Source organism: Phocoena sinus, chromosome 4, assembly GCF_008692025.1.
Source record: "Phocoena sinus isolate mPhoSin1 chromosome 4, mPhoSin1.pri, whole genome shotgun sequence".
NCBI classification, from domain to species: Eukaryota; Metazoa; Chordata; class Mammalia; order Artiodactyla; family Phocoenidae; genus Phocoena; species Phocoena sinus.
This window is the reverse complement of record NC_045766.1, coordinates 138,296,428-138,440,606: the sequence shown is the minus strand read 5'-3', so window position 1 is coordinate 138,440,606 and position 144,179 is coordinate 138,296,428. Positions and strand designations below refer to the sequence as shown.

The window sequence follows — 144,179 nt, the reverse complement described above, 5'->3', positions numbered from 1 at the left end:
TGATCATGGGCTCATTACCATGTTCCATTTGCTGTGAAGTAAGTTCCTTGATCAAAATCAGTGTTGTGTAGGATATCATGACAGTGGAAGAGCTATTCTCTAAATCCATGGGTTGTAGTTTTGGCAGAAGAATTTCACACAAGGAAGGCAAATCCAGATTAAGTATATATTCATGCTTAAAAAAAAAAAGTGCTGACCCTTCCATGATAGAAGTGGTCCAATGTAATCAATCTACCACCAGGTAGTGGACTGGTTACCCCCTTGGAATGGTGCCATATTGGGGAATCCACATTGATCCAATCTGCTTCTCAGGTTGGACATTCATCAGTGGCCATAGACACGGTGGCTTTGTAAGTTCCTGATTCGTGCATAACCTCCATCCCTGCCACCATGGCCACTTTGTTCATGAGCCCGTTGGGCAATGTGATGGGAGTGGCTGTAAAAAGAGGCTGACCAGTATCCACAGAACTGGTCATCCTGTCCATTTGATTATTAAAGGCTTCTTCTGCCGAGGTCACCCTTTGGTGAGCTTTTATATGGGACACAAATATCTTCACATCCTTTGTCCATTCAGGGAGATCTATCCACATACCTTTTCCCTGGTCTCCTGGTTGCCAGTTTTCTAAACACGTTTTTGACAAATCCCTGTCTATCCACGCTATTGGCCACAGCCCATGACTCTGTATAGCCTCATACCTCTGGCAATTTCTCCTTCCAGACAAAATGAGCAACCAGGCGCACCGACTGAAAAGTATAGCACTCTCATACATTCCCATCTTGTGTATATCACTTCCATTTGACAATGAGGTGCTGCACACACCCAACTTAATCGCTTCGTGGATTAGACAATAACTGATACATGATGGACAGCTGAGTTCACATGGTAACTTGGTGGCCCACACTGAAGTGTTTGGTCTCTACTAAGTAGCTGACCAAAAGATATTTTTCAAAAGAAGAGTAGTTATCCACAAAGGATGGCAGGGCATTGCTATGAAATGGTAAGGATCTGCACTGTGATTCAACTGCAGAAGCCTGCCAACAGCTTCAGACAGCATCCCTATCTGCACTGACACTTCAAACATGATCAGATATGCTCTATCTGGGTTCTGGGTTCTGGTCTGAGTGGCAGAACAGCTTGTATGGCAGCCTGGACCTGTTGCAGAGCCTTCTTTTGTTCTGGGTCCCACTATAAACTAGCAGCTTTTCAGGTCACTGAGTAAACTGGCCAGAGTAGCTCACCCCAGTAACGAATATGTTACCTCTAAAATATAAAGAGGCCCACTAGGCATTGTGCCTCATTTTTGGTTGTAGGAGGGACCAGATGCAACAACTTATTCTTCAACTTGGAAAAGATATCTTGATGTGCCCTACACCACTAAACCCCTAGACATTTCATCGAGGTGTAAATCCCCTGAACGGTTTATGGAATTTATTTCCCAACTTCTGGCATGCAAACATCTTACCAACAAGTTTAGAATAATTGCTACTTCTTGCCTACTAGGTCCAATCAACCCAAGGTCACCAGTTTAATGAACCAGTGTGATGTCCTATAGGAGGGAGGGGTGATCAAGGTCCCTGAAGATTTTATTATGACATTAGACTGCAGAGTTGATATACCCCTGAGGTAAGATGGGGAAGGTGTATTGCTGGCCTTGCTAGTTGAAAGTAAACTATCTCTGGTGATCTCTATTAACAGGGATAGAGAAGAAGGCATTTTCCAAATCAGTAGCTGCACACTAGGTACCAGGGGATGTGTTAATTTGTTCAAGCAACAAAACCACATCTGGAACAGCAGCTGCAATTGGAATCACCATCTGATTGAGCAATAAACCCATTGTCATTCTCTGAGATACATCTATCTTCTGTACAAATAGGCAAGTTGAGTGGGGATGTGGTGGAAATGACCACTACTGTACCTTTAAGTCCTCAATGGTGGCACTAATCTCTGCAATCCCTCCAGTAATGCAGCGTTACATTTGATTTACTATTTTTGTAGGTAGAGGCAATTCTAGTGGCTACCACTTGGCCTTTCCTACCATAAGCTCTCACTCCATAGGTCAGGGAACCAATATGGAGATTCTGCCAGTTGCTTGGGTATATCTATTCCAATTATGCACTCCAAAACTGGGGAAATAACCACAGGATGGGCTCTGGGACCCACTGAGCCCACTGTGTAATGGACCTGACATTGATCACCTGACCTTCATAAGCTCCTACTCTGATTGGTGGACCACCATGATGTTTTGAATCTCTTGGAATCTATAACAGTTTAGATCCAGTGTCTGGTAAACTCTAAAATGTCTCGTTATTTCCTTTCCCCAGTGCATAATAACCCTGGTAAGTGGCTGTAGATCCCTCTGGGGAAGACTGGGAGAAAGATTAATAGTAGAAAATTTTGACAATGTGCTGGAATCCTTCCTCTTGGGGACCAGGTTTCCCCTTTTTTAAAGAGGTTCTTAGTCTACAAACACACCCAAATCTGAGAACTGATTCAAGGGCCATGGTTCTCTGTTTTGTTGTGTCAAGTTAGACTTCTGTTCACTAGACCTAGAATTCTTCCACTTATACAGCTCAGGTAAGAATTTAGTAGGCTGTTCTTTTGCTTCTTGTCTAGAGACACCATGATCAACCAGATAATACCATAGTCTCTGTGAGTCAGGCTATAATGATCACTGCTTTTGATTTCACCATCCTTTACAGTAAGCATGACCACCTCGTATTTTGCAATTAACTGCCAACACTTGGTTCCTGCCACCCTGGGATCCAATTACCCTCATTGTATTTAGGGATCTCAGTTCAACAGTAGCAGTTACCACTGTAATTTCTGCCCCACAGAAAAGAGTAAGCATAGAACTCTTCAAGAATATTAGAGTTCCCCACATTGACTTATTTCTCACACTCCTGGTAAAAGGTGTGTCTTATGAGTCATCCCTGAGTGAGCTGGTCAGGTCTTAAGAGGATAACTCCTCTTGAACAGTTCAATCTACCCCAAGCCTTTGGTTGTCTCCCTCTACGGTAGACTAAGGCTATTCTGACATTTCAACTTCATTTAGTTTAGGCCATTTTTGAGTCCATGTTTTATCCAAGCAAATAAACAAACTTTTAGAGCCCTTTCTAACCCTCAAGATAAAATATTGAACCCAGAATATCTGCCTATTAGGTCTATATCAATGGCAGGGTAAGTTGTGAACAGAATCCGCAGTGTCTTACAAGGAAGCTACCTCAGGGGAGTCCATTACGTGTTCTTTGGGCAGGAAAATTGAGAGGACTGGTGATTCTGTGTACTTTGTAACTCTAATGCCACTTTCTATCATGTAAATCCAACTGTTTTATTTTGGTTGCTCAGTTTATCATTTTTCTTCCTCCTTACTTTTTCCTTTAGCTTGATAATTTGGTAAGAATCAGGGACCACCAGACATTTTAAAGATACAAGTGCAGTAACTCCCAAACCAGCTTAGATGTCTTCCTATTGTGTTGTTATCAATGTGCATATTCAGAAGCCAAAATAAAAGCACGTGGTCCCTCAGTGGGTTCCCCGAACTGCCGTATCACAGAGTAGATGACCCTGAGTATCATGTCACACAGAGCTGTCCCTGACTGCTGTGTCACAGTGACCTGAATGGGGGTGGTCTCAGAGAACTGACTCTATCAACCAACCAGCTCAAGAAGGACGAATAGGCTGACATATGGCTGAGAAGAAAAAGTCAGACAACTCACGATGACTCATACAGACACTTGAAAATAAAAAATCTATACACAGCCACCTACAGTATTTTAATTTAAAAAATTTACCCAAGTCCTGTAGAAATATAATTTGCATGAAAGCCCACATTGCTAAAAAAATTTTTCAGTTCTCACGTATGATTTCCCAGACTTCCAGACTTCTGTGTCTCCTTCTAAGTACAGATCATTTTCCAAACTTTGGTGCATAAGATACAAACACTGATTTAAGCTGAAATCTAATCAATCCACTCTTTTGGTGGAAACATGAAAATTAAATTTAAATTCTCATCTCAGAATTTTTTTGAAAGACAACTTCAGGATTTGGGGAGGGAGAGGAAAACCAAACCTTTGACCATCATCTCTTTCATCTGGGTTTCTGACTTTCCTGCCCTCTCCTCAACCTTCTCATCTTGGCTGGGAAGTGGTGAGAGGGTGGGATTAGCAGTCACACCCTCAAGGGTAGCCCAGCCCCTCCCCTGAAACAGGTTGCTAATCTCCTCTGGTTGCTCCCTTCTCCATGAAGGGTGGGATTTGAACTAAAGGCTTCCAAGGCCCCTTGCAGATCTTACAACCCCCAATTCTACTTTCTCTTTGACCCTCTACCCCATCCTGTGTTGTCATTCATGGATTTGAAGGCCAACCTGGGAACATAAATGGTGACGCACACCTGAGATTTCTCCAGGATGAGAACAAGGCAACTTGCACCCTTCCAGATCCCTTCTTTTTCATCTGGACAAAGGATGGGTGTCCCACAATTCTTAAAGCTATCAGATAATGAGGTTTGGGATGGTTCCGATCCCATACACAGAGTTCCCATCACTAAGATGTGGCATATTGGGGGTGGGGAGTCCCTCAGGACATCAAAGTTGGCCTCATAAGAGTTGCACCACATTTGTCTACCTTCAGCCTTCATTTCCTTTGGTGTAACTGAAAAGCAGGTAGAGGATGGCTCTTCCCTTCCTGGGAGGCTTCCTCAAGCTCCCTCGAGGGGGCCCTACCCCATACTGCTTTCTATCCCATTCCTGCTATCAAAGTGTACCAGGCCCATCAGCTGTTTCTTCTGCCTTCTGCTCTGGAAGGACTACCACTACCATGAGATCTAATGGATTAAATGTATGCTCAAAATCCTGCCGAAAATCAAGGCACGCACTGTGTTACCCACCCCCATGTCTTCTGTCCCTTCACCCATCCTTTTCTAGCCTAGTGACAACCCACCTGTCTCCACAAGGGCCCATGTCAGACACTGGAGACAGACCCCTGGAGCAGGTATTTAAGGGGTGGTAAGTAGGCTTTCAGTGGCCCTGCTACAAGTCACACTGCAAGAGAGGCCTCCTACTCCACCCACCCGAGGAACCAGCTCGATCATGCATTTGTATTCATCCCTACTCCAATACCTCCCAGAAAATAGCTGCCTAGAGCTACAGTGTGCTTTCTCGAGATGTAGAATTCATGAACACATTTCTGAGGACACGAAAAGAGAGTGTTAAATTTAACATCAGATAACTTTGCAGCTTCTAACCAATGGTGTGCTGGTAAATGTTTATCAACAGGCTCTCCAGGAAAAATATGTGCACACACATACACACACACACGTTTATAATACATTGTACTGATCTAAAGGATGTATAGCACACAGTTTACAAATAATAATATATGTAGTAATTTTTATGGTAAATTCCACTTAGCCCATTGATTCTTACAGAATGTTTCTGTGGACTTTTCCACAATGCTTGTTTCTGCAGCCAAACTATGGTGGTCATTGACAAATGAGTGTCGTTCCAACATGAATATGGGTTGAGACCTTCATTTAGTGAAACAAAGAAGGTGAAGATGCAAGTCAGAACTTCACTCATTCATCAGTGACGTGAACAACTTATGTACTGAATCAAATAACCGTTTTTGAATACTTGAAGAATATTTCCTGAGGTTTTTTGGTGGTATTCACAATGCAACAGGTACAGACATGAGACACTCTTGAGTTTAATCTACATTATTAACAATTCCCTATTACTTCCTTGAATCCAGACCAGGATTTCTCAACTTCACTATTGACATTTCAGACCAGAGAGTCTGATCATTCTTTGTCGTGGGGGCCATCCTGTGCATATTGAACGTTTAGCAGCATCCCTGGCCTCTACCCGCTAGATGCCAGTAGCACCACCACCCCCATTTGTGACTATCAAAAGTGTTTCTGCCCAATGTCCCCTGCGGACAAAGTCGTCCCTGGTTCGTGACCACTGATTTTGATAATCAGCAAAACAATAAACCAAGCCTTGATTGGTTGTGTTTGACAACTTGCGTGGTATAAATACTCTCACTATGGCCAATTTCCAGCTATCAAAGTGACTTCACAAACACCATTTTGCGGTATTTCCACGTTATAGACACAACAGATGTAAATAACCTCAAGAAATAAACACAGTACAAGGAGTAGGAAGGTGATGAGTTTTGAGTATTGATCACCTCTGTCTTGAATATAATTCATTTAATTGTAAGTTTACGTAGTTTAATTTTTAACAATGGCCATGTTTAACAACCAGCTCCTAAACCTAAAATTTGAGAGTCAGCTCTCACCAGCCAATTGAACAAGCTCCAGCACACCACTGCTTCTACTCCATGAGAGCATGCAGGTTTTTTTTGTTTCTTTTTTCAAAACAAATAAGAAAATAATTTTATTTTCAGCACAATTTCTTTCCTCTTTGGACTTTAAAGGGATTTGATCTTTTCAGTTTTAATTTTCCCCAGAAAATTTTATAAAGAAATAGATTTTGTTTATCTTCATATCACTGGCACTTTTTATTGGAATTTTTATGCTGCCTTTCAGTGTCATTCTAGAATTTTTGATGAGCTATACTAGACAGTTGGATTGGATATGATTTGGGCATAAATAGAATCTCAACATTTAAAAGCATAAATAGAAATTTAAGGTTCTATTTAATATTTTGTCTTTCTTTGACCCATTACTTTTAACTATTAACTGGAGTCTGGCTCTTTCTCTCTGTAAAGGAGCTCAGTAGTTTCTTAAGGAAGTCTTTGCGCACTTTCCTAAGGTCAGTTCCTAATAACAATAAACCCTCCTTTGGGTATGGTAGTAGGCATGAGCAGTATAATTTTTGCACTCAGAAGCTAAGAAGTGGTTCTAAAGAATAATTCAATAAACTTCAAAGAGCTTTCAACATAAATATGAAATATTATGAACATGCAGTTTTGAGTGAAGTATTTGTGGTGCCTCTTAAGCCTGCACCTTGGCGCAGAGTTTCTGGTTTGTTTGCATGATTTGCTTCTTCCCACTCTCCCCTCAGCTGAGGCACATTCTTTTGAAAGTGCTTTCAAAGCACTAGCAGATCACGAGATGACCAAGCACACACTCACCCTTAAAAATACAGCTGGCCAGCAGACGGCCTGGAAACTCATTTTGGAAGATCCCATGAAAAAGTAACAAGCTCCTTCAGGATTTTCTTCTGAACACCGCAGGCTAAAGCCCCCCTCTTCCTTTGCTCCCCCTTCATTTGTCATGCTTCCCAGAAGCTCAACTAATGGCTCACATGGTCCCGTTTTCTCAACCTGTTACTTTGGAAGGAGAAAGTCCCTTCAAGTCAATTGCTTCTGTACTCATTTCCACAACAAGACACCTCTTACAACACCAGGCCCTCAACCTTACTCACCACAGTCTTCGTAAAGAGATGGTACCGGCTGTCAGTTTCCGTAGATGGCATTTGGCCTATAATGCAACTTCATTTCTTCATTGAAGTTTGGTTGCTGTACAATATTATATAAGTTACAGGTGTCACAATTTCTAAAGGTTATTTATAGTTACTATAAACTATTGGCTGTATTCACTATGCTGTACAATATATCCTTGCAGCTTATTTTATACGTTAACAGTTTATACCCTTAATTCCCTGCTCCTCTCTTTCCCCTCCCCACTTCCCTTTCCCCCACTGGCAACCAGTAGTTTGTTCTTTCTATCTGTGGGTCTGCTTCTTTTTGTTATGTTCACTAGTTGTTGTATTTTTCAGATTCCACATATGAGATACCATATAGTATTTGTCTTTCTCTGTCTGAATTATTTCACTTAACATAATACCCTCCAAGTTCATCCATGCTGTTGCAAATGGCAGAATTTCATTCTTTTTTATGGCTGAGTAGTATTCAATTGTGTGTATATGTGTGTATGTGTGTGTGTATACACATCTCACATCATATACCTATATATATCTTCTTCTTCTTTATCCATTTGTCTGTCCATGGGCATATAAGTTGCTTCCATATCTTGGCTATTGTAACTCGTGCTGCTATGAACATTGGGTGCATGTATCTTTCTGAATTCGAGTTTTGGAGTTTTTTTGGATATATACCTAGGAGTGGAATTGCTGAGACATAGGGTAATTCTATTTTTAGTTTTTTGAGAAACCTCCATATTGTTTTACACAGTGGCTTGATGCAACTTCAATTTAAACATAACCTGTGCCATAATAATCCACTCTGCTGATCAAGGACTTGGCTCCACTCTAGTCAAATAAGGCCTTTGGGTGTGTAGTGATATACGGCCTAAGTCAGGGGGAAACGAAAGTTTTCAAACAAGCAAAGGCCAGTCGTTTATTTAAGACGCATTCATTCCTCTCCGTATGAGCCAAGCAATGTTCAGGTACCAGAGATACAGCTGTGTGTCATCTAAACACTGTTCCTCCCCTCCAGTATGAGGGCCAGTTGTCACTCAGATAACCTCTCAAAACATCATCACAAATAATGCAGAGGGTGATGAGAAGGAGAAGATTTCAGAAAGCACGTGGGAAGACCCTCAGTGTCATATCTGCCAAGCGAAGCTTTAATTCAGCAACTCACAGAAAAAGAGCAGTTTAGCCAGGAAATCCTGAGGACGAATTTTGACCCTCTGCTCTGCCCTTCCTCACAGGGCCTTGGAGAATCTCAGGGGAGCCCAGAAGCCTGGATTTGGCTGTGCAGGCCTAGACTTATACCCCACAAGGGAGGCCTTCCTTGTGCCCAGAGAAAGCCTGTCATTTGGCTGATTTATTTCCTGCAGGAGAAATAAAACCCTGAACGTGGCTGCTCATCTTATGGCAAAGGATGAGCCAGGGGTCTGCCTCTAGCCTTTGCAGGTGAAAGGGTGCCTTCCCCCAGGTGTAGGGATTATGGTGACGTGCCAGTTCCCAGCAAGAGGCCAAGTCAAGCATTTGGCTACCGGGAAACCCCTTCTCTGGGCAGGGGCCCGGAAGCCCTCTCCCCTCTTGAGACAGCAAAGTTGGGCTCATGTGAGGGGGCTGATTGTCTCTGTTCATCCACAGATGCCCTGCAGACCCTGTGCAGACAGCCTGGCTGGGCAGTTCAGCACAGGGCCCAGAAACCAGGCTTCACACCCTTGACCATGAACGTCTCCAGGACAGGCAAGGTGGTGAGATCAGAGGTGGATTCCAGATGCCCTAGTGAAAGCCAGCCTCTCTGTCCAGGAGGTTGTCAAGATCTGGGGCTGGTTGGGGAGGAAACAGCCTCGGTCTTGGCCTGGGTGTTGACTCTGAGGAAACATCACCCACGCACATGGAGACCACTTGGAAATCTTTCCTTCCTGGAAACGGGGTCAGTCTACCTCTGCTCCTGCAAGGGTGGTCCAAGGTCTAGGGTGATGGAGTCTGGAGGCAGGGGGTCCAGGGAGCAACAGTTTCCGAGTCACCCAGCACAGGGGTCACAGCTAGTGACACTGGAGAATATTAGAGGGGATGGGGACTCCAGGAGTCCCTGTGGCTCATATTCAAATCTTGGAAGGGACCATGGGGACAGAGCAGACCAGGAACAGCAGCTTCACTGGACAGCGGCCCTACCCTCCCAACCCTGGTGACACCCCCATTTACCAGAGCCCCCAAATCTCAGCCAGCTGATGCCACACGCAGAGGACTCCCCCTGTTGCCCTTGTCAGTCTTGGGGGTCTGGCGGGGGTTGGGGGGGGTTGTCCTTGGCGAAGACCAACAGCCCCACCTGGAAGAATATGGCTTCTGAGAAAGGGTGCCATGGGGTGAGCCCTCAGCCAAACTCTGATCTAAAATGAAGAGGGTGGCTCTTCCACACGACAGAGGGAACACAGAAGGTGTGGGCAGCAGGTGGCAGGTGCTGTGCCCAGGAGTCACTCCGAGGCCATGTTCTCCAGCAGAGGGGCTGGGCTGCCTGGGTCAGGGGCTCGGGCAGCCTCACTGCACTAGTACTTCGTCCATGGCTGCCCAATACCGCAGGCTCCACTATCCCCCAGTCGGACCGGATGTGATGAAGGGAGGGAAGGGCGGGTCCTCTTGGTCCCGCCTCTGCCAGTAGGTGGAGAAGGTCGGAAGTGGGCCTGGCCAGGACCTTACGACACATGGAGCCACCTGCCCCGCTGACATGGCTGAGCCTCACGGAGCAGCCAGAGGGGCTGGCATGGGCTCTGTGGCCCCTCTGGAATCAGGAGTGGGAAGCAGAACAGGAGGATGGAAGAGAGGCAGAGATGATGTTTTCCCCGCTATTCGCCCCCTGAAGCTTCATCCTTGCTTTCAAGTCCTGGGGGGCATGAGAAGGGGTCTGCAAGCAGCAGCGCCAGGCAGGGTGGGGCGGCAGGCTCTGACCTTCGGGAATGGCACCTGCCAGGGGTAGGTGAGGGCTGGCCTTGTGTTCTCCCAGGAACTTTGGAAAATTCCTTTCTCATGATTCCCATCCACCAGTGGATGCCGCCCATCAGTGGTTTTCGAGGACTCGGGGCTTCTCAGAAGCTGGGGAACCACAGGGAACGCACGGCAGTCAGAGCAGCCTGTCCTCAACTGCCCATGTTTATCCCTCGGTGCAGATTCTGGTGGAGGCAAGAGTTCCCTGCTGCAATGAGATGGGGACATCATTCTTCTCGGCCACTGCCTGTTAGAAACAGCTGCCCATCAGAAACAGCTCTCCAGGCCCCACCCCAGAGACTGGGGTTTAAATTGCCTTGCGGTGGAGCTCAGATGCTGGAATTTCTTAGAATCTTCCCCAGGATTCTAATGTGCAAGCAGGGCCAGGGACCACAGCTGAGCAGCTCTAATCACAATGTGCAGCTGGCTGGGTCCCCAAGGACCCAAGGGAGCATGGCTCTTTCTGCCCAAGGCTGTGGCGGAGATCACCTGCATCTTGGTGACCAGTCCTCTCAGCTCTGGTCAGCGGGTGCACTCGGCTGCGGGTGTGGTTGGCAAGTGTGGATCTCGCTGGGGACCTTGTGGCCTCCTATTTGGGGCCCCCATGAGAGTGGCTGGCTTAGTGTCCAGCCAAGGGGCAGGCAGTCTTGCGGGGCCAACGCCTGGAGGAGGGACCTCTTTCCTCCCTGCAAAGGCTCAGGCCCAGCCTGTCCATCAACCCAGAACTGGAGCCCCTGTGGCCAGCTTGGCCCTTAAATGTTTTAATTTCTAGTAACTTGGGCAGGAAACCTCACAACCTTTTATGGGTTGCCTTCCACAGACCAGGTGTCTACCTCCACCCAGGAAGCCACTGGAAGCATGGCGTTGGTGGGCAAGGTAGGGATGCTAAGTGCAGCGACACAGGGCCACCAAGCTGAGCAGCACCCCTGGGAAAGCAGGGAAGCCATGTGGATGGGCTTTTCCCTTTCGCTTCAGCTCCCACTGGATACTTAGCTCTTTCCATGAGGCCTCTGGGCAAGGGCCTGGGATGCAGAGGGGAGGAGAGCTGCAGGGCTTCTTGCTGTGGACAGTGACATCCAGTAGGTAGAGCTGGGTGCCCACTCTGTCCCAGCTGTGGGCAGATCTTTTCTAGGCAGAGAAAAGGGGAGTTTCCTTGAAAGAGTTCAACCTATCAGAGTGCTCTGGGCACTCCTGGCTCGGAGTGACTGCCAACCTGTGTTTTATGGCCGCTGTGGGCGTCATTATACCCTCAGGGCCACTGTCCTGATAGGGGGTTGGGGAGAGAGTTCAAATGGACCTCAGATTCTCCTGATGAAAAAGGAAGAGGGTGTGTGATGTCCTTACCCGGTGAAGACTTCCACATTCGGTATCTCAGACTTCAGGTCAAATATTGCCCGCACATTTGAGAAAAACTAGCGAACCACAGATAAACATCCCTGCCCCCAGGGAACTACAAGGTTCCAGGCTGGCCCCAAACCATCTTAACTACTTGTCTGCTATTTCTACATAACCCATGATGGGTGGACCTCACTCCCCTCCTCCCTAGACTTTATCGGACTCTGGGGTCAAAGGAGTAAAAAGTTTAACAGTGATCATGTGTGCATGTGTAAATGCGCATGCAAGCACACACGCACCAATGCACACAAACACACCAAACACACACACCACACACACACACACACCCCTCACACGCACACACATATCCCAAACCTGCCCATACTCCAAGGGGTATGCCATGGCAACCCTCCTAGCCCAGTTGCGTGAGCCTGGACCCAGATCCCCGGGACCCCAGGCTGTGTCTTTCTTCTGGCTCCTTCCTCACCTCCTTGGCTTTGTCTGAACCAGCTGTGTCCCTCTGAGCCCAGGAACTCAGCCCAAGGCCCTCTGGCCATCCCCTAATCAACCCTGGGCAAACACAGTGCCCCCCAACTCCAGAAATGTGTGTTGAAGGGGTGGGAAGATCCATTCCCAGCACAGGTAAGGAAAGTAAAAGAAGAGTGAGCCCTCTGCATCCTGGGCCTCCTGTTCCAGATGACAAGAGGGCCAGGCAGGCTCTGATGAAAGGTAGGGAGGAGGGTTCTTGAACCCCAACACGTTGCAGATAAGGGTGAAAGGACAAGTCCTTGAGCAGGGAAAGCTCACCTGAAATTCAAAGCAGACACAGAAGTAGGGGCAGCAGCACATGACAGCTGGATGGCCGGTGGTCCTGAGGCAGGATTCCCAGTCCCTGCGGTGTGGGACACTGAACTGAGTCAGAGGCCTCTCTCCTGTTTGCAGGGCCTGAATTTGCCTCTGACTGCAGAGGGGAAGGCCCAGTGCCTCCCCACCACCCAATCTGTCCCTCATTTGGGATACATTGTCCACAAGTAAAAAGGGTTTGAGAACATTTTGGGGGGAGATAGTATAGTGTAGTGGTTAGGAGCACGGGCTGTGGAATCCGACCACCACTGTCCAAATTCTGACCCTGTGTGGCCTTAGTTGCATCATTTAACCTCTCTGTGCCTCAGATTCCTTACTCATAAAATGAGGATAATGATAGCACTTTAATGTTCATATTAATTTGCCGTTGCTGCTTTACAAACACCCCAAAACCTAGTGGCTTAAAATAGCAGGAAACACTATCTCTGGCATTTTCTGTGGGCCAGCAATTTGGGGGCTGGCTTGGCTGGGCAGGTTAGTCTCGGGATTATCTGGGGTTCCAGCTGATGTTGGCTGGGCTGTCATCTCAAGGCTCAACTGGCTGGAGGGTCGGCTTCCAAGGGGGCTCATGCACACACCTGGCAAGCTGGTGCTGGCTGTTGGTGGGAGGCATCCTGACGTGGGCTTCCCTGCAGGGCTGCTTGGGCATCCTCTCAACATGGCGTCTGGTCACCCCAGAGAAAGCAATCTGGGACAGACAGAGCCAGGCAGCTGCTGTCCTTTTATGACCCAGCCTGAGAAATTCTAACACCATCACTCCTATTCTATTCATTCTATTCACATTCTATTCATCAGAAGAGAGTACTAAGTCCAGCCCACATTCAAAAGGAGGGAAATCAGGGTCTACCTTTTGAAGGGAGGACTGTCAAAGAATTAAGGATGATAGGAGTGCCAGGAGGGAAAGAAATAGGGTGCTGTACAGAGAAGGCCAGAAAGGCTACTTAGATGGGATGATCTGGAGACACTTTCTAAAGGACAAGAAGCAACCAATACAGGCAAACCTCAGAGATATTATGGGTTTGTTTCCAGACCACTGCAATAAAGCAAACACTGCAATAATGTGAGTCACACATATTTTTTAGTTTCCCAGTGCATATAAAAGTTATGTTTACACTAGACTGTAGTCTATTAAGTGTGCAATAACATTGTCTTTAAAAAAAACAATGTACATACTTTAATTTATAAAACACTTTACTGCTAAAAAATTCTAACCATCATCTGATCCTTCAGTGATTTGTGATCTTTTTGCAATAGTGACTTCAGAGATCACTGATCACAGATCATTATAACAAATATAATAATAAGGGAAAGGTTTGAAATATTGCAAGAATTACCAGATGTGACACAGAGGCCTGAAGTGAGCAAATGTTGTTGGAAAAATGGTGCCTATAGAATTGTTCAATGGAGGTTTGCCACAAACTTGCATTCTGTAAAAACACAATACCTGTGAAGTGCAATAAAATGAGGTGTGTCTGTAATGGGAATAGCCAAGGGATGGGCATTCCAGGGAGATGGAACCATAAGCTCAAGGGCCCAACGGAGAGAAGGATCTTGGGGGGCTCCAGAACATCGGCGAGGCCAGGATGCCTGGAGCCGGTGAGTGAGGGTGAGCGCTGCCGGAACAGGGGTGGAAAGGCAGCATTGCACCTGTCTTTCCAGGTTCTCAAAGGCTCTGCCACTTAGTGCAATCTCACTGCTTGCTACAGAGTGGCTCATTCAGGAGTGTTGAAAGGAGGGAGAGGGCACCAGGAGAGGTCAAGGGCATCAAGGACGAGACAGAGGCACCAGCAGCAAGACAGCTTAGAGTGGGCAGAGAGGATGAAGGGAGAGCAAGCCACAGGCTGTGGGATGTGGCTGGGCAAAATCAGCTCTCCAAAGGCCACTGGTGTCACCTGACCTGGGGGAGCAGGAAGCTGAATTGAGAGACAGCCTCCTCCCCAGCCTTGAGCATGGACAGTTCACCACTGGGCTGAGGATCAGATGGAGGCCAGGAGGCAGTGAAGAAAAAGGCTCGGACAGTTTTTGCCAACCCACAGTTAGAGGGCAGGTGACCTCCAAGCCTCCATTTCCTTACCTATAAAATCTCTAGGGCTTCCCTGGTGGCGCAGTAGTTGAGAGTCCACCTGCCGATGCAGGGGACGTGGGGTCGTGCCCTGGTCCGGGAAGATCCCACATGCCGCGGAGCGGCTGGGCCCGCTGAGCCTGCGCATCCAGGGCCTGTGCTCTGCAACAGGAGAGGCCACAACAGGGAGAGGCCCGCGTACTGCAAAAAAATGAATTAATTAATTAGTAAAATAAAATAAAATAAAAATCTCTAATCCTTACCTCCTACATCTGTAAAATCCCTGATTACCTCAAATGTGCTGGAGCTGCTCCTCTGGCCCAAGAGATCTGCCTGGTAAATATTCAGGGATTTTGTGAACTGGTTGTAAAACTGCTGATAAGCCTGAAATCAGCAGTGGTGGGAGCGTTTACACCACGGAAATTGGCAAACACTGCAAATCAGGACTTTTCTCCACCCCCCTTTCTGGGCTGTTGGCTTATCCGCCTGCCATTTGCACGTGCTCTTGTTTTCAGAACTGAAAAAGGAGAAAATATTTACAGCACCCAGCACACGGTAACTTCTCCCCAAACAGTTGCTACTCGTCCACACGTACTCTCATCAACGCAGCCATAATGGCCGTGAACGCCTTTTGAGTCTAAAGACAGAAGAGTTACAGGACCTCCGGGAAGTCACACTGCATCCACCTTGCAGACCTCTGTGACCAGCCACCTCCATGATGCCCCGCTGCTCTGGACACTCACATTCTTTCTCTGTCAAGGAAGTTATGTCACGGGGGCTTTAAGAGGAAAGACAGTTGGAGCAGCCTCCACAAAACCCCCTCCGCTGCGGCCACATGAGACACGGCCCCAAACCAAGGGGGTCTCCTCCTTGCCACCCTCCCAGTCTCCCCCACCCTCCCAGGCAGGACCCAGGAACTGCAACTTCCCCAGACAACGCCAGGCAGTCATTCACAGCCAGCGAGCAAATGCAGGGGTAGGGGGTCAAAACCTGATCTCATCCCAAGAGCTGAGATTCTCATGCCTTCTTGCAGCTGTTGTTTTAATCAGGAGTCATTTTCTAGGAGACACATTTTGCAATAGAATCGGATGTCAGTTCAGACGACCTGGGCTCAAGCCAGCCAGTTGCCAGATGTGTGATTGCATCCAAGTCAAGGTCATCTGTCGCTTTACTATAACACAGAATGATTGTTTTGACAATAAAGGGAATTATCATACTGTAATTGAGCACTCATAATGAGCCAGACACTCCCCTGGGTGCTTTACACTGGTGATGGCCACAAAGCAGGGTGGAAGTGGCAGATGTCAGCAAGCTGACTGCCCTCCCGAGCGAGGATGGAGAAAGATGTCAGTGCAGCTCTGAAGGCTGGAGCCCCAGCCCCAGACTGAGCCTCTATCCCTTTGCACATCAGCTGTCTTCTCCCAGGGCCCCCAGCCAGCCCTATTCCTGGGACATATTCCCTGAGCGTGGGGCTCATGACCCCCATGTCCCTTCAAGTTGTGGTCTCGTGTTCCCTGTGTTTATTACAAAACAAGGTCCAGCCTTTCATTTCTAACATAGAATGAATGATTATCTGTCATAGTGTTTGTTTCCTTTGAGTCAGTTTTTCTACTTCTGCTCTTTTTTCTTTTTTAATTTTTGGCCACACCGCACGGCATGTGGGATCTTAGTTCCCCGACCAGGGATGGAACCCAGTCCCCCTGCAGTGGGAGCACAGAGCCTTAACAACTGGACAGCCAGGGAAGTCCCTGCTTTTGCTCATTTTTAATGATGGTTCTGCCAAAGTCATACAGGAGGCCAGCAGGCACTGAGTCCAGAGCTAGGAATTTGACAAACCTATCTCACTAAATCCAGAGCTGTGCCACCAGCTCCATTTCCAAATGAGGGAATGGGGTGCCATCCATCCCTCCAGAAAACCTAGAAGAGCTCTAATCCAAAAGCATCTCAATGAAACCAACCCCACTGGCTATTTATTTTCCTTCTCAATCTCTACCAAGTGACCATTTAGAGCCACTGAATAAAGACTTCAGACAGTCCGTGCATCCTGCAGGACGCATTCACCCAACACAGAAGATTCCAGAAGTTGATGGCTTCACCAAGGGCTAACAGGTGCCGTGTGAGGAGGGCTGGAGGGAACCAGCAGCCTCCACGCAGCCCCCAGGCTCGCACCATGTCCACATCTCTGTCCCTCTCCCTGCGCTGTCAGGCCGCACGGCAGCACCTACCTCACTCCATCACAGCTGCTCACGCTATGACCAGGAACTCAAGGTGGCTGGGCCACCTTTCAGGTCCAAGGCAGGTAGAGGAGGCCCCTTAGCTTTCACAGTTATGAACATCTAAATCTTCTAAACTAAGGGCAGCTCAGGCCCTTCTTTCATTTAATTGCCACTGGTGACCAGTGCACACAGATTTGCATCTGTAAAGCCAGTGTGTCTGTTTTCAAGAAAACCTAGCCTCTCCCTGCTTTCTCTTTCTGATTGATTTTTAAAAAAAGACATTCAACTACAGATGAAAAGCTCTCAGGTTGCATTTGAAGATTTGCAGGCCTTTTAGATAACCAAGAAAAAAGTCGCAGAAAAGAGCCTTCTACCCCTGGGGCACTGCTTTTTCTTGCCTTCTTTGAGGGTCTTTGCGTGTGTGTTTCTGTATTTTTTATTTTCAGGATACCACTGAACGTGGATACCTCAGAAATAAGGAACCAGGGACTACAAAAGTCAGCCAAGGTCCTTTTGATATTATTCCTTCTTTATTGTAATCACTGTTCCTTCCATGACATTAGATATTTCTATTTATCTTGACTTTCAACCAACTAAGCCAGTGACTGACCTTTTAGATTTCCATGTGGCTCTTTGAGGAATTAAGACTTGTTTCTCAGGGAGACTGGCAGTCTACATGTCTTAGGGATGAACACATCTCAGATTGGCTAGTTTGTCACTTTGCTACCTGTTGCAAAGCCTCAGTCCTTCAGGAACCCTCGAAGCCCTAAGACACCTCAGCTGCTCCCATCCCAAGGGCACGTTGCCCAGCATGTGCTCACACGTGTCGGCCTATGGCTGGCAGCCATGTAACCCTCAGCACTGAGAATGTAGCCAAAGGCCCAGGGACAGCGCCCTAGAAGGGAAATCCACCACTCCCAATCCCGAAGGAAGAAATCCACGTCTCCTTCACCATGGGAAACATCTAAGCTGGAAATGTACCACAATTAGGGGTGAGGCAAAGCCTGCCTGGATACTTCACCCCACGACAGCCCACTGCCTCCTGCATCTCCTGGTGGGCACGGCTTTCCCACATGCACCGTCAATGGAACCTCACACACGCATTGTAGGGGTGAGTAAACTGAGGCAATTGATGGCATTAAGTCCCAGTCCCATCTGCTACAGCACAGTTTAAAACAGATAAGCCAGAACCACAGGAGATAAAGACATAGTGTGTTTCTTCTTTCATTTATTTATTCAACAAAATGACACTTATCGGGTGTTTACGAACTGCCGAGCACTGGAAAGACACATCCGTCCAAACCACAGGCTTCAAGCCATTGTGACCAATTCTGTGTTCTGCTCGCAAACTATGGCATTAGAAGATATCTGATAAAAGGCCTCCTACTTCTCACAGACTCATGGTCTCTTAAAAAGCCAGTTTCATTTTGCTCAAGCAAGCAGCAGGGGAGAATTAGAATGCTTTGTCTTGGGATCCCAGAAGGCCTCCTTTCAGGGAAGACTCACTATCCTCAAAGAAACACAAAAACACCAGGAACACATCTGCATCCCCACTAACTGCCCGGCGTGGGCCTTCCTTGCCCTGGCAATTCTCTTCCTCTAGTAACATCTATTTCATGTGCAAAACGTAAAGAATGGGCTTGCATATGACATCCATGTTTAATTCTCCATTGAGTGCAGTATCTTAGGTATTATCCAGGCTCCAAGACGTTTTCACACATTCATGACAACTACCTACAGGCATGTGGGCTCTGATCTCAGACCCCACGAGGGAGCATCCCTGTGCTCCAAAGTCAGTTAGTACATGCTCCAGGGTCCAGCCTGTTCCCAGTGGAATAAAACCAGCCAAGGAAGTCCAGAGCATCCCACAGGAGTGAAGGCAGTGCCGTCAGATGCCTCAGAGGCCAAGAAGAGGGAGGGGTCGGACCAGCCCCCTGCATTACCATCCAAGCGCGCTAAGGATTCTTCCAAGGCTCACCTATAAAACATCCCAGTGAGTGTTCCTTCGTTCTGCTGGTAACAGGTATTTCAGATGATGAAAAGAAACAGGAGAAAACAGAACAGAGGGCCCTCTGAAATGCATGCTTCCTTAACATTGTCTGAATGGGCTTTCCCAGCTTCCTCTCCAGAGTCCCCTTTCAGCCTCAGGAGCAGAGCCTGGTGGAGAACTCCGAGAACTCTGCATTCCTACGTGGTTACCAGGCAGACCACAGTCCATCTCTGCAGACACTGCCCTTTGTTTCTATTTTGTTTATGAAACTGGGACATAGCCTCACTGTGTGAACAGAACACTGTGGCCCTTTGCAGTTGACACCTGGCTGAAGCTTCTCCCGTTGTGGTCTCCCTTCTATCAGTAACCTGTGGTTCCCAGGAAGAAACAGACGTGCCCTCAGTGTCCTGAGTACAGGGCCCTAGGGAACAGCCAAGATCACAGCTGTCACCCGAGCCAAGAAAGGCCATCTGGGGCCCTAACTGTTCACTCTGGTCATCTGAGAAGTTCAGAGAGTCGTGCTTCCACGTTTAGGCATTAGGAGGCCCCCTGGGCGTGCAGAGGTTCAGGTGGCCTCCCTCACCCACCCTGGATGCACACGGTGCATGCATTTGCCACGCACACGTGTGCTTTTGCACGTAGGCATTTATGCAGGCATCCCCCAGCTCAGGGGTTGCCTTCTCAGAGGCCTCCCCCCTGCTCCCTGCTGGGCCCATGCTGCCCTCACCCACTTCTCACTCCTGGAAACCTTCATTTTCCCTTTCACTTAAGGAATTTAATATACACCGCCTTGGGTTTTTCTTGCATTCTCAACGCAAGTATTAAATTCCCTCCCAGGCAGAAGCAAAGCCTTACAGTTTCCTAGGGTCCCCTCAGTTCCCCACAGCACACAAAACCCTGAAATCACAGCTTTAGTGCTGCGTCTCCTAGACTAGCTGGCCTGTTGAAATGGATGAGGCTTCTTTTTTTTTTTTTTTTTTTAAATGAAATCTGCTTTATTTATTTATTTATTTGCGGGCCTCTCACTGTTGTGGCCTCTCCCGCTGCGGAGCACAGGCTCCAGACGCACAGGCTCAGCGGCCATGGCTCACGGGCCCAGCCGCTCCGCGGCACGTGGGATTTTCCCGGACCGGGGCACGAACCCGTGTCCCCTGCATCGGCAGGCGGACTCCCAACCACTGCGCCACCAGGGAAGCCCCCTGGATGAGGCTTCTTGAGGAAGCCTACTGGGCTGCCTGGGGTCAGGGATTTTGTTGAAATAATGCCTGTGGCCACCCAGCCAGGTTTCCTGGGAACTGAAGCCTCATTGGTTTCCAGGATTTATCAGCGCCGTTAGGTTCTAGCGGCTCTGGCGACCCAATAGCAGCATGTCTGCCATGTGGGGACCCAGCTTCTCCACTTCCGCTCCTGGCTTTGCTCTCCTCTCCTTCCTGCTCCCTTGGAGCTTCCTCTCCTTGCCTTCTCTCTGCATCCCTCTTAGCTTTCGCTGCTGCCTGTGACTTCTCTATCTGGCTCACTTTCCAGGGAGAGAAGAGACTGGGTGACCGGCCACTGGACACTAGAGTCATCTCCTATTGGGCGGGGCTCCATGTCAGGTCATCCACTGGCTGGTGGTCAGCTGCCTTTTTGGTCAGGTGTCCCTCTCTGGTCCAATCAGCTGTGAGCAGAGTAGCAGGGCCTCTTGGCATGAATCAGGGAAGCTTATCCAGGAAAATTCCTCTAAAGGAAGGTACGGCTGTGGTAGACTCTGGTGTCCAAGGTCTCACGAGGACACAGAGAAGTGCGCCTTGCGGGACTGTGCTTTTTCGCTTTCCACTTGATGAATGACAGATGCTTGAGACTCCTGGAGAGCTTTTCTTTTAATGACATGGTTTTCAGTAACCACTGAAGGTTAAATTGAATTTGCAAAGGAACGAGATTACTGTACATTGTGGATAGCTTTCCATTGCTGCCCATTCTTTAACTGTGCTAATACACCCTTTTGAACTTGATGCATTCTGTTCACACAATGGAAATGTCTTCTTTCCCTCTCTCCTCCCTTCCTTCATTCATTTACCAAGAATGCACTGAGGAATGACAATATATCAAGTATTGTGCTAGGGCCTGAGGGTACAGATATCAAAAAAAAAAAAAAAGTTGTTCCTGTCTTCAAAGACCTCATAACAGTAAAAGAGCTTACAGTAGTACATGGGTTTGTGAAATGTTCATCATTTTTCCACATCATTCTTCCTTCCGGGAGGAAGTGTTTTAAAAGGTGCCACAATCACACTTTTAAACTCAGTACACAGAACCCAACTTGCTTACAGTCAGGACCCTCCTGTGGCACCGTAAATATTGCATTTGAAGGGGAGCCCATCCTTGCAGTTGAAATGTCTCTGGACAGCTGGGCTCCTTCCCTACAACCTCCCAGTCCGCTGGGTCTGCTAAGCACAGAAGATCCTCACATTTCCCACTATACGTGGCAAGTGCAAACGCACTCCAAACACAGGAGTGTCCAACCTTGCACTTGACTCGCAGAGGGCTCCAATGTGTAAGTGTGAAAAGAGGCACATCGTCATCATAACAATAAGGTCCCACTTCCCTCCCGCTCGCCCTGGGCCCAGCATCACCCAGGGAGATGGGGGCAAGGCCGAGCTCCTTAGCAGTTCAGCAGGTAGCGCTGTCCACATTTCCCTAGTAAAATGCCCAGCAGCCCAGGACTCACACTCCAGCCACATCATGAATTACTTTAGGCATGAAGAATTCCAATGAGAGGTTGGACATTTAGCGAATGTTCATGAGATTGAAGGCAAGCGATATTGCATCCTCTCTGTGTGTCCGGCTCTCTCCACTGTCTCTTGGACTTGCTTAAGCAGTTCCCTCCAAAAAGACTATTCTTTCAGAGCTCTCAAAGATGTTCTCTCCTCGATATTTTAGTGACTTCTTCAAAAGGACATCATGGAACACAAATACAAGCAGTGTTCTCTTATTCCCGGAGCTTTATTGTGAGTTTCTTAACCCTAAACCCATAACAAGGGCTTTAGGGAGTGTGTAGGAGGTCGTAGCTTCAGGCAAGCTCCCAGGTCTTACCAGCTGTAGCTTCTAATAAAACTACTGCATAAATGTAGACTTCTGTGCTCTGCTAAAAATAAAACCGTAAGCTTTTTAAAAACATATCAACCCAGATGTTTGATCCCACAGATGAAGGTTCAGATCTGTGAGTTTGTAGCCCAGGCCGCCCTCTCCTGAGATAATGTCCTACTGCTCGTCAGTTCACATTGGCTTGGAGCTCCCTTGGCAACAGTGGGAGGGCTTATTGCTCCTTGACATTGTCATGCATTCTCCAGCACTTTGGCTCCAAAGGCAGTGGTTTGCCCTGCCCCCCATGTTGCCTCAATAGATTATGTCCTTACAACAAGCAGGAGGACTTGCTTAAGACCATTTTTCAATGTCCAGCATCTTTTAGATTCCATCCTTAAGCTAACAGAAGTTCCTTAGAATCGTGACCCACAAACATAACTTCCCTCGTTTCTTGCAATACGATGGGCTTAAACACAAAGCCTCCCTTTAAGCTGGAGTCTAAGTCGTCTTGGAAGGCGGCCAGGACAGCCCTGACGTCTCTACTTTGTCTCCACAACACAGAGAGTTACAGCTGGGTTCTAGGCATGGGTGCTATAAAAATTCCATCTCACACAGCCTAGTGATAAATCAAATCCAAGTTTATTTATGAAGCGACTCCTGCAGGGTCCCCGGCACGGTGCAGTGTTCTGTCTACCGGCAGAGGGTGTCTCTTCAGGTTGTGTCAGTGTTTGCCCAGTCTCACCCACACATACGCATTCTCTGCTCAACTGTTTCCCAAGCAAAGTTGCTCCTGGAACAAACCCAGTTTCCTTGAAGGGATGCCAATGCCTGCTCCCACCCACCTTTCCCTCTGACCAGCTAGTTGATGTCTACATACCTGCTGTTGTGTTAGCCAACCCACCTCCCTCCTATCACCTAGACTACCCGAGCTGCAACGCGAAAGCTAGAAATTATAGAAATTAATCTATACATCTCTAAAAGTAGTGCCCTCCATCAAAAAGTGTAACTGTAGGGCTTCCCTGGTGGTGCAGTGGTTGAGAGTCTGCCTGCCGATGCAGGGGACACGGGTTCGTGCCCCAGTCCGGGAATATCCCACATGCCGCAGAGCGGCTGGGCCCATGAGCCATGGCCGCTGAGCCTGCGTGTCCGGAGTCTGTGCTCCACAACGGGAGAGGCCACAACAGTGAGAGGCCCGCGTACCGCAAAAAAAAAAAAAAAGTGTAACTGTAGGTGTGTAGGGTTGAGAGATACATATAATCTGAGGGTTAAATATCCATTGTCTACTCAGGGTTGATTGCTCTTTACCTAGTAAAACAGCACAAGGCAAAGATCATCTTGGAATCCTTAATGTTCAGGTTTTTCCACAGTTTTATCCCTGGACATTTTTCCTGTCACTGCAGCTTCATGGGGCTCCCAAGTTTCAGGTCAGTGAAACCCCAGTGGGGATACTCAGACCCACAGGTTTGTCCTTTGTAGTACAAAGCCGAGTATGAATTTGAGTAAAGCAAACAAAAAAAATAAACTGCAAGATCCTGGAGCAGCTGTCAAATCTCAACCTACCATGTTGGGACTTAACAGACAGGCAGTGGGAGAAGCAAAACACCAGTCTAAGAAGAAAGAAACTGGATCTTTGAAATTTTTTGCTGAGACCTGACCCTCTGATTATGAATTCTTCCATTTTCTATCACCAGTAAACTCATTTTGTCATATTTTCCCCAAGACAAAACCGAACTCTGAGAAAACCTGAAACCCTGTGGAAATTTCTAGAGATGGACTCCTGCCTCCGTCTCTGGAAGTCTTCTCTCCTCCCATCCTTGATGCCGTGGAGCCCGGTTCCCACCTCCCCACCTGCCACTCCCATCCTGGCCAAAACACAGCCAAAAACCCATCTCTTTTCTGAGCTTGCTCTGACAAGTACAATTCTGCAAAAATTACCATATTCTTTTAGAAACATCTGGATTAGCAGAGCACTCACCACCCTTGGGGGCAAGATCCATTACAACCGCAGATTTTCCGAGTTCTGAGCACCTGCCGCCCTCCAGGGTGGAGGAGCCGTCCTGTGGCTGTCGTTCTTGAGGGACACCAGCTCTCTCTGGGGTTGAATAAGTAGCTCAAGTGGTTTACACAGTCCACAAACCCTGCGGAAAGATTTCTGGTCCTGGTCTGTGCTGTCGTCTGACCTCTGCACCATCTATTCAAGGGAACAAGACCTTGTGAGCATGGAGTTCATGCCTCTACATCCAGTGAAGCCTTCTCTGCCTGCTACAGACTCAGCAGAGTGGCTTAGCTTCCAGGCATCCCCACGTCACCCTGTGTTAGTTTCCGAATGCTGCTGTGGGTAGCTACCTCAAACCTGGTGGCTTAAACAACACAAATACATTATCTGGCAATTCTGTTAGAAGTCTGGACCGTTGAGTCAGTCCACCTGAATTCCTGTCTCACTGCTGGAGACATCCCGGCCCTGGTTTTTGGCCTCCTCTTTCCTGTTACCAGCATCGCCTTCCTTGTGCAAATGAGAAGGCAGAAAAGACACCCAAGTGGGACGAAAAGGAGTGTCAGCAACCACCCAGCAGAGGTCACGGAGACTGTTGCCAAGAGGCCTGCAACTTGGAGAATGTGCAGAGAAGCTGGCCAGAGGAATCTGAGGGGGAAGGGCTGGAGACTTTGTCCTGCCCATTACATTACCTCCTTTTAAACCTCCAAAGATATCTTTTTTTTTTTTTTTTTTTTTGCGGTACGCGGACCTCTCACTGTTGTGGCCTCTCCCGCTGCGGAGCACAGGCTCCGGACGCGCAGGCTTAGTGGCCATGGCTCAGGGCCCAGCTGCTCTGCAGCACGTGGGATCCTCCCGGACCGGGGCACGAACCCGTGTCCCCTGCATCGGCCACCACTGTGCCACCAGGGAAGGCCCAAAGATATCTTTTTTTTTTTTTTTTTTTTTTTTTTTATTTGTTACGCGGGCCTCTCACTGCCGTGGCCCCTCCCGTTGCGAAGGACAGGCTCCGGATGCGCAGGCCCAGCGGCCATGGCTCACGGGCCCAGCCGCTCCGCGGCATGTGGGATCCTCCCAGACCGGGGCACGAACCCGTGTCCCCTGCATCGGCAGGCAGACTCTCAACCACTGCGCCACCAGGGAAGCCCCCAAAGATATCTTTTTTAATAAATATTTCTGATAAAATCTGTGGAAGGCATATCCTTGTTACACCCCCCCAAAAAAAATACTGGGCTCAAATCAAGTTTTGTGCAGGACTGTGTCACTGCTGTGGCTCAAGGGGAAAATCCATTTCCTTGACTTTTGCATTGTCTAGAAGCTGCCCACGTGACTCTTCCTCCACCTGCAAAACCAGCAACATGGGGCCGAGTCCTTCTTGTGCTGCCATCTCTCTGGTTCTCCCTTTTCTACCTCCCTCCACCACGTACAAGGACCCTTGTAATTACGGTGGGCCACCTGGATAATCCAGGACAACCTCTCTACTTGAACGTCATCCGATTAGCAACCGTAATACCACATGCAAGCTTAATTCCCCTTTGCCATGTAACATAACATATTCACAGGCTCCAAAGATTGACATGGTCATCTTTGGGAGGACGTTATCCTGCCTACCACACACTCCATCAGACATCCTGCCACTTCCCCGCATAATGTGCTCAGGTGTCCCCTCCCACTTGCAAAACCAACCCCCTTCTTCAGATCTAGGGGATTCCTCCCTGCCCCTAGCAAGGCCCCTACCAGCTTTTCCTGATTAAACCTCAAAGCTTCACCCCTTGAGAACAACCCAGCTCTTTTTCTCCTGAAGCCAAATCTTTGGAAAACAAAAGAACTTTGAAGAACTCCTCAAAGGCAAGACACAAATCCCTCTGGCCTTCTCCAGGTGGGGAGAATACCTGCCCCTTTCAGGGAGGGAGAAAAGACAGCTGGTTTCTCAGCTGTCTTTCTGAAAATTGCCTTCTTGGGTCTGCTCTATGCCTGCAGTGTGCCTCTTCCTATCATTATGCTTGTTTGGGTTTGGGAACACATCTTATACACTTGAACCTTCCACCAGAGCTCACACAGTGCTCTGCACACATGTTCAAGCATTCACTGATTTCACACCAACACATGCAACGGGAGAGATTTTAGCTTTGTCTCGGCAGGGTTTCAAAAATCGTCAAAAATATAGAAGAATGTAAGGCTTTGCCACCAATCTCAATAGCCAACAAAATCCTACAATTGGAAAGCTTAAAACTTTTGCTTGGGATCCATTCAGATATTGTGCTAGAACATTTTATAAAACACAAGCCATAGAGCAATCAAAGAGAATGAAGTACCATTTGGAGAGCATGAAAAAGTTGCAGACTACCATTCCAAATGTTTAGTCTTAAGGAAAGGAAAAGACTCATTCATCTATTCAAGAAACATTTATTGAGTTCCTAGTATATGCAAGGCCTTGTTTGAAGTACCAAGTTTATGGTCACAGGAAACCTTGTGCTCTCTCTTTTTCCTCCATGGTTTAATCAGAGGGGAATTACTCAGAGTAGAGTGAGTATCATGGAGGATGTGGGCTTTGACATGAGACAGGAGGTCAGATGTCCTGGGTAAGCTACAAAACTTTCCAGTAACTTCTCCCCCCTATATCTTAACAATGGTAATACAAATGACATCTGCTCACAGTACTGGGGAGAAGACAGAATTGCACACATAGAGTGAACTCAATAAATATCCCTCTTCACCCCTCTCGTCTCACAGAACACACTCAAAACAATCCCAGATCACTAGACTTCCAGGTAGAAAGAAGGAAGTGGCTTTCTTGTAATCCCAGGCTTTGTTTAAACTGTTCCCTGTGTCTGGGATGTTCCTAAGCCTCTGCTTTTCCACTTAAGAACTCCCTGCTTTCCTCAGCCTCTCCCTTCACACCTCATCCCAGACAATTAGTCCACCATCTCTGCATTCCCACATGCTACGGACTGAATTATGTCTCCCCAAAATTCGTACATTGAAGCCCTAAACCCCAGTGTGATGGTATTTGGAGGTGGCATCTTTAGGAGGCAACTAGATTGTGAGGGTGAAGCCCATTAATTGAATTAGTGCTTTCTAAGAAGAAACCACAGAGAGCATTCTCTCTCTCTCTCTCTCTCTCTCTCTCTCTCTCTCTCTCTCCATCATGTGAGGACATCTGCAAACTACAAAGAGAGTCCTCACCAGGAACTGAATCAACCAGAGCCTTGACCTAGGACTCAGCCTCCAGGACTGCAAGAAATAAGTGACTGTCGTTGAAGCCCCCCAGTCTGGTATTCTCGTGTAGCAGCCTGAGCTGACTAAGACACCAGAGTCCTGGGATCACCACTGTTGCCCTAGTGGCCAGTGTGCACCTACCTTTTCTTCAAGGCTGTGAACCCACAAGGGCAGGGCTGTGTCCTTATTCCCCATCTTACCCCAAGCATTTAGCACAGGATCTACTGCCCTGAGTTGTTTCCTGTCGCTGCCATAACAAATCATCGCAAATTTGTTGCACTAATAACACAGATGAATTATCTTACAGCCTTACTCAAAAGGCTGACATGAGTCTCATTGGGCTAAAGTCAAGGTGTCATTAGGGCTGTGCTCCTTGCTGGAGGCTCTACATGAAGATCTGTTCGCTTGACTCCTCCAGCTTCTGAAGGCCACCTGCATTCCTGAACTTGTGGCTTCATTCTACCATCTTTGAAATTATGCTGCCAGCTCTCTGGTCTTCCGTCTTCCACTTTTAAGGACCCAGGATAATCTCCCAACTGACTAACAACCCCACTTTCATCTTCAACCTCAATTTCCTTTTGCCGTGTAACATACATATTCACAGGTTTCAGGGAGTGGGATGTGGACACCATCGGGGCATTATCTTGCCCACTACAAGCCATAGAAGGAGAAATTGAATAAACCTGGATCTTAATTTATGATGCCTGCAACTCAGCAAAACCCTAACACCCTCTTCTTGCTGCCATCCTTTACAACCCATACCCCCGGTAAGCCTGGTCTCTAGTCTTGAATATCTCAGGAACTTATCCTGAATAACATTGCATAAGAGATACAACACCTATCCTATGATGCTTGAGTTTTTTCTTGCTGGCCTTTAGTCCAGCAACCATTTAATCTTCACTTGTCTCACTTGAATTACTACTGTAAGTGCAGGATAGCCTTCTGGGAAAGATTCTGAAATGGGGATTCTGCCACTCTTCTTGCCCCCTCCACCTTCCCAAGAGGACACTGCTTCGTGAGTGGGAAACCCTAGATAAAGCCCACACCTGATCTGTGCTTCCAGCAGGTTGGACCTCTAATTCTTTCTGTTTCTGGAAAATCATAGATCATCTGCATTGCTTCCCAGTCATCTCTCCTGAAAGCCTCTCATCTGGGAAAATAGGGATGCATGTTATCTACTATTTATAAGGGAGTGTGGCTCCCTTGTTGATTTGGGGAAAAGTGAATTTTCCTGCAAAAAGCTCAAAGCGTTTTTATGAATATAACATTTCACTTCCCACAAGATCTTTATAGAGTTATAGACAGAAGAAATAAAAATGGCGGCAACTTATAGAAGTAGTACTGAGCATATTTAAAGGCAATAACTGAGATTTTTAAGTGGCCACCCCACAGAAGGTAGGTGTTGGCATTTTCTATTTGATACCCCAAATCAACCTGACATGCGACCAGTTCATTTACAGATAGATATGTGTGCGGAAACACACACACACACACACACATTCATATAATTTCATCCATCCACCAACTTACTCATTCAGGCAGTGTCTACTGAGCCTCCACTGTGTTTCCCACATCATCACAGGCACGGGGATGTGGAGAAAGTGGGTGAGATGTAGCCACTTACCTTTGAGAGTTCAGGGTCTGCCAGGGCAGAGTGGCATGGAAGCCAGCCACAGTCATACGATGTGCTGAGTGCTATCCTTTGCAGGCACTGGGTGGAGAAGATGGGAACCAACAGTCTTGGGAGCTCCACGGGGAGGGAAAGTTTGAGCTGAGTCCTGAGGACTCAGGTAAGTTGTAGGGGGTAAGAAAGAGCATGGAAGACAGTGGAAGTGAAAAGACATTGTCATGTGAAAGGACACGTGTGTGAAAGAGCATCGTGCCTTAGAGCACCCTGGGAACTCTATGTTCAGGCAGAGGGAAAACCAAGGTCACATCATCAGTGGCGTGGGCAGCCACTGCCAAGGAGCTTGGACTTTACCAGCAGGGCCCCTGAACGACGTAAAGCAGGACAGGAACACAATGGGATCTGAACTGGAAAGAGCCCATGAGGAAGCTCTGTGAAAAAGAAAGGGGAGTCTATTTCTGTTTTACACCTGAAACTAACACAACACTGTAAATCAACTATACCTCAATTTAAAAAAAAAAAAAGGGAAGTGGAGGTAGGAAAGACTGGAGCCATGATCTAGACTTGGAGACACCTGCAGCAATCCAGATGAAAACTGATAAGAGGCTGCAGAATAGCATTTATGGGCTGATCGCTTGTGTTTGAATGTGTGTTGATGCACAAAGGTACCTGGAAAGATGTTCATTAAAATGTTAACAGTAGTTACCTCTGGTGGCAGGACACAGGGTGAATTTTTTGCTTGCTTCTTTATACTTTCCTTGGTTGCTTGAAATTTTCTACATGAGGATATGTTATCTTTATAAGCAAGAACAAACAAAAAAACTTTTTGTTGCTTATTAAAAACTGACAGTGACCCTGAGAGACTGAATATACAAATAGGCAATGGCCAGACCATGTATAAAAATAGAACGTTGACCCATATCCTGTAGCAATCTGCCCAGGAAACCAGCCCCTTATGTGCAATGAACAACCCAGGAAGCTAGCCTGCTTCCTGGGTCAGACTGTAGTGGGAGGTGTAGAAACCCAGACTGTCATCTCTAGTAAAACCCAGGAAGTTAAATATTGACTTCCATAACAACTGGCTCAAAATGGCCGGGACTTGATTAATAATTGACAGCTTTCCTAATTTTTGTCTCTGCTTCCAACTTAGTACCAACTAAAGAAAGCTAACTATGCATCCCTAAGCAATCACATAGGATACCCCCCTACTCATTGGCCACCCATAGCTTCTCCAGACCTATAGCCTCCAATCAGGGCACACCTGAAGCCTTCCCTTTTCTCCACTCTGAAGCTTTCCCTCTCCTCTGCCTGCCTTTGAGTCTTTGCCAAAATGCAAGTCACATGGCTGACTCTCTTGCTATAGCAAACTCTAGTAGTCTTTGCTTTTCTCATGTGGTTGGTCTTCATTTATTCCACAACACAATCAGTTCTGCTACAGGGGGATAGTAAAGTGGGGACAAGAGGAAAAGCTTTTAGGAAGAAGAAGCCATGGGATTTGGTGTCTACTGTCAGTGGGGTGAAGGAAAGAGAAGCAAGGAATCCTCTGGCTTTTGGCTTGGGATTCTGAGCAGACGCTGGTGGCATCCATGGAGTCATGTAAAGGGAAGGAACACATGGGAGAGGTATGTGACAGGGTCTACAGGACACAGAAGGCACACAGGGTGGAGGGGGTGTGGAGGTTAGGAGAGAGACTCTATGGAGGTGTGGGGAAATCTAGGGGAAACCATCCAGGGATGGGGAGGCATCAGGACTGGGAACAGCTGGAGCCATCACCACCTGGAGTCCACAGGTGCCAAAGAAGGAAACCAGAGAGAACTGTGGGAGAGAGGGCCACCGAATGGGACTGTGGTGGTAGGAAGAGGAGCTCAATCCACTTCAATTCAACCTGGAGCCCACAGGAAGGCTCCACTGTCCACCTGTCCTTCCATCTCCTGTCAGTGCTTCCCATGAGCTAAACCCACCAGGAAACCAGAGGACATGAGAGACCCAGTGCATCCATAATAGCCATTCTCCTGTGATGTGGAGAATCAAGAAGGGTTCAGGGAAGCTCTGCAGGGGCACTTAGAGAATACTTAGCCCAGACAGCCTGGGGATAATGAGCTCCATCTTGAAAATGTTCATTTTGAGGTTCCCATGGGAAATGCAGGTGGAGCTGTCTAGCAAGCAAGTCAATATGGCAGCATAGAAATGGAAAGATCTGAGTTGGAGAGGTAGGTGTGGAAGTCATCTAAATATTAGGAGATTTTCAGCACAAGTGACCTCTCCCAGAGAGAGTGAGGGATGAGAAGAGAAGCAGGCTGAGGACAAACCCAGATTTTCAGTCATACTTTTCAGCAGTCAGGTCTACCAATAAGTTAGGGAAAGATCTAAACAAAGGTACAAGGTCAAACCAAACACAAATAATTTTGAAGTTCATGGTCTTTGAGGGCTCTAGGGGGAAGGGCAATAGGGAAGAGTTACTGGGAGTCACAGCATTTGCACTTCCTTGAACACATTTTCTAAAGTAGTCCCAGCAAGGGACTTCCCTGGTGGTGCAGTGGTTAAGAATCTGCCTGCCAACGCAGGGGACACGGGTTCGAGCCCTGGTTCAGGAAGATCCCACATGCCGTGGAGCAACTAAGCCCGTGCGCCACAACTACTGAAGCCCGCGTGCCTAGAGCCCGTGTTCTGCAACAAGAGAAGCCATTACAATGAGAAGCCCGCGCACCGCAACGGAGAGTAGCCCCCGCTCGCCGCAACTAGAGAAAGCCCATGTGCAGCAACAAAGACCCAACTCAGCCAAAAATAAAAATTAATTAATTAATTAAAAATAACAAAAGATTTTTTAAAATAAAGTAGTCCCAGCAAGCCTGTTTGACAAGCTGCCCTGGAGGAACTGATTTGGCGGGAAAGATTAGGGTGACAAACTGCATGATTGTCAATACAGGCGATGTCACCAGTGCTTCGAATATGAGACTCATACCTTCAGCGCGGGATGCCAATCAGTGCTTGGTAATTATTGATATTTTTCTTTCAAAATCCCCGAGGAAGTTTTAACGAACACAGAATTACACATAAATTCATGAGCCATCCAGTCGCCTAAACCAAAAGACACACTACCTGGTCCTCACATCTCACTTCTTCCACTTGCAAGTGTCCGTCTTTCCAAGAGCTCTTCCTCTCTGCCAAGCCCCCTTGTTGTGCAGAGCACAAAAGTAAGGTGCTCTCGATGTCTGTTTTCTCCAGCCAGGCACAAATTAGGTTATTGCTGATGTGCAGAAAGCCAGCCCATGCTTGAACAAATGGGCTAAATGGCCACCGTTTCCAAAGATGGAAAGCGGTTCACACTAGCAGCAATGTCTTAACCCTTTTTCAACTAGTTGTGCTTAATTCCAAACCCTTATTCATTTTTTTTCCCAAATCCTGGGCCCCCAAGTTTGCTCCTCCCATATAGCAGCCTTTTTCTTCTCCCTTAGGCTAGGGAGTTGGCTGCTCTGAATCAATTCCAGTCCCAGCACACTAGGAGTAGGCGTTGCTGAGGAGTAGATGTTCCACAGCAGCCCTGTCCAGTAGAAACATACGGCCAGCCCCTCGTTGCTATCTTACAGCTTCTAGGAGGCACATTTAACTGGAAAATTAAATAGGTAAAATTAACATAGTGATATATTTCATCTAACCCAATATAACAATACAGAGTATTATCATTCTAATACGATCAATAGGAAGACTATTGATGAGATATATTACATTATTGCATTATTACTTTTCTCATTATGTCTTCAAATCCCCTGTTTCAATCGCACCTACAGCACATCTCAATTTGGGTCAGGCTCATTTCAAATGCCCAGTAGTGACAACGTGGCAGGTGGCTGTCATATTAGTGCAGATCCTGGACCCTCCTCTGGTGACCGCCCCAGGGTTCTCTCCAGCAAAAGTTACTCATTCTTCCCAGAAAAAATGAGCCCATCAGCCCATCCAAGGAGGAACTTGTGGGCTACAAAGGATCTTTTTGTTTTGCACGTATCAGGAAGTTATTAGAAATTATCATACTAAATGAAGTAAGTCAGACAGAGAAAGACAAATACCCTTTGATATCACATATGTGGAATCTAAAAATAAATGATACAAATGAACTTATTTATAAAACAGAAACAGATTCATAGACATAGAAAACAAACTTAAGGTTACCAAAGGGCAAAGGTGAAGAAGGGATAAATTAGGAGTTTGAGATTAAAATATATACACTACTATATATGGAGTAGATAACCAACAAGGACCTACTGTATAGCACAGGGAACCATATTCAATCAATAGCTTGTAATAATATATATATATATATATATATGTATGTATAACTGAATCACTTTGCTGTATATCTGAAACGAATGCAACATTGTAAATCATCTGTATTTCAATAAAAATTTTTTGAAAAGAAAAAACCTAAAAAAAGGAAGTTATAGAGATGGCTGGTGCAGGAAGGAGAGAGCTGGCACATAGTCCATTATGCCTTATTGTGTGATGAACAGCATTATCCAAACCATCGCAGGGTCCATTAAAGCAATACACACAAACAAAATCTCTCCTGGTCCACCTGAGCATTTATTTGAAAAATATTTCTTGGGACTCGGGGAAAAGGAAATAAATAGGAACATTAGATTTATGGCTAGGAGCACCAGCGTCTCTGGATTTATGATATAAGCCAAAAGTTTGCAAAGCTAGATAAAACATGACTTTTCGAGGACATATCATTTGCAACTGTTGACATCCACAGGCAAGGCAAAGTCGAGAGAAGAACACCAACTTCTATTTTTCCTTTTAAAAAGAGCAGATGTAATTACTTCAGTGTATGTACTTGTGTTCAGAATTCTATCAAGTGACTTCAGAGAAATCAAATACACCTTTGCTGGAGAACCAAAAGGAAAGAGTGATTCAGTAGGAGGCTGAGCAAAACACACAGGGGAGGAGCACAGAAGCAGGAGAAAATGCAATTTTAAAAGGACCATATCCCAAGAGCATGAAACCCAAACAGCATTGCAGCAGACAGACCCCAGGCACGGGCAGCGCAGGGCCTTTTGCAATCTATGGGTTGTTAATAAGTCAGTCTCGGGAGATACAGAACACCAAACCGGCATCATAGTTACCCCCAAGGGCTGCCTGTTACCATGGCTTACGCCAGTTGTCAGTGGGAGCAGAGAATCAAAAAGAGCTCACTGTTTAAAAAGAGCATGATGTGAACACTGAACACATACAGCAACAGAAAAGCCCAGAATCCCCTGTGCCAAACCGTCCCTCCACCCGGCTTCTCCGAGAGCTGACCAAGTGCAGAGTCCAAGAAGTTCCTCTTGCTGAAGGTGGGAGTTTTCTCCCTTTCTACCAAAGGCATCTTCTGTGAGAAGCACACCTCAGCCACAGAGCCTTCCAAGCTCATTCAACTGTAGACCTGAAAACCTAGGACCAGAATGGCCTTAAGTCCCCAGACACAGCCATGTAGGGCTAAACAGCTTTATTGTGCAGTAATTTGCCACTTTCTATACAGAAACAGTCCAGAGCTGTGGCTTAGTGGACCGAGAGCCTTTGCTGGTGTTCTGACCCCATCCCCAGAGCTCACTCAGGCCCCACCCTCACTAGCTGTGAATGGACAGGAAGGAATCAACAGTCCCCTTTCCAGATCTCTTTCCCTCCCAGGATGGAAGACTCAATTCGAGTCCTACTGTGGTCAGAGCTGCCCAAAGGTGTTCCACAATGCAAGGCTGTTGCTTGGGGAAACTGTTTCTTCCTTTTAGCAAGATGAGACCAGAAAACAAACAAACAAAACTGGCAAAGAATCGCAGAGAAGTTGCCGTCTTGACTTTGCCTCTGCTTCACTTTACAAAGGCGCTTAATTTCACAAGAGAAACACGCAGCCTGAGTTGGGAGAAGAAGGGAAAGGCAAATATCTCCAGTGCCTGACGAATATTCACAAAGTATTGCAGGTTCAAGTGGGGAATCATCCGCAGGGAGCGAATGAATGATAGGTACAAATCCAGCCAACTTCTGGCCACTCTAACCCCAAATGAGACTTCCGTCTCCAGCAAACACACCCAAAGTGAGGCAGGATGAAACAGGTCTTCCCCTCGCATCAAGCCCAGATGGAGCGGGGGGCCTCAAGGGAAGAACAAGCCGTGCTTTCTGAGAACACTGCCGTGCTCCCCATGACATTAGTGCCAAGCCAGGAATGCCAGCACCACAAAAGGAAAAGATGATGCACCCAAAGTGATTGGTTGGGAAACTGATCTCAGGAGAAAAGCTCACTGTCACCCAGTCAACCACAATGGCCCATGGTGGCAACTTGTGTCTAATTTGCATAAGAACATGATTAAGGATGGCACCTCCCATCCAGTGAAATGCTAACATCAGTTGAAGCTCGCAGGCGTTCATCACAGTCACTGGTTATGAATGACTTGCCAGATGTTCTAGGCTGGCTTCAGCACGATGGTCGGCACTGGAGCCTGTAGGGGTGAATGGTATATGAACAAGGAGCTGGGGGACAGTCCTCACCCTCTGTCCATCTCCCTGCAAGGCCAGCGGCCCCGGGCAAGCATCCCAACACGCTCCATCTCCCAGCTACCCGTATGCTTCTCAGGCTTCGGCAGATGAGGAGGCATGACCTTCTGGACTTTTACCATCCAATGCAACTTTTCTTTTTATGTGAAATCCACATAACATGAAAACTAACTTTTTTTTTTTTTTTTTTTTGGCCACATCCTGTGGCATGCAGCATCTTAGATCCCCGACCAGGGACTGAACCCGTGCCCCCTTGCGGTGAGAGTGCTGAGTCCTAAACACTGGACCTCCAGGGAATTCCGAAAACTAATGTTTTTGAAGTGATTTCAATAGCATTTAGTGCACTGAAAAGTTGTGCAGCCAGCATCTCTATCAAGTTCCTAAACAGTCTCATCACCCCAAAAGGAAACCCCATGCCCATTAAGTTGACATCCCCTATTCCAACACAACCTTTAAAGGAAGATCTTCTCTAATTACAAAAAAGTATCTCCCCACACTCCTGCCCTGACCTCAGTTTCTAGCCACAAAAAAAATGTGGCGTCTTCTGGCAGGGATTGAGGTTTTATTCATCTCTGTATCCCAGGGCCTAGCACAGTGAGTGACATGTGGCCCCCCAGTTGAAGTTATGGGATCAAAATGGTAGAGATAGGGCGCTTAGCGCACTTAAGGCGTCAGGGATGCATATTTCAGCTCATCTGTTTTGAGGTGAGCCCTGAAGCTGCACCTCACCTTAGACTCCATGTGAAGTTCACCCAAGGCCTAAGCTGGCTGGGAAGCCAATGAGAGCCAGGAGGAGAGAATCCTCCTTCCTTTATGGAGTCCAGACCCCAAGGGCATCCCAAATGGCATGTCCACAGATGAGCTCCATGACACCGTTCCCTCTCCCCTTGGAAACCCAGCCATGGGTGGTCCATGGGATGCTGTGACGTGATAATATCACATCAGGAAACAGCAAGCATTTTTCAGGGATGGGCATTTGATTGTGGCATATTTTCCCCTAAGAATTCCGTCTGGCTCCCATAACAGCAGCAGCGCTGCTCCAGGAATGGGGGCTTTGCCCTCATTCCCCACCAGCGAGGCTGCTTTGGCTCTTTCAGAGCAGATGTCCTTTTCTCTTTTGCCTCCAGCTGTGGGTTTCCACCAAATGAGTCACTTCAAGGACTTTAAGTCACTTGAGGCTTTAAGCACCCCCTCTGCCCGACTGCCCCACACTGTGCCTCTGAGGAGGGTCCGGGACTTGCACTGACCCTTTGGGATGGGGTCTGGTCTGGATACCGCACTGGTCCTGGCACCAGCCTCCACCAGAGGCGATAGCTTTGGGGAGAAGGACTGGAGGGGATGAATACACAAAAATGCCCAAAGCCTAGATGCTGAGGTCTGGAGTCTCCCTGGTGCCACGAGGGGCAGTACCACACTTAAACATAGAAGGATTGCATTTTCAAGCCCATAGGAAAAAATGCGCTGGGTGAAAGCAGAAGAAGCAGCACAAAGAGTCTGTAGGTGATTCCCAGCCCTGGGATGTACCTGTTTCTGGTTAAGTGATTCTATTTTAGAAGCTCGATTTCCATCTACCCTCTGGGTCTAGCAACAGAGTCTAAGGTAACCTCCTATGTGTGTCAGAGAGTCTTCCTCTGTTTGGATAATAGTCACTCTCGTCTTTGCTGTCACAGGGTGACTGAGTCTCTCTTTCCCAAGTCGAGGGGAGGGAGGATGGGTGGATGGGCCCCGAGAACAGTGGGTACACTGAGAGTCCGAGCAGCCTGCAACGTCAACCGTGTCAGCCAGACGGAGAGCGGCTGGAGCGGGTGGGGAGGGCCAGCCCTGAGCAAACAGCAAAGAAGGCCAAGTGTGGACCCGACAGTCACCAATTCCCACTGCATCCCAGGAACCAGCAAATCTGTATTTCAGATACATGTTCTGTGGAACCTAGATGTGGAATTCTGGGAGAAACACATTTAAGCAATTACAAATAATTGTAATATTATATATCTATAAAACAGGATGATTCAGAATAAGCCTAGCTTGTTCTAGAACGCTCCAAGAGCGAGACAGAGTCGGCAGCATTTCCTAAACCTACTATCCCTTCACTTTCCTTCCCCTTCAAAACAGGATCCCTTCACCCTCACTCTGGGATGTAGAACTTGTTCCAGCCGGGTGAAGAAGTAGGTTCATACCAGCTCATGAGAGGCAACTGTTACATATTCAGGAATTTTGAGAGCTGGTCAACAGTTGATAGGTTGGAATCAGCCGTGGTGGGAGTTTTTGCAGCCCAGGAATAGGCAAACTCTCTGATCAAGGCTTTACTTCCCCCCTCCCAGCCACCCCCCGTGGAGCTGCTTTAGCAGCAAAACAGTGGTCTTAGCCCAATTTACGGAGTCTCCTGGACTTGGAGGGGGCGTCAGGGAGTCTGAGGATTCCCCATGTCTTGTCCTCTCCTCCGTGGAATCCTTGGACTGGCTCCCCTTTGTGGGGCCTTTTGAGGCCTCAGCAGTTTCCCTTCTGCACAGACTGGAAGGGAGGAGGTGCGTTCCACTCCACCCCTCCCAGTGGGAACACCTTGACCCAGCCCCCCAGTCTCAGCCCTAATGGGAGGAAACCCACCCCACACTGTTTATGACATGTTCCCAGACAGTGACTTAATTGTGAAAAGAAAAATGATATCCCTGGAGCCTGGCCAAATGGAGAACCAGAAACCAGCATCCAGCCTAGAGATTCAGGTTCTGCTTGCCAGCCCCTCAGAGCCTTGGGGGCAACACACGTTGACTCAAACAAATGAGAAAAACATTGAAAACCCAAGAGACTGTGGAAAGTGAAGGCAGTGAGATTTGATGCCTACCCAGTCACCTGGTGGGCTGCGACAGTCAAGTGCCGTTTGAAGAGAACCCAGAATGCTGGTACAGGTTCACAGAAAATTGGGCTGCCCAGGAAGTTGGGGCAGAGGTGAGGGAATGACCACACCTACCTGTCTGATGCAGGTGGAGGAGAGCCGTTCTCTTCTTTGAAACCTGGGGGAACGCAAGCCTCATGGAATGTAATCATATGTGTGAAAAATGGTGAGGTGTGATTCTCACATCTACTGAAACCTCATGGAAGTCTTTTGAGAACATATGGCTAAGATTGTATTTTATTTGCTTCCCAGGGAAAATAAGATGCAATGTACTTCATTGGATAAAGACCATTCAAAAATATATCAAGCTTCCTTTTTTTTTTCAATTGAAGTATAGTTGATTTACAATGTTGTGTTAGTTTTTGGTATACAGCAAAGTGATTCAGTTATATATATATATATATATATATATTCTTTTTCATATTCTTTTCCATTATGGTTTATTACAGGATATTGAATATAGTTCCCTGTGCTATACAGTTGATCCTTGTTGTTTATCTATTTTAAATACAGTGGTGTGTATCTGTTAATCCCAAACTCCTAATTTATCCCCCCACTTCCCCTTTGGCAACCATAAATTTGTTTTCCATGTCTGGGAGTCTGTTTCTGTTTTGTAAATAAATTCATTTGTGTCATATTTTAGATTCCACATATAAGTAATGTCATGTGATATTTGTCTTTCTCTGGTTCACTAAGTATGGTAATCTCTAGGTCCATCTATGTTGCTGCAACTGGCATTATTTCATTCTTTTCAAGCTTCCTTTTAAAAGGAATTTCTTATTTCATCCTGAAAAAAAACAATTGTAGATGGGAAATCTTTTTCAGGATGAAAGCTGATGGGGTAAGTTGTCTACCAGCAAAAAGGCACCTTTTCTGGAAAAAAAGGCACCGAGAGGTGGGGAAGTAAGGTCAGTGGCCCAAGATAAGGGACCAAGTGGCTGTCTGGGGACTTGAGTCTCCAGACCCCAAATCCAGTGCATTTGCCCTCCGCAAAGCCCTGGCGGAGGACATACCCATTCCTGCGTGCTCAGGCAATGATGGCATGGAACAGGCTTCTCTTCAAAAGACTCTCAAATGCCAACAGCAGATTTTGCCAGAACAACACAGATTTAATGAAGTGCAAAATGTAGGCCTTCTGCATTCCAACTGGAATTTCACCAGGAATTTAAGCCACATCTCCAGTAAAAGCAATGCAGTTTCATTGATGCAGGAATTAGTGTAATCATTGAAATACATTGGGAGGATACAAGCTTTCATAAGAAAAGAGGCCGTCGGCTTTAATCTGCTCGAAATGCTATCGCTTAAACTTTAAGTGCAAAGTTAAATGACAGGATGCCTAGAGATCGTGCAGTAAAGGTGAAGTTGAGGGGGGAAATGATGCAGGGAAATAACTGTTTTCTTGTAAAATTAAACATACCTTGTTAGAGCAGAGAAAATACCCTGAATCCTGCTCTCCATCCCCCACCCCCAATTTTTTTGCTGGTAGCTGGTGGAGTCTCCCAACAGGTGTTTCATGGTGGAGACCAGTTATCCTGAGCCCTCAATTACCTGGTCACTGCTCAGAGTGAACTGCCAGGACCCTTCTCCTGAAACCCAATTATTGTCTCTCCCAGGAAAGGGGCAGCAGAGGAAACAAAATTCAGTTTTCCACTTGCTAGAATTCTTAACAGCAAGGGGTCTGTGGGAAGCAGTGAGCTGAAACAATTGTCCAAAATTGGAACTCTGACTAACGTGAGGGCTGAAGTCCTTCCTCCACTGTGAAAACCCGCGATGTGGTGGGGCCTGACTAGGCTCTGCCAGTCCTGCCCCAGAAAATTGACAGAAACGTTATGCCCATCAGTCAGGGAGGGATTGGATATTCTGAAACAGCTTCCCCTGTCCTCACCCTAGAGCTTACCAAACCCTTCATAGAAAATTGGGCACCTCCCAGTTCTAGAATCTTCGGGAGGTCGTCTTGGGGCTCAGCTCTACTGCAGAGCTAAGAAACTACTTTCTCACCTCTCCCGGCCCCTCCTTGTCCCTCCTCAAGGCTGGAAAGTCAGATCCATTCTGTTGGCTCTCCAGGATGGAGGACCGCAGTCCAGGGACAGGAAGAAGAAAGGACTGGAACGGCTGTCCCCGTTCTGAGCTGGACACAGCTTGTCATCCTTCCTGTGTCAGGCACGGTGGCTTCAGCAGACAGGAAGGGGTGGTCCTCTCTCTGCGGGCGATGCTTGAATTCCACCCCTTCCCATCCCCGGGATAACTTATTCACTCCCATGCCAGTGCTTTCGTCCAGAATTCCCCATTGCTCCGTTTCCACCAGCTCCCCCCTCCCCTCGTTTGAAAATCCAGGTCTCATGCTTATTATTCCCGGCCACCCTGCCCCCTCCCTCCACCTACAGACAAAATGTCTCCTGCCTCTTCAGCCCATCATCACCCTCTTCCCCTGCAGCCTGACTTGCATTCTGACCGGTCTATTCAGAGTCGCCAGTGGTCTCCTGGCTGCCAAACCCAATGACCTGTCCTCTGCTAAATATGGGGCCTTGGCTTCCCTGACCCGGACCCTCCCCTCAGCAGAGCCTTCTCCCCTCTGCTAACTCCCTCTCTCACTCCCTCCTCAGACCACTCTCTGTCGATACCCCCTGGGTACCTGTGGTCTCGATTCTTTGGTGGTCCCTCTATGCTCTCATGTTCTGGGACAGCTCGCCCATCGCCCTCAACACCACTGGGCTGGTGCGTTGCGCATCTCTGTGCTGTTTGATTAATGGAAAGAGCCCTAGACGCGCAGCCAGCACCCTGGACCAAACACAGTTCTAGCCGTGTAACCTCGGGCGAAGACTTCAGCCTTTCTTGAATCAGTGATTCAAGTCTGCCACACCGATTCCTGAAAGATGAGAATGCGCTGAAACAGCAGGTGGAGCCACAGAGTTCAACACTGACCCATAGGAGGGATTCGATAAATATTCACCCCACCTTCCAACGACCAGTCCCCCTTCCAATTTAAAATTTTATAAAAGACACCTGAATTTTCCCACTTACCACACTGGTTTTGGGCACATGAAGTCCTAGAAGGTCTTTTTTTTTTTTTGCAACCCTTTCCCTTCTCCTCCACCTTCCCCACTCTAGAGTGACCCTTACCCCAGACACAACCCCACAAATCCATCACTCTTTTATTTCCATCTCTTCCACTCTACGGGGTAATTCACTCGAAGGGCACCCAAGTGAGGCAAGATCCTTCTCTCACTGCCGCACTTTCCCTTGCGTTGCTCACACACACATGCACGTACGCACACACATCCTCACATCTCGCCACAGGAGCTGAAGGGAAAGAATATGAGTTTCAGGATCAGGCCAACCTGACGGAGAATCCTATTCCGGCCCCATTTTAGATGCATAAGCTTCAGCAGGTCACTCAACCCGACAGATCTTCATTGCCTCCCCTGCAAGGTGGGCCAACATTTCCTGGTGGCTATGGTGCCCCACCCAGTACGTGGCACGTAGTATATGCTCATTAAAGGTTGGCTTTCATTTCCCACCTCCTTCAAGATGCCTTTGCTAATCAGCCCAGCCACGGCCTACCCCTGTCTCTGACATGCTGGAAAATTCTTAGTCTCTCATCCACCGTGTAGAGCGTAACTCACATTGATATGGGACAGTGTGCGCGTCTCACATCACCAAGCAGGTTCTTCGCTTCCAGATGGATCTACCCATCTGTGTCTTGGATTGCATCTGAATTTCTCACAGTTTCCAAGACAGTGTTGAGCTTATAAAAATTGTGATTAATATAGCTACAAGTTGGGTATCTTCTTCAACCCAGACACTACCATAACTTGTAACCATTTGTTCAATGTCTGCTACGGACCAGGTGATTTACTTCTTTTTCACAGTAACCCAGCAAAGTAGGTCTTATGATTCTCATTTTATAACTGAGGAAACAGACACTCAGAGACTGAAGTGCCCTGAGCAAATGCACATGGATTGGAGGTGGGAAAGCAGTGTCCCAGACAGGCCTGCCTGCTGCCAAAGCCCAGTGCCTTGTCCCAGGCCACACAGCCCAACACAATTATGTCATTTCATTCTCCCATCAACCCAGCAAGGCCATTTTACAAATAAAGAACCTGTAGCTTGAAGTCCCCCAGCTGGTGAGCAGCCCAACAGGGATGCCTCAGGTCTGGCTGAGGCTAAGGCACGCCCTGGGCTCATCAGGAGAGAAACAGTAGAGGAATTCTCACTCCAGAAGGGAACCTCCAAGTCCAAGGTCCCTGAAGAAGGGGAAAACCTGAAGCAGCCCTGTCTTCAGAGAACAGGGAAGGTGGGAAAACTTAGACTGGAATCCATGGACTCAGAGCTCACTCTGGCTCTGCCTCCTTGCAAGTCAGTTGGCTTCCTGGGGCCTCACTTTCTTCCTGTGTGATGAAAAGAGAATGAAATTTTGCCATTTGCAGCAACACGGATGGACTTGGGGAGCATTATATTAAGTGAAATAAGTCAGAAAGAGAATGACAAATGCTGTATGGTATCACTTATATGTGGAATCTAAAAAATACAACAAACTAGTGAATATAACAGAAAAGAAGCAAACTCACAGACATAGAGAACGACAATTGCTGTATGGTATCACTTATATGTGGAATCTAAAAAATACAACAAACTAGTGAATATAACAGAAAAGAAGCAGACTCACAGACATAGAGAACAAGCCAGTGGTTACCAGTGGGGAGAGGAAAGGCGGGGAGGGGCAACATAGGGGTGGAGGATTAACAGGTATGAACTATTAGGTATAAGTTACAAGGATATATTGTACAACACAAGGAATACAGCCAATATTTTATAATAACTGGAGTATAACCTTTAAAAAATGTGAATCATTATATGCACATCTGTGACTTATAGAATATTATACATCAACTATACTTCAATAAAAAAATTTAAATTTAAATTTAAAAGGGAGGAGGACAAAATAAATGATGCCCACAGTTCCAGAAGTGCTAGCTAGGCACGCAAAGCACTGACTGGATCTCAGTCATCTTGCTCCCCTCCTCTGGACACCCTTGTGCAGTGCACAACCTACACACCTGTATGCAGTGGTCCTGAGAGGTTCTTACTGGTTCTCACTATCCAAGGTTCAGATTCTTGAAATCCAATGAGAAGAGAAATCATGGTATTGAATGTTGGTCTCCTCTGATCTGTCCAAAGTGACCTGTCATTTCCCTCCTTTGAGCACTGAACTTGCACATTGTACAAAGTCATATCCACGTGCACAGCAGCCAGGGTTAGTCCTCTGACCTGGCAGTGGGTACTAGACATTCTAAATTTAGGTTCATGTTGTGGAGCCCCCAAGCTAAGATTTTTAATAGGAACATTTGCCCTTTAGTTTCTGTCACATATTCCCAGTGGAACATAGTAGCCGTTCTGCCACACACACACACCTATGACTTTAAACTTTCCAGTCTGTCAGATTATTATAATGGTCTCCCATAGTTACAACAGCTCAAGGTACAGGACAAATAAAAGAGACTTCACCTCCCTACGACACATCAGACGTCAGTGGCAGGCATCACCACCAGCCCCCAAGGAAGGAGACTCTTCACATAAGGACTTATGCAAAACGACAAGCATTAGGACAAGGGGCCAAAGGCAAACTATTGACTTTGAGCTTTAAGCACCACTTGTAACTACAGCTCTGAATTTTCTCTCAAATGTGTTCCAGTCGTCAGTGGGAGCCTCAATGGAAAAATGCAGGCATGAATATAACAGGAAAACCCCACCCTGTCCTCTGTCTGGAGCATCATCACCTGTAATTCATTACTGCTGTTTGTAAACTTTTTCCTGAAGTAAGACAAGAAAGCATCTTAGAAGCTAATCTTCCCCTCTCGTTTAGAAAATAGATATGCTTTTCTTTTTGTTAACACAATTTACTTTTTTATTGTGGTAAAATGCATATAACATAGAATTTACCATTCCAACCATTCTGTAGAATCTACAGTTCTGTGGCATTAAGTACGTTCATATTGTTGCACAACCAACACCATCATCCATCTACAGAGCTCATGGTCTTCCCAAACTGAAACTCCATACCTATTAAACCCTAACTCCCCATTCCCTCCTCCCCCAGCCCCTGGTAACCGCCATTCTAATTTCTGTCTCTAAGGATTTGACTACTCAAGGGACCTCATATAAGTGAAATCATACAATATTTGTCCTTTTGTGACTTTATTTCACTTCGCATAATGTCCTCAGGGTTCATCCATGTTGTAGTCTTTTTAAGGCTGAATAATGTTTCATTGTATGTATAGACCACATTTTGCTTATCTATTCATCTGTTGATGGACACTTAGATGTCTTCCACCTTTTGGCTATTGTGACTAATGCTGCTGTGAACAGGAGTGTACAGGTATCTGTTTACATGTGCTTTTCTTGACCAGTAAGGATGGGGACACCTTTGGCTGATCTGTGATTATGCAGAGTTCAGTTATTTGCATTGTGAGATGCAGATTCAATTCAATGAGTCTGCTGAAGTACAGATTTCTTGCAATTCACACTGGAAAATGAGCCCATCTGAAGCTCCTCCATGACACAGAGCCTGAGACAGATGTCACCAATATTCCCTTCCCATCTTTCTCCTTTCCTCATACCACACTTAACCTCTCAGGAGGAAGCTTCATCCCTTTTTCTGTACGCGCCCATCCCCCCACCCTTGCTCTTGACAGCACTATGTGTTGACTTCCATTCCACCAGACCCCTCACTCCCACACTCCCCCCTTCCTTGTTGGGTCAGTCTCTCCGCTTCAGCTTCTTCTCAGGATGCAAATGTGCTAAAAACTCCCCGGGTTCAAAGTCACCAACTGTATTAGTTTCCTTGGCTGTCACAACAAGTTGCCACAAAGTGGGGGGCTTAAAACAACAGAAGTGTGTCCTCTCACAGTTCTGGAGGTCAGAGTCGGAAATTAAGGCATCAGCAGGACCATTCTCCCTCCAAAAGCTCTAGGGAAGAATCCTGCCTTGCCTCTCAGCTTCCAGGGGTTCCAGGTGTTCACTGGCTTGTGACCACATCACTCTACTCCCTGCCTTTGCCATCACATGGCCTTCTCTGTGTCTCTGTCTGTCCTTTTCTGTGTCATATGAAGATGTTTTAACTGGATTTGGGGCACACCCTACTCCAGTATGATCTCATCTTGATCCTTATCTTAATTACATCTGCAAAGACTCTACTGCCAAATAAGGTCACATTCTGAGGTTCCAGTGGACATGAATTTGGGGGGTGGGACAAGGTTCAACACACTACACTAGTAAATCCCAGTTGCCAAGCCCAGTGGACATGGCTCAGTAGCTGTATGCAGAATTTGTTTTGTTTATTTAGAACAGAAATAGCTTTATATTTCCTACTGATTTTTTAGATGATAGAACTATTAACGGAAAGTTTAAACATAAAAAAATTGAAAGAAAGCAAAAACACCAACAAACTTACAGCTCAGAGATTGATCTCAATGATCATTTTGGAGGACATTCTTCTACACACACTCACTAATGCAAAAAGGCAATATATGCAAAGTAAACTATATGTTTTATTCTGTTTTTTCACTTAACACTATGGCATGGACAACCTGCCAGGTTGATAAACACATACTCATTCATTCAATAAATAGGTGCTGGGGCTTGCTATGTGTCAGGCACTTTTTCCAGAGCCTGAGATCCATCAGTAGATAAAACACACAGAGATGTCTGCCCAGGAACTTCCTTTCTGACAGTGGCAACAGACAAGTAAGAAATTAACACAATAAATAAACTTTTTCATGCTGGAAGGTGAAAAGTGCTACAGAAAAAGTAAACAGTAGCATAAGGAAGAGAGATGTGAGGACCTGAAGGAAGTGATTGAGATTTTTAAGAGGAGGTAAATGTCCTCATTAAGAAGGTGATTTTTACACAAAGAGTTGAAGACCCCAAAACATTGGGAAATCATATTTAATAACTGCACAGTATTCCATTGATTAGAGCTGCAACAATATGTTTAACTAGTGCTCTGTGGATAGACATTTAAGTTGTTTCTAATTTTTAACTATTATAAATGAGGCTGCAATATCCCCTGCCTACAATAGATAAATGTTTGTAAAATTATTTTCTTAGGATAAATGTCTAGACCCAGAATTGCTAATACGAGGCATCTAATCATTTCTAAATTGTGAGACCTACTGTCACTCTCTCCTCCAGGAAGACTTTGCCAGTTTACACATCTGATAATACATGCAAGTTCACAATTCCACTGCCCCCCAACACATACACTCCACATACTGTATTTATGGTTTATTTTTAATGTTACTAACTTTAGAGTAAAAAAATGTTATTATATTTGCACTGCTTTTACTTTGCCATGGTTGAGCATATGCTTTTCAGCTACGAGTATTTCTTCTTATAAACTCCATATTCATTTCCTTTCATCAGTTTTTTCTACGGGGGTATTTATTGCTTTTGTAAATCAGAAATATATATGTGATGTGTGAAAATATTTTTTGTGGTTTGTCTTCTTGCTTTTTTTTTACAAACATTTATAATTTTTATATTGACAAAAATACCAGCATTCCAAGATAGTTTCTGGATTCCTCTTATTAGAAAGGCTTTCTCAACTCAGAGAACTATAAAAACACTCAAATCTTCTACTCCTTCTGTAGTTTTTATTTTTTTGCACTTAGATCTTTGATCCACTTGGAATTTATTCTGTTGTAAGGAAGAGGGAAGGGATGCATCATTTTTCTTCCAGTTGTCCCTACAGCGTGTGCCAAATGCCCCCTTTGCCCCCCTAAGACTCCAGTTCCACCTGCCACCTGGCTACCGGCCTGCCCTCCCTCTTCTCCTCACATCTCTCATTCCTTCCTCAGCACCCACTCTGGGTTCTCTACTTCTGGCTTCATATTGTAATTGTCTTCCAGAATCCTGTCTTCTATATCCTCTACTTACTCCACAGCCTCCAGAAGAAATTTCACCCATGCCCATAGTTACACTTCCACGCACATGTGCTAACAACCTCCAAATCTAGAGCTTGGTCCAGGTCATTGATAAGCTTCAGCCCATAGGAGAGAGCAGACACTTGAAACTAAACCTGCCCAAACCACATCATCCTCTGCCTTCTGGTCTCAACCATCCTGCCATCCCCCATTCTCCTGTCCACTCCCCTCCACAGTCTCTAATCTCCAAATTATTTTAGTTTTGCTTCTTATTCAGCCCCCAATCCATTGTCCCCTCTTCACCCTCATGGCTGCTCCCTTAATCCAGCAGCTAGCCATTTCTTCTTACCAGCATGCCTCTAACCCAGATGTCAGCAAATGACAGCCCAGGGAGTCAGATCAAGGCTGCAGCCTCCTTCTGTGCTGCCCATGAGCTAAGAATAATTTTATATTTTTAAAGCATTGTAAAAAGTCTTTCAAAAAACAAAAGAGTATGCAACAGAGACACGTGTTGCTTGCAAAGTCTAAACTGTTTACTATCGGCCCTTTGCAGAAAAAGTTTGCAGAACCTTGCCTCTAATCTACACTCCACTGGGGGCCTCCAGTGGTCTCAGACCTGCAGGCATTCTGTATACGCCCACCACTCCTCTGCCCACAAGCACCCCATGGGGGTTACTTATGATTTTCTTAGAGTCATGTGAAACAAATCTCTCAGTTTCTAAGTTACCAGATATATGGGACAGAACACCTTCAGATCAAGTACTTGATAATTATTTAGCTTCTACGTGCTAAATTCCATCGATCACATGCCAGGAGAGTCTCAAGGTTTTGTTAGAAAATACCTTTTTTTCTTTATGATGGTAAAAGGAATATAAAGTTATTCTGGAAAATTTGGAAAAATCAGAATGTTTAAGAGGAAAATTAAAAGCACCCATAGCCCCCCTCTCAGAAGTTCCCTATTAACATGTGTGCATTTCCTTCCAGTCTTTGATTTTTCCTGTGCGTTTGAGATCCATCCCGCTTTTCCATTGGGTTTTTCCCCCACCATACTAAAAATTCTTGAAGTGCTCTTCGGACATTTTCTTAGACACCGTAAGTTTCCCCCATAGAATTCGTATACAATTTTCAGTGTAGAATTTCCCATCAGGAGAGCATCTATTCACGGCAGCCTTCTCTCCACAAGCGGTGCCCCCCAAATTCGAGGTGCTTCCAGTAATTCTGGGATCAGGTTCTTTCCAGTTTGTAACTCAGTCACATGTTATTTCTTTGAGGTTAAAGTTCAACACCAGGCTATTTTGCACCTTACCTAGTTTTATGTAAATTGGTCATCTTTCTAATAGAAAGAAAAAGAACATGGGGGTGGAGGGGGGCGGGAGAGCGGCTTTTTCACACAGAGTCACATTTACTCTAAACCAAAATAACTCAGGTTAAGTAAATCATCAAGATCCTTGGCGCCGTTCCTCCCGTCCTTTTGCACACTGTACAGCACTTCACAGTTGGCAGAGAGTTCCTCTACATTATCTCTGGTCAAGCCACGTGCACGATGCTGAAGGACCAGGGTGGCGGGTCCCACCAGGACTCTGATGCGCATGCGCATGGCTGGGGGCCCAGGGCAAGGTCCTGAGAGGCGGTGGGAGTCGAGAGGGGGTGGGGTGGGAAGTTGTTTGTGTCCCGGGCTGTGCAGGAACGCAGGTAGGTTTGTCTGCTTTCCCAACCGCAGCTGCAGCTCCCCACGCTGAGCAGCTCAAATGCTCTTGCAAATGCAATTCACATCACCCGGTCAAATTCACACCTGAGATTCCAAGAAAGAAAGAAACGTCAAGACCTAGAGAATCAACATTCCCTTCTGTATTTCCCCGCCCCTCCCCCCCCTGCCCCCCCCCCCCCCCCCCCCCCGCACGCGCATTTGCATTCCTGCCTGGGTGCTGAAGCACACTCACAGCTCAGACCTGGAATGGCCCTCTCCCCAGTCCAGGGCTGCCTGACACTGCTCTGGGAAAGGCCTGGAGGCTGTGCGGCCTTCTTCTGCCCACTCCACACCCCACCTCTTCTCCTCGCTGTCCTCACCTCTTCTGCCCCTTGAGACTCCTACTTCAGTCTCCTCTACTCTCACATTTCATTGGCTTTTTTGGTTTCTCAACTCTGCCTGTTCCCCACCAGCTACTGTCAAGTGGGAGGCCCAGCTTACCTCCCCATCTTCCCTTGGATGCATCTCACGTGCACCCACTGCCTCACCTGCATTGGTGCCTCTGAGGCTGTTACCAAGTCCAAGCTCATACTGCTTGCCGCAAGACAGGCCGATAAATCAAGAGCTGAGCTGTTGGGGCAAGGAATAACGACTTTATTCAGAAAGCCAGCAGACTGAGAAGATGGCGGACTACTGTCCCAAAGAACAATCCTACCCAAGTTAGAATTCAGGCTTCTTTTGTACTAAAAAGGGAGGGGGTGTAGTTGGTTGTTGCAGACTCCTTGGTGTCAGAATCCTTTGTTATTGCAGCTATTCAGGTAGGTCCAGTCATGATGTTCCTATAAACCTCCAACAAGACAGTTATCCTCTGTTCTGCAACTTTTTATCTCATGAATGGAAGTGTTACACTTTTAAAGGTCAGAGCCTTGAGAATGGGCTATCCTGTATATTTCAGGCTATAGGCAACATTCTTAACTTGGAGCAAAAGCAACAGAATACAAAGGTTAAAGTAAAAGAAACAGATCCCAGATAGAGTCATTGTTCTTCCCTACTCCAAAGCCACCTTTCCACCATACTCCCTGGCATGTTCAGCTTTCTTTGTTTGCTTCCATTTTTGTTTGTTTTTAAAAGGCACTTAAGTAGCATATGCAATGATATTTCCCTGACACAAAACACAGGCATTCAATTAACCACATGCTAGTTCATTAGTGTCGGCTAAAAAAAAAGTATATGCACACCTAAGAGTTGAGAGTTATGTTTTATTCAGCAGATACCTTGAGGACTTCAAGCCTGGGAAGCAGCATCTCAAGTAACCCTCAGACAACTGCTCTGAGGAGATGAGGGGGGAGCTAGGATATACAGGAGTTTTACAGCAAAGGGCGAGTAGTCGGAACAAAAGATTACTGTTAATAAAAGAAAATTAGGTATCTCAAATTAAGGAATTTAGTGCTTTTCTATGCATAGGAAAATGCAAGAGTCTAGGCTCACTGAAACCACTCTTTTGATATGAACCTCAGCTATCGGGGCCAATATCCTGTGCTTTCACACCCACCGTTTCCTCAAGGCTCACCATGGGGAGTGGCCACAGTCTCATGGCTGCTTGACAGCAGGTATTCTTTGTTTCCTCCCTGAGTTCCCTCAGGGCTCACCAGCTCACCCCTGGAGGGCTGCAATTGCAATTGCTGATGACTCTGACATCCTTTGTTTACTGATATGGCTGGCAATGTTTTATTTCTCAAAAGACAATGTTAGAAAACAAAATTCAACTGAGTACATTTGAAGAAAAAATTGGCTTTATTCAACAATTCATGAATCAGGCAGCATCCCTCCTAGCAAACAGACAGGAGAGGTCCTGTACAAAATGGATGGTTTTTAAAGGCCTAAAGGGGATGGGACAGGAAGTCATAAACAATTGAGGAGTATTTCAAGCAAGGTCACTTGCCTTGGGGGAAGGCAGGGGTCTGTGTGGTAGGCTACCTCATCTGTGGCCAGAAAATTCCAGACTGACTGGTAAAAGGTCACATCCCTGGGAGGGACTGAACCTGGATAGGTATTCAGTCCCCATTGACTGATGTAGAGCTTAGCACAAGTGACTCCATTTTTGGATCCCTGTTTCTTTTCAAAAGCACCAAACCCAAACACCCCATCTTCACTCTCTTCCTCTCTCCCTGCTCTTTCCCACACCAGCCCCCTGAGAACTCTTCTGTCTGCTTATCCATGTCAATACTGCTGCCCATAAAATTAGACAGAAGGCTCAATTTGATAACAGACACAAAATACATAGCTGCTCAAACACAATTTTTTTTTCTTGTTTCTAGTTGGATGGCAGCTCTCTGCCACCAGCTGGGGACCCAGGCCCCTCCACCTCATGACTCCATCATCCCTCGTAGAAGGGGCAAGGGCATAGGAGGGGACACACCCACTATTTCAGGCCTTGGTCCAGAAGGGCACACCCACTCCTGATGATCCAGGATTCAGCACGTGGCCACTCCTCAATGCAAAGGAGGCCAGGAAACGTGGTCCAGTCCTGAGCTAGGAAAAGGGAAAAAATGGATTTGGAGGATCAACTGGCAGGCTCCCAAGACTGTCCAGAGCACTTATCTCTACTCCTCCATTAACCCTTCAGACAGGAAGGTTACAACTGAGCCAGAAAATGGAGAAAACAGCTTCACACTGGGGGCTGGGGTATGTGTAGGTTGCCACCATGAAATGTTAAAGCATGGAAAATGGCAGAAGACTGTTGGGAGTCAGCTATTCAGACAAACCCCCTTCTTCCACTTCCCACCCCGTGGAAACAAGAACCCAGGGTGACTCTGCACAGGCAGCGAGCTCCTCACCTGGGCCAGAGCCAGACCACACTGCAGCTCTGCAGACAAGGCCGCTCCACGCTGGCCGATCCTGAGCCAAAATCAGCCCACGTGAAGTCACAGTTAGAGATTCCCTCTCAGGCCGAACTTAGCAGCGAGAGCTCGGATATGCGGCCCCCTGGGCCACAAACATCCCACCTTGCCAGGGGTGCCTGCAGTGAGCCGGGACATTCTCCGTGACCTCCATCCAAATACCCCAACCCCCTCCATCCTGTCCCACTCTCAGCTGCTTCCTTCGACTCCTGTCCTGGTATCTGCTTTGAAACAAAAGCAAGGTTTTATTTACAAATGAAGAGTTACTGAGGGTAGTGATCTAAAGTCAAAGCTATCGGACCAAACATCAAGTTTGCAGACCAAATGCTGCCTCTTCCTTGTGCTGAAGTCTAAAACCGGATCAATGGAATTGATAATTAAGGAAACTATCCAACCATGAGCAAGGTTAATCCATAAGTTAAGTTGGTACCACTCAAGTCCCATCCCCAGCTGTTTTCTTATTCAGATAAACGTTTTTTCTCAACGGACTGTGTTTCTCCCTTAACCAAAGGGAGAAAATGCACGGCAAGGTCAAATGACACAGAATAAAAGCCTGAGGGAAGAAACTGCTTATAAAACTTTCAGAAAGCTTTGAAATTATTGGCTAAACAAGTAATTTCATACAGTGGTTTATATGTATTTCACAGCAGCATCAGTTCCAAATGTCCCTTTGCACTCGGATTCTGGGAGAGTTTTCCTAATGCTTCGTCATCAAACGATTGTACCGATGCATTAATCATGAAGGCCATGAGGAATAAAATAACCGCAAGCCAAAACTGCAGATGTTAAATGTTGAGGCAGAAACCAAATGAAATGTGTAAACACATAGAAAGAGAGAGAACATTTCCCCCACACATTTTTTAACCTTGGCATTGCATCAACCATTAGGGTAAAATGCATGCATACTTACCAATAAAATCCAGAATTTTTTTTAAACTGAAATTTGACTGACACCTTAAAGAGTTCCCTCAAAATTCTTGCCCCTAAATATAAGGAGAGTGGCAAAGGAACAATTTATTACAAAAGAATGTTTATTACATGTCTGTTCCATGCAGGAACATATAATGCACATGTTAACTTTATAACAACCCTATGAATTGGCTATCATGATTACCATTTTGTAAATGTGAAAACTGAGGATCAATCAGTGAATTTTAATAGTCTATTGTTCTACTCAGGCTGCCATAACAGAATACTACAGACTGGGGGGCTTAAACAACAGCAATTTATTTTCTCACAGTTCTGGGGGCTGGAAGTTTAAGATCAAGGTGCCAGCAAGATTGGTTTCTGGTGACCTCGGTTGGTTTGGAAGACCTTTCTTCCTGGCTTACAGACAGCTGTATTCTCACTGTGTCCTCACGTGGCCTTTCCTCTGTGTGCACACCCCTGGTGTCTCATCCTCTTGGATTAGGGCTCCACCCTTCTGACCTCATTTCACCTTAATTATGTCCTCAAAGCCCCATCTCCAAATACAGTCACACTGGGGGTTAGGGCTTCAACATATTTGGGGGTGGAGTGGAGGTGCAGTTTGGTTCATAACTGATAGCATGACCAGGAGCCCACAGTTGCTGAGTGGTAGACCAAATACTGTCTGAATCTAAACATTTCTTTATCCAGAGTGCACTGCCTCTCACATACCACAGCATCTCAGAGAGAATGCGGACACATCCCACTGTAAAAGCTGACTCTTAGAACTTGCTGGCAGGGAGACAATTTCACAGCAGTTAAGCTCTGTCCCTGTGAGAAGGGTGGTGAAGTCCTTACACAAACTAGATCACAGAGGCCAGGAGTCCAAGGCAACCCATTCAGATGGCACCCCCCAAAAAAGCCTTCATCTACACTGTTAATAGCTACACAAATGGTCAAATGATGGTTTCCTACCATATTCCATCCACAGTGGGATTTCCATGACCTCCAAAGAGCCAGCTTTTCATTCAGCTTTTCTTTTCTTTTTTCCAAACCACCAGCTAATGTCCTGGAGGGTGACTCCATGGACCAGGATGTTGAGAGCCCTGTGGCCATTCACCAGCCAAAGTTGCCTAAGCAGGCCAGGGACGACCTGCCAAGACACATCAGCCGAGACCGGACCAAAAGGAAAATCCAGAGGTACGTGCGGAAAGATGGAAAGTGCAACGTCCACCATGGCAACGTGAGGGAGACCTATCGCTACCTGACCGATATCTTCACCACCTTAGTAGACCTCAAGTGGAGATTCAACCTGTTGATTTTCGTCATGGTTTACACAGTGACGTGGCTCTTTTTTGGAATGATCTGGTGGCTAATTGCATACATCCGAGGAGACATGGACCACATAGAGGACCCTTCATGGACTCCTTGCGTCACCAACCTCAATGGGTTCGTCTCTGCTTTTTTATTCTCCATAGAGACAGAAACCACCATTGGTTATGGCTATCGGGTCATCACGGACAAGTGCCCAGAGGGAATTATTCTCCTCTTAATCCAATCTGTTTTGGGGTCTATTGTCAATGCATTCATGGTGGGATGCATGTTTGTAAAAATATCACAACCCAAGAAGAGGGCAGAGACCCTGGTTTTTTCCACCCATGCGGTGATCTCCATGAGGGATGGGAAACTGTGCTTGATGTTTCGCGTAGGGGATCTGAGGAATTCCCACATCGTGGAGGCTTCCATCAGAGCTAAGTTGATCAAATCCAAACAGACCTCAGAGGGGGAGTTCATCCCCTTGAACCAGACGGATATCAACGTAGGGTATTACACCGGCGATGACCGTCTCTTTCTGGTATCACCACTCATCATTAGCCACGAAATTAACCAACAGAGTCCTTTCTGGGAGATCTCCAAGGCCCAGCTGCCCAAAGAGGAACTGGAAATCGTGGTCATCCTAGAAGGCATGGTGGAAGCTACAGGTAAGGTGTGCTCCATCCAGGGGTATCTGTAGGATTGATGCTCATTTTAAACTGAACCTCACATTCTTATTTTTGACAAAATATGGAAAACTGAACCTCACTCACTTATTGACGCCACCTCTTTATTCATGAAGTAGTATGTGGCCTATAACCTTAAGTATGTCCACCACAAAGTCTAACAATTTAGCTTTTTAAAAGCTCTTGGGAAAATAAATTAATAAACAATTTTTTAAAATACCTCTTAATATATTTTAAATTTTCAAATATTTACTTAAATTAAAATTTGATCTCTCTCTAAAGCAATTTTTAGATGGTTTTAAAGCATTGTTTAAATTAAATACTTGAGGTTATTTATTGTCAAGCCAGGAGGAAGAAGTTAAGCCTTTCAAAGGAAGCCTGACAAATTGCTTTAATAAAAATACAATTTTGCCCCTTCTTTGGGAGCCATTTGCAAGACCCATAGCCTTGCTTTTTCTTTTATATCAAGTGAGCACTTGGTATCTTTTCTTTATACTCTACCTGCCAAATCCCCAGTAGATATAATAATGCAGACCCAGTAAATAACTCTAACAGGAAAGAAAAAATATTGATATCCACTCATCATAATCCTATTGACCCATCTGCTTTGAACAGCTAACTACTGGTGTATTTTAACAAAGATGATCTGTTCTAAAAATAGAGAAATGGTCTGTTTTTATTGAAGTCTTCACTCATATTTTCCATACGTGTTACACATCCCAGGAGCAAAGGAGGTTCTGCCTGTATTTATCTGTAACTTTCTATGAAATAGAGCCATAAACTCTGCCTTAAGCTAACAATAGTGCCTGTAGGAAAAGTATAAACTAGAACACTAATTCAAGCTTTGCTTTACTATTCTTCTGAGTCATTAGTCTTGGGATCCTCTTTAGTTATACAATCTGCCCTTCTGTGCTTTGAGGTCTTCAACTTGAGGCTCAAGGTAGGTTTACACAATCTGAAAATGCACGGCCACCAGCCAGACCCCAGACTCTTCATCCACCCATAACCTGACCTCAGTCATCCATCAAATGAAAGTCATTGCTCCCATGTCTCAGCCTCCCTGGACCCAACAGGCAAAGTCATTACCTCTAACAAATTTCTCTTATAGCGGTAAAAACTTTTGCAATAGTTTTTAAAAAATGCAACAAACAATGAAAATGTGAGTAAAAGACTTTGCGTGAAGTGTGATCCTTTGCATAAGGCAAAAGGAACATCTAAAACAATCATTGTGAAATTATAAATAAGTGCTGCACATGTGCACTGGGCTATCTGTACCCTGAGCCTGACTTTGGGGTGCCCTCGTGAGCCAATAGTTGTGTGAGGGGAGGGAGGAGGAAGGAGGGGGGAGGAGGGCGGGGAGAAACCAACTCAATGAGAGAGCTCCGTCATTTTCCCACAGACCAGAAACTACTCCCACCTCGGCCAAGCACCTGGACTCTGGGTCCCCCTAGTGGTGGCCACTGAGATACAGTCTCTGGCAGCATAAACTGACCACTTATGATGCGCTTTTAATATTAGATTTCTCGCTATAAACTCTCCGGATAGGACAGAAGGGAGGGGAGCGGACAAGCCTTGTTCTCCTTCGGTCTCTGAGCTCAAGAAGCAAAAGCCAGTGGAGACGTACCCTCTGTTTACTGGTGTTAATCTGAGCTTCGAATTGCAGGAGCTGTGTTCCCTCAAATCAAAACCCAAGCTCTAAAAATAAGTCAGTCCGGAATAAGCAACTTACCTTTGTGATGTCTCTGAGTCGGAATTCTCCCTGGGGCAGACCCTGTCTTTCTGAAGATAGCTTGTAATGACTGAGCCTTTCCAAATAGGGGAACATCCTTTTGTTGGTTGTTAGGGATACCTCTGAGCATTCGGTGGCCTTTCTACTGCTTTCATAGAGAAAACTGGGTACTTGCCAGCAAAAAAAGAATCAAAGGCAACCACTATTAACTTTCTAAAAGTAATAATTTTCTAATTTTTGGAAAGTGGAGGAAAGAGTGCTCTAGAAAGTTCTGGGTTTGTCTGGAAGCTGGACACGTCTTTATCCTTTCCTGATAGGATTCGTAGAGTTCAGTCTTTCCAGCACATCTCATCTCTTAATTTAACGAGGCACACTTTTTTTCTTTGTGAATGAAAAGCACAGTTGGGATTTATGGGTATTAAGTAGGCCCTTGGGGTGGGGGGAATGTTTCAATGAATCAAAGCCACAGGAAAAAAATAGATGTGGACCAAATGCACCCTAAGGAAAACAGATTCACAAGGATCTAATTATTCATTGGAAGGCTAGATGGGAAATCAGGAGCCGTGAAAACCGCAAGCTAACACAAAGGGGCCTCTGCTTGACTCATGCTTTCTTTCAAATATGTCTTAGTTGACCTGAAACTACTCTCAGTGACCTCAGTTAGGATGCCTCTTTCAAGGACGAGCCTCACCATCGCCACCACTGCAACCTCCATGCGATGCCCTCCCTCTTTCTGTCTTGCAGGTTGTGGGCACACAGCGACCCCGACATGGTATTTTCTGGGGATCCGAGCTACCACGCAGTAGGCTGACCCGGCAGGTCCTTTAGTGCACTGGGTGCTCAGGCCCATCACAGGCCAGCTGGTTGACACATAATATGCCCACCCCAGTTGTGCTGCCCCAAGCCTGCTTTGTCACATCACTCAGGGTCAGGCTTGTCTTTAGAAAATGGGAGTAAGCTCCTTGAAGGCGGGAGGTGAGTCTTGCCCACCTTTGATGTTCTGCAGGTCCTGGCCCCAGTCCTTCATTCAGTGAGTTCTCTGGCCTCATAAAAGACAGACTCACACCCACAAAAGACAGACCCACGTTCTTGGTGGATGGTTTCGGTCTGGTCCTGCCCCAAGTCAGGGGGATGTGTCACCTCTCAAGAACCTTCCAGTCATGTGGTTCTATTTTTGAAAATGAATCAAACCCTGGAAAATTCTGACACCAGCCACCCAGACATCTGGGAACTGGCCGTGTCTCATCCCATAAATATATTTTTAAAGGGGGCCCTTTATGTTCCTGACACAGGGGCAATTTGGAGATAGTGATGTTTACAGAAGGGTTCATAGCTACGTAAACAAACATGCCGAGCAGCTGTGGCAAGTGTGCCTTAAATAGTAAAGCATTCATATAGACTGTTATTTATAGAGGGCAAATTGGCATAGAGGCTAGATGACAGCCACACAGAGCTGGGCCCGGTGCCAGCCAGCTCCTCACTATAGGCTTTCTGATTGATGAACTTCCATATTTACCCCCAACGATTATGCAACTATGACAGGCAGCCCTTTCCAACACCTCAGCAAATATGTCTCCTTAGAATGAATCCCATTAAGCTTTTTTTTTTTAATTTTTATTTTATATCGGAGTATAGTCAATTCACAATGTTGTGTTAGTTTCAGGTGTATGGCAAAGTGATTCAGTTATACATATACATATACCTCTTCTTTTTCAGATTCTTTTTCCATATAGTTTATTATAGAATATTGAGTAGAGTTTCCTGTGCTATACAGTAGGTCCTTCCTGATTATCTGTTTTAAGCTTTTTTTTTTTGCATTTTTTATTATGGAAACTATAAAACTTATATAAAAGTAGACCAAATCCTATAATCAACTCCCATGTACCCATCATTCAATTTCTATAATTGTCAGTTCACGGCCAAACTTGTTTCATCTGTGTCACCCACTCACTAACTGCCCCTCCAGCATCATATTTTACCTGCAAATATATCAATATGCCTCTAAAAGATAAGGACTCTTTTAAAAACATAACTGTAGGACTTCCCGGTGGCGCAGTGGTTAAGAATCCGCCTGCCAATGCAGGGGACACGGGTTCGAGCCCTGGTCCCGGAAGATCCCACATGCTGCGGAGCAACTAAGCCCGTGTGCCACAACTACTGAGCCTGTGCTCTAGCCCATGAGCCACAACTACTGATCTCATGTGCCACAACTGCTGAAGCCCATGCGCCTAGAGCCCGTGCTCCACAACAAGAGAAGCCACCGCAATGAGAAGGCCGCGCACCGCAACAAAGAGTAGCCCCACCTCCTGCAACTAGAGAAAGCCTGTGTGCAGCAACGAAGACCCAATGCTGCCAAAAATAAATAAAATTAAATTAATTAATTTAAAAAACATAACTATAACACTGTTATGACACCTAAAACAATTAATGATCATTTCTTAAGATCCAATATCTACTAAGTGCTCTGACTTCCATTTGTCTCATAAATGTCTTTTTAAGTTTTGTTTAAATCTGCTGTTTGAATCCAAATCAGGTTAACACACTGTTATCGGCTGAGATCTCTTCCAAGCCTTAGTCTTTGAGCTCCCCTTCCATCCCTGTGGGGTTTTTATCTCTCAAGTTTTTCTCAAAGAAGAGAGTTTCTGAAATATTTATATACTACGAAGAAAGCTGGGGAAAGTGGAGGGTGGGAGGAAGCCAACTTAGTGAAGATATACTAGATAACATTTTGTAGATGAGGAAGCAGGGCTGACTGTCCAGACGTCAGTATCTATGGGTTACCATGGAGGAGGGGGAGTGTGTGCCAGAAGTAGGCAAGCAAACCGGAAGTAGGTGAGGGCAAGCCATCCTTCCCCACAGGAAAGCTCAGTTCTTTATTCACATGAGGAGAGCTTAGTCACATAAATCACATCACAGGATTTTTGAGTTGCAAGAGTCTTCGCCCTATTCTTAATTACTTTACAGGTGAGGACATGGATGCCCAGCAAAACTAGCGAGCTGGCTAAGGTGCGATAGTTACGGGCAGAGCAAGACCTTGAAACCCTAAACCACTGATGATGTCCAGCCTCCAAGTTCAGTGCTCTTTGCATCATGAATGCTGTTGGTTCGTGAAGATTCTGCAGAGCATGCACCCGAAAAGATGACTGGTATTTAACATGCAGACAGGCTCTCTTTTCTCCCATCATTAGCTCTTTTTCTTTAAGGCTTCTCTTTCGGTCTCCAATGTTATCAGTTCATTTTAAAATTCTTTATTACATTCACATGAATTTTTAACAAGCATATATTAAAATGAGATCTGCCACAAAACTGTTCTGAAATCAAAATTCAATAAGCACCGTCTACAAAAATACTCCTGGAAGAATATAATGTTCTGTCAAATCTGATTTCCAAGAACCACTTTTCTTCGCCATAGTCAAAATGCCACTTCACTATAACAGAGGAGAATATGAGATCACAGAGTTTGAAAAGGTGGCACTTCTCAGCTAAGATGGTTGAGGGTTAGCATCACAGTACATTTAAGCTGTTTCTACTAATGATATTTCATAGCCATTGTATTTTTCAAATCTTATTTTCCCCTTTAGATAAGTAGCTGCTAGTCTCTCCACTGGCAAGTCATTATCTCCATATTTACCATTTTTCTTTTAAGAGTTGTAACCCCAACTACCTAGCCTAGGAAAAGAGTTAATTGATAAGATCTGGAATGCTAAGATCTTGGGTGAAAATCTCGTGGTAAATCTCTATAAGGCGCAATTTAAAAAATTCAAAGACATGTGAATTTATTTTTCCTGGATGGAAATCTACCACTCATCAACATCAAGAAATCCAACCATCCTTTCTTCTTCGAGCATTAGGTTCAGGTGATTTATTCAGGGCTTCCTCCCAAATGCCTACCTCAATATAATATACCGAAGTAGTGTCAGTGACTGGATAAAAACTGATAATACCTGCTCCCTAAATATGGTAAACTTTTTGTGATTCTAAGCAGTTTGAGGACACTATTCTGGTCCTAACAATCTGAGGCTGGATGCAGTAGAGCACACATAGAATTTTATACTTTTCCACCGCCCCTCTAGAAGAAAGATACTGTAACTCTGTTAAACATTATACCTCTGTTAACCATTTCTCATAACTTAGAAGGCACTTAGGATCTCATAACTTAGATAGCAGTGTATTGAGGTCACCATATACTATTGTGGTTGAAAAGACAAAAATACTGGATAATTATCAAACTTTTCATTATTAAAACATCAATAGCAGAAAATCCATTGTTCTTCCTTCTCCAAATGGGCTGTGAGGAGCTCATAAAATAGATGTTCAGTAGAAGTCAGGAATGGCCGAACAATATATACAATTTAAAGTTCAAACCCAAGGTAAAAAATAGACTAGCATCTAAAAGTTAGCTCTGACTCAAACTCTGAAGTCAGTACTCATGTTGGGAAGAAACTGCACCATTCAGATTAAGAGATGAGTATCAAAGAGTGGGAAGCCTCTAATTAGTGCATCCTTAAATAAATCGAGCTTTATTATTTCCCAGGGCATTCACTAATATGAGTGCTGACGGCATGATGCCAGTGAAGCAGTTCTACCTGACAATTTCTAATGACCAGAAGAGGATCATTGGGGAAAACCATATAACTTATTCACACATGCAAACACACACACATACATAAACACACACACACACACACCCCTCTGCTAAATAGCTAAACAGCCAGAAGCCAGAGGGGCTTCTTCCCCAGTTAAGCACACCCTTGCTCCTGTGTTTTACACCAACTCACTTTGTAAGTGAGTTTGGTTGTTCTATTAATTATTTAGTACTCCTCTTTTTTAAAAGTAATCTCTCTTGGCCATAGCTCAGCTTATCTGTACTTCTTTGTGTCATTTATACTGTCAGGCAATCCTGGGTTCAAACCACAGTTGCTGTATTCACTGTCTTGCTTAACTTCTCTAAGGCCTCAGTTTTGCCCCTCTAAAATGGGAACAACAATGGTACCTACATCGTTGGTGACCTTTCAGCTTCACGGATTCTGTTAGATCAGATCATTCCTTCCCCCATAGACTGCACAGGGGAAATGCAGTAGGGAGGAGGGAAGCCAGGCATTTGGGAGGGTCAGTCCCAGGGACTGGCTCCACTGTTTCCAGGGACTGTGCAGCTAGCGTCTCCACACGATGACAACTGACTCTCCTCAGAAGGCACTCTGAACAGTCAAAATGGCAAATGTCAACCTGCGATAGCCAGTGCAAGAAATGCACACTCACAACGTGAGAGTAAATGCCAGCCTGGCCTCTTCCCAGTTACCTACCACGAATGATGAGCTCTGAATTAATGAGGATCACTGGGCTCAGAATAGACTTTGCATTCCTATAGATAGTAACATTTCATCATTATAATTTCTGCCCAAAGGGGACATGAATATAGATTATTCTCAAGTCTTCTAAGGCAGCTGCTCAGGGAGGACAGGACCAAGAGTCTGCATTTGAAAACAAGATTTCTATGTCCCCAATCCCCCTCCTAGGTTTTTATAAGAATGCTCTGGTGTCAGCTGATGCCCCAATTTGGAGAATGTATTTTTGTGCTGTTAATTCAACTGAATAATATTTATTTACATAATAAGCCCTTAGAGATACTCCTGCGTGAAAGTATAGATATACTTCAACAAAGTGGACAGTAAATGTGAATTTCTATATGGCCAATTCCATTGTTCTCTATTTACTGAGAATGATAAAAGATACTGTACAGTCTGGTTTGGCTAGGCATGTTGCAGTAACGAATACCTCCAAGGGCTTAAAGCACAAAGGTTTATTTCTCATTCCTATTACATGCCAGTTTCAACTCTGTTCACATCCTGTTGACTCCAAGATACAGACAAAAGGAGCAGCCCTACTTAGGACATGCCATTCTCATGGCAGGGAGAAAAAAGAAATGACAAAACACCTCGCTTCTGCTTGCCATTTATTAGTCATAGCAAGTCATATGGCAGTGCCTGATGTCCATGGAATGGGGAAATGTAATTCTCTCACAGGGACTTGGAATAAATAATTCAGAACAAAATAATACAATCTACCACAGGTACCCAAGTGGTTTTGAAAACCCCTAGACCAAGTTAAAAACTTTTTGCAAGTTAGGGTTTTTAAAATATGTGGTAGTCATCAGTGTTGTTTGTGAAATATGTCCAGCTTTCGTCCTTCTAAACACGTCAGGATCACATTTCCCTGTTTCTGTTGGACACGGTCATGTGACTTACATTTGTCCCAACAGTATATGCGTATGTCATGGGTATCACGCCGCTGGAAACCTTACAAGCTAAACAGGATAATTCCCTTCCTTTCTGTAGTTCTCACGGAAGCACATGTCACAGTGAAGTTTCCATCATTCTGGACCCTTGACCGGCTTTGAAGAGAAGACCCTTGCCGTCTCACTTGGGACTTGTAGCATGACTGAGAAATAACCTTAGGTTGGGTTAAGCCACTGAAATTTGGGTTGTTTGTTACCACAATATTAACTAACCTCTTTGGCCTGACACAAAATTTCATGCAAACATTTTGACAGGTTGGCTGTTGTATACTGCTCACAGCCCCAGACTTGCCATGAAATGAATTTTTGTCTAGCTACTTTGCAAAGCTTCTCCTCCCTCCTTTAAGCTCTCTGTTCACTGCTTAAGACTCTGAGGTCAGACAGGCTGAATTCAAATTCTGCCTCCACTCCCAACTGTCCATGTGATTGGACGCATCACTTTCCTTAACTTCACCAAACCTTTTTCCATTCTGAAAAATGGGAATGATACTTATATTTATAAGGAGATTCCATGAGATAATACAGGCAAGTCATTCATCATGGGACCATAGTATGTGCTCAATAAATTTAGAGAGTGAATCTATGACTCTGTAAATCATACTATTCTCATCCATCTTTCATTAGGTGCCTATTGAATGCCAATTGCTTTATTAGATGCTTTCCATATATTATTTTCAATCCTCAAAGCAATTCTGAAAGGTAGATACCATCCCCATTTAACAAATGAGGAGGTTGATTCTGGAGTAGGGAGTTGGGGAGAGTAACTTGCCCGAGGTCACACAACTGGTGAAGTAGTAAGGCAAGATTCCATCTCAGGGCTGCCCACCTTCCCAGTCTGTCTCCCTTGTGCCTCTCCAGGGAAGGCATAGTACACAATAGCACACTGAAAGTAGTGGTTGTTGATTAAAGGTCATTAGTGTGTGGACGATTGCCACTCAATGATACATTCCCTTTCGATTACTGGCCTTGGCCTCCCCATCAGGCTCCCCTCACCAGACCGCAGGAGGCAGGTACAGGCAATCTGCTCTTTCATAACAGTTGGCCCTGAGTCTCTTGAAAGGGCACCTACTTGTTCATACTCTCAGATTCTGCCCAGTTCTACGTTATCAGGCAACCATGCCACTTGACACTGGGCCAACCCCATCTAAAACAGCCTGGTGCCATGCCAAGTATAACCCAAAGTGCAACCAAGCAGCCAGTGCCAAAACCCTTAGGGGAGAAAAAAAAGAAAGTTTAACACTGAAAGGGAAGAATCAATTTTGACGCTGAGCTTCCTGCCAGAAATCACAATAATAAAACGATTTAGGCTTTGACCAGCCCAAGTAAACCCTGTTGGGGTTTCCATTTCACTGCAAAACATCCAATAAGACCCTTTTGGGGGTTTGAGGATGATGATAATTTTTCTCTTGTCACTGAGGCCATCCTTAGACGATTTTAATTAAACATTTGCGAAGTAAATACATTTTCTTTTACATTTTCTCAAGCATAGTTTCTATAGGGTGAATATTAATAGAAATCTGTGAAAGCTGATGGTTAAAGGAGAGGCTGGTGGGTAATGATATTAGAGAAGAGCACACAGCAGGGAGCTCCAAGGAGACAAGACTGAATGTTGAGCCTGAAAGGAACTAATGCTACATTCACATCGGCCCTCAATGAAGTATCTTTAATACAACTCAGAGAGCTAAAGTAGTAACAAAGTATTAGTCATAAAGTATTTGCTTTAGATACTTGGTTATATATGTTGTCTCTCTCCCCAAAGTTGGAAAAGGTGTACAACCTAAGGAGAACAAAAATGACACTGCAAAACAAAATGTCTACGATTCTTACAGAAACCCTTAAGAACCCACAAGGTCCAACATGGGGCAAGAAAGATTTCCAAACACCTCCCTGGGTCTTTACAGCATGAGTCCTTTATGTTCACCCAGAGGGACCTCAGCATGTCCAGCCTCACCTGCAGATCCTGTGTCAGCCCCCAAGGCTGGGGGAAGAAAGAAGCCACATTCATGAAGCTAAAAACAAATGGGTCACAGCTACCTGGGAGGAGGCTGGCAGCTTCACTGGCCATCAGCAAACCAGACCAAGAACAAGGAAGGGCAGGGATGTCTCCAGTACCAGCTCAAAGCCTCTGCTGCTGCGGGGACCTGGCACAGAGTCACCCCCTGTGTTTGGTGGATGACTTCGCAAAAGCCTCACCTGTGACCAGAAATGCTCACTCCTGACATCAAAGAGACTAGCTGGGTGCACTTGGAGCTCCCGTGTCAGCAAATCAAAGTGTCCTCTATTGCCATGTTGAAGAGTGGAATGACACAGTGGCACTTCCTTTCCTTGAGTTCACTCCAATACATGTTCACCCAGGTGGAAGGGGGCATCTCATGAACGAGGAGCATCTGTAACCTGGGCAGGAGATGGCCTAGTAAACAGGAGACGGGGAAGATGTTAGGCAAAAATGTGCCATGGCCTTCAGTGTTTCTCATGGGCCCCGCCCTGGGGTGTCTTCCTTTTTTTTAAATTTTTTTATTAAATTTATTTATTTCTGGCTGCGTTGGGTCTTTGTTGCTGCGTGCGGGCTTTCTCTAGTTGTGGCGAGCAGGGGCTACTTTTCATTGCGGTGCGCAGGCTTCTTATTGTGGTGGCTTCTCTTGTTGAGGAGCACAGGTTCTAGGCACGTGGGCTTCAGTAGTTGTGGCTTACGGGCTCTAGAGCGCAGGTTCAGTAGTTGTGGCTCGCAGGCTTAGCTGCTCCGCGGCATGTGGGATCTTCCCGGACCAGGGCCCGAATCCGTGTCCCCTGCATTGGCAGGCGGATTCTTAACCACTGCGCCACCAGGGAAGGCTGGGGTGTCTTCTTATGATGAAACAAAATCCACAGATGGACCCGAGGCATATGCATTTACATTTAAATGCTTAGTCTCTTTATTTTCCCATCCACCAAGATCATGAGCCCCACATCCTCCTCTCTCTTCAATCCTGCAACATCACTCCCTCTTAGATAACAACCTGGCTTCACACCTTGCTGAGAAAATAGAAGCAATCAGACTGGAACACTGGCCTTTCCGCCGGTCCCTATCTCACCGCCACACCCCCGCCTCCGCCGCCTGGGCCTTTCACCACTGTCCGGAGCCCTGTCCAACCTGGGGCCAAACCTGGACCACATCCCTTCAGCCCTCTCAAAGACTTTTAGACTATACCATCTTCTTTCCTCCATCATCAATTTTTTTCTTAATAGTTTATTTCCAGCAACATAAAAATATTTCCTAATATCTATCATTTTTGAGAACAAACAAAAACAAAGCTAGACTTCTCCTGGTACCGTGTCCCTTTCCAGTACTGTCCCATTTCTCAACGGTCTTTCCCACATTACTTCTAGGAAGAATTGTCTGTATCTCCATCACCACTGTTTTACTTCCCTTTCCAAATGAGCTACCATTCCTAGCACACCACTGACACACACCAACAACATCCATCCTGCCAGCTCCAGAGGCCACCCTCTATTCCCATCTTACTTGGCCTCTTTGCATCAACATGCTGACCACTTCCTCCTTCTCCAGCCTTTCTTCCCCAGCGTTCACCACTACTTCTGCTTTCCCTCCTTCTTCAGTGAAAGCTCCTTTCCATCCTCATCTTCAAGCTATTTCTCTTTTTCCCCAAAATCTCACGGCCCATTCCATCCAGAGCCCTAGCCTCCATTAATTATCCTTTTCTGTTATTTCAGCCAGGACCTTGGCTTTAATTACCATCTTTTTCGCATGTGACATCAAATTTCTATCTCTGGTCCTAACCTCTCCCCTGAGCTCTGAATTCAAAGATCCAGCTGCCTACTTGGCATCCCTATTTAGATACTTGTACAACTAATGTGACCAAAGCAGAAACTAGATATCCTAGCATCCCCTAGAATCTGCTTTCCTCTCCATCTTCCCCATGTTCATAAATATCATCAGCAAACACGTAATGACTTACATCAGAAACTTCGGGAGCATCCTTGATTCATCTCTTGCCCTTACCGTCCAGAAGTCCTATAGATGTGACTTCCAAAATATGTCTATCTCTGTGGCTACTGCCACAGATTGTCATAATGTGGAGCCCACGGCATTCAACTGGGTCTCCCTGTTTAACTGTGACCACCCTACACAAATCCGTTTTGCACACAGCAGCCAGAGTGATGTTAAGAAAAATGTAAACCAGAGCAAGTCATTCCCGTGCTTAAAACCCTCCCATGGATTCTGGCTGCACTTGGAAAATCCAGATTCCCTGCCATGGCCTGCAAGGCCCTTCTGGTCTGGCTCCAGCACGCTTGTCTGCTTTCACCTCCAGCCACTTTCCCACCCAACTCACCACGCTGCAGCCACGTGGGCTCTCCGTTCTGAGCACAGAGCTCTTGTACAGGGAGGTCTTCTCTGCCCACCAGATAGAAACCAGCTCCCATCACTGTGCCTCTGTCACTCGGTGCAGAACGTGTCACCAGCTGATGGTATCCTGTGGACTTGTGTGTTAACCAATAGTCTTTGGTTGCCCAGGTCAGAAACGTGGTTGTCATTTATGCTCTCCCCTCCCTTGGGCACTGCAGTCTTCTCTCTCCCAACCATTTCCCCAAGCCCACTGGGCTCCTTTGTGCAAATGAGGAAAAGCCATCCCTCCTCAACTCTACTGCCATCTGCTGGGAAATTTGTGTCATAAATATATCTGTACCACTTAGATTTAGTGAGTTGTGCAGTGTACAACCTGCACAACCGTATGTGGTGGCCCGAGCTAAACTTATCCATTCCATCTCGTACCTGTCTCTAGTATCCAAACGTCCTCTCCTCTCCAGCATCTTGGCCACTGCACTGGTTCACAGCACCACTCTCTCCCTCTGGGCTATTACACTGCTTCCTTACTGACTTCCCTAATTATAGACTCTCATTTCTACAATTACCCTCCTTGCAATTAGTAGAGTAAACTTTGTAACTTACAGATCCCATCTCCTCACTCCCCAGCTCAAATATTCTCAGTAGTTTCTGGGTAAAGAATCAAGTCCAATCTCGTTTGCATGTCACAGTCTTGCCACCTGTCCAGGAGCCCTGTCAATTTCCCCACTACCTGCTTGTGCTACTGAAATTCCTGAACGCACCATGGGTTATTTTGCCTCGGGTCTGCACATGCGCTGACATTATCTCTGCCTAGAATATCCTCCTCCATTTATCTTCCCAATAACCCCTACTCACCCACCAAATCTCCCTGCAAATGCTGCCTCCTGTGAAACCTTCCTGACTGCTTGGCAAACTCTGGCATCCTCCCTCTCTGCTTCCCCTGCACTTCTACAAATCTCCATGATATCTGACTGCATTGTGGATGACTGATCACATGGCTGGGTGTCCCCAACAGACTATATTTTGAGGATAAAGATTATGCCCTTTTTTTCTACCCCAACAACTAGCACAATTTACCACGTGGTAGGTGCCCAATAAAAAGAATGAATACATTGATGGTTTTGTAAAAAGCAAGGTCTGGCCTTTCTAAATGTGTCTTAGACGCCTGGCAGCATTTCCTTTTCACCTGGCACCATCTTATCTCAACTCTACTGAGAGCCAAGGACTACATCTGCCTTCCCAATGAGGCTGTTATATCATTTAATTTAAAAATTAGGGCTTCCCTGGTGGCGCAGTGGTTGAGAGTCCGCCTGCCGACGCAGGGGACGCGGGTTCGTGCCCCGGTCCGGGAAGGTCCCACATGCCGTGGAGCGGCTGGGCCCGTGAGCCGTGGCCACTGAGCCTGCGCGTCCGGAGCCTGTGCTCCGCAACGGGAGAGGCCACAGCAGTGAGAGGCCCGCGTACCGCAAAAAAATAATAAATAAATAAAAATAAATAAATAAAAATTAAAGACTTTTTATTTAAAGAGCCTGTTTATTTTACAAGATCCTTTCCCCATCCAGTATTCACCAGGCATCTTATAAAGTCTATCCAATGTAAATACAGATAGTTTAAAGCAGAGATCCAAAAGGCAAACTTGTCCCAGAATTTGGTCTTAAATTACACAACGGGCTCTTCCAAGTAGACCTATCTCTGGTCCCCTTTCTAAAGTAGGTCTAGTCCACTGGAGGCTCAGTGGGGACAGGAGATGGGGCTCCCATAACAAGAGTCCCCCATTACTTTCATTCCCCCTCATCCCACGCAGGGATATTTCCCTCTGATGTTGTCTGGCTCTGCTCACAAATCTCCTCCACTCTGCCAAAGGACCAAGCAGATAGCTCAGAAGAGCCAATCATGGGAAAGGGAGATTCCTTTACCCAAGTTTCTAATCCATAAATGAATAAAGGGTCTCTCACTATATACCCCTCACCTTCTGCAGTGATGAAGGATGAGGGTAGGTGCTAGATCAGGACACACCAGCCCACATCTGAAGCATCCTAAGTGGGCTTTCTGAAGGTAAGAACTCTACAGGCAAAGTGTCTGAGGCTGAGGCATACTCAGTCCGCAGGCAGGGATATTCCAGAACCTCCCATGTACCTGGCATTGGGCAAAGTTAGACAAACACAGTCCTGCCCTGAGGGAACTCACATTTTAGAGCAGGAGGGTGGCAAAATGTTTTCTGTAAAGGACCAGGTAGTAAATACTTCAGACTCTGTGATGTCTCTATTACAACTACTCATACAACTATTCAACTCTGCTGCCTTGGAGTTCAAGCAGCCACAGGCAATATGTTTCCAAAGGACCGTGGCTGTGTCCTAATAAAATTTTATTTATGGACACATAATTTTCACGTGTCATAAAATATTATTCTCCTTTGGGATATTTTCCAACCATTTAAAAATGCCAAAACTGCTTTTAGCTCTCTCCTGTTCTAGGCGATGGGACTGGACATAAAAACAAGTTAGTATACAAAATGGAATAATGTATATACAGAGAACATTTTTAATGGGGAGGTGCACCAGCGGGTACAGGAGCTCTGCTCTTGTACTCCCAGCCAGAATCCCACTTCAGATGTGTGCCACATAATAAGTACCAGTGACAGCAGCAAGCATGGCACCTCCAGGGAGAAGGGGGAGCGGCCAGAACCCAGGAGAGAGGAAATCACTTACATTTGCTCTTTGCATTTGCAATCCCCCAGAAGGAGAAGATAATGGGGGGCAGAGGGTTCCTGACCTTTGAGAGAGAGCTAAAATTGAACTTCTGTTCAAAAGCAGAGATTCATCAGTAAACAGTGCTATTATTAACATCATGGTTTAAAGGGAAAAAAATTAAAGAATGTGAGTATCTTTGTTTCGGGAGGGTTCGCACTGACACTTCCTTTTGTGCTTGCTCTGTTTTTCTTTGGCTGAAAATTACTCCCCCTACTTAAAGTTATATAACTCTCTCCCAACAACATTTGTTCTTTTGTTAAGTTAAAATATGTATTTATTGATTTATTTTTTATTGACGTATGGTTAATATACAATGTTTCTGGTGTATAGCAAAGTGAATCAGTTATACAGATTCTTTTCTATTACACATTATTATAAGATATTGAATATAGTTCCCTGTGCTTTATAGTAGGTCTTTGTTGTTTATCTATTTCATATATAGGAGTATGTATCTGTTAATCCCAAATTCCTAATTTATCCCTCCCCCCCGACCCGTTCCCCTTTGGTAACTAGAAGTTTGTTTTTACGTCAACATTTATTCTTAACATCAATTCATTTGGAGGTTGAAGGCCCTAAACTCCATTCCACCCCGAAAGAGCCTTTCTTGGTCCCAACTCCCCTCTGCCCCCTCCCACTCGCACTCCCATTTTCTTAGGAGGCTGAGGGGAACATATAGCGATTAGCCATCAATGAAGACACTCAACCTTTGCTATGAATTACACATCCACACAACCCCACCCTCTATCAGATTATGGGACTCAGTCCACAAAGAAAGTTGTCCTTAACAAATTCATTGGAAATGGCTCCAATCAAACAACTTGCTGTCAACACAACTGCCATTGACCCAACCAAATATGGTAGAAGGAAGTCCTCACCAAGACCCACAACCTGCTTTGGCTGTATTGCTACCTAATCGCAGGAGGTTGGTTCAGAATAATCATAACAAACTCTTGAAAAACAGTTGCACATTGGAACTTGCCTTGACAGAAATCATTTTCCCTAGAATGGATTTTCACTGGAAAACACACACGGGAAAGCCTCAGCTTCTCTCCTGGTTCGCTTTTGTTCCCCGTCTTCCCCACACTGCTTTCTGTGGCTTCTTTTCCTCCCATTCTGAATTCTCCACACCCTGTAAAGTCCAACAAGCACCCCTTCCTCCACAAGGACTTCACATGACGCAGCCTCACCCCTGACCAGGTCCTGTAATGTCCCCTCCTTTTCCAAGTGGCATTGTCATCTCCCGAGTGGACCCTAAGCTTCTTGTCTTCTCTCTCTCCGGTCCCCGTGGCACTATACTGAGAACAGGAGACCACAGTGCACATTGGTGATAGCTCGGGGACCTGTCAAGCGTACCTCCTGAGCTTCCCCTATGGATCCCAAACATGCCAGGAGTTCTTTGCTAACAATTTGACAGTTGTCGGGGCCAGAATCTGTTATGAGGTCAGTTATAGACACTCAGTATCCCTCACCCATTTCGGATCCCCACGTTGATCCCGTTAGCCGTGCTATATATCACGAGTCAGGAACAGCAGGAACCGTCTTCCACATTTTACCACATTTGCTCAATCTACATATAGGTATCAACATAGATCCATGTGCTTACGCATGTATATGAACTTGAGATTTTTTAAACCATTTGAAAGTAAACTGTAGACAAGCTGCCACTTTAACCCTAAATTCTTCAGTGTATATTTTGTAAATGCAAAGACAGCCTTACAAAACCACAGTCTAATCATCAAAATCAGAAAATTGATATTGATACAAGGCTATTATCTAATCTAAAGACGATTCAGCTTTTGCCAATTTTCCAAATAATTTATTATCAAAGAAAGTCACAGGCTGTACTTTGTTGTCATGTCTCAATCTCCTGTGACCTAGTGGAGCTCCTCTGTGTGCCTTTAACTTTCCAAACACTGACTTTTTTAGAAGAGTAGAGGCCGCTTACTTTGTAAAACGTCCCTTAATATGGATTTTTCTCTTGTTGCCTTGTGGTTAGATTCAGGTTTTGCATTTTTGACAAGAATACAATAGAAGTGAAGCCGGGCCCCTCTCTGTACGTCAGATCAGGAGGCATGTGGTGTTGGGTAGGGGTGCCTACCAGCTTTCTTCATTGTAAAGTTATTGCTTTTCACTTTGTAAAAAGCATCTTGCGGATAGACACTTCGAGACCATGTAAATATCCTGTTCCTCGGCAAACTTTCATTTTAGCATCCGTTGATGATTCTTACCCAAATCAACTATTACTAGGATGGCTATCAAATGGCAATTTTCTAACTCCATGATTCTTTCTACATTTAGGTGCTGGCTTTCAACACTAAGGAAGAGCTTTTCTCCCTGCGTTACCTATCTATCTATCTACCTACCTACCTATATCAGTATGGACTCACTGAGTCTTATTTTATCCAATGGATTACAATCTGCTTCTACCATTAATTATTTGTGATGCTCCAAGTATTTGAGATTTGGCCAATGGGACCCCCTACTGGCAGGCTTCTTATCCTTTGAACATTTCCCCATAATTCTTTTGGGCTTTCTTCCTTTATGGCACAAAAAGATGCTCCAGGCTCACATTTGAGTTGTTCCAGTCCCTGCTATGGAATCAGACATTTCTCCAAAGATTTTTTTCCGTTTAGTAGAGTATGGTCTTTAGCACCAAGACTTGGGCACTAGGTGTGCAGAACAGATAGCCATATTAGGCTCCTCCTATTACAAAGGAAAATGTCAATTCTACCCTAACTCCGCTGGCTGCTAAATGTATGTTTCTGAACTAAACCAGTTCAGAAACTCTGCACTCCAGAAACTTGTCAGGGAGAAATCTCGAGCTCACTTCCTCCAATATTTATCAGAAAGTTGGTCTGGAGTGAAGCATATGGGGAGGACTGCCTGAAGTTATGCAGACCCCACATTCTTCCAGAAGGTCTATAACCCAGCTTTTGCACCTACCAGAGAAGCACAGAATAACCCTGGACTTAGAAGTCTGCTGCAAAAGGGTTTTACTGAGCTGCGTGAAGTATAACCAGCCCCGTGAAATGGACCTTGTGTCTCCTAGAAGGCTATGTTGACTAGAGTTCGCAGACCCACCAGTTTGTTGCAAGCTCTCAGGAGACATTTCTTCATGTCACAGCACTAAGAATAGCTGGACTTTTGCTTAGGAATTGATTTCCTTTTATGTGATGGGTGCTGTAAGTTCTGTATCTAGCCAGGTCTCCCTTGTGGTTGCCATAATGCCTAGAACCAAATTTGGGGTGCATGTAGCAAGGCTGCATGCGGTTGTAGTGTGCGTTTTCATGATGCCTCAATCCTGGTGCTTTTTATGACCCCATCTTAGGTGGCTTTCTCTCCGTAGCATCACCCCCATCATGATGGTGTTATGTATATATAGGCTACACGTATTAGTGGTGTAGAGCTGCCATTAAAAATACCACAGGCTGGGCAGCTTCAACAACAGACATTTATTTTCTCACAGTTCTGGAGGCTGGAAATCCCAGATGGGGCTAGTGGTGGCAGATTCGGTTTCTAGTGAGAGCTCTCTTCCTGATTTGCAGATGGCCACCTTCTCCTTGTGTCCTCAAAGGGCCTTTCTTCTTTGTGCTGGAAGCGAGGACTTCCTCCCTCTTCTTAAAGAGACACCAATCCTGTGGGATTAAGGCCTCATGCTTATGACCACATTGAACCTTTGTTTCCTCCGAATAGGACCCACCTCCAAGTACAGGCACGTTGGGGTTTGGGGCTTCAACGTGAATTTGGGGGGAGGGGACACAGCTGAGGCCATAACACCATGTAAGCTGCTTCTATCCTTGTGGACCACGTCAGAGTGATAATAAAGGGACACAGTGTTTTCATCCTCACTAACAGTCTGCAACCTTTATTGCACTGACACCTAGAACACAGACCCTGACACACCTGCCACTTGATCGGTTGTGCTTTATCTAAAATTATATACAGCAAAATCCACTAAAACTTGGCTCCTTATTCTATAATCAGACAGTATGGAAAAGTCCTTATGGTGCCCCATCATCCCTTGCCCAGAACACCCCACAACCCTTCCCTCTTTGGTGGAACGTGAGCTCATAGGTGCTGAAAGAGCCATCGGGGTGGGAAGGTGAAAACCACCAGGGTAAACACACAGCAGGGCAGCCGTGGATCCAGTCGGCCTCGTCTCAGAAAGGGAAAGCCTGAGGGCACACGGCTACCTGAGGCTGGAGTCCTGGGCTTGCCACATCTGCCGCCCAGCTTGGAGCTTTCTCCCTCCGGAACCTTCCCTACACTTCCCTTCCAAGTCTCTCTGGCAGGAAGGGTGCTGCTGGCCCAGCAGCTGGCCCAACAGTGTTCATCTGTGGCTCTGGGAGCTCTGTTTCAGCTCACGTGATAGGGTTTCTGCTTTTCTTCCCAAATCGCCGATCGATTCATTTTGAATTATCAGCTGTGCTGTGGCATCCACCCTCCCCGGATCCCTCCTGCTTACAATTGCCTGAGGGGCTCAGGGAAGCAGGTCTGCCCAGTAGAGAGGCCCAACGCTCTATGCACAGCTCCTGCACCCTGCGTATGGCTGCCCCGGCCTCCCCTGTCCTGCCCAAGAGCCACGCAACACACCTCGCCTCACACTTGCTTCTTGCCCACGGGATTTGGCCATTTGGACCGTGGCTGTCAGGTCCAAGCCATCACCCAGGATTCTGTCTTGAGGACTCATCCATCACAGCCCAGACCTACATGCTCCTTCACCTCCAGCTCAGGTACCGACCCGGGGCCCCCTCCTTGTGAAAGAGGCATTTGAGACACCACCCCCCAGTCGGTGACATTCATCAAGAGACCACAGTATTTACACCCCACCCCTGCTTAGATGTCATTGAACTAGTCATTACTGGAGTGCTGCCTGAAACATCTATTCTGTCCTCAAGAAGCAAGAAAATACCTATGACATAGCACTTGGCACCGTCAATTTCAGAAGGAAAGATTATCACATTTAAATAGTTGATCTGATAGCATTCCAAATTGGATTAATGTTATTAATTTCCTGCTGTCACAACAGAGAGTATCATAGGAATGTTTCTCCCTACCCATTAACCCTTTTCTTTAATTGATTTACAATGTTGGGCTAATTTCTGCTGTACAGCAAAGTGATTCAGTTATACATACATACGTACATATATATATGTATTCTTTTTTTATATTCTTTTCCAATATGGTTTATCACAGGATACTGAATATAGTCCCCTGTGCTATACAGTAGGACCTTGTCGTTTATCTATCCTGTATATAATAGCTTCCATCTGCTAACCCCACCCTCCCACTCCACCCCTCCCCCTTGGCAACCACAAGTCTGTCCTCTGTGTCCGTGAGCCTGTTTCTGTTTCCTAGATAGGTTCATTTGTGTCATATTTTAGATTCCACATATAAGTGATATCATAGGGTATTTGTCTTTCTCTTTCTGACTTACTTCACTTAAGATGATAATCTCTAGTTGCATCCATGTTGCTACAAAAGGCATTATTTCATTCTTTTTAATGGCTGAGTAGTATTCCATTGTATATATGTACCACATCTTCTTTATCCATTCATCTGTTGATCATTAACACTTTTTTTTTTTTTTGCGGTATGCGGGCCTCTCACTGTTGTGGCCTCTCCCGTTGTGGAGCACAGGCTCCGGATGCGCAGGCTCAGCGGCCATGGCTCACGGGCCCAGCCGCTCCGCGGCATGTGGGATCCTCCCGGACCGGGACACAAACCCGTGTCCCCTGCATCGGCAGGCGGAGTCTCAACCACTATGCCACCAGGGAAGCCCGATCATTAACACTTTTTAATAGAAGCCGGAAAACAAAATGGAACATAAACAGAGTATAGCTAGTCATTAATGAGACTGTTCTTACAAGGTTGCTCACAGAATCTGTTTTGTTGTCGTTATTTACAATACAGAAAAAGATACGTATGAAAAGCTACCCCTTCAATATTAAAAGTAAAACTTAACATATCTAATCCATCCCTTTTATTCTAACTTTAACTGAATAACCATTTAGTTGAGGGAAGTGACTTTAGAAATTTGGGCTAAATAGATATTTCCTTGGCATATTGCCAGGCAATTGTGGATCTCAATGGGAGATCTGTTTCTTAGAGAATGTCAAACTGTCAATACTCTGACTCTCTGAAAGTGAATTATAAGTACTCTCCTGTCTTCCTGATTCACTCCGAAGCCAGGGCCTAAACTATTTCAGGGAGAGAGAAGGGCTCAAGCCCTGGACCCCGAAGTCCTCTCTGAACCAGGAGGACATAGTACGTCCAACCAAGACATGGCTTATATTGGCCCCCACATTCGCATCATTTTCCTGATCTTTTTACTAAAATGGAAAACAAGGATGGGGCATTATTCTTAATGTAAGTGCAGGAATTGGGGTTGATACAGCTGAAGAGGTTATACTTGATCTTGTCTACTTTAAACCCATGAGCTTTAAAGACAATTTGAACCCTGTATACGGCTCCTTGGAAATTATTCTAAAAGGGAAAACAAATAAATTGCATTCATTTCTCAAAGGGAGAGGGAGAGGAAGTTGAAACACAAAAGTTAAATGGGAATGTGGGTGGCTCTCAATGCTCTTTAACCTCTGGAAGTGGACACATATATCAAATTCCATTGCCATCAACCCCAAGTGACTATCCAAGTGCGTTAGAATTCAACTATGTCAGGGATTGCTTGTAATAAGTGGGCAGTCAGCTGAGGGTAGAGAAATTTTCTTTTAATTACATAGCAAAACATCTCAGAAGACATATTTTATCCACGGTGGTGGATCACAGCAAAAGCATGTTGAATGAATGAATACATTCATATCTGTGCCCCTGTTTTAACTTAACAGGTCCTGCAGGGTCCACGGAGTTCTAATGGCTGTGCTTTCCAGGTAAGCACAGGTGTGCTAGTAACTCTACCGATTCCACCCCTGCCAGGTGGCTCCAGCCATGTCTCACTACACCCCATTATTATTACTGATTTCAATTCATGCCAAAAACTGAGAAAATCACTGTGGCCTGAAGCTAAACCTGGAGACCATTCCAGCCAGGGGCAAAACTGTGAATCAGGCGCAGGACAGGTCATCCAAGAGGAGTTCTTCAGATGTCAGACTCAGCTGGTGCTTTCACCCAGTGGGTGTCAAGTCCTTCCAGCTTCCAACAAGATCTGCTGGGCTCCTTGAAAGCCAGCAAAGTGAGGGGTCAGAACCCAGCTTGGTGGCCAATTCTTCACCCAACATTGAAGGTAAATTGAAATTGAAAAGTCACCTGAAGTTTCACCATGAATATGTTACTCTGATCTCTGCCTGCTTCAGATCCATCTTCTGTTTGGAAAAGAAAGGACTCTATGGATTTTTTTTTTAATTCATGTTTTTGCCTTGACTGTGGCCATAGGCTATTATCCGGGCCAGGTGCCATCTTTGGTAACCAGGTCCCCAGAATTGAGCAAAATATTCACAGGGCATTGGCAAATTTAAAAACCTTGAGGTTTCCTAAGGTTCCCACAACAAAGACCTCGTATCCCACCAATGCCTGTTACAGCTGTAAAGGTGTGTAGCTGCCCAGCAGACAGTGGCTGAAGTCAAAAATTTACACCCACATTTTATTAAAAGTCTTGTAGTCGACAGTCATTGAATTTTATAAATTTAAACAAGATTCAAGGGGAAATGGTTACTGTCAGGTGTATGCTATAGAGTGGAAGCACCTAAATGTTAAAAAAAAAATTAAATGATAAACCTCTGGACATAGCATATTTCATAATGATGACCACAATGAAAGTAATAGTAATTTTTAAGTAATTATATCATGTGTTGATTATTTGTCAATTTTAATTACATAATGCTATACTGAGACGGTAAGGGTTTTTATAATTATGGACAGTCTCTAGTTGATTGCAGTGGATGTCTTTCATCTTTCTAAATCCTCAATCCAAAATTAAGTTCACTAAGGATACAGCAGCTTGGGCCACTGATGATGAATAAGCTGGTGCCTTGGCCATCTGAGACCCAACCTTTGATTCTTAGCCTGGGACCCAAACCAGTCTGGATAATGGCGAGGAGACACTGCTTCCCTGATGTGAACTAAATGCTGTGAGGAAAGGATTTTCAGGTCACCCAAGCTTCCCACCCACTCCTGATGCCTGACAGGAGATAAGAGACTAAGCCTTGTCTTTCACAATCAATGTGAGATTCAACATACAAATAGCCCAGCATGACATGTCATGTGTTCTGACACTCCGTGGCAACTGTTTTCTCCTATTACCAATAGACTGTTAATTCCTGAGAGGGAAGAAAGGAGGAAGGGAAGGAGGATGGGGATTTATTGAATGCTTACTAAGTACTAAGAACTAGGGACTGTGGTTGGATAGAAGATAGATAAGTAACACTCTGAAAAACTCAACGCCTTCTTCTTGGGAGGCTTTGATAACAAAGAGGCAGAATGTGAACACCGAGCCCCTTAAAAGGAAAGAGAAAAACAAGGTGGAACCCCTTTGAAGGGGGAGTGAGAAGAAAAGGAATATACACTTTGCCTACCAATTTTTCTTGTCACCCTTCTCCTTTATAACCCAGCAGACCTTCTAAAATTCATGATTTTGAAGTGATTCCAGGGTAGGAAATTCATCAAGATTTCATCTCATGAAGGACAGTGGAGGGTAGGAGAGATCATTTTCTTCCTTACTTGGGCTCAGTCAACCAGAAAAGGATCACTTTTTAAAAGCTGTAGACCCTGAAAGTTCTTTCCTAAATGGTATTTCTTACTCTCTCCTGCACTTTAACTCTACTTTCAAGAATATATGTATATTATAATATATAATAATATATAATACATATTATAATGCAACATATAATATTATTATACATTGTACATATGCATACATATATGTATATATATATATACATATATACACATTATGTATATCTATATGCATATATTTAATGATATCTTCACTACGATTGAATTATTGCGTTGGCCAAAAACTTCATAACATCTTAGGGAAAAACCCAAACGAACTTTTTGGCCAACACAATACATTAGTTCAGAATATATTCAAAGAATCCTCCATTTGACCTCCAGCATGCTCTCTTTGGATCTGATATTTTAGCCAACACTTCCACCCATAATGTCACTGTGTCTATTAAATACCTTTTCTAAAACTGTAGGACTAAGAGAAAATATTTACTGAGCAACCAAGTCTGGTTTCCAGCCAAGTATCAGTACAGACAGGTCTCATTAATGAATAATCTCAGGTATCTTACCTGACACCTGCATCCCTCTTCCCCACCTGTTTGGCCACTGGAATTCAATATCCCAGAACAAGCCTTGCCAGCATCCAAGAAAAACCAGAGCCTGAGAGTAGTTAAAGCAGTAAAAGGAGATTTTAATCAGGCATTATTACAATAGGGGAAACAAAATCTCAGTGTAGAACTGGGCTCAATTCCAAATACAGTGTGGACAAGCAGGGACTTTTAGCCAAGGTGGTGGAGGGGGAAGTTGTCGGTGGATGGAAAAATACTAAGAGGGAACAATTGGGGTAAAAGAACATTCTGGGGCTTCCCTGGTGGCGCAGTGGTTAAGAGTCCGCCTGCCGATGCAGGGGACACGGGTTCGTGCCCCAGTCCAGGAAGATCCCACATGCCACGGAGCGGCTGGGCCCATGAGCCATGGCCGCTGAGCCTGCGCGTCCGGAGCCTGTGCTCCGCAACGGGAGAGGCCACAACAGTGAGAGGCCCGCGTACCGCAAAAAAAAAAGGAACATTCTGACTAAACCAACCTAATAGGACTCTTACTGAAAGCGGGCCAGGGTGATCAGACATCATCTAGGGAGTGCTGAGGACCAAGAACCAGATCAGATACTGAGGGTGATCAGATATCAAAGAAGGGGGAATGGGGGTTCTGGCTAAACCAACTTAGCAGGACTTTTGCTAAAATTGGGCAATGCAAAGACAGACACATAAGTCCTGAAGTCAAGGCTTCATTGGAGAGAGGGTTCAGAGGAGCCTCCCTAAAGTCAGGTCAGGGAGAGTCTTTGTCACCAGCAGTGGGTTGTGTTACACACTCCACTAGGCTGACCAAGACGGTGCAATTCACCAGGGAGAGCAGTGACCTCTTGTGACCAGAAGGTGCATTCACGCCTTGGCCCTACCCTGTCCTTGACCCAGATACCTGGTCTACCCCAACTCCCAGTTCCTTTACCTGATGAGAGGGGATACTAATCTGCCTGGCTTAAATGAGATTACATAAAAGAGCTTAGCATAGAATCTGAAATATTGCAGACAACCAAGAAAAAAAAATCTTGCTTTTTAAATACTGGTATCTCTCTAGTGCTCTGAGGCTCTCACTCACCTGTAAAATGACAGATAGTTCAAACTCCTAAAAATGTCAGGTTAGAAAAAGCACTCATCCTCCTTATTAGCTGGTAATTCTTTCTTAGGTTGAATCTCAGCAGGATGAGCTGGGAATTCCAACACATATAATTCAGGTAACTTTAGAACACGTTAGCTCTAAAATTATCTTTATAGGGGAAAAAACCTGTCTGCCAAGCCCTTAGCAAAAATATCAGCTAAACTGAGAACTGGAGAGCTGCCTGTTTCTCATCAGGTGTTCTATACCTGAACCAGGTCAGACGAGAGGGATGCCTTCCATCTTGGATGCTAGGACTCAGTGAACAAGAACAAGAAATTTTAAATCATTCAAAATCATTGAATATGGTCTAAATAGCACTAAAAAAATTTCAGTCATCTGACACTTGTTTATCCAGCAACTTGATCCATCTAGATTCCAGAATCCAACTAAGAACCCAAAAGTGAGGGGAGAAATGCAACCACAAAAGACATCAGAGTGTCCACTAATTGAACTTCGTGCATTTTAGCACAGTATCTAAGGCTGACGTGAAGATAAGCAGAGCCTGTTTCTTTCTTTTTTCTAATAAGAAATCCTAAGGTCAGTTGACAGGATTCCCAGACCAGAGCAGACCAGAAGCAGTAAATAAAGGGAGGAGATGGGTTTGCAAACAGCTGGCATGTGGAAAGCAGTGAGAGTTGGGTCTGGCAGCAAGTGAGGAAAGCCCAGAGCCCTACACCAAAGAAAAAGAGCCCGAACATGCAGCCGTTGGAACTATTTAGGAGAGAAGCCCACGTTCCTACACCTTCCAATCTCCTGAGATCAGATCTGCACTGAAGGACAGCACAGTATTTAAGGTCTCAGCAACATGGCACGGGGACATGAGAACATGCTTAGATGACACTCAGGCATCGTCCGCTTGCAAAGAAAGGGGAGTGTTTGCCACACTGCCGAAAGAATTCTGGTTTCAACTGAGAAGCGTTTGTTTATTCATATTGCCATTTAAGGGGAAAACCTCTGTTGCGGCGTGCAATCCCACGTGGCTGAGCCAGTGGCTGGGGCCCAGCCAGGTATGAACCTTCCAGGCTCCCAGCAGCCCAGGTCTCCAGCCCAGCCTGTCCCAAGTGAGGATGCCCCTGTCACACTGTTCTAACCCAAGCCAGCACCTAAAGCACTTCTAAGGGCCCTGGCGGTCTGTGTGGATGACGCCCTCCACCCTAAGGGGCTTCCCTGTGTCCTAGAAGGTACCCTGTCCTCTGGGGGCCTTAGATGCTCCGTGTGAGAGGACGGCGTGGACTAGGGGACCAGCCTGCTGGGGCAGCCACGTGAGCCACTCTGGGCCTCACTTTCCTCATTTATTTGACCAAGTATTCTTAGGAGCTTGAATTTGCCTGCCTTTAGGGAGGGTGCGTGCTCCGGGTTTTGCTGCAGGCCCCCTCTCTCCTCCTGCCCCCAGCCCTCATTTTTCCCTTTATCCCCTCCCTCCCCATCATGTCTGTGTCCTGGCACCTAGGTGCCCAGGAGTCTGAGGCCTGGGACCAAATACCTAGGCCCCCGTCTACCCTTGTATCCTGGGAGCATCTAACACAAGGAAGGGGGCATGTGGAGGTCAGACCACCAGATTCAATGTCTGGTTTTTGTTTTGTTTTCTTCACCGCCGCACCACGCGGCATGTGGGATCTTGGTTCCCTGACCAGGGATGGAACCTGCGCCCCCTGCAGTGGAAGCGCAGAGTCTTAATCACTGGACTGCCAGGGAAGTCCAATGCCTGTTTTTTAAATCATAGGAGCTCTTTTCCTCCCACACAACAGACACCCTGATCCACCACCTACATAGCCAGCTTGATTTGGGTAATGAATCTCTCTTTATTTGCTTCAGTCTAAAGCAATTAAATTTTACCTGCCACTGTCCTCAGCTGTACACATAAGAGTCATCAGAGCAAAACCATTTGATTGCCAAAGAAGGATCAATGTCTGGCTCTTCATTTTTTTAGTCATTTTGATTTCGATGTTTTTACATTACAAGTAATAGTGGTACATGGTAAGAAATTCCAATAGCATAAAAGAATGTGTAATGAAAAATACATCCCCCGCCCATCCCCTCTTCTCTGGTGCCTCTACCGGGAGAGAGCGGTTCACAGCCACTTGTATGCCTTCCAGAAATGTTCCATACTTACTCAAGCATACGTCCACATGCATTAATACATATTTATATTTTGTTACACAAGTGGAAGCATACGTTTTTGCTCCTGGTTAATTGCTTTTTCACAATGTAATCTATGTACGGATTCAAGTATTCTTTTTGTTTGTTTTATTGTTTTGTTTTATTTATTTATTTTAATAGATCTTTTATTTTTTACATCTTTATTGGAGTATAATTGCTTTACAATGGTGTGTTAGTTTCTGCTTTATAACAAAGTGAATCAATTATACATATACACATATCTCCACATCTCCTCCTTCTTGCATCTCCCTCCCACCCTCCCTGTCCCACCCCTCTAGGTGGTCACAAAGCACCGAGCTGATCTCCCTGTGCTATGCGGCTGCTTCCCACTAGCTATCTATTTTACAGTTGTTAGTATATATAAGTCCATGCCACTCTCTCACTTCATCTCAGCTTACCCTGCCCCCTCCCCGCATCCTCAAGTCCATTCTCTATGTCTATGTCTTTATTCCTGTACTGCCACTAGGTTCTTCAGAGCTATTTTTTTTTTATTCCATATATATGTGTAGCATACGGTATTTGTTTTTCACTTTCTGACTTACTTCACTCTGTATGACAGTCTCTAGGTCCACCCACCTCACTACAAATAACTCAGTTTCGTTTCTTTTTATGGCTGAGTAATATTCCATTGTATATATGTGCCACATCTTCTTTATCCATTCATCTGTCAATGGACACTTAGGTTGCTTCCATCTCCTGGCTATTGTAAATACAGCTGCAATCACAGCAAGATCCTTTTTGACCCGTCTCCCAGAGGAATGGAAATAGAAACAAAAATAAACAAATGGGACTTAATGAAACTTAAAAGCTTTTGCACAGTGCAGGAAATCACGTATTCTTTTAAACTGCAAAATAATAGTCTATTTTATGGATGTGTGATCATGTATAGAGCTAGTCCTCTACTGATGAATATTTAGATGGCTTCCTACATTTTTTCTATTACAAGCAACACTACAAGGAAACTCTTTGATTTCCATAAAATAGATTCTTAGAAGTGAGATTGATGGGAGAAAAGGGGATATGCATATTTTGCTTTTAAAGATACTGCCAAATTGCCCTCAAGAGGTTGTGTTGATTTAAAAGCCTGCCTCCAGAGGGGCTCGTGCCTGAGTAAACAGATTTTCACCCACGCTGGATATAAGCAGCTCCTTGATCTTTGCCAGCAGGGTAAGTGAAAACTAGGTGTCATTTACATTCCTTAGAGTGGAGTTGAGCATTTTTTATATATTTCCTGGTGCTGCTTTTTCTGTCCTTTGCCCATTTTTTCCAATGGGTTTTTAGCTTTTTCTTATTGATTTGGAAAGCCTTGCTTTATATAAAGAAAATTAGCCCTTTGCCAGTTACATATTTTACACATACATGTTTTTCACAATCTATCCTTTGTCTCATGGCTTTCTTTGTTAATGGTATTTTTTTATCTCTAGCCTGGATATTTTTATATAATATTTTTATTTTATGTAGTGAAACATCACTTTTTTAAAATAAGATCTCAGTTTTATGTCATAGGCATGCTTATATTTTAGGAACATAGGAATAGGCCTTCCCTATTCCTATATTATTAGCATAAAATAACTCTGCTTTGTTTTCCCGTAGTCCCTTCAACAGTTTAACTTTTAGACCGAGATCTTTGATCCAACTGGACTCAGCTAGGGAGCCAGCTTGCATTTTGCTCTGAATGACCGGCTGATTGTCCAAACACTATCCATCGAATAATCCATTTTTCTCTCAGCTGATTTGAGTGCTTCTCAGCTTTGCCCTTTATGATTTTTCCTGACCCTCTTCAGCAAAAGAAAACCCAAGTCAATAGTAAATATTCCTGATCTTTGGGTGACTGTTTCAAGTATCAATCTAAACTCCGTTAAGCTGCTTATGCCAACACAACTTTTTACAATTGTTATTATTGAACTGTATCCCCCAAAATCCATACGGTAACGTCCTAACCCCCAGGACCTAAGAATGTGTGCTTATTTGGAAATAGGGTCATCGTGGATGTAATTAGTTAAGATGAGGTCATACTACAGTAGGCTGGACCCTAATGCAAAATGACTGCTGTCCTTATAAAAAGGGGAAATTTGGACACAGACACGTGCTCAGGGAAAATGTCACATAAAGATGAGGGCAGACATAGGGGTGGTGCAACTTCAAGCCAAGGTTCGCCAGTGATTGCCAGCAAAGCCCCAGAAGCCAGGAGGGAGGCCTGGAACAGACCTTCCATCACCACCCTCAGAAGAAACCAAACTGCGCACACCTTGTTCGCAGACTCCGGCCTCCGGACCTGTGAGACAGCAGCTTTCTGTTGTTGAAGCCCCTAGTCTATGGCACTTCCTTATGGCAGCCCCAGCAAACTAATACAACAATCAGAGGGAAAGTTTTGACTTCTTATTTATGGCTGGAGACCAGTTCATTTGCTGTTGGAGAAGGTTCCATGGGGAACATCTCCCCTCTGTGCAGGTCGGCCTCACACAGATGTGGTCACTCTCCATCTCAGGCCATCAGTGAGATGCACTCTGGGCCTCACTCCCACCCACCCTGCACAGTTTGATGCTGCAAGCAGCCAGCTCACCAGACTGCAAAAGCCACGCCCTCTCCCTCCGCCTACCCAAGTAAGGGTTCCTCCCCTGCAGTATATCAGGAAAGAGCTGGGCCCAGGGTCCAGACCAGCAATCTGCTATGGTGAGGCAGCCCCCTCCCCATACCTGGCCACGCTCAGCTCCCAGCGGAACTCTGCCCACTTCTGCCCTGGCCTTGGCTTCCTTCCCATCATCTCCCCTCCTACCACCTGCCAGGCTCTGAGCTTTCCTTCCCTCTTCCTGGAAACAAACAAACATGCTGAGCTGGGCAAACAGACCATTCCGACCATTGAAGAGACAGTGCATCTGTGTTTCCTCCACTGAGAAATATTATCGACAATGTGCTCCTAAAACTGTAGGAAAGCCAGTGGGCTAAGCAAAGGAAGGGGGATGGGAGGGAAAGGATGATCCTTTCAGGGAACCCTGAGGAAGGATTTATTCAAAGCTGCTCTCGTTAAATGCTGTTTTTAAAAAAAACAAGAACCGTGAAAATGCTTCCAGAAATGGGGGTTTCTCAACGGCCACATCACACTGAAGTCCACAGTCACGTCTGTCACCGGGGAATCCACCTTTGCGACACTGGCCCCATCTTTTTCTGCAAACACGACTTTTCTTTCGGGATTGCTTTGTGCTTATATGTGAATTTTGGGTGATGGCTTGTAGCTGATTTCCTCCCTCTGGGAACACACAGCTGAAGAAATTATAATGTAAATCAGGATGGTAATATGATTCAGAGGACACGCTTTTCCAGGAATGCTTCCCTCAGAGATGAGAGGCAGCGTGGGTGAAAGCAGGCTGGATCTACTCGGAAAGGTGAGCGTGGATGTTGGAGCTCTGGTTTGGCCTGAGCACTGTTCCCAAGGGTCTGCTGTTCCCTGAAGCATCCCTGCCTTTGCTCCCTGTGGCTCCAGAGCTCTTGAAAGCTGCTGGGTTTGCAGCACCTTCCCAGCAGGCTGCAGGGTCAGATGGAGCCCCCTTCAGCAGTTCTTGGGTCAACAGAGGACCACTCTGTCACTGCTCGGGCACCAACCGATATGTAGGGGATAGAATGGTGACCTGCCCCACAAAAGATGTTTATACCCTAAGCTCCAGTGTCTCTGAATGTGACTTTGTTGGAAAAAGGGTCTTCAAAAATGTAATTAAGCTGGAGCTTCCCTGGTGGCGCAGTGGTTGAGAGTCCGCCTGCCAATGCAGGGGACGTGGGTTCGTGCCCCGGTCCAGGAAGATCCCACATGCCGCGGAGTGGCTGGGCCCATGAGCCATGGCCACTGAGCCTGCACGTCCAGAGCCTGTGCTCCGCAACAGGAGAGGCCACAGCGGTGAGAAGCCCGCGTACCGCAAAAAAAAAAAAATGTAATTAAGCTAAGAATTTCAAGATGAGATCATCCTAAATCCTGTGACAAGTGCCCTTATGAGATAGAAGAGACAAAGACACAGACACAGAGGAAAAGGCCACGTGAAGACGGAGGCAGAGATTGGAGTGATGTGGCCACAAGCCAAGGGACATCTGGAGCCACCAGAGGCTGGAAGAAGCAGGAACGATCCTCCCCCAGAGCCTCCAGAGGGAGCACAGCCCCGCTGACACCTTGATTTCAGGCTTCTGACCTCCAGGTCTACAAGAGAATACATTTCTGTTGTTTCAAAGCCACCCGGTTTGTCGTGATTTGTCATGGCAGCCATGGGAAATGAATGCTCCATCCTTCTCAGTAATCTCTCACCTTCTGCTATCTCCTCACAGACCATCTAAATAGATAATATTTGTGGAATAAAGAAATGGACAAGACAGAAAAGTGTCAGGTCCAGTCCAACCCCCCAACACGTGGGCACGCCAGACCTCTTTCGCCCCGATAAAGAAACAGAGAAACAGGTACCCAACACCTTCATCAGCCAGCCTAGGCCAGCATCCCAATCACACACCCTGACCTCAGATTACACGGGGGCTCCAGGGACGGTGGTCTCAGTTGGCCATGGTGGCTGCCCAGAGCCCTGACCTTCCAGAAAACACCCTTTTTACCTTCCCTTCTTTTTCTTATTTTTTTGTTGCCAGCTGACTTCACTAGTATAATTCACCAGCCACATATACATTCACAGAGAGAACGTTTAATGAACAGCAAGATGAGAAACCATTACTCACGTTTTCCCTTTTTCAAAAAAGGTTATGAAGAATCTGAGTGCAGACATCCTAAGGAAGCAAGCCCTTGGGGGATGGATCAGAGTGAAACCAGCAGGCTTGTGCACACTCTTTTCAGAAGCTCCTGACCAAGTTACAGGTTTCTATTCTGCTCAGGACAGCGCAGGATCCTGTGCTAAATTCATCCACAAGCACCTGTCACTCTCCTCTCGGACTGAAACCAACACAGGAACAATCCACAGAAGATGAAGAGACAGGCGCAATCAGAGAAGCTTGGCGAGTTATCGAATTACCGTCTGGCTCTTTCTAGATCATCCTTCACTTGGATCATATCATCCATGCCGACACTGAGAATTTCCTCCCCTCATCTGAGAGCTTCACATTGTTGCATCAAATGAAAAATGCCGGGAAAAGTCAAGCACTGAAAACTCTCAACCCCTGGAAAGTTAGAAAGACAAGAGGAAATCTCAACCTTGGCATTGTTATTTCTGACCGGGGCCACGGGACTAAGCTTTTTACTCCTTGATACCTAACGGACAGATTTCTTGGGGTTACTTAGAAATCTTGCAGTCAGCTCTAGGGTCATAGCTCCGTCCACAACTGGCATAATCCTCATCCCAGTGCCCTTGATGGGAACCTCTGCAGAAACACCAGATCTGCCACAGACAGTGAATGCTGCCTGCCCTGGAGAAGGGATTCTTCAGTGAGCCCTGAGGTCCCAGAGGTGTGGGTTAAAAAAGCCCCATGAAGGGTCATGGAGATTCTGGCTGCGGTGTTCTGTTCAGTATGTGTATTAGTATGGACTCTCCAGAGAAACAGAACCAATGGGGTAAAGATCCATAGATGATACATAGAGAGATAATAGCTAACAGGTAGATATAGACAGATGACAGATAAAGAGACTTATTATAAGGAATCGGCTCACATAGCTATGGAGGCTGAAAAGTCCCCAGATCTGCAGTTGGCAAGCTGGACACCCAGGAGAGCCAATGGTGCAGTTCCAGCCCGAGTCCAAATCCAAAGACAGGAGAAGACCAATGTCCCAGCTCAATCAAGCAGAGGAAACAAACCCTCTCTTCCTCCACCTTTTTGTTCTATTCAGGACTTTAATGGATTGGATGACCTCCCCATGTTGCAGAGGGCACTCTGTTCTTCTTAGTCCAACAATTCAAATATGAACCCTATCCAGAAACACCTTCACAGACACACCCAGAATAATGTTCTACCTGGGCAGCTGGCGGCCCCATCACGTTGACACATACAAGGAACCGTCACAGTATGGATACCCCAGGTTCCAATGGCAGCCACATGGGGCCCAGAGTTGGCTGGTCAGCCGCTCTGTGGCTCAGACAGTGAGCATCCTTGGAGACTGGTGCAGTCTCAGAACTGTTGGTTTTGTGCAGGGGGCGGGGGCGTGGTGAAACATGCTAGGTGGTCACGGGAAGCACAGCTCTGAGAAACAGTCCCATCGCAGGGCTGAAATGGGCGTGCCCTTGCCAGCAGCCAAATATTCTGGAAGCCAGCAGAGACGGAGTCGCCATGCATGCTGGCTGGCTTGACCTTCCTGCAAGAGCCCTTAGAAATTCACAGTCAGTTGCTCATTGAGGCCCTGGCTGACTGGACCAGGGTCGCAGTCTGTGATGAGCAGAGTTTCGCTTTACCTTCACTCACATCATTCTTGAGCACATCTTTCACTCTGATCTGTCCCCAGAGGGCTTTCTTCCTCAGGAATTTCTGCACCCAGATTGAATCTTCATATGCTCTTTTCACTCCAAAAGGCGGAAAAAATGAGTAAAGAACAAGTAAGAAATGTAAAGCAATTACACTGCAATAAAGATGTTAAAAAAAGAAAAGTCAAAAAAAAAAAAACAAGTAAGAATGGGCCGTTATTTATATATACTCCTGGCCAGTTGGGGAAACCAGCTGAGAGCGAGTGAATGGGATCTACACATCTAGCTTCTGTATCAGAGGAAAAAAAAAAAAAATGATTTGCTGTAGACCATTTACTTATATACAAATATCTAGCTAGAGTCAAATAAGAATTTTAATAAAAGTTGTCACAACAGTAACTGGCCCTTCTGCTGACTCAGGGCTTCCCTGGGAACAGATGCTCACAGATACACAGTTACTTCAACAATATGAGTAATGAGGATGTTTGATAAAGATTTTTCAGGTCAATAGATAGGGTTCTTTCAACCAAGTCTAGAAGGGGAGACAGTATAATATGCTGAATCACTGCAAAAGGCAGCAGGAGAGTTTCCTGAGACAAACAGGGCGCAGGGCTCAGCACAGCCCCCAGAGCACAGAGGGTCCTCCCATGGTGACGGTCACTCCCCTTCATTCACTCCCTCATTGGCCTGCGGACATCCTCACCCTTGTGATGTGTTTGGGTTGGCAGAGCTCACCAACTAGTTAGGATGAGTGTCAATTCCCACCTTCTATTCATCCAGCAAGAACTCTCTTTCTTCCCCACTCTTCCACCTTTTTTTTTTTAAAGTTTTTTTTTTAACGTCTTTATTGGAGTGTAATTGCTTTACAATGGTGTGTTAATTTCTGCTGTATAACAAAGTGAATCAACTATACATATACATGTATTCTCATATCTCCTCCCTCTTGCACACTCTTCCACTTTTGCCCCAAATTCATGCAATGACTACCAGCAATAGTTAAAACTAACCACCACCGATTGAGCAATTACTGCATGCTGGGCACTGTGCTAAGTGCTTTCTATGGACTAACTCACAGAATTGTTATTGACCCTCTATGATGGAAACACTGTTATTATCACCCTAATTCTGTGGGTGAGGAAGCAGAGATTTAATTCACTTGTCCAAGGGCACAGGGCTTCCGTACTGGTCCTCTACTGCGGCACAAAAACGTACCCCAAAATTTAGTGGCTGAAACAACAAGTAGGTGTTGTCTCACAGTTTCTGTACATCGAGAACCAAGAGCTGCTTAGCTGAATGGTTCTGGCTCAGGGTTTTTCATGGGACTGCAGATGAGCCAGGGCTGCAGTCTCCCAGGGGCTTGACGGGGCCAGAGGATCCGCTTCCATGTGGCTGTTGGCTGGAGGCTTCAGTTCCTTGCCTTGTGGGTCTCTCTATAGGCTGCTTGAGTGTCCTCACAACATCACAGATAGTTTTCCCCAAAGCTGGTGGTCCAAAAAAGACAGAGAGAAACCTCAGTGCCTTGAATGACCTCATCTCTGAAGTCACACATCATCACTTCTTCACTAAAAATGAGTTACTAAGTCCAGCTCACACTTATGGGGAGGGAAATTAGGCTCCAACTCTTGAAGGGGGAATAGCAAAGCATGTAAATGTTGGAGCTATGATCTGGATCACTCAGTCTGGCTCCAAAGGCCATATACTTCACGGTTATGGTCATCATCCCTAAGTTTACTGGATAACATGGGTCTCTCAACCACACATGCAAAACTCTGTAGCTGGTCCTGTTATACTCCCTTCCAGGTCCAGGCACCACCACCTATCATAGTGGCTTTCCATGTGTTGCTGGGAATTGCGCCACAAGCAATCTTAGGACCCTAGAACAGAGGTTTCTAAACCTCCCAGAGAATTTTTAGTCACTTAAGAGAGCACTCTCCACCTCTCTCTGACTTTGCTGTGGAGAAGCCATAATTCCCAACTATTATTCCCTGCACCCAGAGGTATCTATCTAAAGCACAGTGCTGACCACATCACTCACTTCCTCAGATCTTCAATAGCTCCCCACTGTCTAGAGGATTCAGTGCAAGTTCCCTGGTATGTCACTGAAGGCCCTTCGCAATGTACACCTAACTTACCTGTCCAGTATCATCTCTGCCCTCACCTTCACTTCAGCAACCCATGCCTCAGCCCCAATGAAGCACTCACTAAATGCTGTTCCTTCTACCTAAATGCTGGTTCCACTGCTCTCCGCTTATCCTCCAAGGCGTTCCTGATAAATCTCTCTTCTCTGAGATCTTTCTGACTACCCGCCAAGTTAGCCAGCAACTTCTCTCTGGCCCCATAGGACTTTGTACATACCACTCAGGTTGCATTTAACACATTGTATTGTGAATTTATACCCTCCACTAGAAGGATATTTGTGTGGGCCGGGCAGACAGCAGGCACTCCAAATGTTTGCTGATGAGTAGATGGACGGACAGACGAATGGTTGGACGGCTGGCTGCCTGGATGAATGAGTTGATGGATGGGTGAGCAAATGAATGGGTTGATAAATTGATGGGTGGGTGGGTGGGGAGATAAATGAGTGGATGGATGGATGGATGGATGGATGGATGGATGGATGGATGATGGTTGGATGATGGATGAATGATGGTTGGATAAATGATTGGATGTATGAATGGTTAGGTTGGTAGGTATATGGGGAGATGGATGGGTGAATGGCTGGATGGAGAGACACAGCTCCTGATCTCATGGACCTTATAACAGTCATATAAAAATAAGATTAACTATTAATATGAATTCTAGAGAAATTTACTAAAGAAAAACGTTATGGAAAATAGCCTAATCAGGGTAAAACCATATGAAAAACAAAATGTAAAATTTTAATACAAACAACAACAAAAGGGGAGAAAAAAACAGGAGAAGGACAGGAGAAGAAATGAAAGGGCAAATAAAATCACCACTATTTCACAAACCCAAGGATTTCATTCTCTTGAGCAATATTATTGTTTTTCCCCCAAAGGATTGAAAATAAACTCTCTTGGCCAACTTGCTGTCTGGGTAGGACACAGGCTGCATATGCCCCACGTGTGAGCAGACCCAGCGCTGAGCTGTTGCCATGGAAAAGCCATTGTCCCCGGGCTGTGTTTACAGAAGTCCTCTTCCTCCCCAGCCCCCAGGCTGTCCCAGAGCAGCAGGTTGGAGCTTGCCTTAAGCCACAGGAGGGATGGGTCCTGCAGTCAGAGGCAACTGTCCAAGGCCAGCAGGGTGGTGGGCACTGCCGGCATGCTGGCATCTGGGGAAATTGTCTAGAACCAATGATGGATTTCAGCCACTGAACAGACAGAACTCCCGGGGACAGCCTCAGCCTAGCCAAGAGCCCTACCCTTACAGTCAACTGGGACCAGAGCTGCAGTCACTCCTCTTAAGGTCTCAGGCCACAGCACTGGAGAAAGTGGAGCTCGTGAGGGAGATGCAGAGCCACTGTGAGACAGGAAATCTCCAGCGATGTGGACAGAGGCCCTCTGCTCTCTTGCACGGTTCCTCCACCTTGGCGCTGCTCACATCTGAGGCTTTTGGTTGTGGAGCCATCCTGTGTGTTGTAGGGTGTTTTGCAGCAGCATCCCCGGCCTCTACCTTCCAGTTGCCTGTAGCAGCTCTCCCCCAGTTGTAACCATCAAAAGTGTCTCCAGAAGTGGCCAGTGTCACTGGGGGTGGGCAAAGCTACCCACTGAGAACGACTGCTCAGGCAGGAAGGTCGACCCCTCTGCTTTCCTGTTGTTTTGTTCATTCACTTGTCGCCCTCCCTACAGGCCCACCATGGGCACAGCCCCTCACTAACATGCCAGTGTCCTCCAGACGCCCAGGACCCTGTGCACATGCCCACAGCCCTCGGGGGCCCTTCCACTGGGCCCTGGGATTGTTCATCCATGTTCATGCTTCGTTCCACAGTGATTTATCAGGTGCCCAGTGTCGGCTGGTAGCGGGATACAATGGTGGCCAGAGGACAAGGCCTGCCCTGGGGAGCTTAGAGCCCATCTGCCACCCGACTATGAGCTCCTTGGGGTCACAGGACACAGGCCTGACCCATGGCAGCACCACCTCCTGGAAGAAGGGCCCACAGCCCTCTCTCAGCCTCTGACCCAGCGGTCAGCTCTCCAGGCTGCAGGCATCGCCAACCTTGCTTACTGCCCTCAGACCACGGGCCCTGCATCCGGCCTCTCCCAGCACAGGTCAACTTTCAGATGCCCACGAGTCTCCTGGGGATGGTGTTGACAGGCAGATTCCGACTTAGTAGGTCTGGGTTCTGCATTCCAACCAGCTCCCAGGGGATGCTGCCACTGCTAGTCGTGGGGATCACACGTGAGGGGTGGTGGTCCAAGCCACAGTTAGGAAATCTGACAGTTGCCTCGGGCAGGGTTAGTGCACCGCCTCCCATGGACATGGGGACTGCAGGGGCGTCCGCCCTATAGATGACTCTAGCAACAGGAATTGGGGGATGGGGGTAACACTGACAGACTTCTCAGGGGCAGACCTCCAAATTCTTCTCCTCCAGTACATGGAAATCGTGTAAGAGTCAGCTTGCTGGTTTGCTATTGCTTCTAGAAGCGCAGGCCTCTAGTGACAGCCTCCAGGGTCTGAATCTAGAGGTCAAGGCCTCCTCTCTTATCACACACCCTCTCCTTGGGGCTGGAAACTTCTGCTCAGGTTGGGGCAGAGAGGAGGCGGCCTAAGACTAAGGCACCCGGGGCTAAATTCATCACTGCAGCCGTCCCCTCCCAAATCCCGGGACCAAGGAGAGATCAGGGAACAGCTCCTCCCAGAGATGGTGGGGTCCCGAGGACCCGAGGTGCAGCCCGAGGTTTCCCTGCGACAGCACCTTTCCTGCATGGCGTTCGCGGTGACAGCCGGGTGCTCTTTCCCCAGCGCTGTCAGCAGCGACCGAAAGCAACCTGGGCCGTCTGACCATCCCTGAAAGATGCGCGAGTGTGTGCGCCACCTGGTGGTGCAGAGGCCACACAGCGCAGCCGAGGTGTCCATGGGGCTGGCGGACAGTTTCTAAAACCAGTGCAGTCAGCCGCTGGAAAACATCACTGAGGCTTATTCTGTGGGCATTCGTATCTCTGAGGTATAGCCATCACCTCTGAAACTCCAGATAATGAAAGGAAAGGGCTGTGGGGTTTGTGCTGACCCTAGACCAGATGCAGTAATAGGACAGTAAATAAAACACGGTTGAGGCCTCCTGGGCTCAGTCCAAGCAAGACACGTAGAACATGATGTGAAGGACGTCCGCTGAGTTAAGCCCAGGGCACCTGGCAGCTCCAAGCAGGGCAGCCTGAGCCCACCTGGGAGGCTGGGGGTTGGGGGGCTGTCTGGGGAGAGCCACCCTTGCCCCTCCTTGGCCACCCCAATGGAGCAAGTTGTCTGGATTTTATGCATTCATTCGTCATTAACTGAGCATATACTATGCAGTGTTCTAGGCAGTGTGGACACAGCAGTGAGTGAAGCAGGCTCTGGCTCTCATGTGTTTACATGCAAGGGAGTGGGAGAGAGACGCCAAGTGAGAAAGTACATGGGTCGGGGTGGGAGGTGCACAGAGGAAAAGGAAGTGGGAAACGGGGTTCTGGAGCAGGGGACAGGGGAGTCAGGGAAGGTCTCTCTGAGAAGGTAATGTTAGAACTTGCCTTGACAGGGAAGGTGTGGGCCATGGAGATCTAAGGGGGAGAGTGTTCCAAGCAGAGAGGACAGGAGTGCAAAGGCCTTGCGGTGAAAGGAGGCTTAGGAAAAGCAAGGAGGCTCGTGTGGAGGGGAGGGAGCGGGTGGGGCAGAGGAGAGAGACCCCTGGCTCCAGACCCGGCAGCCCTCACGGGCCACTGTAAGGACTGAGGTCTTTTCTCCGAGAGGCGAGCCGTGGATGGAGCTGAGCTAGGAGTGGCGAGACGTTCCGTGCATTTTCAAAGGATCATCAGCTGGTGTGTGAGCTGGGATGACCCTTGTCCAGGTTTGCCTGGGATTCAGAGGTTTCCCAGGACATGGTAGGACATTCAGTGCTAAATCTGGGAGTGTCACAGGCAAGCCTGGATGAGCTGGTTACCCTGTGTGTGGCCAGCAGCCAGGAGAGGGGGAGAAATCTGCTGCGGGAACTCAGGTGAGATGCAGCGCTGGGGCAGGTGGGGCTGGAGGTGGGAAAGCCACCCATGAGCTCCACATCTACACCTGGGCATACACATGGACTAGTGGGTTCTTCCCTGCCCCACACTCCAGAATAGCCTGTTTTTCACTGCCTCCATGGACCCCAGATAGAGGCCAAGTTCACGTGGGTGCATAGACAGTAATCACTAAAGGGAAACCCCAGAGCTGAGAGTCACACCATGAAAGCAGACAGGTAAACCCTGCCCTTCAGCCGTCTTCTCTTCCAAGTCTCCTCCAGGCATCTCCAGACAGGACAAGTACCAGCGAGAGCCTCTTCCCCTTCTTGCCGCCACTGATCCACCTGGCAAACTCCTATTCATCCTTCTATGCCCAGTCCATCTTTTCTGAAGACTTCCTTGCAGCACTTTCACCCAGGCACCCCTTTCCTTCTCTCTGCCCCCTCTAGCCTTGAACACACCTCTAAAATTAAATGCCTCCATCTATCTGGTTACCACGTACATCAGAGTCTGTATCCTCAGGTCTGACCCCTCCCTACATCCTGGTGCCCAGCCCCGCATTTGGTCCATAACAGGGGTATGATGAGTGAGTTGGATCCAACCACAGAAACAAGTGGGCTTGGCCATTGGACTAGGAGAAGCCCTGTTCTGAGACACACCCTCATCTCCGAGGCTTGGAGAGGAATCCTGTGCCTGAGAAAACGAAGGGCCCAGGAGGGAGGATGGATGAAGAGCTGCTCCCTGGAGAGAAGCAGGCTCAGACAAGGAAGAGGAAGCAGCCACCTCAACTGCCCTCCTGACCTCAGGAGCATCTTACAATAGTAGGTGCTCATCATGCTTTCAGCATGCACAGAAGTGCCAGCACTCCTGCAGCCAAGGTCAGGCCACTAGGAGCGAGGGTTCCGGTCCACAGGGAGCCTGTCACCGGTGGTCCTCAGCTATGGTGGCATCAGAACCATCTGGTGAGCTTTGAGCAAATACCGCCTGCAGGCAATGACACCAGAATCTCAGGGTGGAGCCCAGGCACCAGTTCTTTTGAGAAGCTCCCAGGATCTCCGATGTGCACCCAGGGGCAAGAACCACTTCCCTAGCAGGAGGGTTTCTTGCCCTGTGCCCAAGCCCCATTTGGATGTGGCCCCACTGCACGAGATGGACCTGGAACAGTGGTTCTCAGTCAGCGGCAAGTTTGTCCCCAAGAGACACTTGGCAATGTTTGTAGACATCTTGGTTGTCACAACGGGGGATGAGAGATGCTGGAGAAAAGTGGGGATGCTGCTTGACATCCAACCATGCCGATCCAAGAACCCCTACTGCCTCTTCCTGTTGAGCTCTGCCAGTGCTCTGGCTGACCCTAGGCTGGGCTGGACTTCCTGGTCCAGACAGGATGCGCATAGCTTGGGGCTCTATGTGCTGAGAGCAAAGAGCTGCCAAAAAGAATTATCCAGCTCAAAGTACCCATGGTGTGCTGTTGAGAAACCCTGACCTAGAGATACAGGTGGTGAGCCAGAAGGAACTAACACTCATTGGCACTTATCGTTACACACCCATCTCTGGTCTGGGTGCTTTGCCCCTGTCGTCTCATTTGATTCCTAAGGGGAAAACAATGAAAGAGGTACTAGCATTGGATTCCCATTTTACAGATGAGGAAAGTACATCTCGGAAAGGTAGGGGGACCTGCCTGAAATGACACAGCAGTGCTGGTAGAGGTGGATGTCCCAGTGTTACCAAGTCCAAGCTCATACTTCTCGCTGCAGTACAGGCCAGTGAATCTAGAAAAGAGTGTTTGGGGCAAGGAATAGGGACTTTATTCAGAAAGCCAGCTGACCGAGAAGATGATGGACTCGTGTGCCAAAGAACCATCTTGCCTGAAGTAGAATTCAAGCTTCTTTTTTTACTAAAAGGGGAGGGAGTAAAGTCAAACATTTCCTGGTCCCAGTCAGCCTCCTGAGGGGATGTGTTAATTTTTTCCTTCCTGTGGCCATTCACAGGTAGACCTTGTCAGGGTGTTTCCTGTGAGCTAAACAAAGATATTTAACGTAATGCTCAATATGTATAATTTAACTTTATAGGCAATATCCCTTTGGTGATTGACTTGTAATAGAATGCAAAGGCTTTCCCTATGATGCCAGCAGCCTTCTTAGCCGCTCATTTCCATCATCATATAGCAGCACCCGAGTCATGCCATCCTGCTCAGACCATGAGGGTCCAGTTCAGCCGAGGGTCGGCCCAAAGAATCCAGGCTGGGGACTTGGCAATACCCAACAGGAAGCCAGGACTAGGGTACTCTTGGGTCAACAGAAGCTGACCTTGCCCATTCCCCAGTCTCTCCATCATACTCCATCTTCTCCCCTCTCCTCTGAGCTCCAAACCTGGCTAGAATCCCCCCACTCCTGGTTGTTTGGTTTACAGAAAATCATTTCATCAGTGCAGGCCACAGCCTTCTCACCTACAAAATGCAGAGTAACAGTATCTTGCTCTCGGGTTCTCAGGGTGGCCGTGCGGTATAAATGAGATCACACGTCAAAAACAACTAGCAAAGTTCCTGGGCATCGTAACATGTGTGCTCGTTTCCTCCTTCTACCCACATCCCATCCGTTCTCTGGCTTCCCTAATGTGTCTTCCAGGAAGCCTGACCTAACCACGTCTGACACTCCCTTCTCCAAATAACTAAAGCACCAAACCTCTAGCACGCATTCACACAACACCCCCTACTGCTGTTCAACTCTCCGTCAGGGTATTTTTGTTTCTCAGATACACTTTAAATTACTAAAAGGGAGTAAACTTTCAAGTACAAGATTTTCTGTGATACTTGGTGGAGGGATGAACTATTTCACCCAACCCACCCTTGGATCCACCTAAAACCCTATTTTAGTCTTATTCGTCTGCCTTGAACCACTGAAAGAGGCAGGAGGGGCTATGCTCCTAGACAGAGCTGTGTGAATCCCAGCTCTAACTCTTACTGGCACCAAGGTGGCAATCTCCCTCCCTTGAAATTAGGTGGAATAATTAAAAATTACCTCCCCACCTGATCTTGCTGTGTTTCCTTTTACGATTCAGAACTACTTCCGATTGCCATGAATCTGCATCCTGCCAATTGCTAAATGTTTATTGTAAAACCAGAGTGAGTAATGATTACCCCTTCCCTGGAGAAATAACTCTTACAAAGATTACCACATCCCCTACCATGGATGGCCTTGTCAGCTAGGCTCTCTCGGGGACAACCTCCCCATGTTAACGCTCTGTTTTACTGTTGTGTGATCCATAACAATAATAATAGTTACTGTTTATTTAATGACTATTCCCCCAAGTGACTTCCATTCATTATCTCCTCTAATCCTCACAAGGATCCCAAAAGTTTTGTACTGTTGCTATCCCATTCAACAGACAACTAAACCAAGCCTTAAAAGGAAGGCAAATACCATATGATATCACTTATATGTGGAATCTAAAAAAAAAGGATACAATTGAACTTATTTACAAAACAGAAGTAGACTCACAGACATAGAAAACAAACTTACGGTTACCAAAGGGGATAGAGGGGTGTTGGCGGGGGGAGATAAGCTGGGAATTTGGAATTAACCTGTGTACACTGCTATATATAAAATAAGTAAACAACAAGGATCTACTGTATAGCACAGGGAACTGTACTCAATGTTTTGTAATAACCTATAATGGAAAAGAATCTGAAAAAGAATATATACCTATATGCATATATGTATATACATATAACTGAATCATTTTGCTATACACTTGAAACTAACACAACATTGTAAATTAACTATACTTCAATTTAAAATTAATTAAATAATTAGTTCGTTAAAATTTTTAAATTTATAAAAGGAATATTTCCTTTTTCCAACCTCTGTACAATCAGTTATCTATCCTTTAAATGTTTAAAAGAGCCCACAGTAAAACCACTTCAGTTTTTGCATCTAGTATTTCTTTTTTATGAAGTCTTTTAACTACCAATTTAGTTTCTTTAATAGTTATAGGACTATTCAGGTCTTTCTATTTCTAGTTGAGTCAGTTTCTGGAAGTTACATATGTTTTAGAAATTTGTCTATTTCATCTCAATTTTCAAATTTACTGGTATAAATTCATATTTCTTGTTACATTTTTACATCTCAAGGCATCTTTAGTATGTACACTCATTAATTCCTAATACTGTTTATTCAAATTATCTTTTTTTCCCACTGTGCTCATCTCATTAGGGGTTGGTCAATTTCATTAGCCTCCAAAGAATCGACTTAATCCTTTCCATTACATTATTGTTTTCTCTTTCATTATTTTCTGCTTTTATCTTTATTGTCTCTTTACCTCTTTTTCTTTGGATTATTTCTGTTACTTTTTTCTCTTAAAGTGGGTGTTTCACTCATTCATTTTCTGTCCTCTTTTTCTTTTCTAATATAATTTAGAGTTAATTTTCTAAGAGTCCCTTTAGTTTCATCCCACAAGTTTTAATATGTAGTTTTTAAATTATGGTTCAATTCCAAGAGTTATCCAGTTTCTATGATCTTGGCTCATTAACAGATAAATTATTTAGACATGACTTTGTTTCCAAAAGCATGGCATCTTATTAATCTTCCTTGTTATCGACTTCTAATTTAATTTCGTTATGGCTGGAGAATGTGAACTGAATGATAGTTCTTTGGAGTTTATCAAGTCTTGGTTGCTGATTTTGTACATAGTCAATTTAATAAATACTCTTTATGTCCTTAAAAAGAATGTGATCCCAGCCCTTGGATGCAGTGTCTGACACGTGTTCACGATATTAATTAAGCTTGTTAATTGTGTTCTTTGTATAGATACATGTGTTCTTACTGATTTCTTGTCTGTTTAATCTATCTGTTACTGATAGAGCCTTCATTACATTGGTGAATGTGTCCATTTCTTCTTGTTCTATTTTGAGACATGTTATTAGATGTACATAAATTTAGCATGTTTATATCTTCTGACGAGTAGAAACTTTTATCATTATGAAGTGATCCTTTCATCTCTTGCAATAATTTTAGCCCTAGTCCATTTTGTCACATATTAATATAGCTACACAAGTGTTCTTCTGGTTACTATTTGCCTGATATACCTCTTATTATTATTTTTCTTCAAACTTTCTGTACTCTTCTGTTCTATGAATGCCTCTTTTTCTTTTTCTTTTTATTGGGGTATAATTGATTTACAATGTTGTGTTAGTTTCAGGTGTACAGCAAAGTGAATCTATTATAGAAATACATATATCCACACTTTTTTTAGACTCTTTTCCCATATAGGCCATTACAGAGTACTGAGTAGAGTTCCCTGTGCTATGCAGTAGGTACCTATTAGTTATCTATTTTTTATATAGTAGTGTGTATGTGTTAATCCCAATCTTCCAATTTATCCCTTCGCCCCTTAACCCCTGGTAACCATAAGTTTATTTTCTACATCTGTAACTCTACTTCGGTTTTGTAGACAAATTCATTTGTAGACTTTTTTTAGATTCCACATATAAGCAGTATCATATGATATTTGTCTTTCTCTGTCTGACTTACTTCACTCAATATGAGAATCTCTAGGTCCATTCATGTTGCTGCAAATGGCATTATTTTGTTCTTTTTATGGCTGAGTAATATTCCATTGTATATATGTACCACATCTTCTTTATCCATTCCTCTGTTGATGGACATTTAGGTTGCTTCCATGTCCTGGCTACAGTGAATAAGGCAATGAACATTGGGGTGCTTGTATCTTTTCGAATTATGGTTTTCTCCAGGTGTATGCCCAGGAGTAGCATATATTGCTGGATCATACAATAGCTCTATTTTCAGTTTTTTAAGGAACCTCCATACTGTTCTCCATAGTGACTGTACCAGTTTTCATTCCCACCAACAGTGTAGGAGGGTTCCCTTCTCTCCACACCCTCTCCAGCATTTATTGTTTGTAGATTTTTTGATGATGGCCATTCTGACAGGTGAGAAGTGATACTTCATTGTAGTTTTGATTTGCATTTCTCTAATAATTAGTGATGTTGAGCATCTTTTCATGTGCTTTTTAACCATCTGTGTGTCTTCTTTGGAGAAATGTCTATTTAGATCTTCTGCCCATGTTTTGATTGGGTTTTGTTTTTTTGATATTGAGCTGCAAAAGTTGTTTGTATATTTTGGAGATTAATCCCTTGTCAGTTGCTTTATTTGCAAATATTTTCTCCAATTCTGAGGGTTTTCTTTTCGTTTTGTTTATGGTTTCTTTTGCTATGCAAAAGCTTTGAAGTTTAATTAGGTCCCATTTGTTTATTTTTGTTTTTATTTTCATTACTGTAGGAGATGGATCAAAAAAGATCTTGCTGCGATTTATATCAGAGAGTGTTCTCCCTATGTTTTCCTCTAAAAGGTTTATAGTATCCGGCCTTACATTTAGGTCTTTAATCCATTTTGGGTTCATTTTTGTATATGGTGTTAGGATGTGTTCTAATTTCATTCTGTTACATGTAGCTGTCCAGTTTTCCCAGCACCACTTACTGAAGAGACTGTCTTTTCTCCATTGTATATTGTTGCCTCCTTTGCATAGATTAGGTGACCATAAGTGCATGGGTTTATCTCTGGACTTTCTACCCCGTTCCATTGATCTATATTTCTATTTTTGTGCCAATACCATACTGTTTTGATGGACTGCCTCTTATAAATAGGATGCTATTGGATTCTTTAAAACTTCAGTAGAACCATCTTTGTCTTTTTACTAGGGAATTAGTTGAGTGCTGTACATCAGAGGTCTAAGGGGGGTTTATACAACTTTTCTGTTCACATACTCCTTAAAAATTTGGGCAAACAGGCCTCTCACAGAGGTTTAATTTGACATCTAACATATTTATCATAAGTTTAAGTAATTGCAAAAGATTTTTTGGCATACTGTAAATACTGACATTAACTATAAAATGATTACATAATTCATTTAAATATATTTTATGAAATATAAATATATAGCAATTTAATAAGTTATCATCTATTTTAAAAACACAAGACAAGCTTTTCTTTAAACATCTGACATTTTACAGTGTCCTTTTTTCCCTTGAACTTGTATTTTCATTTCACCTCCCCCAGATAATTCTATTGTAGTGTGTTACATTTTTGTGCTTCCAGATCTTTTGATTACAATGTCAGACTTCTTTGCAACAAGAATACATATACAAATTTAAATTTGAAAAAAAATTCTTGTAATCATAAAACTTCAAGGATTAAACTGTTTTCTTCTACATAGATATCATTACAACATAAGTAGAACACAAATAATCAAAATATAAATATATTAAAAATAAAAAACATTAAAGGGAGTTCCCTGGTGGCCTAGTTGTTAGGATTCCAGAATTTCACTGCTATGATCTGGGTTCAATCCCTGGTTAGAGAACTGAGATCCCACAAGCAATGTGGCACAGTCATAAATAAATAAATAATATATTAATTTTGGGTAAATAATTATTAAGTACAAACAGAAAAATTTTATTAGATATACATCTCTTAAAGACTTGGGTGGAGTTTTTATTTTTCACATGTAGCTGTAGATACTATTACTTATTGGTAGTCTGAGACAGCGATGAGCATTATTTTCATTCTGATTTATTATTTGTTTAGCTACAAGTACTGATAAGTATTATTCCTATAAATACATAAATGGGGTAGAATGCGTATCACTATAGCTTGCCACTCAGTTCTTTGAACTTCTTTGGAATCATTTGCTTTAAAAATTACATATTGATTAATCATCAAAAAATATTTTAAATGATCCACATGCTGAGACATGAATTAGGTCCTGTTTTAGGGTTTTTTTGTTGGTTTTTTGTTGTTGTTTGTTTGTTTGTTTGCGGTATGCGGGCCTCTCACTGTTGTGACCTCTCCCGTTGCGGAGCACAGGCTCCAGACGCGCAGGCTCAGTAGCCATGGCTCACAGGCCCAGCCGCTCTGCAGCATGTGGGATCTTCCCGGACCGGGGCACGAACCCGTATCCCCTGCATCGGCAGGCAGACTCTCAACCACTGCGCCAGCAGGGAAGCCCAATGTAGACCATTTTTAAAGTCTTTATTGAATTAGTTACAATATTCCTTCTGTTTTATCTTTTGATTTTTTGGCCGTGAGGCATGAGGGATCTTAGCTCCCTGACCAGGGCTCGAGCCTGCACCCCTGCATTGGAAAGTGAAGTCTTAACCACTGGACCGCCACGGAAGTCCCCTGTTTTAGTTTTGTTAAAAGCAAATCCTTAGAAACCAGCTACTTACAAAAGGGGTTGTTACTCTTACCGAGTCCAGGCTTGTACTGCTCGCCGCACAACAGGCCATTAAATCAAGAGATGAGTTGTTGGGGCAATAAATGGCGACTTTATTCGGAAAGCCAGCAGACCGAGAAGATGGTGGACTCGCATCCCAAAGAACCACCTTACTCGAGTTAGAATTCAGGCTTCTTTTATACTAAAAAGGGAGGGGGTGTGGCTGGTTGTTGCAGACTTCTTGGGGTCAGAATCCTTCCTTCTTGCAGCTGTCCAGGTAGGTCAGGTCATGATACCCCTGTAAACCTCCAACAAGACAAATGTTATCCTCTGTTCTGCAACTTTTTATCTCTGTATGAATGGGAAAATGTTATACCTTTAAAGGTCAGAGCCTTGAGAATGGGCTATCCTGTATATTTCAGGCTATAGGCAACATTCTTAACTTGTAGCAAAAGCAACAGAATACAAAGGTTAAAGTAAAAGAAACAGATCCAACATGGTGTCAGATTTGTTCTTCCCTATCGCATTACTAATCAATCACATTCTAGTCAATCATTACAGTCAATCACATTCTCAGTTTCAAAGAGTTATACAGAGTGTGGGTGTGGAGGGGTTATCAATACTATTACCAAGAGTATCTAATACTATTAACCAGTATCCAATTAATTATATAATAATCAAAATAATCAAAGTTAATTATGCTGGTTACTCTTGTAGTTAGAGGCATATCTTTTAGCCTATTCTACAAAAAGTTTAGAAAACTAGAAATATTCATTTCAATAGACCTTTTCAATGGTAAAGTTGAATAGGGCATTCAGTCAGTAATTAAAGTTGTGGCAAAACTTAATGCAAATCTTTGCCCTGTAAGTCTGAATAACGTTGAAGAAACTCTAAAACACTATCTTACCACTGATACATGCTGCCTTCTCTCAAAGATGTCATAATGACCTGCTAGAAGTGGACAGTCTCACTTTCTCGTCCTTAAAACCATGCGACGGTCCACGGAGTGAGACACCAGCATAAGACAGGGCTCCCCAAGATCAATGCGGTTAATAAAGCAAAGTGTGCAATTCCTGGTGCCAGGCCTGCATGCAGTAAGCTCTTTCTGTCTCGAGGTGGAAAACAGGCAGAGAGGGTACTCGGAGGCCGATGGGCCCTTCCAGCATGCTTTGTCCCAAGCCCAGATATTTCTAACACAGAGAAGCAGACAAGGCGTGGAGTCCTGTGTGTGTGTGCATGTGTGCGTGTGTGTGTGTGTTTGCTGCTTGGGTGACAGGAGACATAACCATCCAAGAGTCTTTGTTTTGTCCTCGTGGGAACAATACATGCTGTGGCCATAGTAGGAGATGAAAGGGACAAGGTGGCTAAAGGGAGAGTTGTGCCCCGTGTGCTAGCCCGCTCTGCAGCTCACCTGGATTCTGGCATCGCCCCTGGGCCAGAACACCTGTGTCCAGTGTTCCCCGCACAGGGCAGGACATGCAAGACCCAGAGTGGTACCCAATTAAAAGCGTGTCCACCGGCTCTATTTCCTATTGCCCCTTTGGGGCCTCGGGAGGTCCTTGCACTCTGGGGCACTGATGCTGGTGAAATGTGGCCACTCTTGGTCAAGTGCAAGGGGACAAATCACAAAAAAATAAAAACGGGGAAAAGAAACTGCAGGTGTGTGCCAGGTGGACGCGTTTGGGAAAGGCTCCCCAGATGGTGAGGCTCTGCAGGTGATGCTGTGCCGAGCCCTCCAGGCAGAGCCGGCCACCCAGGTGGACCCAGAGCAACCTCACCGCGGTGGCCCCTAGCCATCTCCACTTCCCCTTCCGTTCCTGCCTCTTGGGACTGGCCTTTCCTCCCAGCTTCATCTGTACCGACACCTACGTTTTTATCGTGTGTCGGTGGCGTTTTAAGTATTTCTGAAGGGGACAGTTTTCCAGCTGCCTACACAGCTAGACGCAGAAGTGCTTGGGTAGTTTTACAAAAGGTTTTGAATCTCTACCCGGTAAGGAAGGCCAGAAGAAGCCAGGAGTGTACCAGACCTAATCCTGAAGTCGCAAAATTGACCAAGCATCACGCTGTCCCTGACAGCCCCCACCTGTGGACTGTGGTCCTTCCACTGGGTTGGGCTGGAGACCACTGGCTCATGTGAGTACCCTCCACAGTGAGGAAGCTGAGGGACGGCAGGGAGGTCCCAGGCCGTGGTGAGCACAAGCTCCCCTGCCCTCCGGCTGCGTCCTCCTGTGCTCTTCCCCTCTTTTATTCCTGCCTCTTTCTCTTTCTCAAGCTTCCCTTTTTCCATTCTCATCTTCTCCGCTGCATCTCAGACCTACCTGGACGCTTATAGCATCTCCAGCAGTTGGGGTCACAAGAGATCTGCCCCAGGTGTGATGGGGTGGCAGCTGAAAGCCGGGGCTCGGTCTTCAGGGGTCATCTACCCACCCTTGGTCACTCCTTTTGGTTTCACTTCTACAACTCATTTGGTGCCAAGGTCATGGTCAGGAATGAGACCTCACAGCACATTTCTTATGTGGAACAGTGTGATCTGACTGTGTTGCAGGTTCCAGCCGTGCCTGGAAAAAAACAAAACCCAGGGACAACCTGGAACTCTTCCTCCGAGCTCCACCCGCCGCTCTGAGAACTTCCACGAACCAAGTTCTAACCAACAGGCCCTGACGAAGCAGAGAAGCATTTGAGGCCAGGAAACTTGATCAAAATACATCTCATTTGAAAACAGAGTGAGGAGTATTCCCAGCTCTGTTTCCAGCTAATGTAAACACTGAAAACAAATTACTCACATGGGGAGAGAGAACAAGGAGCTTTCTGTTTTGGAGTGTGGGAGCCAACATTTCTAGACGGATAATGTTTGGGGGAGGCAGAATGGAAAGAGGATTGGCCTGGGGAATGGAGGGTCTAGGTGAGCCCCAGGCTCTGCCCCTAGCCGGCTGGGCCGCCCGGAGCAAGCGGTCACTGCCTCTGTCTTCCCACTTGCCACGGGAGGGGGGCGGGGATGGCCTCTGGTGTCCTTTCCAGCCCTGATGAGGCAGGATCTGTGCCACAGAGAGTTCTTTTGGCCTCAGCATCCCTTTCCCGCCCATCAGTCCTGCCTCTGGTGTTTGCATTGCCTGGTGTGCCCTTGGGAATGAGCACAGTATTTAGATACATTTTCTCTTTCCACTCATTCTGTAGACAAGCCAAAAAAAAAAAAAGAAAAAGAAAAACTATCACCACCCCCCATTTCTGCAAAAGGCTTTTTAAACCATCAGAAAGTTGCACACAAGCATCACTTCGGCCTACTCGTTGCAACATTTTAGCAAATGAAAAGCTCATTTCAAATGTTCTGCACTGAGGATATTTTAGGACCAATGTTAAATGGCCGCACAGCAGCAGAAACCTGATAGAGACACTCGCACACGTGCAGAGGCATTTCCAAGAGATCTCAGTTTTCTCAACCAAACTAAACTGCAATGTCATGCTTGTCTTCAGGGTCCAAATCTTCCGTCTCTCCCTTGAATTCACTGTGCGTCCCTGCTACATGTTTGCGATGCTCTGATCTCGCTTTTATTTTCAACTTAGTCACTAAAATGAGTGTCTCCATCAGGCTGTGGCTGGCATGAAATCAGTTAATTGGGCCCTTTCTGCAGATGGCCATGTCTCCTGCCCCCACCTCACTCAAAGAAATTCCGTTCCATGTGTAACAAAGTGATCGATAAATATTTACAGAAACAGGAGCCTTGTTTTAGAAGAAAACATCCTAGTTAGAAACATGAGTCTCAGAGCTTGAGTCCAGTCAGGCATGGTGGGATGAACTTGAATAGCCAACGGACCTGAGTTCAAATCCCGCACTCACCACTTCACCAGCCTGCAAGACAACCACGGGAAAGACACTGTCAGAGAACACAGTGTGCCATTTCCCCTGAAAAGGTGCTTCACGTTGCAGGGACTTTTCCAAACCAGGTGGTGGCCCGGATGGGTCAGTTTTGAGAAATCACCACTTTATTTACTTGTCTTTCTATGAGGAATGATATGGCAAAACTGGAGGAGTGTGATTTCCACCAAGTCCAGAAAATCAGGGGAGCCCCTCTGGTTCACTGTGGTCATCCCGATGGACCCTCTCCCAGTGGAGAGAGTCCCTTTACTTTATTTTTTATACCTAATATTTTATAATTACTTTAAATGGAGTATAATCCATAAAAATGTTGAGTCACTGTGTTATACTACCTGAGCTAATATAATATTGTAAATCAATTATACCTCGGTAAAAAATTAGGTTAGGGGCTTCCCTGGTGGCGCAGTGGTTGAGAGTCCGCCTGCCGATGCAGGGGACACGGGTTCATGCCCCAGTCCGGGAGGATCCCACATTCCGCGGAGCGGCTGGGCCCGTGAGCCATGGCCGTTGAGCCTGCGCGTCCGGAGCCTGTGCTCCGCAACGGGAGAGGCCACAACAGTGAGAGGCCCGCGTAACGCAAAAAAAAAAAAAAAAAAGGAAAGAAAAAAGTTAGGTTAGTAAAAATTATAAAGGCTCGGGGTCAACGGTATGAGCCAGCAACCTGTACACAGGGCCCTGACTTAGTTTAATGCTCCACTGTCACAGTCTTAATATTCTAAACAGTTGTGAGTAAGAGGCCTACATTTTCACTTTGCATGAGACCCCACAACTTACGTAGCCAGTGACAGTGTCCCTTTAAAGGAAGAAGAGAGGAAGGCGGGGAAGAGGGTCCAATGCTCCCCACGGAGCTCAGGCAGGCGCTCCTGCTGCAGATGGAGAAGTGAGGCTCTTCCTGGGGATGGTGGGGCAGATCCCCGCCCATCTCAGGACCAGCTCCTCCCCCCTGGGCTCCCACTGGCTGTGCTTCATGGGGCCAGAGCAAGCGCAGAGGTGGCCCCCCCCAGGACACACACCTCTTCTATCCAGTCCCCATCTCCCAACTGGTCCAGCGGGGGTCCTTGGGACCTATGTGGGTTCACCCTAGCAGGTATGTCCAAGGTCTCCTGCAACCCCTCAGGCCCAAGGGTGCCCACACAGCCAACTCTGCGACTCTGGCCAACGTGGGCCTTGGAATAAGATTGGAGCCACTTGTGGGAGGGCATTCCCAGGTCCCAGACATCTGGGGCTTGGTGGCAGTGGAGGAGGGGACTCCTCATCCCGGGGAGCGAGGCCGGTGCAGGCCCCAGGGCAGGGGCACCCCGAACTCCCCCTTCACCCTAGGGGCAGCCTCTCCCCCTCCCCCAGACCTTCCAGTGTAGCAGCACAGGGACGCACCTGGAACCTCTCTCCAGGTCAGAAGGAAGCACAAGTGCCAAGACAACCCCAGGGATGAAGGAGGAGCAAGCATCCCCCATTCTTTCCAGTGGTTTCCAGCACCTTCCAGAGAAGAGAGCCCCGGGGCCAAGTCGTGCACGACCACCACCTCTGTCCTCAGCCCACACCCAACCAGCACAGCATCCTGGCCAGAAGCCAGACCAGGGGTCTGTTCTCCAGGGCGCCGTCCAAGCGGGCAGGCTGGGTGAGGACAGAAATGAAAACTGCGTTTGGATCGGATGCCAGCTCCCAGCTCCAGGAGCTCCACCCGGCTCACTCCCTGCAGCTCTGCGCAGCCTGGGGGGTGAGAGGTGCTGGCCGCCCCCCTCAAGGTGGAGGCACCAGGGGCCAGAAGCCAGTCCAGGACAAGGGCCACCAAGCCATCATCTACACCGCAAACCCAGCCGCAAGCCATCGTCTACACCACAAACCAAGCTGCAAGCCATCGTCTACACCGCAAACCAAGCCACAAGCCATTGTCTATACCACAAACCAAGCCGCAAGCCATCGTCTACACCACAAACCAAGCTGAGTCTGCAGCTGCACCTTCGGAGGGACCAGCAGAGAGAGGTGAGCTGCCGGGGATGTTGAGGCAGGCCCCTTAGCGGTCAAGAGGGGTCTGAAGCCCATGGGCTCAAACCCAGCATGCATCTTCCAGGGAGGAGTTATCCAGCCTAGACCCTGGACACACCACGGAAGGAGCCCCAAGCAATGTGATGAAGGTGCCGGTCTCCAGGAGCAAACACAGTGCCCGTAATGCTAGGCAAGGAGGAGGTGGTGGTGGGCAGCAGACGCCAGTCTGGGGAGCAAGGGTGCGTCACTTTGGGGGGGCACAGCACATCATCTTGCACCCAGGCAACGTGGCCTCTCAAGCCCAGTCCCCATGGGTGCTCTGCTCTGTTCAAACTCATTGAAAATGTGCTTACACTGAGCCATAAATGATCCATGGATCCAGGAGCTACGTCTTTCAGGCTATGTGCATTTAAAAACCTGGAGCCTAGGTGAAATCTTGAGAGTAAATTGGTAAGAGAAGGTCTGAGAGGTGAGGCGGGTCTGTTATTCCATCTGCAGAGAAGGCTGGATCCCAAGGGAGAGTATAAGGGGAGAGGGTGCTGAATATTTCACGCATCTCAAGGGTATTTGCCTCTCCCTGTGTCCCCTGCTTTTGAATTTTCCCACCCGGAAAAAGGCTGAACCTAGAGTAGGCACTAACAATATTTCAAATGAAAAATAAAATAGAATATATAGTGACAACAACAAAAACAGCATTGCTGCTGTGAATGCAATATGCAAGCATGCTGTGCCTGCCCGGGTCCCCATCGGCTGGGCCAGGATGGTCAGTGACCACCATCGGCGCGATCCCTAAGCCCACGGGGGTCCCGTGTGCTATGGAAACGTGGAGAGAAACCACAGGACAAAGGTGGTGGTGTGACACTGTGTCCATGCAATGCCCCCGGGGCTGGGCTGCATGCGTCCCAGTAGTGGCATCAACCAACTCCAGACACAGGAGAGGAGAAGGTGGTGACAGCACCAGAAGCCGGGCCAGGGGAGGATGTGCCTCTAGAACTCGTCCCCAGCACAGCACCTGCTGGCCTGGCCTCCTTTTTGCCTCTACTCCCTTCTCTTCCATCTCGAGGCTGGGCTCCGGGTCATGGTCTCTAAGGAAGAAATGCTACCCCACCGGTGTGAGTCATCACCGCCGGGAACTCCCGGGTCATCAGGAAGAATCAAGGGAAGGCGCTGCACTAATCATGGGGCTTTCAGAGGCCAAGAATCAACTGAACAATCATGGAAGGTCACATCATATTTGAGCAAGACCTTTCTTTAACTTTGCAAAGAATTTTCCCATCATTGTTCTCATCCATCCTCCCCCACCTATGTCCCACCTTCCCCCGCATACACTTTCACACAGTCACTCACACACACAATCACAGCCTGCACAGATATCCACATAAAATCTAGAATCACTTCTTCCTTGGAATAAAGAGTCTGTTGAAATTCTTGTAAAGAACAGCCCGTGAGCTCATTCGGCTTCTTTACAAAAAGCAGCAGCTTTGATTTGCATGTCACATTCAGAGATGTCATCTCTGAAAGCGTAATTATTTCAGAAAGCAATGTGGCTACCACTGGGTTGGGGGGTGTTGGTCTGGTGTCTCAGGGTTTCACATCATAGCACTGGGTATCAGTTACCCTCTTCAGTGCCAGTAACACACATGTGTGCATACACACACACACACACAAGCTGGAGCACAAAGACCAGTGTCACAAACCCAGGCAGGACTAATTAAGATACAGTTTGACCCAAGAGTTCAAACGATGGCATGGGACCTTCCCTTCCTCCTTCTCTCAGCTGTACTTCCTCTGGGTTGCCTCTGTCTCAGCCAGCCTCTCTCACACCTCTCAGGTTCAAGTTCAAAGGGGAAGGGCTAAGGTCCTTTCCTGTAGCCCCGTAAGTTCTGAGAATCACTGTGATTGACTTGGGTCCCACGTGGCCTCAGGAAGGTCCACGCGTGTTGGCACTGACCTGGACACGGGGTCCTCACCGGAGCCCAGGAAAACATCTGTGCCCCCACACACAGCCAGGCACTGTGCAGAGAGGATGAGGAAGCAGTTGCTGGGGAGGAGAACCCCAAATACCCACCACATCGAGGCTCCTCCAGGAATTCACCTCTGCTTCCTGCAGGTCACTTAATCGTAAATTTGCTCATCGGTCAAACGGGAACGGCAGCAGCTACTGCCCCCGCCGCTTCACAGAGCGCTTGAGAAGGTCAAAGGAGGCCAGTGGGAGTGGGAGGGAGGTGGGGACAGGCCCTGCCCGAGGGCACAGCCAGGGCTCTGACCCCCGGCTGGCCAGTGCCCTTTCTCCTGCACTTGCTGCCTACAGGAACTATGGGAAGGGGATCTGGGCTTGTCACTGAACGAAAGCGAGCTGGGAGGAGTTATCAGGAGACACGGAAACTTTATTTCCCACTCGTCAATACAGGGGACTGTTACATCAGGAGGACAGGAGACCAGCCAGAGAGCTGACAGCGGCTTCTGTCTGCCCAGCGTTGAGGGCCATGCTGCATGCTCCACGATCCCAGTGCCTCAGACACAGCAGCCCTGAGGGCTATCGGCTCGCTGGCCCCAGGAATGAATGAATGAAAACATTGAGGAGATGGGCGGCAAGCTGACAAAGTGTGCGGGATGCTTTTACGTCCATGGTCCCCAGTGCTCATAAAGCTCCCACGAGGCAGAATGTCAGCTTCTAAGAGATGGTGAAAGTTGCCCAGAGACCACCAGCTTCCTGCATGGGCATCTCTTGCACACGGCTCCAGACCCTTTTGGGGTCTCCTTGCCTGAGCTTCCTTGTCGTCACGGGGTCTGTGCTGGAGCGGGGTGGCTTCACACTTTGAGGACTGTCCTTTAGAGTACAGAGTCGTCTTACCTAATTTTTCTGGAAGTTGTTATAACTGAGACTGTGTCTCCAACTTTCTGTGGAAAGCATTTCAAGCCCTTAACACAGGTCATAAATTCTTACCTAGGGTAGCCTGTTAAAGATTAAAAATATTACATAAGAGAGTAACAGAGGCAAGATAATTAGAGGAATACATTTGCTCAGAATACCAAATTAGAATTACATCAGAACTAGAGACAGGATAGGGAAAAACTATGAAAGAGGAGAGTATATAAAATACTGACTGAAGTCCCATAATCCCAAAATGTATTAGTTTCCTGCCATAACAGAGTACCGCAGACTGAGAGGCTTAATCAACAGAAATCTAGTCTCACAGTCTGGAGCCAAAAGTCCAAGATCAAGGTGTCGAAAGAGTTGGTTCCTTCTGGGGGCTGAGGGAAGGATCTGTTCCAGGTCTCTCTCCTAATTTCTGGTGGTTTTCTGGCAATCTTTGGCATCCTTGGCTTATACATGTGTTACCCTGATCTCTGCCTTCATTTTCACATGGTGTTCTGTGTGTATGTGTGTATGTGTGACCAGATTTCTCCTTTTTATAAGGACACCAGTCCTATTGGATTAGGGCTACCCCAATGACCACATTTTAACTTGACTAATTATATCTGCAATGACCCTATTTCCAAATAAGGTCACATTTGAAGACACGGGGGTTAGGAACTCAACATACGAATTTTAGGGGGACACAATTCAACCCATAACACCATTCATCCTAGAATCAAAGACCAGTTGATAATGGTAGTTTCCCTAAAGCATTTAAATGCATTTGCTTTATTTTTTTCAACACATTTAGAAGCTTGCCTCTACCATCAATCACTCACCCTACTTCCCCCTAGAGTATTTTTGTCCCTCCCTCCCTTTGTTATAACGTCCCATGAAGAGAATGCACATTCACAAGTCGCAGCCAGCACCCTCCGAGCCTCATGCCCTGTGCCCTCTGGCATGATTGGTGACAACTTCACACCTCCAGCTCAACCACAGCCTCCACCCTGGGCTCACAGCCTTACCGCCAACCTTACCAATCCATTGATTTTACTCCAAATCCATCATCACTTCTTCCTTTCTCCAGCCTAAGTTCTTCACTTTTGCTTTATGCAGCCTAAGTTCCGTCTTCCACCACTTTAATAAAATTCTTGGCAGTACATTACATTTTTCCTTTCACCCTTTTGTTCTGTTGCTAGAATAGTTGCACCAGCTGGAAAAATGTCAGCCCTGCGGGAAGCCAACACTCCACCATCTCTAAGCTGCCCTTGAGCAGCTGATCTCTGCTGGATGATCCCATACACGTGACGGGCAAATGAGCATTGCTATAAATTCATGGCACCCAACCTCACATGGCCCTTCACCACCACCCAGTAATACCACTATATTTCTCTGGTCAACTTGCTCTCCCAGGCTCCATGAGAAGCATTTGAAATTTTCTCCACTCATCTCCCCTCAGCAAATAATCATACCCCTTACTTCCTAAATGAAATTGAAAACATCAGATGAGCACCTTTCGATTCCTCTGCAGAACAAGCCTATGAACCTCCCTCCACCTCAGTTCATCCTTTCCTTCCCTCCATTTCAAGAGAGAAGGTGGCCCTCCTCCTGCAGAAGTAGGTTCCTACTCCTATGCTTTGGATCTCATCCCCTCTCACCTTCTCTAAAACCTCAGGTGACCAACCATCCCAGTTAACCTAAGACTGTTCTGGGTTTTGCACTGAAAGTCCTGGGTCCCAGGACACCCCTCTGTCCTGGGCAAACAAAGACAGTCATTCACCCTAAAACACTCTAGATAAGATCCTCTTTCTCCTGAATATTCAGCCTCTCCCTTGCCAGTGAATCCTTTGCATTGGCCTGTAATTGTACTCAAGTCTCTTTTATTAAAAACCTAACAAAGGGGGCTTCCCTGATGGCGCAGTGGTTGAGAATCCGCCTGCCAATGCAGGGGACACGGGTTCAAGCCCTGGTCCAGGAAGATCCACATGCCACGGAGCAACTGGGCCCGTGAGCCACAACTACTGAGCCTGCGCGTCTGGAGCCTGTGCTCCGCAACAAGAGAGGCCGCGACAGTGAGAGGCCCATGCACCGCGATGAAGAGTGGCCCCTGCTCACCACAACTAGATAAAGCCCTCGCACAGAAACGAAGACCCAACACCGCCATAAATAAATAAATTTTTTTAAAAACCTAACAAAGATAAAGAAATGTTCCCCCTGCTTCCGCAGTTCCCCATTGCTCTCTTTCTCTCTCCCCACACAAGCAAATTAAGAATTGTCTATACTTCCCTCCTCCCTCTTCTCTTTGCCCATCCATACCTCCCACTGGGGTCTGACCCTACTGGTCCAGCATCTCTCACTCAGCTCCTCAATGACGTCTAGTCTCAAGATCCAATGAGCCAGTTCCAATCTTCATTTTATTTGTTCTTCCAGCCATTTCTGATGTTGACCACACTTTCCCTCTGGCTCTGCTCTCTTCCCTGGGCTCCTATGACATCTAACCTTCGTGGTTTTTCTTCCCCTCTGTCCATCCCTCAGGCTCTTGTTCAAGCTCATACTCCTGTAACCAGCCATGAATGTCAAGAGTTTCTCAAGGTTCAATCTAAGCCCTCTTCTCCCTCATTCTATCCTGTCTCCAATTCTCATTCCCACCCACAACTTCAGTTACCCCACACCAGTGACTCTTAAGCTTACCCCTAACCCAGACCTGTCCTTAGAGTTCCTGAATGCTTCATCCAACGGCCCCCGTGAAAGCTCCTCTTGGAGCTTGGGTTTCAAAGGCACCATAACGCAACACAACCAAACTAAATTCACAAATACCCCCTAAGCCCGGTCCTCTCCCAGGAGCCCACATGTCGGTGTACAGCACCTCCATCCTTCCAGATGCTCATTCCAGAAACCCAGGAGACATCGGGCCCCTGCATCTTCCCCACGCCCCTCTCCAATCCAGCTTCAAGCTCAGCCCATTTCAACTCCTACCTCTTGAATCCACCCACCCTCTCCCTCTCTGCGGCTGCTCCAATCACCCAGACCATCAGGAAGCCCTCTAGCTGCCCTCCTGTGACCACGTGCACTGCCCTCCAGCCCACTGTCCACACTACAGCCCTTTTCAATGAAAATGCAGATCCGGTCCTTTCTGGTTCCTCCTCAAAACGCCCCCAATGACCTCTTATTGCTTTCAGAGGAAAGGCTGAGTTATTGACATGACCACAGCCTGCACGTGGGCCCCTGCCCACCGCTCTAGCCCTGTTTCCCATTATGGCCAGCCCACACTCTCCCACCACAGGGTGCTGGCTCACCAGTCCAATAACTCCCTTCTCTCCACATTCCCCTTCACCTGGGTAATGTTAATTCTGACACCAAGACAGCCTTCTCTACTCACCAGTTTATACCACGTCCCCACCTTTATCTACAGCCATAGCCTTCTATACCTTTTTCTTACATAAAACTCATCACAATTTTTATACACTGATCAATGTTCATCACCCCCCCCCCAAACTACAAGTTTCAAGAGGACAGGATTTGTGTCTGGTGTTATTCATTAGTGTATCCCATAACCAACACAGTGCCTGACTCGTATAATAGGCGCCCACACTTGCTGAATTACTGAATGATTTTTATTTATGTACGTGACACCTGATCCAGGCTGGCTGCGGGAGTGAGTACCCACTTCAAAAGAACAAAAGCTTTGTGTAGTGCCAGTAGAATCAATCAAGTACCCCACTCTGGGGATATTATTTAGATATTATCTTCAAGTATTTAGTAAGCTTATGCAAAAGATACAAAATTCTCTTCAGGTTATCTGATTAAGGGATGAGGTTGGAGGTGCAAAAATACATTCACTAAACTCCATGGACTGGGCTTCCCTGGTGGCGCAGTGGTTAAGAATCCACCTGCCAATGCAGGGGACACTGGTTCGAGCCCTGGTCTGGGAAGATCCCACGTGCCACGGAGCAACTAAGCCCGTGTGCCACAACTACTGAGCCCGCATGCCACAACTACTGAGCCTGTGCATCACAACTACTGAAGCCCGTGTGTCTAGAGCCCGTGCTCTGCAACAAAAGAAGCCACCGCAATGAGAAGCCCGTGCACTGCAGCGAAGAGTAGCCCCCGCTCGCCGGAACTACAGAAAAGCCCACGCATAGCAGCGAAGACCCAACGCAGCCAAAAATAAATAAATAAATAAAAATGAAAAGTAAACTCCATGGACTTACCGCCTAGTTGAGGAACTAAGACTCACACTTAACTTTTTTATAATAGTGATAAATAAAACCCTTAAAAATGGTCAAGGGAAAAACAATAGACAGAACAAGAAAAGACCCTAGTGAGTGGTACAGACAATAAATGAATCAGAATTCCTGAGAATAAAGCTGGCTGGGATGCTCAGAGAGGCCTCCTCATGGCATTAGATGGGACTCTGACAGGCAGAGGAGGAGAAAGAATATTCCAGAAAGGAGGAATGGCACAAAGGTGTGGAGGCTGCTGCCCTCCAGCTGCTCTCTTTATGGAGAGCTTACAATGGATCAGGTAAAATTCCCTGCATGCCTTGTATAGTACACCTCACAGCAACCTGGAAAGTATTATTATTCTTCTTTTATAGATAAGGAAACTGAGGCTCAGAAAAACAAAGCAACTTGCCCCAAGTCACACAACGAGTGACAGGAAGACAAGGGTAGCGTACTCCCAACGACTGTGGGCTGCCTCCTTCCTGCCCAGAACCATCTTGTCAGGGCTGATTGCTCACAGAGGACAGGAGGGGACTGGCCCCAGACATTCTGAATCAGCCTCAAGTGGGCCAGGCAGGATCAAAGTCACATCTTAGTGCACTACTTTTCTAGAATGCAGACACGCCAGACAGATTGTTTTAAGAGCTGGAATGAGAGTTCCTTGTTATTTCCACAAATGAGGACATCCTTTTGTTTATCAAGTCCAAAAAGAGATAAATAGACATTTGTCTCTCTCATACTCTGCCATGAATCTTTGTGCTTTACATAGAGGTTTGAGGATATTCAATCCTTATAAGAGTCCAGGGCTGAACTAGTCTCCAGGGACCTAGAAAGAGAGACAGACAGACAGACAGAGAGTGAGAGACAGACAGAGAGGAAAGCAAGCAAGCTACTGGGTGTTCTCCCTGACCCAGGGAGGGTCTTTCTTCCATTTCTTCTATTAGAGTAACACTGTCACTTTTGTGAAATACAAACTTCTTACCAGATCACTGAATCAGTGAGGTACAGGGAGCTCCCAAGTCAGATTGTTAATAAAAATCTTAAAATTATATTTGAAGGACTTCCAGCTAAAAGGCAGATTCCAACTCATAATGGAGGAATGCATGTATAGTTCAGAGTCAATTAAACCTTTAACTTAAAAAAAAAAGTGAAGATTTTGCCCCAAACGTGTCGCAGAGGAAAGACCCTATAAAATGGTCAGGTGAAAAGTAATGCAACCACAAGTCTACTCCACCTCTTCATTTAAAAGCAGAGCTAGAAATGTACAAGGGAGGGCTGAAAGGGAGCGCTGTGCCCAATATAAACGTGTCAAACCACGCAGAATCTCCACAGACTAAAACCATCCCTCAAAGAGTTGAGAAAGCTTTTGCAAAAGCGAATGCAGCTAATGAGATGGTGCTGGATGATTTGGTGCCCCCTGCAGGCAGGAAGGCTGCCTGGAGCCTGGAGAGGATAGAGCCCATCTGTGCACCGCTGCTGGGACCCGGGCTGAGGAGAAGTACCTGTAGAAGGACCCCCAGTTGCATCTCCTATTGACCCCTCTCCCACACTCTCTGCCTGAATCCCTTGGGCCCACGTGCAGACCAGCACAAACTCACCTCCACTCCAGACCTCGGTGGATAATTCCTTGATTATCTGTCTCATTTTGTTCTTTCATGATTCCATCCATCCATTGATTTATTGAGCGCCTGCTATTTGCAAGGCACTGGGTAGATACTGCATTAGGTAGAAAGCTTACTCTTGAATAGGGAAAGGGAAAGGGAGACAGATATGCAAATAGCTATGGTTCAAACAGGAAATGAGCTGGGATGCAGGGGCCCCAGCTCAGTCTTCTGTGCTTTGGGCCTTTGCCTTGGCTGGTACTAATCACTAGGGATGCTCCCCCTCTTGGCATTGTCTCTGCACCCCTTCTCAGTCTTAATAATTCCACCTGACACCCTTTTATGCAAACATTTTAGCGTTCTTTAAAGTTGGTCTTCCACTATACATTTTCTGATTAATGTAGATCAAGTCATAAGTTATTACTTTCACACGCATTGGTGTACACTCACGATCGGTATTTTCACAGTAAAGGAGTCCTTATGAAGTGCTGTGAGTTGTAAAGTGAAATACACGGCCTCCAATGAACTGAGAGATATTCCCCAAACCCTTCTCCACCAAAAAGGCCACCAAGGGGACGTAAAACAAAACCACCGGGCTTCCCTGGTGGCTCAGCGGTTGAGAGTCCGCCTGCCGATGCAGGGGACACGGGTTTGTGCCCCGGTCCGGGAAGATCCCACATGCCACAGAGCGGCTGGGCCCGTGAGCCATGGCCGCTGAGCCTGCGCGTCCGGAGCCTGTGCTCCGCGGCTGGAGAGGCCACAACAGTGAGAGACCTGTGTACCGCAAAAAAAAAAAAACAAAACAAAACAAAAACAAAGCCACCAAGGCTGTCCAAGGGAAGCAGGGCTGCATCGCCCATGAAGGTCTTGGCAGGGGCATGTCCCTGGCGCATATAGAAGATGCTCACTGAATCAAGTTTATGCCATGTGGTCACCTTCTATTCAGTGACGTAGAATAAACATACGGGATACAAATGTGACTAAATCAGAACCCAGGCTACTTCATTTGGAAGCAGCACCTTTTGAAACCTCAGCAACAGACAGCCCACCAAAGGCAATCTGCGGTTCATGGCTGCATCTCTGTAGATGGTGCAGACAGCCCCTGGCAAAAGACTACTGTCATCCCCACAGCTTCCCACCGCGGAAACCCTAGTTTCCAATTGATTTCATCATGAGACTGTCATGGAGGGCTTTTGCAACCTACAAAAATATTCCTCTCTATAAGTCTCCTTCAATTTCTCATTCTATATTCCTTAATAACTTGTATTGAGAAGTTATACAGTTGTAATGAATTCCCAGTCTATGGAACAATACTGAACAATTAGAGGAAACTGAAGGAGTGGCCAGAGGAGAAAAGGCATCCCAACCTCCTTCTAGGAATATAAGTGCTAGGATTCCTCGGGTCGAAACTTCTCAGGTCTCTTCCACCATAACTCATGGACATTTTAATTGCAAAAATTAAATAGAGGTGCTTCCCTGGTGGTGCAGTGATTAAGAATCCGCCTGCCAATGCAGGGGACATGTGTTCAAGCCCTGGTCTGGGAAGATCCCACATGCCGTGGAGCAGCTAGGCCCGGGCGTCACAACTACTGAGCCTGTGCTCTACAGCCTGCAAGCCACAGCTACTGAGCCCGCGTGCCACAACTACTGAACCCGCGTGCCACAACCACTGAAGCCCACGCGCCTAGAGCACCAAGAGGAGCCACCGCAACAAGAGGAGCCACCGCGATGAGAAGCCCGCACACCGCAACAAAGAGTAGCCCCTGCTCACCGCAACTAGAGAAAGCCCGCACAGGTACGAAGACCCAATGCAGCCAAAAATAAATAAATAAAAGAAATAAATTTATTTTAAAAAATTTTTAATAAAAATTGGCAAGAGATTTGAAAAAAAAATTAAATAGAAGTCAAAGGGAGAGAAAAGAGAAGCACGTTGATTTTAACATTACAAGTTCTTTTAAAAAAATAACAAACTTTAAAACCCCAGCATAATAAATCCAGTAGAATGTGGCTCTAGAAATGATGGACCCTGGGAAATAACCAAAAACAGGGGAGGAGGCTAGTTTTCATCATCTCGTCAGGCTGAGAAAGGTCCTGTGACATCTATGGTCCGGGAAGTAGCAGAGTGAAATCAAGACCCTGTCATCCAGGAGCAGAAAACATGCACCTACTGACAGTTTCGTTAGGAGAAAATGCTAAAGGAGTGAAGTTAGATTATCCAGAAAGGAAAATAAAAAATTCTGGTTTTCATCCCCCAATCTAAATATTAACCAGATGACATCCATCCCCCTGAGGCCATGGACCAGCTCTCCAGGTTGACGCCCACCACGTGTGCACAAGCACTTCCCAGAGGAAAGGCCAGGCGGCTTTCCCCATGGCTCCCCTGAGGAACATTCTAAGAGCTCGGCAAGGAGGTGGCAGCAAGGAACCCACTACTTGCAAGACTATGGCCCCAAACTCTGCACACAGAGCAGCCGGCCTCAACGAGGCCAGCCTCCACCCACCCAGGCAGAGCCTCTTCCCCTGTGGGCCCCTTCCAGGCCTTGATCCCCAAGTCCTAGCTCTTTTGGGGAGCAATTTTTTTTTTTTTTTTTTTTTTTTGCGTTACGCGGGCCTCTCACCGTTGTGGCCTCTCCCGTTGCGGAGCACAGGCTCCGGACGTGCAGGCTCAGCAGCCATGGCTCACGGGCCTAACCGCTCTGCGGCATGTGGGACCCTCCCGGACCGGGGCACGAACCCGCGTCCCCTGCATCAGTAGGCGGACCCCCAACCACTGCGCCACCAGGGAAGCCCTGGGGAGCATTTTAATTCTTGAAAGAGAAAGGCAGAGGTCATGCTCAAAGCTGCCTCTTCCATGAGCTCCTGACATCCCCCCAGGACTGTCTAAAGAGCGTCTGTGGCAGCAGCCACCCTGTCCTGGCTACTCCAGTCCAGAACAGGTAAAGCCCGTAACACAACAGACATGGTGCTGGCTCAGATCACGGTTCCCGAGCTGAGGTTCAGGAAACACAATCACTGTTAGCGGTGCTGTTACTTCCTCCCCAGCTACACTGCTGTCAACCAAGCCACAGACACTGCCCTCCATTTCCTCCAGGGGTTAACTGTTTTAAAATAGAGAAACAACTTTTCTATGTATCAGTAGAAAAGTTGAGGTTCCGTAAGGCCAACAGATCAGGAGATGATTGCCATTGCAAAGACGACTTGTTACAGATCCCATGGCACGCCACGCCATGGAGGGGGTGTGTGATGGGAAGAAGCATTAGGATTGGCCAGGAGGCAGAGGGAGAGGGGAAACGTTGGGAAAAGCATTTATTGTGGTTTCTGTGGGGAGTGTTGACCTAAAAACACACACAATAAAAACATGTATTTTACCAGCAAAATGAGTTTATTCAGGAATAGCAAAAAATTGCAGTTCAGGACAAGCCAACTATGGTGAACCACAGGCAAGTCCAGAGAACAGAGGAGGCGGCTTGAAAGCAGGGAATCGGGGCGGGCCGTGGGGTTTGCCATTAGTGGCAGACGGCGGCGGGCAGCTTGCGTTGTAGGGTCAGAGGAAACCTTTCTTCCTGCCCGGGTCTGTACGTTTCAGGGCTTCCCGGCTCCATTTTCAATGAGGTTTCCTTTAGCCATTTTCACAGGAGGGAGGGGCAAGACTGAATGGGCTGGTTTGGATGGTTTTAGCGGACTCCAAGCCTAGGAGCTGCCCCTGGCTGTCTGACACCTGGCCCGGAGGTGATTAGGGCAGGTGAACAGTGGCCCAGGAGTGGGAAAACCTCATAGAGGAATTGGTTCGGAGCGTCGACTCTGGATTGGTCAGTTTGTACTTAAAACTTTCTCTCACGGGCAAGCTGTTTACTATCAATCAATATGTGCATGGATTGACTAACCCTGGGAGGGACAGTCCCTCCAGGGTCAACAAGGCCCCAGGTGTCAAAGCACCAGAACACAGAAAATAAAAGACATGGTTAGTACCTTAACTCAGAACCAAGCCACAAAACAGCCGCAAAATACTGCTCCCCCAGCCCACCCTGACCCTAAAAACATACACGCCCCTCGGCCAGGTCTTTACACTTCATAAAGCACTCTTAGAAAGACCCCAAAAATCATGGGTTGCAAGGAAATGAGCTAAAAAGAATCACCAGTACATTGAGGATACAATAAGCATAACATAACAGCCTAGGCTTAATAGATGGTGCCATTGACTAGGAACGCGTTAAGGGCTCGGCACCGTGCTAGATACTCGTGTATTACTCCATCTGACATATGATTTGTCTTCCTCCCACTGGGACAGAGGAGGGGATCCCCCCTGCCTTCAGTCTGACCTGCGCACACAATCTGCGCCGCGCTGCACAAGTGCCACTGTCACAAAGAGTCTGAGCTGATTGCAGATACACCGTGGCCTAGAATCCAGGCACTTGCTGTTCCTGTCTCCGGGGAGCTCTGCTCAGCATCTCCGGCACACGGGCTGGAACATCGCAGCATCCCTCCCGGAGGAACAGTGAGATGAGATGGCAGAGATTAGCCCGAAGAGGAACACAGTGTCGTTATACGGACCCTTCTTGCCTTAAAAGGCAGAGCCAAGTAAACGATGAGGCTCCCAGAACACGGTATCATGCCAGGATAATAACAGGCAAGAAGTGAGAATAGAAACCAAAGGGATGGTCCCGTCACTGCCCGGAGCTCAGGTGGGCTAGAACCCAGACACCTGGTGGCGATTCGGAGCCAAAGGATGAAGCGTGGTGAGGGTTTATCTGGCCACACCAAGTTTCCATTCGTTCCTTAGAAATGTTTGATTCTCATTTAACATCAAAACCCTATATTTGAAGCGTCATACCCTCCTGGGTTACACTTTTCACCATAAATGGTTTGGAATGAGGAATGTAGAGATTAGTTGATACATGTACTTGAAATCAAGGCTTCAACACAGAACTTAGCTTAAGGAGGCTAACAGGTTGATGCCTCCTTTCTAACAGTATGACGCACGTTTACGAGGATGTGCTCATTCAAAAGGCTTGCCTCACATGCTACAAGCCAAACCCCATTTTCCGCATGTCAGGAAAGAATCCAAATTTGAAGAAAGGGAGCAGAATAGAATCATAAGTAGGAGTGGCCCCACGTTCGTTAACTGTTCAGCATTAGTTGAACAACAAGGAAATTCCAACAGATCACAAGAATGTCACTAGATTTGTAAGTCAGTCTGTAAAGGTCTTCTTTGTTTTTAAAAATCTGTTGCTTGTGATTAAAAAATCCTTTAGGGTCTGGTTATATTGGGTATTTTTGTTTGTTTGTTCATTTTTTCAAAAGAAAAACACTGGCTTTCTTGCAGTTGGTGTTTCCCACACTTGCTGCTTCTTCCCTTGCCCATCACTTTCCCTCCCCCTAGGGGAAGGGCACCTTTGAATCTTCCAGAAAATGATTTTGAGGAAAGGAGGGAGGGTAGGAAGTTTGGCTATTGTTTTGCAGGTATGCCCTTAACTTTAAGAAGAATTTAAAATATGCTCAAAGCATTTCCTATTTTTTCTTCAATTTTATTGAGATACAATTGACACACAGCACTGTGTAAGTTTAAGGTGTACAGCCTAATGATTACATGTATTGTGAACACAATACACTATGACTATACACTATGACTATCACTAATATCACTATTAGTTAACATCCATCATCTGATACAGATACCAAAAAAAAGAAATGAAGATGTTTTTTCTTTGTGATGAGCTCTCAGGATCTATTCACTTAACAAGTTTGAAATATACCATACGGTGGTATTAACTATGGTCATCATGTTGTACATTACATCCCTAGGATTTATTTCTCTTATAACTGGAAGTTTGTACCTTTGGACCACTTTCCTCCAGTTCCCCTTCCCCACGCCCCCAAACTCTGGTAACCACAAATCTGATCTCTTTTTCTCTGAGTTTGATGGCTTTTTTTTTTTTTAAATATAAGTGAGATCATACAGTATTTGTCTTTCTCAAGCCATTTCCTTCTGACGGGCTATTAACAAGGCAGAGTACAAATGGGTCCTCTGAGACACAGAAACTCTATCTCTGCAAATTGATCAAACAGTGGCTCCCAAGGTGTAAAATTAATGAAAACATAAACAATTATGAAAAGGCAATAAAATTGAACTATGTCTAGGCCAGGCTTAAGCTATACTTAATTTTCAGTGAAGGGTCTCCAGTTTGTGTACACTTCTGAGAGATAGGACAGATTCATAGACCTAAAGGAAAATCAGGAGGGGGGTCCCCCCACTCTGTTCCCTTCCCACACGTAAATCATCCCTAAAAAAAATCGAGGGCTGTACACATGCCTCTTACAGGCAGTGACAAACCTCAGGTTGGAGAACTAAAAGTTGTTTTGATAGGTGTTACTGGCTTCGTATTCTTGGCCAAATCAAATGTAGATCAGTTGATGTTCTTTTTCTCTGGTAACTGTGTCACCTTTGCCGAGACCCTTCTCTTCACTTTCAGCTTTCTACACAACTGCCCAGGTGCAAATTTGTGGCAAGGGGTGGTCTAGAGACATGGGTCACCCACTGGGATGCCAACGGTATCCACAAGATGCCAAACTGAGCCTTTGTTGAAGTGTCTAGTTCTCAATGGTAGCACCTTAGCCCAGAGCTTGTTTGCAAGTGACAGATGGAAACTTCAAGGCATAGGGGTTCTGCTAACCTGAAACCCCATCCTGCCCGGTCTTCAGGGCCCAGCTAAAGGCATCCTGGTCCAGAGTCTTCCCAGCCGGCCCCAACCCAGAGAGAATCCCTCAGCCTTTAAACTTGGAAACACTCCCTGGGCTGCTCATTTAGGTCTGATCACATGCAACCTCTAACTACCCACTATCTTTGCCCAGGTGAAGGCATCCCCTCTCCAACTGGATTTGTGCTATTGTAAGTGTTATCAGTGAAAGAAATGCTGGTTATGCTTTGTCATTTCCTCTCATTTCTTTAGTTCCCCAGGTCTTTATTGGGCACTTACCGTGTCCCACTCTGGGCACGGTTCCAGAAACATAAAACAGGAACAGTCCCTGCTGTCACAGCATTTATGTTCTATCAGGGAATACAAGCATTTTATCAAGAATTGCAGTGAGAGTCTCAAAGGGAACAGGCAGGTGTGATGGTGAGAGTGACGGGGAGGCCTAACTCAGTGCAGGGGTCAGGAAAGACCCCCTGGAGAAGGCAATATGGCCCCCGAGGAAGGTCTCAAGCCAGCCAGGCGAGAGGAGGGTGGACTTCAGGTAGTGGGAGCAGAGACCCGGAGAGAAAGCTGTAAGGATTTGGGGTTTTATTCGAGGAGCGATAGCAAGTCACTGAAAGGCTCTAAGCCAGACACAGATAGAATCAGACCAAGGTCACCCTGGTGGCAGGAGGAGAAAAGAGAGGAGAGCAGAAAGGCTGAAGGCTGGAGTTGCTGCTGGAGGTGATACAGGTCACAGTGTTGGCCATAAGGGGAGGGAACAGCAGAGATCCCAGCAGTATTTCAGAGGCAGAATCAACCAGATGTGTTCAGGGAGTGGATGCTGGGGGGAGGAGAGAATTCTGTCTGGCTGGTGGTAATGGTACCTGGAATCAGAAACCTGGGGTGAGGTGCAGGCTTGGAGGGAAAGTGGCTGCACGTGTTCCATCAGGAGTATTTAATGAGACATTGGAGGGGAGATGCCCAGTGGGCAGGTGAATGTCTGCATCTGGAGATCAGACATGAGGGTCAGGCTGGAGGTTTGAAAGCCAGCAGCACATGAAATCACATGAGTGAATGAGGTCATCCAGGGAGAGAGTGTAGACAGAGGACCCCGAAGCCCCAGAAGACGGCCCTGATGACCAAGAGGACAGGCTTGGTCAGCTGCAGAGCCAATCCAGTGAGCTTGCACATAGTAGGAGCTCCACAATCATGTAACTGATTTTTGCAGGACATGATCACCCATCTGTTGCCTGCCTGCAGTTTCACCTGAGTTTGGGGTTTTATAAAAAGCTAGGTAGGTGGGATGAGGTCCTCATCTAGAGTTTCCCTCAACATTTTTAACTCTCAATTACCACAAAAACAATGTAGGCAGTAGTTCATGTAAGTTTTAGTCTTCTCAAAACCACAGTACATGCTTTTAACACCGATGAATCAATGTACTGGACAGAAGCCCACAGGTCCATAGAAATGGTCCATCTACACATCTTTACCCATCAAAAAGATCCTAAGTCTTTGGAAAAAAACTGAGCCCCACGCCCAAATGTCTATATTGTTCTAATTATCAAACTCAAAACTGGTTTCACTAGAATCTTAAAGTCAGTAGAAATAGGATGTTTATGTTGAACTCTACAAAGAGTAATAGGATCACATAAGTTTTCCCAAGTTTTGTAAACTCATCAGGGGGCATCCTCGGGCTCACAGACGCTGATTTTTCCCTCCAAGACAAAGGCATTTTAGTTATAAATGTCATTTTATGTCTTATTTGAAAAGGAGTTCTAAAGATTTTAAGCCCACTTTTAAAAACATGTTCAAGGGTAGTTTATAATTTTACAGACAACACTCAGATAAGTAGAGATAGAACTGACTTTCTCTGCGACTGAAATTAACTCTTAAGCTCCCTTTTTGTTTCCTCCTAGAAAAAAGAAACCTTAAATTTGGGAATTAAAAGGTGACAATCACTTCCAGCTTTTTTTTTTTTTTTTTTGCACATTCTTTTTTTTTTTGGCCACACCTTGTGGCTTGTGGGATCTTAGTTCCCCGACCAGGGATCGAACCTGCACCCTCGGCAGTCAAAGCACGGTGTCCTAACCACTGGACCACCAGGGAATTCCCTCACTTCCAACTTTAAATGGGGTTAACTCAGATCTAAACTCTCGTTCGAGATGTCCCCCTCTGCCATCCTACGAGCGCTCTGAATCGGGGTGGGTTATACATCATTTTGGCACGAGGGATGGAGGGGTGTGGCTTAAGTACATCCTGTCTCCTTGCTGCTCCCCCCAAGGTCTTTGAGGGTATCCCATGGTGTCCCTGTGTCGGATGCAGGTGCCAAGGCTCCTGGGTAGAAGTTTCTGGGCACCTCTCCCCACTGGGCCTGCCAGTGGCTCCACCCTCTCGGTGGAGCGATGTGGGAACACACGCACACACTCCCGCTTACACGCTCTGGAACACACGCACTTGCACACACACGAGGGGAGCTTGCACAAGGGCAAAACGCACCCACATACACACAAACAGGCACAGTGCACTCCCATGCACACACATACACACACCCGGTCACTCTGGGGCCCGCCCCACGCTGCTACCAGACACTCCCCTGTCGGTGCTAGCAGCCAGCCTCGCAGAAGCTGGGCCAACCCTAGCCTGCTCCATGATGTCTGAAATCTTCCAGGGCCACGGAAAAGGCACTGAGTCCTGACGATTTCCGACTCCACTTCAAACTCTTTAGGGCCTTTTGTCTTGGCCTCTTCCCACGCCTGTCAGGCCCAAGGCAGGGGGTCCTGAGCCATTTCCTGGAAACCCGGGCAGTGTGCAAACCCTAGTCACATCCCCAACACCTCCACCCGGTCCCCCTCTCCCCAGCTGGTCTCACTTTCCTGAATGGCACAGGAAGACTTCAATTCTCATAGCTGTGGCTTCTGGAACTCCCAAGTCCTTTTTATTTTCTCTCCACAAAGTTTTGCTCTTGTCAATGACGGCCCTGCTGTCCAGGCCACTGGTGCAACTTTGGATTCGAAGTGTAACTTATAGTGTGTCAAAGCTGAGAGCTGGCCCCTCTCCACCCACCCCACGAAGCTGTGAAAAGCATTCACACCATGAGTGGGAAGACACAGGGCAGCCAGGAATAACCTGGGGTCATCAGGAAGAAGACTGTATTCATGAACTTTCCAAAAGACTTTCCCTCTGCGTGTTCATGGGTCCCTCCAGGGAAATCCCCACTGCAGGAATCGGCTCTAAAGTGATGCTTCCTCGACCAACAGAGAGCACGGTGAAAACTGAAAGGCTGGTGGCCAGCGTGGGACAAGCACCGACAGGGGAGTGTCTGGCAGCAGCGTGGGGCGGGCCCCAGAATGAGTGGGTGTGTGTGTGCGTGTGTGCTTCGGACGTCAGCATCAGGACCAGTTTATTGTTTAGCACATTTGATAGCATCTCTATGTAGGTCTAGACCCAGAGAAAATTCCCACCGTCTCCTTGCCCACCCCCTTAAAATTAGTATTTTTTTTTTTTTTTTTTTTTTTTTATGCTGTACGCGGGCCTCTCACTGTTGTGGCCTCTCCCGTTGCGGAGCACAGGCTCCGGACGCGCAGGCTCAGCGGCCATGGCTGGCGGGCCCAGCCGCTCCGCGGCATGTGGGATCCTCCCCGACCGGGGCACGAACCCGCGTCCCCTGCATCGGCAGGCGGACTCGCAACCACTGCGCCACCAGGGAAGCCCAAAATTAGTATTTTTGATGAGAAAAAGTAGATTGAAATGAACATCAAGAGCAGCTTTGAAGTTTGTTGAATTGAAGGAATTGAAGTTTGCGGGACCTTTTAAGGCAATATGCCATTCAGGAGAATATGGCCAATCACCCCGAACTGCCATAGTGATAATGAGAAACTCATTCCCTCATTCATTCATTTACTGAAATTTGATGAGAATTTATCATCAGTGGTGCTGGGTCATTGGCCCTATTGCAGCCCTTCACTGGATGGTCAGCTCTATGAGGTCAAGGTCATCACTGAATCCCCATCACCAAGCACAAAATATATATGGCGCTTTGAAGGTATTCAATAAATTCTTACTGAAAAAAATGAATACGTTAGTCTTCATTTGGTTTTGGTCTAGTTGGCAGATCAATGGACCCATGTGTTGACCCCAGCAGTCTGGCTAGAGAAGGTTAACACACATCAGGGCAAACTGGTACCAGGGTCAGACAGATTGTTTTAGGATGCTGTCGACAACCAGGCTAGAACACTTAGGGGGTTTGTTGCCTCTCACAAGTGCAAAGTCCATGGACAGATAAGGTGTCTGCTCCCGGTCATCTCTTCCTATCTCTCTGCTTTCACAGCCCCAATATGGCCACCAGCAGCCAGCAGGGCTATATGTGCCCTGGTTCACAATCATGAGAGCTTACTTCTGCCCATCACTTTACGTAATGGTTTGAAAGTCATCCTGAACGAAGAACCACTGAAGGAACATCATATGCCTTCTGGAACCAATGACCGTGGCCAAGAAAATGAAATGTATCCACAAGCTTAAGCCGAGTGGGACCCCAGAGTTCATGGGCTATAGTGGAGGGGGTGCACCTAATAAAACTCTGAGTACCTTTAGGAAGAAGGAATATAAGCAACAAGTATTCATTGCAAGTTCATGATTACCCTCCTGTCTTAATCCTTCTTTGTTTCTCTGATCAATCCGCTGTCCCACTCTCCACCGAAAATTTCAAATCTCCCCCCACCCACCTCCTACTTCAATAAGAAGATAGGCACTTTCAGACAGAAATTCGCTCAACTCTGCCCCATATCACAAATCTACCTGGACCAACGCCCACGGTCTATAAGGACAGAGCCTCCTTCTGCCACCTTGATTTCCTAGCTTTACCCGTCTCTCCAGTACCATAAGCTACTGATTACATCTTCTCCTACATTACATGGAGCCCTTCCCACTCAACCAGAGCCTTTTGCATCAGTATCTGAACGTGGGCAGGTGTCCCATGTCTTTCAAAACTCACTCAATCCCATGTCCCTTGCTAACTATTGCCTTCTCTCCTCATCTTCATAGTCAGGTTCTTAAAAAATTTCCTAAATTCACTTACCCCATTTCCTCACCCCAAACCCACTTCTCAAACGACTTCACTGACTCCTTTGCCCATCAACTCTCACTAAGTTGATAATGACCACCATGTCTGAAATCCAATGTATACTTTTCAGTTTGGGGCAATTTTCTCTCACTGGTTCTTGGCACTGTTAACCAACTGCCTTTCTTGAACACTCCTCTCCTGTGGCTTGTGCCACCCTCCACTCTTCTGTCTTTCTTCCTATCTCTCTAGCCACCCTCTGTCTCTCTCAACATGCTGGGCAAGCTCATCCTTCTCCACCTTCAAATGTTAAATTTTCACAATAGTCTCATCCTCAGTTTTTCTCATCACAAACCCTTCCCTTGGCAATTTCATCTGCCCCCAGGCTTCAATTCCATCCACATGCCACTGACATCCCAAGTATATACCTAATCCAGACCTCTTCTGTGGATTTGAGACTTGGTTATCCCAAGGACCTATTCAATATTCTTGCATATCTCAAAGTCACCATAAAATTAACATTCCCAAAACCAAACATGTAATTTTCCTGCACTCAAGATTCGCAATGGCACCACCATCCATCCCATTGCCGGAGCCAGAAATCTGGGCATCATTCTTGGCTCTTCCTTCTAACTCACTCCCTGAATAATTCACTTACAGAGGTCTATCCATTTGGCCTCCTAATACATCTTCAGTCCATTTTAGTCTCCCATCTCCACTGGTTCTCTTCTGCTTCTGATAACTATAATTTCTTCTTTGTACTATTGAAGTAGCTTCCTCACTCTTCTCCCCACACACACTTTGCCCTCCTCTAAGTCATTTTTCCCTCTGTAGCCAGAGCAATATTTTATTTAGTTCCCCTCACCCCTACCCCAAACACACTAGTCGTTCAGTTTCTTGGACATCTCAGGGACCCTCCTCCAACGGAACCTCCTTCTGCCAGAAATGCTTCCTTGATATAGTCCACTTACCCCTACCTCACTCATTCCATTGCTCATCCTTAAAGTCTTAAGCCAAACGCCACATCCTCAGGGACACTTTCACTAATTCCCACGTGAACCCAAGTGTGATTTCTGTGAGAAGAATCCACCTTTTCTTCATTGCATTTATTACAGTTATAATTTTACATTCATTTAGATGTTTATTCCATTCTTAGAAGACTATAAATCCGATGAACCCAGGGACCATGTCATCTTTTGACGCCCAGAATTCGTCAAAATGCCAGACACATAGTAGGTCCTCAATAAATATTATATGATGAATGAATAAATGAATTATTATCACCTGGGCCCTTTTATTCCTTTAGCCATTAACAAATACTTACTGGGCATATTATCAAACACCGTTGCCAAACACTATAGCAGGGGACAGAGATAAAGTAGTGGCCAAGACAGAACTCCTGCCCACAGGAACCCCCATTCCCAGACTTGAAAATGTAGGAACAAATATTGACAATTGCAATTTGGTGAGGAAGATTCTGGTAGGGTGAGCACTGGCCACTGAGAAAGCACATGACCTGCCCATAACCCAGTTGCAGTTTAACGAAAACCTCTCTTCTCTATTTTCCCTTAAACCTCTTCCTCCTCACATGCACACACACACCTTCTCCTAAAGCAGAATTGTTTGTTCTTTTGTTTTTGCTTCTCTTTGTTTGTTTGAACCTAGGATCACACAAATGTCAGTGAGTTCCTGAGCCCTTGAGCCTTACAAACTGTTGTATGTTTGTATATTTTAAGAAGAGAGGATCCATGAATTTCATAAGATTCCCAAAAGGTCCTTGACCAAAAAAGGTTAAGAACCACTGCCTGGAAAATGCAGAATAATGGGGGACAATGAATGAGACGAGTGGACTCTTCAAATATCAGGCACCAAGGGTATTTTGAAATGTTCAAAGAATAGTAAGGCATAAAATAAACCCTGACATCAACAGGAAGATGAAACATGATGTCTCCAGATCTTTCTCTGAATGGTTTTTATTCCTTTTGAAAAAAATCAACAAGCAACCAAATACTTGATGTAAGGGAAAAAATGTTATTGATCAATGCTGCTAATTCTACAAGAAAGGTCAGCTTTTATGCTTGACCAAGGGAAGGAATGGCACTAAGAGAATTGCCAGTGCTGTCCTCAAACAGAGCCCTAGGTCAAGGCTTTCACCTGTGAAATTTCTTGTAGATCATTTCTCTACTCTGGTCATTATTTTCCCAGCTATGACAGATGAGGAATAAGAGAAGCTAAGTAGCCTATCCAGGCCACACTGTGGCTCTGGGCAGCCCAGATTTAAACCTGGGCCAGTCTGCTTCCAGCTCCCACTGTTCAACTCCACTGTATCATTGATAAGCCTATGGATTCTATGATGAAAGGAAATGAGCACGTCCAGAGATTTCAAATTGCTTTAGCGGAAGAAAATCATCATACAGCTTCCTGTCCTGAAATATATTCCCTCTGCAGGGTCAGAATGAGAAATAAGAATGTGTGTGCATCTAAGTTTGCTTATTTTACAAAAGGAAGCACAGGGTAAAGCAGAAACAAATGAAAATGGCCACATACAGGAGGTGGGCAGAAACAGGATAGAAGAAGAGGTGGGAATGAGACTTTTCTGAATATATCTTTTTATGCTGACTTAATTTTTGAACTATTTAAGTGGTTTAAATTTTCTTTTAAAAAAAAAAAAGGACCACAAAAGCAAATCCTAAAAGGAAATACAATTAGAAACAAATGAACCTAACTAGATATAAAACAGATAACAAGGCTACATAGAAAAAAGGATGAATCCAATAACTTTGGAACTCAGTACTTGGATTGCACTACCTCAGTGGGAATGGTCTAAGATTAAAAAGATTTCAGTTTTTAATTTTACCCTCATAGGTTGCGGATGATGGTTTCAAAAGTACACAGAGCACCTGTACTATTAACAAAAGGTTGCTTATTCAGATCATACAAGATAGTTTGCTACTATCTCTTTCCTTCGGTAGAAACTCACAGGACTTACAGAGTAAAAGGAGGAAGTGTTAAGATAGTCTTTGATTGGTGAGTGTTCTATTATAGAACTTTTGGAAGCAGGGAAGTGTTCTAATTGGCTTTCAAGTGCATTTGGCAGTCTTTGGTTCACTATTTACTGGTACATACTGGGGATTTCTTGTAAAGTCACAGGGGCTTTCCTGTTTCAACTAGAAGCTATCTGGTCCTCCTGCTGTGAGGTCTGAGTCTTGTACAAACAATTCTTCAGTAGACTTATAGGTGTGATAATTCCAAAGCTGCTTTGTGTGCTCGTAGGATAGAGCCAATGATAAATGTATAGATTTTTGGGAACCTGGAACTGTTGGAGAAGAGAGAAACAAATATAGAATGGGAGAGGTTGAAGAAGAATCCTGCAGTTTATGATTTGATTTGAGGCTATCTCATGATTTCTTTCAAAAAGAATCAAGGTTGTTTAGTGTCTCCAAGCAACATTCTGAATCTGGTAGCCACTGCTCCAGACTGAGTAGAGAATAAGTACATTTGTATGGAAGACAAGGTAAGAATTGACAGACTTAGGAGAGCTGGTGGGGAACAAATGGTAGATATGATGGGAAAGACAAATGGTGAGCAGGTATTATTTGGCAGTCAAGTTACAACATCCAGTGGCAACATCCCTTGGGCCATGATGATTCATCTACTCTCCATTTTATTTTGTAAATATAGGTATAAGGCATTTGCAGGAGTTATAAAGGTCACAATGAACACATGATCCCTGTTTTCAAAAATAGATATAATAGTGTGACAGTTGAGGACATAGGCTCTAGAGACAGGCTCCCTAAATTAGAACCCTAGTTCCACTCTTACTGATATTAGTCTGCTAGGGCTGTCATAGCAAAATACCGCAGACTGGGTGGCTTAACCAACGGAAATGATTTTCTCATCATTCTGGAGGCTAGAAGTCCAAAAGCAAGGCACCATCAGTGCTATTTGCCTGTAGGGCCTCTCTTCTTGGCTTGTAGACAGCCACCTTCTGGCTGTGTCCTCATGTGGCACGTGGAAAGAGAGAAAGCTCTCTAGTACCTCTTCCTCTACAAGGACAATGGTCCTACTGGATTAGGTGACTTTGTTTAACCTTAATTCCCTCCCTAAAGTTCCTATTTCCACATACAGTCACATGAAGGGGTTAGGTTTCAATATAGGAATTTTGGAGGCACACAATTCAGTCCATAAAACTGTGTGACCCAGAACATTTACTTAACCTCTCTTTGTCTTAGTTTGCTTGTATGTTAAGTAGATATCGTAGCATCACCCACCTATGAGGGCTGTTGTAAGATGTTGTTAGTTTGTTGATGCACATAAAGCATTTGGTGCCAGGCATACAATAAACACTCAATAAATAATGTTTTTTACTTAATTCAATACTTGATTTATGAATTTATCAGTTACTTTGGTGAGAGTACAATTGGGAGTACACATGTAGAATGCCTTTTTTCAAACATTTAAAAAAATACACTTTTCAATATTTTTTTGTGTAGCTAGAGGTGAACCTCACTGGCCATCCAAAATTTCAGTAACAGAAGAAGTACAACAGTTTATTGAAGGTATTCGTTTTTTTTGGGGGGGGTACGCGGGCCTCTCACTGTTGTGGCCTCTCCCATTGCGGAGCACAGGGTCCGGACGCGCAGGCCCAGCGGCCATGGCTCACGGGCTCAGCCGCGCCGCGGCACGTGGGATCCTCCCGGACCGGGGCACGAACCCGCGTCCCCTGCATCGGCAGGCGGACTCCCAACCACTGCGCCACCAGGGAAGCCCTATTGAAGGTATTCTTAACCTGAGCATAAGACAGGGCTTGTTTAAATGATCAGCAGTTGGCTGAGCCTAATGAATAAGATTACCATTACATTATGGCAGAGATTACTCTATACTGCTTCTTTTTGACACTGGGCTTGGAAAATCACCAAGATCGTTCTCCCTCACAAAGACTTATAAACATTAGTGCAGAACACTTTATTACTGCACTAATTCAGTGCAGTTTTTATTGAGAATGAGAACAAAGAGTAAAGGAAAACATTACATCATGTAGCCTGGTATTTGAAATAAAAAGACAAAACGCCTGCAGTCAATTCTTTGTTTCTGAATATTGGCAATATAGGTTAATTTTACAGAATTCCAAAGTGGTGAGGGTGGTGTATTCCATCTTATTTTATTGGAATCACATTCTCCAGGCAATTTTGATGCATTTTCTATCTACTGAGTGCATACCTCCAGCTTTATCCAGAGGGCTCTCTCTTGAGGATGGCTTTCATCACATTGGTATGCTGCACAAAACATCTCCAGTCATCATTTGTCACCGTGAATCTAAAAATAAGGCTTTGCCTGTTGAATCTCCATCTTGCAGGGTCTGACCTGTGTTTGCTCAGTGCCTGTTAGATCCCTCAACTGGGCCTCAGTCTGGCTTCCCAGCTTCCTGGGCTTTTTGTTCATCACCAATGACAAGCAGTCCCTCCTTCACCACTCCTTATTCTAATGTACTCTTACTCAAGGAATGAAACACCACCAAAAAGATGGGCTGTTTCTATTCACTTTCAAGTGAGTTAAACTCTTGGAAGATTAACCAGAGAAGCTCTCAGTGGATAAATTATGAAGTGCAATAATTTTTTTTAAGACACACACACACACACACACACACACACACACACACACACACACACACGCGCGCGCGCGCGCCTTTGGGCTTTGGGGAAATAACTTAGACCAGACAACGCTGCTATGGAAATCAAGCAGGCTCCTCAAACACAAAGTCAAAGGCATGCCTGACCCACGAACACACCAACAGGCCATTCCTCCTCTAACCCCACTGGCCTCAATGCTGTCTCGCAATGTCAGTGTCCACCTGTTTCTTTCGAGATTGTGAGGCCAGATTCCCCAGGGATGTGACATGAGTGGTCTCCACACCTCAGTTTCCTCATTTGTAGAACAGGGATAGAATCATAGCACATGCTCATGGGGTTGTTATAAGGATTAAATGAAATAGACAAGGTAAAGGGCTTAGGGAATCCCCAGCTCACAGTAACTACTTGGGAATATTCCATGAAGATGACAGTGACGTGATAATGAGGAATGAGAAGAAACGGGGACTATCATTTATAGCACAGGTCTCACATGTCACGTCCTCCTCCCCGATTTTGTCTTGCCCACCTCTAAGCTGACTCTCAGTTGTGGAATTTCCTGTGGTTATTTGCACAAAAAGCAGTCAAGGAGGCTAAGTAGACAGCATCTTACTGTACAGAGACCCAGTTTCTGACTCACCATCAAGGAAATAAAAATGCATGAAAAACTAGTTGAAGGGTGAGAAACACAATCATGTATTTCTGTTTAACCCCACTAGCTGGGTCACGGAGCTAAGGAGACCATGGATGGAGTTTATGCCCCAGATGCACTGAGCCTCCCTCCTTCCCCTGCCCCCACCATACATTCCGAAGACCCCAGGCACCCAGTTGGATGTCAGTTATCGTGAACCCTTGGTCATTAGGGCACGCAGGCAAGGGCCCTCATTTCTGGAAGTCCCAGTCAGAATTCCTGATTCTGAGCTTCTACAGGAATGAGAAGATGGACTGTAAGCTCCCTGAGGCTGGGAACTCATTACCTAGCACATGGATTCCATTTAATAAACATGACCCGAATAAATGAGTGGTTAACAGCTCTGATCACAGGGTAACTTTAGGAAAAGACATTATAGCTATTTTGAGCCAACAGATGTTTGGAAACATTTAAATGATGGTACAAAGCAGAATTATATAGATTAGATTATGTCACAATTCTTTTTTATTGCTTCCAATTCTTTACATAAAAATATAAGTTTGTATAAACAACAAGGACCTACTGCATAGCACAGGGAACTATATTCAATATCTTGTAATAAACCATAATGGAAAAGAATCTGAAAAAGAATATACATATATATATATATATATATATATATATATATATATATATAACTGAACCACTTTGCTGTATACCTGAAACATTGTAAATAACTATACTTCAATAAAAAAACAGAAGAAAAAGCAGTTCTGAAAACACAGAACGAGAGGAGCTTTTGCACAAAAGATAAGCAGGCTAATACTGCAAGAACAAATGGAATTAGCAATCTTTTAAAGTAGCACTTGGTAAGTACAAAATAATGCATGTCACGTATTACATTACAGGGTATAAGAAAACACTTCCAGTTTGTTCGATTTAAGAGCTAGAACATTACTGTTGTATCTACTTCTGTATTCCTTCTCCACCCTAACATAACTACTTATTTTTATCATTCTCTTAATTGCTTTAAAAAAATAATTTTGAATGTGCCCCTGAATGATATATTACTTATGCTTACTTTTAGCTTTATACAAATGGTATCATTTTATATATTCTATACAACTTGCTTTTTCACTCAATATTATGTTTTCTAATTTATTCATTTATATACTGATGTTTATTACCTATTTCCCATGGAGTCATCCTGTTGTTCTTTTACTAATTTCTTAAGTTGGATATTCTGCACAGACTTTCTTCTTTTCTAATATAAGCATTTAGGTCTATACATGTTTCTTACTTTCCATGTATCCCACAATCTTGACATTCTACATTTCAGTATCATTCATTTCTACGTATTATTGAACTCCCATTAGAGTTTCTTCATTGAAGTCATTTCAAAGTATGATTATATGTTATGAAACACATAGTAGTTTCTTTTCATTCATCGTTTCTTTTTATTCATGATTTGCATCTATTCGTACACAGAATTAGGGGATACTCTTCTTCAGTTTTGTCCTCTGTGAGATTCCCCATCCTTTTCAGCTCCCAGGCCCCCTCTTCTCTGTCTATAAAGACAGGATTTCTCTCCACGTGTTGGCCACCCATACTGCTGCCCGGTCTCACAGGCTCAGAGTTCATTCTCAGAGTAAGGCAGTGAGAAGAGAGGAAAACGCAGCCACAAACTCTTTGGTCCACAGAGACCTCTTTTCCCAGTCCTCTGGCCAGAAAGATTTTCTCCCAGCTCTGGACTACGCAGCACTGAGAGCTGGCTTCAGAGATACAAAATTAATGAGGGCTCCCCACCCCCATTCTCCAGCCCAGAGAGGACCTTGTCCTGGTCCTTTGGCCAGAAAGACAGGGTTTCTCTCTGAGATTTTGTTGCAGCACCACAGCCCAGTTCTGCATAGGGACCACTCTCAGGTTAAAGCCAGATGATAAAAGAGAGAAAAAACCAAACCAAGAAATTTACCCCCAAACAAGTCATTCTTCAAGTTTTGGTACCCCTCCCCAATCTTCCCACTAGTGGTAACTTTTCAGAGTCTGCAGGTTGTTGCATTTTGTGTTTTGTCTAGAAGTCTTCATTGTAAGCAATGGGAGACAAAGGCTGCACTGACTCCATCTTCACCAAGCCCAGAAGTCCCATCCCTTACTTGTTATTGAACTTATTTTTGATTAAAATTAGGGAGTTTGTAACTTTCCAGTGTCTAGCTTGTATTTTAGCTGAGGGTCCTTCCTAGATAATCTGACATGACGCAGAAACAGAAATCTCCCACTTTCTTTTCTAAGGACCACAAGCCATCTTTTAATTTAATAATACATGTCAGACATTTCCAGTCAACATTTCTCTATAGTTCCTTAGGTCCATTCTCTTCACTTAACAACAGGTATTTGGGGGGAACCTCCAATGTTGAAGCACTATGTAAATGCTAGGAATATGGAAATAAAGAAGATAAACGAACTTTGAGGCATCCACAGTCCAACAAGGAAACCAGACACTTAGCATGAGCTGCAAAGGCTGTGAAAAGGCTGTGATGGGGTGTCACTGAAATATCCTGATAGCCGTGGGCTCCTAGTTCCAACTCAAGTGGGGTCGGTCACAGAGGGCTTTAGAAAGGAGATAATAAATCAGCTCTTGAAAGATGAACAGGAGTCCACCGGGGGAAGGGCATTCAAGATAAAGCAAATAGCACACATACAGGCATAAAAATACAAATGCAAATGGCAAGACAGCCAGCATGCTCAGAGTAAAGGCTGTGATCTGAACTTGGAGATCAGATTTTTCAGGTTTTATTCATCTCTACAAAAGGAGCTTCTCTTTTTCCAGAGATTACTTCACTCACTTCAAAAACCTACCTCAGTGGCTTCCTTGGTGATGCAGTGGTTAAGAATCCACCTGCCAGTGCAGGGGACACGGGTTCGAGCCCTGGTCCGGGAAAATCCCACATACCGTGGAGCAGCTAAGCCCCTGCGCCACAGCTACTGAGCCTGCACTCTAGAGACCGTGAGCCACAGCTACTGAGCCCGCATGCCACAGCTTCTGAAGCTCATGTGCCTAGAGCCCGTGCTTCACAGTAAGAGAAGCCACTGCAATGAGAAGCACATGCACCGCAACAAAGAGTAACCCCCGCTCGCCGCAACAAGAGAAGACATGCGCACAGCAACAAAGACCCAGTGCAGCCAAAAATTAATTAATTAATTTAAAAAAAAAAAAAACCTACCTCAGGACACCGTAATGATCTTTCTGATATGAAAAAACAAACACAACTTGCATACACACTGATTGAATCTTTTTTTTTTTTCTGATGACCAGGCGGTCTCCTTTTACTTTATATTTCTGTACATACATAGACAGGTATTATCTAAACTTTTATGTGCATGGTAAATATACATGTGTCATTCCTGTTTTCCATTATTAGTGTTGTAGATATTTTCATGTTTTTCATTTTTAGTCTTTTTTATTAAGCAAAGAAAATTCTGCATCCTCAGCTCACACTCATTTCAAAGCCTGAAACACAATCCGTGAAAAATTGGTCTCAGAGTCACAGTCACACTTCAGTGAGTTAAGTGACATCGAAAATCACAAGGGCTCCACTGTCACACACTGATGTAATTTTGGTGGCTGCACCTTAGTTGGTTTTATTTTGTTACTTTTTCAACATCAGTAAAAATCACAATTTTTCTAAGAATGGACTGGGACCAATGTCAATATGTAAAACAGGAATCTTTCTGAAGAAAATGAAAATTATCAGCTTACACTAGAAATACTTTTCGATATTGTTAGACAAATATATTAATATTCTTTTCATCTCTTTTCAAATGAATTAGGACACCAAAAGGTGAATAAAAATTGGGAAAGCATCCACAAACATTTGTTTAAATCTCTCTTATTCATTTTTGATTACATAAATTAATCCTATTAAAGTGGTACTATGAAAAGGTATTTTACTATCCCTGTGGAATTCAATAAGCACATTCATTTGCTAGGGCTGCCATAACAAAGTACCACAGACTTGGGCGGCTTAAACAGGAATTTATTGTCTCCTAATTCTGGAGGCTGGAAGTTCAAGATCAGGGTGTTGGCAGGGTTGGTTGCTCTCTCCTCGGCTTATAGATGGAGATGACCATCTTCTCCCTATGTCCTCACACAGTATTTCCTCTACACATGTCTGTGTAACTTATCTCCTCTTCTTATAACAACACTAGTCATATTGAATTAGGACCCCCTCCCAATGACCTCATTTTAACTTAATTACCTCTTTAAAGACCCTCTCTCAAACAAGTCACAGTCTGCGGTACTGGGGGTTAGAACAACATAGGAATTTGGGCTGGGGGAGAGTACAAAGTTTAACCACTGTTTGTTTTTGACAAACAGCCCAAGGGAACAAGTTATTTGCATTGGGCAAACTCTGTCCCAAGTCAAAAAGAGACAAGCCTTGTAAATGGGATTTTCTAGGGAACTGCTAGAAACTTGAAATGATGACAATTCTGAGCATGAGGCTTTGAAAGAGCTCCAATCCTGTTCTGACCCCTCCAGCAGTTGCTAGACTGCTCTTTTGCACCATGATTGCAGGCTGTTGATTTTTAAGGTTAACGTAAAGCTGAGCAGGGGGAAAGTTAAAATTTCCCAAAGCTCAGGGTTTTTACTGCGATTCAGCCATTTTTCTTGAGCAAACACTCCTGGAGTTCATTTACAGAGTTCTAAAAGAGTTTGCTTTGTCAGTTTCTGCCAGCATTCTCATTGCTTTCATGGAGGAGAGGGTTTTCAGACGTCCTTTCTCCAGCAGTCCCAATGACAACCTCTTGGCTGCATCCTGTGTTGTTTCTTCATACCTGTGTCCCAAGTTTCTAATTCTCTCTTCAGTCAATTCCAATTGGATGTTAAACCTCCATATAGATTTTAATTTTAATAATTGTATTTTTAATTTCTAGTTCCATTTGGCCATTTACATAGCCAGAAATCAAAATCTAGGTGAATTTTATTTGCCTGTCTCTGTTTTCTAGTCATGTCACAATAAACATATGCTTCCTCAATGGGAAGAAAAATTTGAAAGTTATTTTATCACCTTTTCCTTTTGACTTCCTGTTTGTGCCTCACTCTGAGCCCACAGAACCCTGTCATCACCTGTCTTCCCCCATCACTCCCAAACACAGATAAAGAGTTGGTAACTCAGAAGAGAAATGTTGAGAAATAAAAGCAAGATGCTGTTGTTCTTTGATTTACAATGCCCAGTAACCCTGCTGTACTTGTTTCAGAGGCATGGGGGTGGGCAGACCAAATAATTGGGTAGTCAGGGAAACACTGAAGAAGGGTAGCATTCAGTTTTAAGGTTCAGAAGAAGAGCAGAATGTGAATGAGGGCTGTATGGGCTCAGACTCTGCCAGCTGCTGTGGGTCAGTCACTTCAGTCCCTGGGCCCCAACATTCTTCTTCTAGCCACGAGGAACAGGTGCACTGCTGTGGGAATATTTTGTAGATCTGAACGCTTCTGTGTAAAACCTACATGTGTCCTCTTCTCCTTACCACACCTGCATTCAGCATAAAGCAATTGCCTAATATATCTTATAGGCTGTCCTAAGGAATAATATATTGACTGACTGGCTGGCTGCTTCCCTGGATGAATGAACACAGGGCTGCAGTAGGACTATGGTGAGTCCTACGTGGTTTTACCTTTGCGGGCCCTTTATTCCATTTAAAAAATTTCTAATTATATTTTTATATAATTATATAATATAATATAAAGTGTATAATCTACCTTATGTAATATGTAATATACTTTACATAAAGATGAATATTTTCATGGGCCCCTAAAAGCACTGTGGGCCCTTGGTACTGGACCTACTGAGCTAATGGAAAGTCAGCCCTGAAGGAATGGCTGAATGAACGCTTCCATGTCCTGAGAAGTTTCATAAGAGATTCTTCGACCTCAGAAAAAAAATGCACCAATGTCTTCCCCGTATTTTACACCAAGCCTGTTGCCTAGTTTCCTTTTCTAAGGAGGTGGGTGGGATTTCCCTTGTTCTGCCTTTTCACATTTAAAAGGAAGCTATCCCTGACTCCTGGGCTGCCAGTAGCTCATATGGCATTTTTGTGCAAATTAGAAAAAGTCTTCTTGTCTATAAGCAGGAAGGGCGGGTGAGATGGGGGGGGCGACTTTAAAGTATTATATTATCACACCATCTGAACAACCATCTCCACTGGTCCTGGGGAAAGTACAAATTCAGATCAGCATCCCTTCCAACCTCATTTGGGGGACCACAGTAGCTGCCTCTGTGTCACGGCAATGGGAGGGTAACACAAATCTGTGGCCTCCAGCTGAAAGGCAGCATAAGTTTAGTTTAAAATGTCAAATTTCATTCTAAGTCTGTGGCCAAAACCAAGACTCAAATCCCAGCAGGGCTCAGGCAAAACCTCTAAAAGCAGTGTGAGACAAAAGTCATGACCTCAGATGATCCTGGAGTAAAAAGTGGACAAGGCACAACCACATGAGTGTGCACCTGTATGCATGTGCACACATGCTTTCCTGTGTGTGTGCCTGACCTTGCAGGCAAGTGCCGGCAAGTGCCTGGTGTGAGCCAGGACTTTCACGTTGCTCTCTGGGATTCCATGCGGAAGCCTGGTATCTCCACCACATGCCCTCCTGCATGGTAGCACATGTCTACAACAAGAAAGACACCTCCTTGTAGTTGTGACACTGTTACCAAGTCCAAACTTGTACTGCTCACCTCACGGCAGGCCAATAAATCAAGAGATGAGTCGTTGAGGCAAGAAATAGCAACTTTATTCGAAAGCCAGCAGACCGAGAAGATGATGGACTAGTGTCCCAAAGAACCATCTCACCTGAGTTAGAATTCAGGCTTCTTTTATACTAAAAGAGGAGGGGGTGTGGCTGGTTGTTGCAGACTTCTTGGGGTCAGAATCCTTTGTTCTTGCAGCTGTCCATGTAGGTCAGGTCATAATGCCCCTGTAAACCTCCAACAAGACAAATGTTATCCTCTGTTCTGCAACTTTTTACCTCTATATGAATGGGAAAGTGTTATACCTTTAAAGGTCAGAGTTTTGAGAATGGGATATCCTGTATATTTCAGGCTATAGGCAACATTCTTAACTTGTAGCAAAAGCAATTGAATACAAGGTTTAAGTAAAAGAAGCAGATTTAATATGGAGTCAGATTCTATTCTTCCCTATTATAGCAGCCTATGTGGGTCACAGTCTCAACACCACATGCAGCAGTCCTGCCTGTCTCCCTGAGTCCCCTGGGTGATGCAAAGCCCACAGACACACACACTAAAGCCTCCGTTCTCCTCTCTGCAGGGATGACATGCCAAGCTCGAAGCTCCTACATCACTAGTGAGATCCTCTGGGGGTACCGGTTCACCCCTGTCCTGACGCTGGAGGACGGGTTCTACGAAGTCGACTACAACAGCTTCCACGAGACCTACGAGACCAGCACCCCATCTCTCAGTGCCAAAGAGCTGGCCGAGTTAGCCAGCAGGGCTGAGCTGCCCCTGAGCTGGTCCGTCTCCAGCAAACTCAACCAACACGCAGAACTGGAGACTGAGGAGGAAGAAAAGAACCCTGAGGAGCAGACGGAGAGGAATGGTGATGTGGCGAATCTAGAGAACGAATCCAAAGTTTAGTCCCCTGGCTGGGCCACCCCTTCTCCTCTCTGCCCACAACCTTCCCTTGTCTCTCATTCTCTTTCTTTTCTGTCTCTCTTACTTTGTTCTTTCCTTATATTGAAGTTTGGCATTACCAGAAAACAAATCTTCAAGGTGTAAAATATCTACCTGCCCTCTCAGTTATTCAGATTGACAAGGCAGATTCAGATTGGGTTAAGGTGTCATGTACCCTCATTTGTGACCCAAGCCTGGTCTCCTCCCTGAATACGACACATCCAAGTCCTAGAGATTTCTGCTACTTACCTGCATGTGTTGTACAATACCAGATCTCAAAAGAGTGCATCAAAGAGTTTACCTGGGATATGATGAGGAAGGTCTCTGGTGCCTATTCATTCATGCAGTGAGACATAGAGTCGAGCCCTCAGTTTTATACATCTCAATAAATTTCATCTACAGGGCGAGGTGCTTGCCCTCTGCAGGCATTGCATTTATAGGACCCAGGTGAGGTAATGACAAAATACTGTACATATATATGCCTTATGTAATTATTTTCTTTTGCAGTTAGTAATAAAACCCAGCATGTACAAAAGTACTGTAGAACAAAACTTCTAAATAATGTACATAGATGTAAAAATAATGTAGGTTTAGATATATAACTTTAGAAATAAGATTAAAAGAAAAAAAAAAAGGATTCCCAAAGTACAGTAGGCATTTCTGTTCTGATGTCCTGTTTTCTGGATTTCTTTGGTCCCATTGACCGCTGGCCCTTTAGTGCATGGCCTTTGCTCCGTGTCCCAGACTGGCAGCCGTTTGGGTACCTCACTGTTCCCTTTAATTGAATCTAATAAGCCATAGGTCTGGGAGAAGTTTGGAGGTTCAGTAGATGGCAAAACACACCACCAGTATGCTGATATACTGTGAAATGTTTACAAAACTGAGGTCTCTTTTTTAAGTAACAAGACCTCACTGACTAGCCTGGGGCAGAATTTCAGGAGGAGGACATGCTCTGGCATGTCATCAATGATGTGTGTTTTTTGGTTTTGTTT

The 144,179-nt window shown here is 45.7% G+C and overlaps 1 protein-coding gene across 1 annotated transcript; it reads left to right on the top strand.

Annotated features, from left to right (window-relative positions):
* Positions 1 to 51,476: 51,476 nt before the first annotated feature.
* Positions 51,477 to 143,151, top strand: KCNJ6 (potassium inwardly rectifying channel subfamily J member 6). Its single transcript, XM_032629456.1, has 3 exons — positions 51,477 to 51,774; positions 53,618 to 54,538; positions 142,826 to 143,151. Exons 1-3 carry the CDS (start codon positions 51,477 to 51,479, stop codon positions 143,149 to 143,151), a joined length of 1,545 nt encoding a protein of 514 aa, XP_032485347.1.
* The last annotated feature ends 1,028 nt before the right edge of the window (positions 143,152 to 144,179 follow it).

Bases quoted from the DNA above. Each gene is read 5' to 3' on its own strand.
- KCNJ6 (XM_032629456.1), top strand. From the start codon at position 51,477: ATGGCAGAAGACTGTTGGGAGTCAGCTATTCAGACAAACCCCCTTCTT. The intron at 51,775-53,617 runs GTGAGCCGGGAC...CCAAACCACCAG, and splicing joins CCTTGCCAGGGGTGCCTGCA to CTAATGTCCTGGAGGGTGAC. The intron at 54,539-142,825 runs GTAAGGTGTGCT...TCCTCTCTGCAG, and splicing joins AGGCATGGTGGAAGCTACAG to GGATGACATGCCAAGCTCGA.